The sequence below is a fragment of the Trichomycterus rosablanca genome, chromosome 25 (genome assembly GCF_030014385.1).
Source record: "Trichomycterus rosablanca isolate fTriRos1 chromosome 25, fTriRos1.hap1, whole genome shotgun sequence".
In the NCBI taxonomy this organism is placed as follows: domain Eukaryota; kingdom Metazoa; phylum Chordata; class Actinopteri; order Siluriformes; family Trichomycteridae; genus Trichomycterus; species Trichomycterus rosablanca.
This window is the reverse complement of record NC_086012.1, coordinates 16,918,935-17,063,113: the sequence shown is the minus strand read 5'-3', so window position 1 is coordinate 17,063,113 and position 144,179 is coordinate 16,918,935. Positions and strand designations below refer to the sequence as shown.

At 41.2% G+C, this 144,179-nt stretch overlaps 4 protein-coding genes across 14 annotated transcripts; 3 read left to right on the top strand and 1 right to left on the bottom strand.

The window, feature by feature from the left end:
* The first annotated feature begins 13,059 nt into the window (after positions 1-13,059).
* On the top strand, positions 13,060-16,922 carry ptmab (prothymosin alpha b). The gene is made up of 5 exons (XM_062988135.1): positions 13,060-13,193; positions 15,782-15,844; positions 15,946-16,030; positions 16,144-16,232; positions 16,316-16,922. Exons 1-5 carry the CDS (start codon positions 13,149-13,151, stop codon positions 16,358-16,360), a joined length of 327 nt encoding a protein of 108 aa, XP_062844205.1. The 5' UTR covers positions 13,060-13,148; the 3' UTR covers positions 16,361-16,922.
* A 15,349-nt stretch (positions 16,923-32,271) lies between these two features.
* Positions 32,272-107,720, top strand: dlg1b (discs large MAGUK scaffold protein 1b). Of its 11 annotated transcripts, XM_062988085.1 has the most exons (27): positions 32,272-32,794; positions 36,081-36,212; positions 39,781-39,944; positions 42,338-42,409; positions 59,299-59,463; positions 63,135-63,215; positions 73,483-73,581; positions 73,977-74,030; positions 78,463-78,513; positions 79,104-79,228; positions 80,881-81,050; positions 81,322-81,458; positions 82,020-82,164; positions 82,866-82,989; positions 84,429-84,585; positions 84,768-84,870; positions 86,876-86,990; positions 87,573-87,749; positions 88,457-88,523; positions 91,851-91,947; positions 95,661-95,702; positions 98,271-98,321; positions 99,445-99,546; positions 99,821-99,993; positions 100,143-100,252; positions 105,793-105,884; positions 106,333-107,720. In XM_062988085.1, the coding sequence occupies exons 1-27, from the start codon at positions 32,776-32,778 to the stop codon at positions 106,437-106,439; spliced, it is 2,931 nt and encodes a 976-aa protein (XP_062844155.1). In that variant the 5' UTR covers positions 32,272-32,775; the 3' UTR covers positions 106,440-107,720. The 11 variants fall into 11 exon arrangements, with proteins under 11 accessions (XP_062844155.1, XP_062844147.1, XP_062844146.1 ...); XM_062988077.1 differs by lacking the exons at positions 42,338-42,409; positions 91,851-91,947 and adding an exon at positions 92,522-92,555; XM_062988076.1 differs by lacking the exon at positions 42,338-42,409.
* Positions 107,721-108,923: 1,203 nt separating this feature from the next.
* Positions 108,924-111,235, bottom strand: ncbp2as2 (NCBP2 antisense 2 (head to head)). The gene is made up of 2 exons (XM_062988137.1): positions 111,158-111,235; positions 108,924-109,647 (listed from the first exon to the last, which is right to left on the bottom strand). The coding sequence occupies exon 2, from the start codon at positions 109,638-109,640 to the stop codon at positions 109,338-109,340; it is 303 nt and encodes a 100-aa protein (XP_062844207.1). The 5' UTR covers positions 109,641-109,647; positions 111,158-111,235; the 3' UTR covers positions 108,924-109,337.
* A 10,845-nt stretch (positions 111,236-122,080) lies between these two features.
* Positions 122,081-140,389, top strand: LOC134302888 (transferrin receptor protein 1-like). The gene is made up of 18 exons (XM_062988141.1): positions 122,081-122,161; positions 131,156-131,204; positions 132,471-132,708; positions 133,043-133,226; positions 133,939-134,161; positions 134,290-134,412; positions 134,591-134,686; positions 135,872-136,011; positions 136,116-136,285; positions 136,373-136,492; positions 136,577-136,662; positions 136,756-136,819; positions 137,764-137,828; positions 137,910-137,980; positions 138,128-138,212; positions 138,300-138,524; positions 139,491-139,643; positions 139,767-140,389. Exons 2-18 carry the CDS (start codon positions 131,172-131,174, stop codon positions 140,007-140,009), a joined length of 2,319 nt encoding a protein of 772 aa, XP_062844211.1. The 5' UTR covers positions 122,081-122,161; positions 131,156-131,171; the 3' UTR covers positions 140,010-140,389.
* Positions 140,390-144,179: the final 3,790 nt, after the last annotated feature.

Below are 144,179 nucleotides of genomic sequence, written 5' to 3'. Positions count from 1 at the left end.
ATGTAAAACAATAATTATAAGTTTTTATACATACAGGGATAAGACATGGCAATCCTGGTGACCAAAACATTAAAATACACTGTGTTGGTGGTATAGAAAGTTCTATAATTGACATGGTCTGATTCCTTTTTAGTGATTGTGATTAAATAAAATCACCCTTAGTCCTGATAAATAGGGCTAGTTTGGAACAAAGTTCCCTCGCCAAGCTCACAACTATACTATCATATGCTGAATGATTGTGATGAAGGTTTACAAAAAAAATAGAGCTTTTTAAACTATTAAAATATCACGGATTGCTTTTTTTCACCTGCCAGGGGTGGGGGATCGTGTGCAAAGACCCACACACTTCCATCCGTGATCAGCTGCTTCATTTACATGTCCCTCAAACAGCTAGCAAAGATCATAATTGCAGCCAATAGTGTGCCTGTATGGGCGCCAGGCTGATCGATAGCACAGCTGGGATTCGAACTTCAAGAGCTCGAGATCCCAGAAGTTGTGGGTTAGCACATTAGACCACTGCACCACCCAAGCGCCTTAAATTTAAATGTATATATTTGAAAATATTTATGTTGATTGTGTGGAAATGATGTGTTTACCGACCTACACGATCAAAAGATTGAATTTGACCACTGATTCCCAAACATTTACATAAAACCTTTCAAAATAGTGTCCATATATTTAAATACAGTACATCAATTTGTTGTTAACTTTATGCCCAAAAGACCATTATTTTGATTAAATGCACAATTTATATTTATTTTAATTATTAATTACCACTTTTGTCAACATCTTATTGTAAATAAAAACAGGGATACACTGATTTGAATTAAAACACAGTAATAAGTTCAGACATGCCTGTATTAGTTCTGTTGCTCTGTTAAGGCACTACATTGTTCTACATACAGTGTGGTATAAAATATAAATACACTGCATGATGTTCTGACCCTGTTTTTTATGTATTTCAGGTATACATTACCAAATATTTTTTAATATTTAATCGTAAATACAAATATATAGATTTGAAAACAGGACTGTTTTCTGACATCTGAAGTCTTTACATGGTTACATAACTTATATAATGCTCAATATGTTTAGCAGGACATCCTTTAGAGTCTAGACTTTAAGTAAGTGCCCTGTTCAGACGGGTAATAGTTATAATAGCAGTTTTTTGTCTTCATTGTGGCTTTGGATGTGACTTTGGCTGAACAACATACATCACAATAGCAACGAAAGGGTCTACCAGGCCAGCAGCTCTTTTCACCTCCTTTACTTTGCACATCAATGTATTTAAATAAAAATGCGACTCCCCAGACCACATGCTAGGATGATTACTTTAGTGATCTTAGCTTTGTTGGGGTGCATAGATTGAATATTCAAAAGAACACAAAGGATTAAGGTGTTGGGTGTATTCATATGTGAAAGATTCAGTGTAAAGCTTGGCATAAATTGAAAATAGATTCTGCTAATGATGTTGGAATTGTGTTGTGTTTTTACTGGAACTGTTGTTAAGCACAGTTCCTCTTGTGCTTGGTATTGCCCTACAATTGAAGCAAATTGTAACCCGTATTTCGAGGCCCTACATTTGTAAAGTTAACCAAGATTCTTCCTTTTAAAAATTGTTGAGGCCACTGTGATCCTGGAAACACTTAAAGCGTCAGATAGTATTTTATAACCTCGCATTGATCTCTACCTTACCACAATAAAACCATGGAGATCCACTGGCCTGGTTTTTGTCCTGACAATACAGTGTAAATGTTCTTGTGCCTTTCCAAACAATGCCCAATCAATTCGAGTTGCAACAGGTTGGCACCAACTGAGACACATCTCAAGGATAATAAAAAGCAAAACCAAATACCAACAAGTGTCACAGCAAAGGGTCTGAATACTTTTGTAATTAAGTAATATAAGATCTTGATTTTTACATTTTCAAAAACTCTTAAAACTATTTCACTTTTACAGCAGTCATTACATGTGGTGTCATATATAAATCACTAGATGGTAGTAAGGAGCTTTTAAAAATGTCTGCGTGCTCGAAAAGCTGCAGGTTGAAAGTAGATTTGCTGTCCTGTTATACGGAAAAGGGAACTAAAGTTACTACACGGTTAGAATTGAGACCTGTTTTTCTTGTGTATTAGGCATGACTACTCTACATTGCAGCTTCAAAATGACTCAAATGACAGAATTTGTATTCATGTCTCTCTCTTATTAATTCCCATGTTTTCTTTTTTCTTTTGAAAAGAGAACTCATCATCTACAGTGAACATCATCATTACTCAAAATTTACTTTTTATCATAGTGTAAAAAATGACCAACCCATGATACCCTATTTATTAATCAAAAGGGACCCCCATAGGACCCCCACTGAACTATTCTAAGCACTGCTATAATACAAATATGCTAATAACATAGTAGTAGTAGTGTCCTGGTATGAGTGTATCAGGTGAAGCAATGTTGTTGGGATTTTTAATACTGTTTAAACTCAATGGCATTATTATTAGGAACACATACCCTGTAAGCACTGGTACAGTTAGAGACTGAAACTTTTTTCATACACAATGTGTGATGATAATTATTAAAGATTATTTTATATATTTATTATTATCAGTAGTAGGGCAAGCCGTAGCCTAGTGGTTAAGGTACTGGACTAGTAATCAGAAGGTCGCTGGTTCAAGCCCCACCACTGCAAGATTGTTGCTGTTGGGCCCTTGAGCAAGGCCCTTAACCCTTAATTGCTCATACTGTATACTGTATTGTAAGTCGCTTTGGATAAAGGCGTCTGCTAAATGCCGAAAATGTACATGTAGCAGTAGTTTGTTAGTAGTTCGTAGTAGCAATAGTAGTAGTAGTAATATTTTGTGGCTATGTCCAGAATTAGCCACAAGATGGAGCTATTATACAGTGAATGACAACAACATTTGTGTTGTAAAACATCTATATTGTTTTGATGTGTGTATAATAAAGTTAGGCTTGTTTGCTGTGAAATTATATGTATATAAATAACAATGAAGATAAATAACAGTAACGTTGTTGCATCAAGAAATGCAAGCTGAAACTTTATTATGTGAAGAGAAAGCTGTACATTAATTTTTATGCAGAAATACAAAGATCATCTCAGATGGTCCAGAAGAGGCTGTGTCAGATTTATCGTTTTAGTTTGTTTAAGGGAAAAGTGACTGTTGAGTTTATGTTTTTTTATTAGATTTAATGCAGAACATAAAAGAAACCTAGAATACACATAATATCATGCCTAGTAAAAACCAAATTGCTTTATTTCGAACCTTAATGAAAGCTCGATTAATACCAGATTTCATTTGTGAAATCTGATTTCAAGATTACAGGATGTAGATTCTTAAATAAACTATAAATGAGTTGCATCTGTATTCACTCTATAAATGAACTACCAGGGTAAAAGTCCATCTGGCTTTTTGATTTCCTTCCAAAAAGGCTCTGATTGCCCGTGCTGACCTGGTGAATTCCACTAGAGCAAATAAACCAAAAAAGTAACATTTAAATTTTTTTTTACTCTGGTGCTGTGTGTTAACTCTAATAATTTATTTACTAAAACCTTTTACACATGTTACTAAATTATCCGGTGAGCTCATGTCTGTTTCTTCCACCTTTTGTGACTTTTAAATTGTAATTGTTCAAAAGAAAGACAGATTACAGCTGATTATTTAAATATTTAGGGCACATTTGTCCTAAAGAATGTGTGAAGTGCATTCAGGGAGACCTGAACTGTCCTTCTTACTAAGTAAAGACATAATTAATATTTAATCAGAGACTCGGTCATGTGGTCGATGAGAAAGCAACCCGGCCTTGTGTTGTGACCTGTCTGTCTGAGTGCATGTGTGAGCACATGGTTTTAGTTACAAGCACCTACAAACCATTCCATGACACTGGCATTGTGGATGGTGATCTTAGGCTTGTGTAAACAATGACATGGAACTCTGTTGCACCAAGGACAGACAGGACCTAAATTTAGCCTGGCAGAAATGTGATTAATTGTTTTGTAAGTTATTCAGCTGTTTGATCTGAATTTTTGTTTGCGTACCCTTAGTCGTGTAATGTACTTGTCTAAATGTTTCTTATATTAGTCTAAGGAGAACAGTGCACAGTGTTCTAACACAGAGGACAGTATGTCAGTGAGCCTTGGTTTGTTAATCAACTAGAAGCTACAAGTCCAGTCACAATGATGCATATAATCAGATGTTTATGGAATAAAGCCAGCGTTTGTCTCAGTGTGCGCTCTCTACTACTCTCTGACTGTTAATGCCCTATATTACTGTTAATGACTAAATATATGAAGAGTACAGCACTGTTACTCTTCCTAATAGCTTCATAATCAAATAATACACTGCAAGAAATTGATTAATGCAGTGGTTTTAAAAACGTTTGAAAAGCATCATCAATCAAACTGCAAATAACGGTAAACTTAAATTAAAGGAATGTACTGTATACATTTATTTCATTTTACTTCATATTCATATTTTACTATCATTTTATCCTGGTTATAGCCAGGCATGTCTGTATGTAGATGCCCAACCAGCCGATAGCACTGGAGATTCAAACCCTGGATCCCGGTGATAGAGGGCTAGCATAATTTCCCACTGCACCACCCGAATCCCTTGTATATGCTGTGAATGTAAATAGAAATGTTATATAATTGTTAGCAACTGCTAATTTAAAGGAAAAATGTCTTTTTCTCATACTGTACCTGAAAGCTCACACTTTCTTGGTTGAGCTTGGCTGAGCCATTAAAGTTGGATGGAAATGAGGAATGATTAGCACATTGCAGGTAGAATGGGGGCTGGGGGACAACTTTAGATCAAGTAAGTATCCGCCTGCGACAGTCTAAGAGACAGTGAACGATATATTAAAACACATACACAGCCTGGACCTTTACAGTGATAGTGTTTATTTGTTGTGCATGCCAGTTTTCATATTTGTCAATGCTTTGGCTATACTGTAACAACTGTAACGGTCATGCTAATAAAGCTCTTTAAATTGAATTGTAAGAAGGACAGGAAGTCTCTGCAGGGGTCTGCAGTCGGGGACATTTCACATTTAAAAGACAAGAGTTTAGCTTAAGTCAGTCACTTTTGTTGTGGAGTACAGAAATCATGACAACTTGAAGACTGGTGGTCGATAGATTACAATTGTTAGTGGGACTTCTTGTTTCGTGGATCGTTTTCATATCTTGTGGTTTTGTTTATGCTCTGTTAAGTGTTAAATCAGAATCAGCTTTATTCGCCAAGTATGTTTACACACACACAAGGAATTTGTTTCCGGCTGTTGTTAGCTCTTTACAATGAACAAACAATACAATATACAAAACTATATGTAGACAATGTACAAATTTACATGCTTTACATGCTTTATATGTACAGAAAATACAAAAATAGCATAAGATAAAGAGTAAAGTAAGGTAAGATGCAATTACAGTATTATACAGCATGTGTAAAGTGTATTAAATGCTGCAACATGGGCTCCAGTAGAACATCATCTTTTCCTGCTATTTGCATTTATACAGATGGGATGCCAGTTAAAAGCAGAATTACTTGATTTTTCTTGACCCAGTTTAAACGTTTGATGAAGGGTTTTATAATAGATTTTATAATCAAAATCCTCCAGAAGCTTTCTAGCCTGAGAGCCTGCACTGTCATTACTGTGTAATGTTTCCTTCAGGCATTTTCAGGCATTGTGCAAACCTATTAAATTGAGTTTCACAACTCCTTAGGACTCATAAGCGTTAAGTATTGTCATATTTATACTTGCGCTGTATGGCGAAGACTAATAGGTTTAGTTCATTGGAATGAGTCAATATCACAAATCACTGCTGCATTTTGCATCAGCGCACACAGATTATACAGTGTACGTTCTTATAGATTCTGCCTGATTATCATTATGGTAGACAGTGCTTAAGAATATGTCCAGAAATCATTATTGGCCCCGCTCTCTGGGTAGGACGACTTGCTCTCCTCCTTCCTCCAAGCAATTCTAATTGTGTTACACAGGCTGCAGTTTAAAAAGAGCTATGTGCTGGCTTTACATGTTACAGAGGAAGCATGTGCCAGCCCTTGGTGTGAGGGTTTTGCAAGGCCTAAACTGTGGGCAAATATGGAACAAAAATGTGTAATGCTGCTAGAACATGTGTGGCGCTACCCACAGTCAAGTGAGCTTTACATTGGCACAGGCTTTGTAGGTAGGATGCAGGTTGTTTTTATGCACAGCAGCCTTCAAGCTTACCTAAATATAAAGCTTGCTTGACTGTGATCAGTGTCATATTTTCCATTGTTGTAACTAAAGCGAAATCCTCCGACTCAACTGTACATGTGTTGGATCTGGCCTGATCTTTTCCTGTGATCTGTGTGTATTATGTTTTGTATATATAAAACACACACTGTAATGTTGAGGCTCTTGGCTGTTATTAAAAGTAGAAAAGGCTCTGTAAATATTTTATACAAAACTAGAAATGTTGTCAACATATCAAACAGCAGCCACTTACTGCAGAATGTCAATATTTCTCACTCTCTCTCTCTTTTTCTTTCTTACTTTCTCATTTCACCAAAAGCAGCATCATGCCTAATTTATGACTTCACACTCTCGGTGGGGGCGTCAGAAAGACTTGGATTTTCTTTGCACTGAACTAACAGAGCTAGATGTTCACATTAGTCTGTACTGTCATTCACATGAATTTATGTGAACCTGGAGGGTTTTTTTTTTTTTGTAAACACAAGCCACAAACAATTAAAGATCATAAAATCAGGGGTGACATCAGAATGACACAAATGGCCGAGTCAAGTAAAATTACAATTACTAAAACATTTACTCAAAAAAGTGAATTTTCATTTATAGTCAGTTTGTTCATTCATTGGGCTTTTTCAGAGCCAAGTGTGTATCTTTTCATGTCCAATAAAAAATAGCATTAGGTATTGAGTTGTAAGCACATCTTAACAAAACCATAACAAATAAATAAAAGGGGCAAAAAGTCAAGGGGTCTGTATATTTTCAAAACTCTATAAATTCTCTATAAACTCTGTAAATTATTTGTAATGCAGTTACACTAGTGGTCCCAGACCTATATTTATTTATGCCAGTAATTAAGGGCCAAATTAAAATGTTAGGTAAACTTATTACTTTATTGCTCTGTTTTACTGCAACCTACTAACAATGAGTGGAAATGTGCACGTGTGAGAGAAACAATAGGATCCTTAAAAACGTTTACAATATCGGTCATTTAGTAGATTTATTTGGTCAAGGTTTTTATGGGTCTGGTGCCACCTAAAAGCACCAGGCGCACAGCAGTAGTACACACTGTAAAGATTTACACACACATATATTTATTCACCTACTCACACCTGGAGTTAATCAGGAGTAACCAATCCACCTTTTCAAGTCAACTGGAAAATCTTGTATATAAAAAGCAGAACTCGTTGGTCTCTTTGTTTCACCGAATGTGGCAGGTCTTCACATGCACAAAGTGACTGCCTACTCATGAGGAAGTGTTTCTGTTTCTACCAGCTACAGAAACACATTATTCCATCCAGGGAGAAGAAACGTGCAGGCAACATGGCGAGCAGCAAACAGGCCTCGTCTCCACAAACATGGTTTGGTACAGAGGCGGCAAACTTCACCACATGGCACAATGCATGCAAACCATCTGTGCGTTTGTTCTATTTTTATACCAGTAATAGATGCGACAGGAAGAACCTGCTTTAGAAAAACAAAACTGCACTATAAATCATCACGATTTACATTCCTTTAATAATACTGGCCAACTGATCATTAGTTTTAAAGGTGCATGGGGTAGAAATGTGGCAGTCACTAATCTAGAAGTTACAAGGTTTTCATCCGTAATGAGAGTATTTAGCTAGGGAGTCCAGTATGTTTGCATTTGTGAGCCGTATTAAAAGATTCTACCCATTTAACAAAGAGGCCTGACGTTTTTATTTGTGAGCGGTAAATATTTTGGTGGTGTGGGGCACTTTTGGCATGTTTAAACCATGATTGGCATCAGGAATGTAAACAAGACCTGTTTTTCTGTGGTTATTTTCTCAGGATTATAATAAACTTGCCAAGGCTCAGCGATGGATTGTCGTCTTGCCCGGGGTATGTTAATGCATTGCACCCTGTAATTCCAGGGAAACCAGACCCATTGTAACTTTGACTAGGGTAAGGCGGTGTTAAAACATGAAAATGAAATGATAAACTTGCTTAGATCAAATACCAGATAGTATGTAAACACCTGATCATTAACTTGTATGACTTATAACAGTCTTTACTTGTTTTGAAAGCCTTTCCACAAGATTATGAAGTGTGTCTGTGGGAATTTGTGCATATGCTGTCAAAAGCCACAAAGCTGAAAGACTACAATATATATTTAATATTTTATGTTATACACCTGTTAGCAATGGATGTGACAGGAACCACTGAACTTAATCATTACTTTTGACCATATAGTGTATTTCTACCTTAGTAAGATACCTTAGTAAGTACTATTAAATATTGACCAGTGCACCATTAAACTCAATCAGACATTAAACTGGTGTTTGTTTTTAACTGGACAGTGGAGTTAATGGTTAGCACATCATTACTACACCACCTACACAAACATACCATTAAGCAGCCTATGTTGCCAGCAAAACTATAAATGTAACCCAACTATTAGATAGACAGACAGACAGACAGACAGACATATAGATATTTAAATATTAAATAGTAAAGTGATAGAGTGGTGCATATTGCACATTGAATTGGGCCATTATTGTCATATCGATATATAAATCAACATACATACCCATGTGTATAAATACACTTATACTTATACACTTATATACATATATACATATATATATACACATCAGAATCATCAGAATCAGATTTATTTGGCCAAGTATGTGGATGCACACAAGGAATTTGTTTCCGGCTGATGGTATCTCTCTAGTATTAATACAGTGTACAAGCAATGTATACATTAAACATTAAACACAAAAATATACAAACTATAAGACTATATACAGGCAATATACAGATATGTTATTTAGCAGCATGTGAAATATTACTACACATCCATGCACATACATGCCCTGTGGCCCTGGAACCACCATAACCTTAACCATTATAAAGCAGTTGTGTTTTAATGATTCAGCCACAAAACAGAACAGTTGCAGAAATAATTAACATTCAAATCCTGCCCTGACACAGACATGCATGCTCCTGCTAAGTGTATGTAAACGTTTGCAATCGTCCTTGAATCCTAAATCCGAGTTCAGATCTGTGCTGATCCACCTCCAGGATTTTCTACTCACTTTGAAGAGTGGGTTGACTGACACCCCTGGTGCCCAATGGTGTTAAAACACAGAGTGTCATGTTCCTTTTTTGGGTCACATTGGCCAATCAGAACGACTCGTGTGCAAACGGCGTCGTCGTCAAATGAGGAATTTGAATGTAGGTTATGATGAATTAGTGCCGAAATCCCCTTTCATCATCCTCGCCTGTATTATGAGACATCATGCTTGCTTTGATTACACTTTTATTCACATCTAACCAGGAAACTAGAATGAGAAATACGTGGTAGGTTTATGTTCAGGGTGATGCCCATTTTGTACCACTAACGTGACGTATTAAGCGTCCACACACACGACAGATGGCATGGTGGCATGGTGGCTTCAGTCCCATTTTGTCACTCTTGCTGTAGCGTGTTATAAATGCACAAGCATTAAACATTGGGTGATATTTTATTAACCACTGAATTAAGTGAATCATTGATAACATACGAAAAAGAAACTAAAATGAGGCAACCAGAGGAAACTTTTGTTCTTTGTCTAACGGACATTCTTTGTCATCACGGAAAATGGAGGTGAATTGGCAGCACCAACTACCAAAAAACATCCTGCCCCTACATTTACTTTACCCCTGCCATCCTAAATCAGTGTTTCCCAAACCAAGTCCTGCTGAACATCAGTAATGGACTATTGTTTTTATATAATGATTTATGGTTATTCAATTATAACTCATTTGCTGATGATTATTCCATGTGGTTGTCAATGTTAAGGGAGAATATTCACATTCGGCTAGGTTTTAATATCAGAAAAGGCTATGTAAGGTGAAAACTGTAACCCTTTCTTGGGAAACAAGCCAAATAGGACCAGAACATAATTGTGTCTATATAGTACTATACTAGAGAACTCTCAAGAATCAATGTAGTGGCCTAAACCAGAAGATCCATGATATACCAGTAACAGGATACCCTATTCAGTTATTCTGTTTGATACAAACACTATACTTCATTGATTTAATTGATTATTTCTGGTCAGAGAGAAACTAATAGAAGTTTGAAGCACTGGTATACTCGTTCTGATAGTCAAACCCTAGTCTAGGATTGGCTAGTAGTAAAACTAAATAATGACTGTTACTTTAGCATTTTATCTTTAAGGGGAATACTTTAAAAAAATAAAAATAAGTAAATGTTCATGTAACATGATGCCTGAGGACCTGGACTGGACCTGGGCATGGTGCCAATCCATCACAAAGCTGCTAATTCATATCAATGAAAGTACTTGGAGGGAAAACAATAGGTGGTAATACCTTAGCGGTTAAGGTACTGGACCAGTACTCTTAACCCCCAGTTGCTTAAACTAGATGTAGCAACTTCTCAACTACCTAAACAGCCTCTGTAAACCATAAAGATGACTGTCTGCAACAAATTGGCTTCCATCTTATAATGGCATTTACTAAAACTTTCAAATGCACTACAAAACTTGTACAGTGCACAGGGGTGAATAGTCTAGTAAATATAAGAAAGAAAGAAAAGAAAGAAAGATATCCTTTATTTGTCATATATACATATACAGATGTACAGTACAATGAAATTCTTTCTTCGCATATCCCAGCTGGTGTTGGAAGCTGGGGTCAGAGCGCAGGGTCAGCCAACTTACGGCGCCCCTGGAGCAGACAGGGTTAAGGGCCTTGCTCAAGGACCCAACAGTGGCTACATAGCAGAGCCTGGATTTGAACCGCCAATCTTCCGGTTGATAGCCCAAAGCTCTACCCACTATGCTACCACAGGCCCCAAGTTTACAGTAGTTTAAATTAACAGATTTCCTTATTCTCCAAACTGTTCCATGCAGCACAAACCACTTTTTTTAAGTGCAGTTTGCTGTTTGTAGAAAATATAAAGCCATTGAAGAGCAGGTGAGGTTTGGTGTACTAAAGTCTACCTGTTCTCAGCTACAGTATAGAATGAATTGCTGTAAAGTCAAAAGCTAAAGCTGGTGGGTCTGTTAAACCTGTTAAAAAAACGTCTGCAATAAAGTTCCAGCTTCTACTCCCTCAACAGTTGCCCAGTGACCAGAATAAATGTTAGGTTAAACCAAAGCTTTAGAAGAATATGGACTACATTCATAATGCTTCTCAAATGTTTTCTGAGGCTTAGCTGAAAGGATCCTCTTAAATATATTTCTGGCCCTGAAGAACAATTTAAGATATTTAATTTATGTGTTTATTTGGATTCATGTTGTAGTTGGATTACTCTACATTCCCCAGGGGTAAGGGGTTAAATGTGTAATACTCTGTGATGGATCAGTGCCACGTCCAGAGTGCAGGCTAATATCTATATTTCTACATTGTGTCAACAAGTTAAATATTGTTTAAATTAATGTTTTTAACCACTTGTGACATGTGTCATTGTCAGTTTGGGACAGAAATGATTTACACTCACCTTTTTCAAATTCTTTTATTTATTTATTTATTTATTTATTTATTTATTTATTTATTTATTCTTTTTCTTCATTACTCTCACCACTGTCTACAAACACGTTTCCACTGGAAGCAAAACAGCCCCAAAGCATAATACCATCCCTATAAAGTAAAGATTATGTTGTTGGGTCTGAATGACTGTAAATACAGTATTATGCAAAACATGGGAGACACTGTGACTGTGTACTGTGACAATAAGTAAACACACCCTAAAGGTAGAACAAACAATATGTTAGTTATTATGTGATGATTTATACCAATTAGAACTCATTTGCTAATGATGATTCCATTCCATATTCACATTTAGCTTGGTTTTAATATCAGAAAAGGCTATGTAAAGTAAAAACTTTTTGGGAAACAAGTCACATAGGTTCAATGACATAATTGTGTCTGTATGATACTATACTAAGTAAGAACTCTCAAGAATCAGTGTGGCCTAAACCAGGAGGTCCATGATTTATTAGTAACGGGATACCCTGTTCAGTTATTCTGTTTGATACAAACACATTCACATATATTTCGTTGATTTAATTGATTATTTTCATATCAATGGGTCAATGAGAAATTAATACTTAAGTCTGAAGCACTGGTATTTACTCTTTCTGAACTCAGGTGGCTAGTAGGCAGTAAGTAAGCACACACAATATGCAGAACAAACAATATTTCAGTAATATTTTTATTTTTTATTCTATAAATACAATAAAATGCTGAAGCTTTTGACTTGTACATGATGTGTTCATATAAACTTTATATGTAAGTGTCACTCGTAGGGTTCAACGTGCAAGCTGGACAAACTCAGGAACCTTGTGAGCACTACCAAGGTGTTATCTCAGCCTCAGGGCTGAAGAGGTATTACTTTTTTCCCGCCTAACACACCTGACTCAGTTTATCCGAGCATTAGCGGGTCCGGATTGATCCCAGATCAAGTTTTGGGCGTGATTATGTTTTACCTAGTGGTGCACACTGGCGCGCCTCCAAAAACGAAGGGCAAAGCAGTAAATCCGACATGTTTGTTATGGAAATCTACGTCGCGGATCGCGCTGAGCAGAAGCACTATGGAAGGTTTTGGAGGGTGGTGGGTGTGTCTTTCTTCTCCCTCTTGATCTTGTTGAATCGCAACGCCGGTTCGGAGGTGTTTTTCCGTTTAGAAACCCTATCCATTGTACCGCTGTGGGGACCGAACAAACACGCCTATCAAAAACAAACCCACCAATCGTGTCCATGTGCCCGCCTTTTGTAACCCCGCCTATTTATAACTTTATATTAAAGCTTGTTTGATCGCATGCCGACGGCATTAGTTTAGAAGAGCTACAGTGTCTCGGGATTGTAGCTGAAACTACCGGATTATATTCTTTTTTTCTACATTATTTATATTCTTAGTCGATATTACCATGGCAGACACAAAGGTCGATTCCGCGACGGAAATCTCCGCCAAGGTAAGAACCACAGAAAGCTTTAAATAAATTTAAAGAAGCCGCGTAATGAGTAGAATTGTTTTTTATTGGTTCGTGTTGAGATTTTAAAGGCTGATGTCCGTTTGCGCGCCGTCACGGAGAGAAATTCTCCATGCTCGATTATATCCGGACTGAAAGCTTATTACCGTATTTAAATTAGTTTATGAGTAATCAAAGATGACTAATTTGTAAGAACGTCGAGTAAATATAAGTGACTGGATTGTAACTACTTGTTCTCTCGCATTGTCCGGAATGCGCGCGGTTCCTTTGTTTATACAGGCGGCTCGGTTCCTCTTAAACTGTATTGCCCTGCTGCCCGGAGCCTGGAAATGAGACTGGGTTAGAAAAAAAGTGTTACCTGGTTAAACAGCAGCTTTATCTACGAATCACTTCGAATTAATGGAGTGTTGCTCATGCAGAAGTGTACTGTGTACTTCGTTCTTGTGGATTGCGTTCGCATAGAGTACATGCTGTGGAACACGGACGCGGTTCACATAACGCGCCGAAATATCTCCAGTTAGTTTAAAAACAAAAAGTCATGATCAGAATCAGAACACGGGTTCTTTCACTTACTTACTGACTTGTATTATTGCTATGCATGTAGTTTCTATTTTGATGAGCACATTTCAACTTAAATGAGCAGTTTTTGGATGTCCGTCACATTTGCGCCATAATTTTACGCACGGATCATGCATGGATATTTTAAGCATTAGTTCGATTCGTTATCAATAGTTCATCCATGATCAGTGTTCCAACATCCAGGTGAAGTTTACCGGTGTCGACGAGGCGTGAGTGAGTCTGTGTTGTCCATCCGTGAATGAATGGGTCGATATTATCCTGTCAACATTTCCACTCAGTTATTCGAATAGACTATCGAGTCGAATATCTTTTACGCGTCGATTTGTGAACATCAGTGAATAGATTACAGATGAATTAATATTATTATTTGTACCATCAGTCAAACGAAACATGGTAGTTTTCTGCTTTAACACCCACGTTTAAAACAAGCATATTCGAACATCTTCAGAAATCCACTTCTTTAATAGTTTAGTCTTAGTTTAATAAACGCTGTTTTTTAATGATTGCTTTTGTGGGAACATCCGTGCACTTGATCTGTTATGAAGGAAAGGAAAAGGCTGTAGCACTATCTGCAGATTTAATCTGTAATCCGTTTAAGATCCTACTTCAGTTCTTGTTTTTCTTTTTTATTACTTTCCAAGATAATTTATCACCCTTTTCTCAATATTAATTTCTATTTCGGTTAGTTTGGTTTGGCGGTGTGTTTTTGGGGCTGTTTGATCTGTAAGGCGTCGTTTGATGTGCGTTATTAATGGAGCCTGTTTGTCGGAGGCTGCTGCCTTTCCCTGAGCGGCTGTTGGTCTGCAGCGCGTCCGTGTAATCCGCATATCAGGTGCGCGCATCCAAACACTGTATTTAACCAGCTGGTCTGTGTAATTTGGGTAAAATCTGGGGTCAACACATTCTTATCATTTTGCTCATCATTCATCATGTGCTGCGGTTTAGGACGCAGTCTGTGCATGTAATGCGCCATAGACACATCTGAGGTCTCGCTCGCATGGCCACGTTTGAACATGAAGCCGGATAAAGTGACTGACCGCCTCCAGTTTGTTCCTCTCGACCTAAATCCGGTAGATGAGAGGAGGAGGGAGGGGGGTGGATTGAGCTCTTTTGGCTGCGCACCAGACCGCATACTACTGTACATCACAGTACGCCACCTCCTGCTGCACGTACTTACTTTGCCATCCTGCCCAGCACTAGTATGCGGTTCATATATGGCGTGTCCATGGCGACCGGTTCGGATGTTCGGTTTCCACCTGCTCTTTGATCTGGTTCTCTGTACTCGCTACAATGTATCCTTCCGTTCTGATCACTAGTGCGCTAGTATAGATCAAAGACCTCGTCTCTATAGGACAGATAGTTGATCTATACACCACTCGTTCATCTGTTAGGTCAAGCAGCAGCTATTTTTCATCTCCTGATCCTAATAAGCGTCCATCGGTTTTCCACGGGTGTGTCCTGAGCATATGGCGTTCACAATCGCAAACTACAATACCCACGATATCTCTAACACCGAGGTGTCTGGTTACCCGGGGTGGGAGGGACTTACCGACCTTGATAAGCAGCAGAATGCTTTCAAACAACCAATGGCGCGTTTCCATTGTGTGCACATTTTAAGGGCGCCTATGGAGGGCGCCAAAGTCACCTCAGCGGCTTGGCACAGGTCTTAGATCAGTATTTCATAAATAGAAGCACAACTGCCCCTTAGGGTTCTTAAAGGTACTGCAATGGGGGTGTTTCATTAAAAACAATAATGGGAGATAATTACGAGGGAAAATAATCTGAATTGGAACATAAGATAAGAACAACCAAGCACTATAACTGACACACAGTTGCTAATAGATCTGTTTTGTGCCCAGCAATACATGTTTTAACAATACACCTTTCTAATATAAACATACAGTTTAACTTGCCACACTTTCTATTAGCTTTGCTGTGTTTTAAGTGATGTACCCTGGCATGTTATAATAAATTTAGCATTTATTTTACAGGACCTGAAGGAGAAGAAGCTCCTTGAAGAGAAGGAAAACGGAAAGGAGGCCACTAATGGAAAGGTAACAAACCCGCCAATTAATTTATTAAATAGGTCAGACCCTGTTTCATTCCAGATCAGAAAAAGTTGTGGAAGATGTTTAACTGATGTTTTAACCAACAGGAAAATGAGGAGAATGGAGAGCCTGAGATTGATGAGGATGAGGAGGATGAAGTAGATGAAGAAGAGGAGGAGGAAGACGGAGAAGGTTAGTGCTTGTCTTAATCTAATCTGTGAAGAAACCGTGTCTCCTAAGGCTTGTGCATCTGGTATTCAAATGCTTGATATGAGTTGTTCTAAATATAAAAAAAAATTTCCCAGGAGATGAAGATGAGGAGGATGAAGATGATGATGATGATCTGGGCGGTGGAACGAAACGAGGGGCTGATGAGGATGATGAAGATGAAGAGGTAAGGACAAAGTCTAGTCTGTCCCAGAGTTGTTTTTATTTTAAGGGCTTCGTGTTTCTAATCCACTATTTTACACTTTACAGGATGAGATCGACCCCAAAAAACAGAAGACGGACGACGACGATTAAAGGATTGTTGGATGCTGCGGTTCCAGTGTAGAGCCAGTGTTTGTTGGAGCCAGTGGCATAAAGGACTGAAATACATCAAACATGGTCATTTCACTCGCCCACGTTCAACCCACTAATCCCAAGGCAAATTTTTTTAAAAGGGAAAAGTCCACCGCCCAAGACCCAAGCATCCTGGCGAAATACACAAGATGAAAATTTGTTTGTATTTTTATTTACATTTTATATTTTTGTACATATTGAGAGATCGCTCACTTGATCTCCTGTGACCAAAATGGTGCTTCTTTATGAAATTTTACTTGTTTGACCAAGTCTCCCAAACATCAGTAAAACAGAAGCATGTATAAAACCAACAGGCATTTAACTCCAAGCATTCCAGTCAGATTTTATGTATGAACTTTAGTTGTACCATATACTGTTTGTTTTTGTTTGTATGGGAGGGCTAGGCCAAAGAAATGGAGTTGCTTTTCTTTTTTTTTTGGTTCATTTTGTTTGCATATTCTGTTTTACCTTGGCCTGTCTGTGTGAAGTTTGTTCTACAATAAACCTGACTTTTATTTTGTGAGTTGTTCTTGATTATTCTAGTTTGTTCCTAATTGGTTCTGGCGAGGTGCGTTTGTCAGAATGTAAATAAAACTCTTGCATCAGTTCTTTTTCTGCATAAGGAATATTAATGATATTTGTTTAAAACTGCTTTCACGAATGTGTGGACATCTATATGGGAACCAATATGGAAAGAGTCCTTCAGCATGACACTGTGTCCCTATTCACAAAGCAATTTATATAAAGACAAAAGTGTAGTCATCTGTACAGGTCTCTACACATTTATCCCGAAGGTGCTCAGTGGGATATTTAGAAACTAAACTGCAAGCTCAGCCTCCTCCAACATTCCTGAACTCACTTTTTTGACTAAATGTTTACATAGTCTAACAGACACTACAAAGCATTTCTGGAAGTGTCAAAGGGGGGGGGGGGGGGGGGTGTAAGCTTTGAAGGGTCACAGCACTGCAGAGTTTAGTGCTCTGCCTCATTAAACACACCTTACTCAACTCTTTTGCTAATTAGCAAAAGCTCAATGTTTATTTTTGCCCAGTTAGAAGAGAGAAAACACAACTGTAGGGACTACCACGAACTGCAGACTGCCAGGACTGAGTTTGACCCCCTCATGATGCAGATTTTGTGCCAAACAAGACTCATTTTCACCTGATTCCATTTGTTTAATGCTTTGTTTAATACTTTGATGCTCAGTGCTATTAGTTGTAGCTCATAAACTTGTAGTTGTAGTTCTCAAAAAGGTACAACCTTTACATTTAGTGTAAATTAAAGGCATGTTGCATTGTTTTTTTTTAATATATAGTTTACATGTTTTGGTGTTGTACCATAACAAGACTTGGTTTTAAACCTAACCAAACTAAATAAATTGCTTATTAAAAGCGGTCAAATTCAGCACCTGTGAGCATACATGATCGGCATAAGACAAATTCGGCATGTTCTGCATTTCCTTCATCTCAAAAACATGACATGTTTCTTGGTGCGCAGCCGCAGTAGATGATTGAGCTGCGCCAGTGTGCATTAGTGTGCCATCTGGTGGTCATACTGTGCATTACAGCTTGTAATGGATTGGAACAATATTACAATTTTATTAAATTAGTATAATAAGTTTGCTTTATTGTAATGTTTCCTCTGTAGATAAAACTTAACAATACTAATGTAATCAAATAAAAATAACTATGTGTTACAAATGACATAAAATATAATCAAAGTGTCTCTTGTTTGCAGTAAAATTGCGACCTCTGCTGTCTGGTTGAACTGTCTGCACTAGCAGTGGATGATCTGAAGAGCTTAGCGTGTCTCTTCAACCTCTGCGGCTCTCTCTGAAACACCACTGCGGCCAGGGAACAGGAAAAGATGCGTCTGGTGAAGGGGGAGAATAATTGGGTCGGCCCTTCTCTGCCTGTCCGGGAAATAGTGCAGGTGACATGGTTTCAGCAGGATGAATTTGGAGATGACTAGATTGAAAGCAAACAAGGAAAAAAGCAAAGTTTAATCTTTAACCTTTTAAAAATCTACAAGTCAAGGGAAGAAAGAAGTAATAAATACAAGTAATAAATTCTTCAAAAATTAAAGAAATAATAAAGAAATTAGTAATGTGTATGAAACGTATAAAGTAGCCTAACCAATCAAAAATTGAAGCTCATCATTAATACAAAAAATAATTTATAAAGCAAATTAAGAAGTCAAAAGGAAACAAATGAAGTCATTAAAAACTACTACACATAAAATAGAAACAAGTAATAAATTCTATTAAAATCAATTGAGAAATCAATCAAAAATGTCAGTCATGAGTCTAAATAAAAATTAGTTTATAAAATAAAAGGTCATAAAAACAGTGGAGAAAAAACTAAATAATAAAGTAAAAGATTAAACATCAAATTTAAAAACTAATCAATGGTAATAAATATTGAAGTAATTTAACATAATTTTACTATTTTACTTTCAATTTATTACTGTGTATAAACTTTCATCTCTTAAATCATTATCTCTGTAGTTTTAAGTTTTTTTTCTCGCTCAAGAGCCACTTGTGTCTGTTTTTAAAACTTTACATTTACATCCCTCGACTTTCTTTGTTTTCATGCAGGTGGCCATTTTACCCTGTAAATACAAAGACCCAAGCAGATGTGACCAATAGAGCTGTGGCACTCTGGGAAAAGGAGCTCTGGGGAGGCACGAGGGGGTATGACCGAAGGGGGCAACGTTACAAAGCACCCCCCACGATTAGGCTCTTTCTTTAGGCTTTGTTTTACTCCAACACAGCACATACACCGACCCCCCTTTTGTTAGCACTCGACAGAATCGACCTCGCCTACCAACGCTGCTCCTTGAGGGCCGTCTTGTGTTGGATACGGGTGCATGGAGCGAGCGGCCGGGGAGCATGTTGATTACCCTTGAATGCATGAGATGCAGTCGCTTGCTCCATCAAATGAGATTTAATAGCTCTGGCTAACCTTGCCAGACCTTGAGGATCGAGTTACATGGTGTGGCTACAAAAACCCAGTATTAATAAATGTGAGCTTGTTGCTCGTATCTCTTCGCATGGTGTTCATCAGTCTTGGTTCATTTTATCATTTTCAGATATGGGAACGTTTTAGGACAGAGTGGTTACTGGAGGTGTAGGTCTACTTCTTAGTCTTTGCTTTATATCTTTAAAAAAGGTTTAATATTATCTGGTGATTGTTTTGGTTTTGGAAGAACCTTCATCTCATCCTGGTGTCCATCAAACTATTCTTGAACAACTTTCTCTATGTATGAAAAAACGTTTGCACCAAGATTATATGTGCGCCCGATACTAGACTGTTGATCAGAATGTCGATTGTTTAATCCCACCACCAAGCTTCCACCGTTGGACCCTTAAGCAAGGCTCCGAAACATCAGTAGCGTAGATTGTAGTTGCTCTGAATAAAAGCATCTGTCGAATGCTTAAATGTAAGCATAACGTTGCCTCACATTTATTGGCTGTTGCTCGACCATTCAAAATAGTTAACGGATCTGATGGTTTTTACCAGATGGCTGCCGGAACCATTATTTATCCCCCACTGTACCCAACATACTTTGTCTTTCTCCACTCACACACTATATGACCAAAAGTATGTGGACACCCCTCCTAATTTTTACATTTAGACTTTTAAGCCATGCATATTGCTAAGAGGAGTATAAAATCAACTTTTTGCCATACATTATAACCTGTTTGGGGAAGGCCCTTTGACAAGGTTTAACAACATTGCTCTAAAGACACTCTAGTGCACTGAGGCACTGCCTTAATTCACTGAACATATTTGGGATGAATTGGAATATTGATTGCGAGCCACCATCAGTACCAAGCGTCAAAAATGTAGTTTTAGCAACTTGTTAAAACCCACAGGAGCTCAAAACCTATGTTGCAGTGCAGGACCCAGTCTAACAGCCGTGTCAAGATCCCTTTTCCGTTATCTGCTGTTTTACCACCAGGTGGCGCAACTATACAGCTTTCTATTAATAATACCTCGCCCATGGATTAAAGTTGGCTTTTTATAGACGTTCCTTTATTAAGTGATTTGAATCCTTTGACTCTGTGAAATGAATCAAAGTGAGCAAATTCTGATTCATATGATTCACTCATTAGAAAAACAATGCATAGCCAAAAGTTATGGGACACCCCTCCTAATGATGGAGCTCAGGTGATTCAGCTATACAGATTACCAGGGTGTGTGTAATTAATAAAATAAAACTTAGAAAATTAGGCTCCAAATTTGTGGCAAGAGTTTTGGGAAGGCCATTTTTGTTCCAGAATGGTTTGACAAGTTTGATGGCCTGCACGGATCCCTAACCCCACTAATAATGAACTCCCATCATGAACTGGAACACTGATGGCTAGCCTGTACATAAAAATATTAATATAATATAATATCCAGAAGATAAAAGCCTTCAACAGCTGCAAAGAGGAGCCAGTTCCATATTAAAGCTCATGGTTTACAAAAAGATGTCCAACAAGCTGTGGTAGCAGCATTTCATGTTCAAGTTCCCACTGTTGTGCCTCACTTCACAAAACATGCCAATATGTGGTTTCAGCTCTTTTAAATTTCCAATCATGTGAGTGAGTAAATGGTTCGGTTAGTGTACAAGAGTGTATTTGAAAGTTGGCTGTGGAACCACCATGACCCTGATCAGACTGAATATGAATGAATTAACGAGACAGAATAGAACCCGAAGCATTTAATTTTTGTAATGATATTCTGTTGGCACAGGCTTAGACTTGTAACATTGTGCATGTGTAAACAAACACCTATATGCCACTGTGTGTGTGTGTGTGTGTGTGTGTGTGTGTGTGTGTGTGTGTGTGTGTGTGTGTGCGTGAGAGATTCTGGGCGTTCCCCGTAATCAGATTACTAAATTGCTCTGTTTGTTTGGCGTTTACTCCGAGCCGTGTTGTCATGCCCCGTTCTGACCTGCAAGCAGAAATGAAACCATGTCAGGTCACTTAACAGAAAAAGCAGCAGTTTAATTTAACTGAAACTGGCACCAGTTTTGTTTCAGACGTTTGCTTCCTGGGTGGTAGGTTGACAGCAGCTAGTGTTGGTGCAGCACCATCTTGGGGATCCGGGGTTTAAATCTCAACGCTGCTGTCGGCCTGTCTGGCTTCTGCATGAATATGATTGGCTAATGTCCTAGGATGGGATTGCCAAAACAGCCTAGCCATGGGATGTGCACTTGTCAGTACTGTGCCAAGCCCAGATAGAAATAGGAGGGTTGGGTCAGGAAGGCATTCGGCGTAAATACTGTGTCAAGTCTGGTATGCGGACCAGATCGGCCCTTAAATACGAGAGCAAAAGCAAAGCTTCAATAGACAGTGACTATAGATGAGGATCAAACCCAGGTCATTAGAACACTGGTGCTATGTGGTGCCCACTTTTCTTTCATTGCATATTTATATTTTGGTTTATTTTACAAGACTGGCGTATTTAAATGGCCATGTAATGTTTTGTATTGTTTATTTGGTTCTTTTTTCTATTTGAGTGGTTTTAGTCCATTTCCTTAAATAAAGTCACACTGTGAGGCGCTTATCCAGTGTGATCTAGTCAGCATGTGGCGGGCAGATGAGTGTTATCTGGTTCACCTCTATAAACATCCTGTGAGATGTAAAAGAATGCTTCGTTTAAAACCTGCCACCTCAGATAAGCAGCACAATGCAGATGCTTTACAGATTAACAGGACTCGTATTGATACATGGAGCCATGGGTTCGATGAAGTTTGCAGGCCGTTAAGTGGCGTTTGACTCTGATTAAGGTAGCACCAGGTTAAGTAAGATAATTTGGGGGTAAGCACAAGATTACTCACAGCGCAAGTGAGAGCAGCAACCATCATATTAATTGATTACATGGACAGATCACTTTATTTACAGTGTGTTCTCTAAAGTTGAAGCTGTCGTGGTTTATGCAATTTAAAACTAATCCTATCTATTTTATACATCATATGTACATTATTTGCTTTGTACTGGGCAGTTTTGTAATTAGAAATGAAGCTTTTGTTTTCTTCTGTGTGTGTGTGTGTGTGTGTGTGTGTGTGTGTGTGTGTGTGTGTGTGTGTGTGTGTATCTGTATGAAGTGTTTGTGTTTTTGATTCGGCCGTTTGGTCCCGTTACTTTTGTGAAGTGCTAACAGTGAATCTCTTCTCAGAACTCTGGTGGAAACTGTGAGTCAGCCTGCTGTAGGACGCGACAAGTTTTAATTAGCTTAGGGGTCGGCCGAGGTGATCTCTCCTGTACGAGCTGAATCAATTGCCCTGTGGAGAACCAGTCGAGTTGTTCTGCTGCATCACACGGCTTTCGGGGGCTTTGGGGGTTTTCTGCAAAGTAGGGACCTTCAAGTCATTGCTAATAAATAACTAAACCTTTTATTAATACTTATCATCTATAAAATAAACTCCAAATGTGAAACAGTTAAGATGATACAACTTTTTCAATTAATAAGGGCAGTGGTAGCTCATCGGTTAGGATACTGGGCTAGTAATCAGAAGGTTACCCTAAATTGCTTTAATTTTATTCAGTTATAATTACTTTATAAAGTTGCTTCAGATAAAAGCATCAGCTAAATACCTCATATGTAAATACGAGGGATCTTCAAAAAGTTTCTGCACTTTTATATTTTGGTTGGAAGCAGTGAGGGTGGGAGGAGTAGTGTCTGAGAGACTCTTACAGTCCTGATTTAGCTCCATCTCATTTTCACCTTTTTGGATGCTCAGAGAAGCTTTAAGGGAAAGAAGATTTTCATGTGATGATGATGTAAAAGCAGCGCTGCATCAGTGGCTATGAACATTTTTGCTGACAGCATTAAAAAGTTGGTACGATGCTGGGAAAATGCATCGGACGGTGACGATTTAAAAAAGAGATGGAGAGATAAAAAAGAGATTTTGAAATTCTTAATAAATAGAGTTTAAAAAGTGCAGAAACGTTTTGAAGTACCCTGGTATAAACACAGTTTACCTATCATTACATGTACTGAACTATGGTACAAATGCTTCCAGTAGAAATCCCCAGTTCTGCTTTGGTGTCCGGTAAACCCGTTGAACAGACAGTGCCGTTTGATGTGGCCCTTAGTCATGCAAATTGTAAATTGCTTCTGTCTCTTTTTAACTCTCACAATGGATGTGGTCTATTCGTCTATTCAGCAGGTACGTTCTCGCACCTCAGCCTCAGTGAAGAGCGGCTTTGATGTTTAACAATTGATAACAGCAGGTAAAAACATTGGATTTAAACGAGAGCTGTAAATCGCCCACTTTTGACCCACCAACGTAAGGCTTATCATGTTTTCTTGTGGGAAGAGTGTCATTGTAATAGAATGATGTATACATGCACTGAGTGTGCTTCCTTTGGCTATCTTATCAACAACGTTTTTCAACAGCTTAGGTAAACTTTAGCATCTGTTAGTCTTCTGTTTAATGTCCGAGCCCATCTTACAATCATTATGTGCTGTTAGGTACAAGATCTTATGTAAATATTTGATAGTGAAAGCATCATTGTTGCTTGGCTATAAAATTCAAGCAACATGGGGCCACAATAAGAGGGCAACAATACCACAGATTACAGATTACTTTGCAGTAATAATAGAGGTATTTTTACTACAAATACCACTTTTACTACTACTACTACTGATAATAATAATATAATGCATAACTTGTTGTGAGATGTACAAATCCTTGAACAATGGGAAAGGTAATATGGTTCTTACATTGGAGTGAATTACTCTCAGAAGAATGCCTTTAACGCACTGTTTGGCCATAACATTTGTTATTATTTAGTGATGCCAGGGAGTACCTTGTTCCGGCATTTCTGCACAGAATTGATGTTTGACTTTCTCTTTGCGTAATAAAGCTGCGAAATAAAGTTGATGCAGAGGCAGACTGTGTTAAGTGACAACAGTATTCCAAAATACATCAAATTGGTGAAATGTTGGATGTTAAGCTTGATATCAAGCACCTGGTTCAGCTTACCATTCATATCTTTTAGCATTTTTAATGGCAGCTGAGGTGTTTCTAGGACTGTTCCTTTATTATTTATTTGTTCAAAGACACTTTATCCATGTCCAAGTGCTTTTTAATCACATGTGCATCATTTCACTTTTGAACGTTACTTTGTGAGCAGTCATTTATCACAGTTTGTGATAGAGTCCCGTAAAGGGTGTGTATTTTGACTGGGGTGTGTATCTTTTGGCAGGGAGAGGGATCTGTGCCTGGTTTATCCTCTCCTATTGCTCTCTTTTTACACACACACACACACACACACACACACTCAATAGTGGGCTCCTTTGTGCTGCCTGGCAAACCGCCGCCTAGCCGGTTCTGCCAAGGAGGCTGTGTGGCGGCGCTGGACCTTTTTTTGTACTTCTTTCCTTTTTTTTCTCCATTCACTCGTTTTCTAGACGCAACCAGACACCAGCGTTCCACATGTGTGCCAGGAGAGGAGAAACCTTTAAACCAGAGTTAATTCTTTGGCTTTATTTTGCAGGACAAGCACTAGGACTATTTTTCACTAGTGGTATGTGGTCAGACCTGAGTATGCAGGCCTGGTCACGCCTAGAAATCAAACACATACATACAGTAGCAAGTCTAAACCAGGATATGCTCTGCTTCTCACGGTAGATTTCCTGAAAGCAAATATCAGAGCTCCTACAAAACACAAAGCTATGTATTCTCATAGGCGGCATGGTGGTGCAGTGGGTAGCAAACTTGGTTTGATTCCATGGCCAGGCAGCCAGGGTCCTTTATGTGTGGAGCAACGTGTTCATGGTGTTTCTTGCCTTTCGCCAAATAAATCATACCCACTGTGACCCTGACCAGGATAAAGCTATAGTTAAACAGAAAACAAATGAATGAATGTATTCTCATGAGACAGCATACGTCATTATATTAGTGCGACCTAATCTTAGGCTTATTTAACTTTTTTATATAGATAACAAGATCAATAACACATTTATTTATCATTTTTTACTAACTACTTCAACCTGGTCAGGGTCATAGTGGGTCTGCTTTAGAAAGTAAGAGGAAATTAAAGTACCCAGAGGGAAGGTCCTTACAGACAGTAACCAAAAGTAAGGATTACTACTGTGGTCACCTATAAATAATGTTGTGATTATGATTATTTGTGTTACATTACTGACATTTTCCTCAGTGGACCTGCTCTGACGTTTGCTCTTTAAGCAGATGCGTCTGTAAATCATGCCCACCGGAGCTTCAGAGAACTGCAGCGGCTGCCCGGGTCTGTGATTCATTCGTGTTGCCAAAGAATCCTGGGAATTTTATGCATGCTGTCTGCACAGACAGTGTGTAAAAACCAGGACAGGCTGGCAACACAAGTGCCCACCAGATCCAGAGAGATGCTCCAGATGCTCCGGGGTGGGGGCAGGCCTAAACATACCATCCACAGACGGCCATGACCGTGTGGAGAGCATTTAACAAATTACGAGGGTGAAGCTTGGACAGACTGACACAAATGTGCACATGTTGTTGACAGACTTGCTGTTAGATTAGAACGATGTGTTGAATCATTACATACGTATTTGGACTGAGATGGTTTAGTTGGCGATTATAAATGATTTTTTTACAGTCCACTTGACTGATCACTGCTCATCAACATAGCATATATGTTAATCTTACACGCCACGGAATGCAAAACATAGAATCGTCGAGCTAGGCTTTGTCTCTAATGTCTGGAGGGATTTTGGCTTAAAGGTGGGTAAAAATAAAGTCTGTCCAGGGTATTTCTGTCTCGCACCAAATGCTACGTGGTACATTTACATTTTCAGCATTTAGAAGACGCTTTTATCCAAAGCGACTTACATTACTATGACAGTACACAGTCTGAGCATTTAAAGGTTAAGGGCCTTGCTCAGGGGCCCAACAGCAGTAACCTGGCAGTGGTGGGGCTTGAACCAGCAACCTTCTGATTACTAGTTCAGTCCCTTAACCCTTAGGCTACAACTGCCTACGTGGTAGAACTGGACCCACCACTAACCTGACCTGGATAAAGCTTTTTTTAAATAAAATGCCAAACTAATTTGAGTAGTTTGCATTATCCTAACTGGAGGCTGTAATATTTGTTATAGCATTATTAGTCTAAAAGCTTAAGTGTAAAACTAAAAAGTCAATTTCAGATGCCAAAAATGCCTTGGCTGATTACATTTGTTGTTTTGCATAAAAGTGTAGACAAGCTGGTAATGATAAATAAGAATTAAATAAACAAGTGCTTCTGTTTTGTCTAGATTTGCGACCAGTCATGACCTTAAACACCAATAATGAATTTTCTTAGCACTAATAAAATGGACCGTAGCACGACTCAGGAAGCCCTCTGACAGCAGCGTCTCATAAACATGATGGAAAGTGTGGGTGGCGGTGGCGGAGTCTGTGTGAACGTAAAACCACGGGAATTAATTGAATCACATACAAACGTATTTTAATGGAGTGAAGAGTGTCAGTTAATGGGGGAATTTTCATTTGCAGTCGAATGTAATTAGTGTATTTACAGTGGGTGAAGAAAATAAATAAAACCTGTAACGAACGCTTCATAAAAAGGAGAAGATTCAGAGTACGGCCAAAATTTCCCACTAGTGCCGCTTTAGTAGTTCTTGTAATGCTTTCATACAAAACCTGGGTGGTGAACAATGAGACCTGAGCTGTAGAAAAGAATTGTACCTTGGGTAGATACCAAATTAATTATCCCACATTTGAAAGAGAAATGCTTCCTTCGATAGTAACCAAAATCTAAATTCCAGTTTCAGCATAGACATAAAAAATATAACACCTGCACATTCAGTCTTCAGTTCCATAACATTCCAGAGCTGCCTTATTGGGTTCAGATTTGGTTACTGGGAAGGCAATTCAAGTACACTGAACCTGTTGTCATGATCGTGGAGCCAGTTTAGGATGACTTGTGCTTTGTGACATTGTGCATTATGCCAGTAGTAGCCACTTTAGTTAATAGAGTAAGATAATTGGCTGTGGGGCGGCACGGTAGTGCAGCAGGTAGTGGGGGCTCTGGTTTTCTATCACAAGTCCAAAGACATGCAGTCAGGCTAGTTGGAGCTACTACGAATTGCACCAAGTGTGTGTGTGTGTGTGTGTGTGTTTGCCCTCGGATGGACTGGTGACCCGTCCAGGGTGTTTGCTTTAGCTTTGTGATATTGTGCATTATGCCAGTAGTAGCCACTTTAGATTATAGAGTAAGGTGATTGGCTGTGGGGCGGCACATTAATACAGCAGGTAGCAAAAGCTCTGGTTTCCTACCACAAGTCCAAAGACATGCAGTCAAGCTAATTGGAGCTACTAGGAATTGCGCTTAGTGTGTGTGTGTCTGCCCTCGGATGGACTGGTGATCTGTCCGGGGTGTTTCCTGCATTTCGTACAATGAATTAGACCGACTGCAACCCGATCAAAGGTAAAACAGACAATGAATTAATGAATGAATGGGCTGTTTATGGTGTATTCCTGCCCTGGGCACAGTGTTTTTAAAAAACCCATTGTGACACTGTCCAGAATAAAATGGTTGGCAAAAATGAATAAATGAGCTCCATTCATCCTGTGGTTTCTGACTCACAGTAGCACAGCAACAATTTATTTTATAAAATAACAGTTTCATTCTCTTTCCTCATGTTTCACACATTCAGATGTTTAAATCATCTAGGATTATTACATACACAGCAGCTTATTTACTGCTTTGTTTAAGATTAGATAATCTGGGATTAGTTCAGATTGCAGGACTGATTTGTGTGACTATTCTAGAAATTCGGTTTCTTACATCCCACAGTGAATCATATCCCAAAGGAACCAGTGTGAGGCACAGTGATACCATCCAGTCCCGAAACAAACCGGCTATTCATGGTTGATCTGAATGAGACTTTGCAGAATTCTGTTCTGTGTTGTTCTTTTGAATCAGAGTATTTACGTAAAGGCTCCATAGTCGAGTGAAAGACAATCAGTGGCAGTGTGTCCTTAGAGCCACCTCATACTGGCTGCCACGATCAGGGCATTAGTGCAGAAACAATGATGAAAACTGTACCTGTGCCAACAACCCTGAAAAAGCTCTGATAGTAAGACGCTAGAGTCATAAATGATGGCGGTGGTTTTTTTGGCATCCTGTGAAAGGTGTAGTGTGACCTTGCAGCCAGGTTTTTGGGATGGGCTCCAGACCTATCATGTTTCCCAGAATAAAGTTAATTACTTATGATGAATGAATGAAAGTAATTTATTTATATGAACAGAATGTGAAATATACTTTAATTTCACTCAATTTTCATTGTATACTTGTGGCATGAAGTGTTGTACTGTATATACTTTGGTAATGTACTCGGCATGATGCTCAGTACCATCCAATCCATGCGCTTTGTTTCAGCTCTCAATGACATGCATTGTGTGATGCATTTTTCTTTCTGTAATGCCTATACAAGCCCTCTGGGAGATCATAATAAGACTCTTTGTCTCATGTATTAGCACTGCTGTGCAGAATTACAAGAACAAACTTATTCTCTGATGCAACGGTGCCATCTGCCCACACACAAACCCTCTAAACTCCAACTATCATCTAATCAGTAGCCTTGGCCCTCAGTAGATTAAGAGGAAATCATGCCCTGCAGCACTGCATGGTGTTTGGCTTCTAGTGTCATGCCAGCCGCCAGCTTAAAATAGCATCTTTCATCACAGGGTCCATTCAGGGTACAAGACATGATATTAAAGGGGTTGGGTAAGGGGTGGCAAAGCTTCTGTATTTGATATAAAAACGTTTGAAACATTAGAAAGACACATAAAACTGTATTAATCACTAAAGACTTGTACATACAGAGGAATTTATCCCAACGCACGTCCACAATTTGATCCATTATTAATCCGTTCATCTTTTGAATCATGTAAACAGCAGGAGTGAAAGATTGTGGAGGCAGCAGTGGAGGATTTCTGCAGCGTTTCCTGCGTTGCCAGCATTTCCGCTATTGATGAGAGGCCGGTTCTGATGCATTAACTGCCTCAGACATGCATGATCTGCTTTTTCTCAAAATTGATCCCAATGTTCTAAAAATACTGCTAATATTCAGACAGCAGATTGTCTTGTTTACCAGCTGGTTTGTTAAATATACAGTCACTGAATTAACCAAATTAATAATTTATAAAGCATTTTAAAGCACCTGTCAATAACACACACACCATTATCATTAGTTACTTCAACAAGCAAGGCTGGGCCATAACAGAATACAGTAAAGGTATTCAGAATACAGAAAGTAGTATTGGCAGCACTGTGGTAAAGCTGCTGGAGTGGCTACTGTTCACAACCTACTGTACTTAAAGTATTTCTTTTCTGTGGTAGTGCATCCAAATACCAAATAAACTGCCACTGTGAGCCCAAGGTTTTTAATACAGAATTTATGCAAGGTACTTTATTCTTTCTTAAGTAAAACTGTAGATATGAAAAGCTCTATCTAATTTATTTAACCTTTGTCTAAATATGTCAGACTAATACAGTACAAAGCTCTTTGCATTTTCACAGATGAAAGAAGAGTAGTAGCTGCTTTGAGATCAAAGAGGGTAATTCATAAAACATCACCGTCTAAAAATAAAAAGCTCTTTTAGCGCCGCTTCTTTTTTTAATATGGGACAGAGCTTCAGTTGTTTGCGTCAACAGATACAAGCTTTGAGAGACATGAGAGTGTTTGAGAGTGTTCCTCTCTTTGGTGTGACCATCTGTACAGGCTCTTGATGCTAATATTGCAGAATGAAAGGTGTTAACACAGAAAATAAATTGTGTGTCGGTCATATTTGGATTTAATCAGACACTACTTTTTAAAACAGAATATGTAGATAAAGTAGTAGTAAGAAATGTCTGTGTTTACATAATTAAACATGCCTCATTTTGTATTGCTTTAAAATCACATCAGAGGCAGAGATTATAATGATTCATCCTTGTGTTTATTAAATACACCACCTACCACACACACACACACACACACACAAACACATGGAACCACTGCTGATCAAATTAAAACCTTGTATGTTAAGTTATGATCCATGATCTCACATCTAGTGGTGATTTCCATTGCAAAGTAACCTGTCTTACACAATTCGATTACCTCGACCAGGGACCAGGCATACTGAAGCAGGCTGTTTAAGTGGGATGAGATTCCTTGTCATTTTGGGGAAACCAGATCCAATGTAACGCTGACCAGGATAAAGTTGAGGTAAAAAGAAAATGAAATGCAGTTTCCAGCTCTTTTTAGTACAGCTGTGGTGGATGGATAGATGGATAGGCAAGCAGTTGTAGCCTAACGGTTAATTGCTGTCACTGCTGGGCCCTTAAGCAAGGCCCTTAACCCTCAATTACGGGGGTGGCACCGTGGCTAAGTGGGTAGCACTGTCACCTCACAGCAAGAAGGTCCTGGGTACGATCCACAGGTTGGGCGGTCCAGGTCCTTTCTGTGTGGAGTTTGTATGTTCTCTCCGTGTCTGCGTGGGTTTCCTCTTATAGTCCAAAGACATGCAAGTGAGGTGAATTGGAGATACAAAATTGTCCATGACTGTGTTCGATATAACCTTGTGAACTTTGTAACCAAGGAGTGTACAACATGACGTTAAAATCCTAATAAACAAACAAATAAACTGTGAGTTGCTTTGGATAACAGCGTTTGTTAAGTGCCGAAAATGTAAATCAGTCAGGAATTAGTACAAGCTTATTATAAATGCTTGTTTATTAGGATTTTAACGTCATGTTTTACATTTTGGTACGGTAGTTATTCATTACACAAGATTCATCAGTTCACAAGGTTATATCGAACACAGTCATGGACAATTTAGTATTTCCAATTTACCTCACTTGCACGTCTTTGGACCGTGTGAGGAAACCGGAGCACCCGGAGTACACCCATGCACGCAGACACGGGGAGAACATGCAAACTCCACACAGAAAGGGATCGAATCCAGGACCTTCCTGCTGTGAGGTGACAGTGCTACCCACTATTATGAATGGTGGAGCACTTAGTGTGTGTGCTGGACAACTTTTAGGTCCTGGGACGACGAGGAGATGCTGCTCCTGCCGGACGTGACGAGGATGGAGTATTTGCATCCTTTCCAAGAATGACAAGAACTCACTGCAGACTTCATTACATTCTGAACTGAATAATAACTCTATTATTATTAATAATTTATTTACTTATGGCCAGTTATAACTTTTAGTTCATTTAATTCTGTGTTTGTATGATTTGTGTAAATACTATTTATTTAAAGTATCCTCCAGGCCACCCAAGAAGGACGGGGGTCCCTGCTGAGTCTGGTTCCTCTCAAGGTTTCTTCCTGTAATTTTCAGGGAGTTTTTCCTTGCCACAGCCAGTCGCCCTCAGCTTGCTCAACAGGGTTTTTTTGTATCTGTTGGTCCTGGATTTTGTAAAGTTGCTTTGAGACCATGTCTATTGTAAAAAGCGCTATATAAATAAAGTTGACTTGACTTGACTAGGTATCTAGGGTTATTCAGTACAAGGTTTAAACATTGTCATGGGTTGATGTTAGTGAGTTTTGTCGTGTCCATGTGCCCCTAGGTGCGATTGCGAATATTAGCAGCCATGACCAGGATGCATTGCAGGGTTTGTTTTGACCCACGGCAAACCAGACCAGGATGCAGTTTGGACCATGGTTATTAAAAAGAACTAACAAACTGAATGAATGAACGAATGTTTTGAGTGGTGAGGTGTGCTCTGGACTCGTCTGTTCTCCTTTAAGACAGTCCAGCTCTCACCTTCACCAGGCTGAGCTGTAGGTAGCTTCACTGCCATGATTGGGCGGCCAAGGCGAAGGTTCTGCGGTCACGTGACCGTCTCCCAGCCCCGGGACGCCATCTTGGTGGAAAGTTTGGAATTTCTGACACATAAGAAGAAAAGAGGAGGCGGCGGCGGAATAAGTTTGAGTCTCGGCGGAAAACAAGGTTTAATCGCTCGAATTGTGAGAACTGACGCGGTAACACGGTGTTAAAGTGTGGATACAACCCGGCGGTGTGTGTGTGTGACCGGACTGTTTACGGTGTTAAGCAGAATTTGGAGTTTTGTTGTTGAGGGAAGCGAACCCGAGTGGACCCGACAGACGTTACTCTGACTGCTCGTGATTAAGTTTGTACTGTTGACCGGGATTAAGCTCTTTGCGATCATGCCTGCGCGTTTGGATGGAAGTAAGAGGCAACCCGAGCTCGTATTTGGGCAGAGCTGAACATTTATACCGTCCCGCTTTGCTCTTTAATAGCCCGAATCCGGGTTCGCTGTTGACACCGGGAGTTTTATGTGGACCGTTACTAACCGACCCGCCTGACACCTTGGAAACGGGCGCGTGCACCTATCCTGCCTGCGTGTAGGGCGCGAGCCGAGCGAGCCATGCCGGTGAGGAAGAAAGGTGAGCGTGCACACCTGAGTGCAACCTGAACACTGGAGCAGGTTTATTCACCCTACACACCCGTGTTTAATCATAACATGCTTATAACGCAGCCCCGGTAGCATAATACAACAAATAATTAACAGTACAAAACAAAAACAAAAGCAAACCGAAAAACTAGAACTGAGTATTTCTTGTAATTTACAGAAAATGAATAACTGGTGACTGTAATGACTGTGCATGAGGTTTAGTTTCAGTGTAAAGATTGAATAGTAAGTAAATGATTAAATGAGGCCAATATAGCCATATATATACATGTACATATACATATACACCCATATACATTCATATACACACATGCAAATACATACACATACAGTATATAGTCATGTACACATATACAAATACACACACACACACACACACACACACACACACATATACACATATATATATATACACACATATATACATGTGCATACACTTACATACACACTGATAGATACTTTATCGATCCCGAAGGAAATTAAAGCCCCAGTAGCATAATACACCAAATAATTAACAGTACAAAACAAAAACAAAAGCAAACAGGAAAACTAGAACTGAGTATTTCTTGTAATTTACAGAAAATAAATAACTGGTGACTGTAATGACTATATAATATAATTATTATAATAATATACTATATAATTATTAAATAGTAAAGTCACATGGCTACATTAGGACCCTCAGTCTTTAGCTACAGCCGGCCGTCCCTGCCTGGTGGAGTTGTAGAGCCTGATGGCTCTGGGTACGAATGACTTTCGAAGCCTGTCCGTGGAGCAGCTCTGAGACAGCAGCCTGTCACCAAACATAAAGCAGCTCTGTCCCATCAAGCCATGGGCTCCACCAGATCTCTGAAGGTGCCCTGTGTTATTTAGCACCAAGACGTTAGCAGTAGATCTTTTAAGTCGTTGTGTGGCGGGCCTTCCATCACTTCACCTGTCTGTGGTTTTGATAAACATACTCCTGCGTTTAATCATCACTGTATGCAGCGGGTGACTGACATTGTCCATGATAGAATAGAGTTTACACAGTGTCCTCCTTTCTGCCACTGTTACCAGTGGTTCCAGTTCAATACCAACCACTCTTATAATTTAGTGCTCTAAAACAGAACCAACACCCAAATACAGTACAGCACGATCAAAATCCGCCTGGAATATACCTGGAAATCCTAATCCACACTTGCAGTACTTAAATACAATAAATCTGTAGAATATATACACAGAGCCAAAAGTCTGAGGACACTAGTTAATTGCTTCTGTTTTGCATTTCTCCTAAAATGTACAGTATTACGAATCATATCAAGACCAGAATAATTTGCCTGACAAGTTTAATCTTAAATATTGCACAGTGTCTTAGTGTTTGCCACTACTGAAAAGCAGTTAGGCACATTTGTGCAAGGCTCTTTTGTCTCCTTGATCATTTCCACCAACACACAAGTTCAGATAAAACTAAATACTACCAAACTCATGCTGATTCTGCAATTAAAACATATGAACAAAGGCCAAAAAGTGGTTTCATACTTTTGTCTCCTTTTTATACACATATATTAGTTGTAATGTATGTGTGTAGTTTCTAAAATGTTGCATATAGTCAAAAACAACTAAAGTATTGTAGAATTGTAGAAGTATATACACAGCTAAAACGTAACTTACATTGCCACGGGTCATCTGCAGATTTTGTGATGAAATAAAACAATTAAGTATAAAAAAAAAAAGAGTTATTTGTCCATAATGCTGAAATGTTTGGAGGTAAAGAAACAGAACATTTAGACCCCAAGAACTGAACCTGTGAAATAAATGTAAAAAAATAATAAAGAAGAAAGATTACATCAAAATGCTTAAATCATGAGTGACCCAACACACAACACACAAAATTGTGCCAAAGCGGGTATATAGACCAGAATGATCTGCATGGAATAGAATATAAATGAACCAGATAACCAAATACAATTTTATGTAAGAGATAAGAGTGTGAAGGGGTAGAAGACAGCACTTTTGCGTATGCAGTTCAGTTTTTATACTATAAATAGTGCGCTCCTGTGTTTGGGATTTGTCACCAGGGTTGTCCATATAGGGTCCTTCTTTCCACTTTCCCTCTTTCCCATTTCCTCACTCGGAGAGTCTGGCCAGCTTCATCACCCCCATGTTAGGTGTATGATGTCACATTATCGTGGTGCTTACACAGTCAACATTAATCAAGTCATTTAAAAATATATCTAGGTCCCTTATGTCAAACACTGCAATATTTTATACCCTTAACAGTGTCGACAGGGTGTAGGAAGAGATTTTGGGTTCTGTATGGTAATACAGAATGTATATGTTGTCATTTAATGCACTAATTATAAAATCCTATAAATGAATTTTTACCTGAAACGGACTCATAATTTAGAATTCTAAAACAGGAGTCCTCTTGTCCATACCGTGCACTTTCATTATTCCATGTCCTGTTCCTTGACCTAAGTGCCTAAATATACTGATCAGCAATAACAGTAAAACCACCTGCCTAATATTATTAGTCTCGTTTGTGCTGCCAAAGCAGCTCTGTCCCATCAAGCCATGGGCTCCACCAGATCTCTGAAGGTGCCCTGTGTTATTTAGCACCAAGACGTTAGCAGTAGATCTTTTAAGTCGTTGTGTGGCGGGCCTTCCATCACTTCACCTGTCTGTGGTTTTGATGCTGTGGCTGGTGGGTGTACACGGCTATTATGGCTCGAGTTTGGAAGTCGATTGTGGAGGTAAACAACAAAATAAAGCTTTTTATTCCCAGGGAAAATGACACATGTACTAGAAGTGCATGCAAAATGTTGCTTAATGATCATGGTGTCCGTGGGTGGGTACATGCTGCTGTTTGTATATGGTGGTCAGCACAGACCCTCGTCATGTTTACTCACCCATTTTAAAAGCAGAACATAATGTTCCATGCTTTATCTGTTTAGCCCACGTTTCTAAACTCTGCACCCTATGTGGTGCACCAGTGTGCGTCTTCCTGCCATATTCAAAATATCGGACCAACTTGCACGCGGCACGATTTTACACGCTGCTTCATCATCACGGCACAGTGATCTGACCATTCATTCTACGTTGTGTCTTAAAGTTTAAAAGTTTTTCTTTATTATTATGATCCTGGACGTGTTTTGCACAGTTTGCTGGTAATTTTAGGATTTTATAGACAAGTTTGATTTGGATTGCTCGTATGGAAATGTTCCGTCATCTGCCTGCTTCAACGCTGAAACTGGAGCTCTAATGACATGCTTGTTCTTTAGATGCGCAGCGGGCTCTGTTGCTCTTGGAGGAATACCGAACGAAACTCAACAACACAGAGGACCGACAGCTGAGGGGCTCCATCCAGAGAGTCATCGACATCTTCCAGAGTAACCTCTTTCAGGCACTCATAGGTACCTTTCACTTCTAACACTCGCTTTACTTTTCACCCAGTATGTTCCTGCGAGTAGAGACCCGTCGTGTATGACTGAAACAGGTTTATTTTAACCAACCTGCCATAGAGGGAAAGCAGCAGGAATGTGGAACAGCCTGTTTAAGAAGCCAGTAATCTAGTTTCCTGTCCGAGACACAACCTCGGATTTTGTTCTTTTTAAAAATATAAATCTTTTGCTCAGATTTTCCAGACCGCTAAGTGATCTTTGAGCCATGTTTTTTACGAATTTAGAGTAGCACTCCAGATTAATAGGATATTGCACCAGGTTCTTATTGTTTCTATGTGTCTCAACATGTATGCACACATAAAGCATAATGCTATTAGAAAAATTGATGTACAGTTAAATAATAGTTTATTTCTAAGGCTTTCTGTCTAAGCAACATCATGTGTTATAATATTTTTAGGTCAGAGTTTTGGGTTGCATGTGAAGCACAAACAGCTTTTATAGGGTTATAGGGTGTCACATGACTTGAGTAATGGGTTTAAATCATAGAATTAAAGTTTTTAAACAAAATATTGTGATAAATAGACCTGCTGTTGACTTGCCAGATCTTTAAATACTGGACAGAACAAGGGCTGAAGTCCAGCACACATCTAGTATTTATTCGCAAGTGAAATCAGGTGTGTTTAGGAAGGTTAGTCAGGAAACTGTGCTGCACAGTGTGTGTGTGTGTGTGTGTGCACTCCTGTCATAACGCACCACCAAAACGTGCTACACGGCAGGTAGTGTGGGAGCTCTAGGTTCCTGAAATCCCGAGTTCAAGTTCCACTGTAGTTAAAGGTGTTGTGACTGGTGTCAGGGCAGACGAGAGCCGTGAAATCCTCGTCCTGCGGCTTACAGGCCAATTTAATCAGACATCAGTCAGGCAGTGTTTTAAGCCCGGTTTTACCACAGAGGCCTCTCCAGAGGGACACCAGGAAACCCGAGTCACTGGTAAAGCTGGGAATCAGCCCAGACTGATAGCTAAGTGCTTGTTTTGACTGGGAGGCTCATAGTTGGGAAAACCTCGGCAGCGTTTCGTCGGAACTGATCAAATTCAGCCACGGAACACCGTGTCGGATGTGTCGAGAGTTTGTGTTGTATTGGCACACACGGTACTTTTCCATTAAAGCGGTGCCAGAACCTGACCTCGAGACCCTTTGTGCTTTTCTATTGCGAAGGTCTGTGCATTTGGCTGGTAATTTCGATTTCAAGTCGGCACAGGAAATCTGCTAACCTGTTACCAAATAACCAGTAATATATGGAACAAGGTGCCAAGGACATCTTGTCTCACAACATCAGTTTGCTTCTGTAATATAAGAAAGATGAACAATGAGGAAAGTGTGTGTTAAAGGTGATGTGAGAAAATGTGCAAAATCAGTATCACAGCTCTGACAGCGCAGGGGTATTTTGACTGCACCTGGCAAAAAGTACATGGAACAGCGGTCTGTAGGCGTCCATGGGAGTGCGTTAGGCCGTGTAGCAGATGTTTGTGCTGCTCATTTGGCTTGTAAGCATTTGTTAAAGTATCTTGTGCTTGTCGCGAGCATCTGACTGAGCTTTCGCTGTGTAATCTAGATCAGCTGGAAGCGACGTCCCTCATCACGCCGGCTCTCTGAGCCACATCATGTTACACAGTCTGTCTAATTTAATCACTTGCTCTGGTTTACTGGCGCAGGCCACAAGCCTCGCTTGCCTTGATACGGACCTCGTTTTTCAAAAATCACAGATTTCATGGTTTTTTTTAAAGAAGAGACACACTTTTCATTCCTAAAATAACATTCGTAAATGAAATGATGTCTGTGTTATGACACGCGTTCACAGAATTGGTTGGGAGTTTTTCAAACTCAGTTACCTGATTCGTGTTTTTAGCTGCTTTAGACTTCGACGTCTTGGACGTTTTGTCTAACCGATTGCTAGTGTTACCGAGCGTCTTTAGAGTTTGCTGAGTTTATAAAGAAAGAAATAGACAAACTATCGGGAGCAAAATAGTTTAATGGCTTGTTCTTTTGAGGCGCAGCACAGACTACACAGAGATGATCACGTGTGTAGAGAAACACACTTTTTCCATTAACTATGGATCCACAAAAGGACAAAATGCACAATAAACACCTACATCAAACACTTTCAGCACACTACAGCACAGAAAAGTGTCTTACGATAACTCAATTGCCGTATGATTGCTAGGACCGCTTTATATTGCATACTGCGCCACATATTTCATGTGTGATGGTACTTTAGGAGGACCCCACTAGAGCTTCCACCTCCTGTACAAGAACTCACAGGTGATCAGAATTGCCTCGTGTTGCTTTAATAAGTGAAACAGAAACACCGTTTTGGACTTCCAGCCTGTGCCCGTGTCGGAGCTCCAGCTCGCGTTCCTCTGACGATTCGGCTAATGCTTTCCTGTCGCCCCACTTATAAATCTGTCATGAAGGAGCTGATCATAAAGGCTTGCACTTTATTTCAAGTGAGCAGTGAAACGTCACCACGGCGTGACCCTGCTTCTTTTCCTGCGCTGCTCTCACGCTGGTCCAGTGTTTAAATGTGAGCTGAAGACTGGGATTTTTACTGGAAATCAGTTTATGGTCGACAAGTGTTGCAAAAACAGTACATGAACGGTCATGTGCACAAACATATCGAATTGTTTTTTGCTGGGAGTTAAATCTGGCTTTTTTTCTATGTAAGCTGTAGAATCTCTGCCATGTGTATTTCTAAGAAACCCGAGCGCTGGGAATCACCTCCACCATGCACGAAATATTTACTCTCATCCTCCTGCGCCTTCATGTGATCCAGTGTGTATTTTTAACCGTTACCCTATCTCTGGAAGAACCTTGTGCCATTGCTATTTTCTCTGTGCTGTATCTGACAGCTGTTTCGTAAACTATTGACATGTGAAGTCACTTCCCTCTTAATCACGGAAGTAGCCGCTTCCCTAAATGATTGAAACTCCACACTTAGAAACCTAAATGCTGATTTCTGTATAGGCGCAGGACTCGACAGAGCGCACAGTTATTAATAATTAATCCTTAAATTATTAAGTCTTATTTAGAATTAATTATATAAAGGATATTATATTCTTCTAACTTTGCTTCAACAGTTTAGGGAAGGTACCTTCCTGTTCCAGCTTGACTGTACCCCGGTGCACAAAGCAAGCTCTAAAAAGACATGAAGAAAAGCTCGGTTTAAAGAAGGCTTACTTGACCTTGACCATCATCAGTGATCAGTGATCAGCCGTACGAGTTCGATTCCCACGTGGGATGGTCCGGGTCCCTTCTGTGTGGAGTTTGCATGTTCTCCCCGTGTCTGCGTGGGTTTCCTCCGGGAGCTCCGGTTTCCTCCCACGGTACAGAGATGTGCAAGTAAGGTGAACTGGAGATACAAAACTGTCCATGACTTTGTTTGACATTAAAAACTTGAACTGATGAACCTTGTGTCACCAGTAACTACCTGTCCTGTCATGAATGTAAGCAAAGTGTGTAAAACATGACGTTTAAGTTCTAATGAATAAATAATAAGAATCTTACCGACTTCTTTGCCTCCGCAGATATCCAGGAATTTTACGAAGTGACCTTATCGGACAATCAGATATGCAACGACCCTGTGAAAGCGTCCCCCGGCGTAGATGCAGTGCACCTCTGGGATTTCCCCAGCCCCCAAAGCACAACGGTCACCTCAGACACACTGCCCAGCATTAGCACCAGCATAGAGGTAAGAGGGTCCTGGTCTGTCCCAGTTGATGTTTGTCTCTTGTTGCTGTGGGGTGAGATGATGTTGATGGAAAGTGTTTTTACACACAGCTTGTTTTTACAGTTCAGCCTCTGCATCGATCTTTATTGTGCATGGGTCGTGTAAATAAAAGCTGATACTTTTTTAGGAAAGAGGATGTGAGATCTTTCGAGACCAGCAGATTATTAGACTAATTTAGAGCTGAGTTTAGGCAGTCAAGTTTTAATGTTGTCATTAATAAAAGAATCACTGAAGCTGGATGAGTTTATAGGCTGAGTTTCTTTGTTTTTTGACCTACAAACCTCATTTCTGGACATTGGGACATTTTGTAATATTATATATTTTACCATATAAACAAAAATCTGTAGTTTGTTTACTTTCTTGAGCCTTTAGTTTACAACTTCATCGTAGCACTCTTAAATGTTAGGACAATAGCAAAATAAGAGTGAAAAGTTCCCTGTTTTGGAATATTCCACAATAAGCCAGTTCCTCTTGCAAACCTGCAACAATTAGTGACCATATCACCTCATACTTAATGGACATAAACATCTGATCAGTGATGTGCTCCCAGAAAACCCACCCCCCACACTCATTACTCGTGTCTATTCTTTTCTGCTATTTCTGTTTTCTCTTTACTTCACATTTATTTATTTATTTTTTAACTCTGTATTATGGAAGGGGTCAGCGCAGACTAAGACTGTACAGTGTGACCGCTTGTTTCTCTGTGCACGTGACGATAAACTTTTGAATCTGTTAGTTAGACTTGATCATTGGTGACACATTTGACCACACCACAGTTTTTGGGACCTGAGTGCAGGCCTTGTCTTCGGTTGGTCTTGTTTGGCTCTGGTCACTTTGAGAAGTTCAGTCTGATTTTGTCACGTCCCTGCGGTTACTTTTTTTGGTACTCTAGTTTCCTCCCTCCTCCGAGAATGATTTATCTGGTCGGCTCTGAACTGTCCGTAGCCGTGAGTAAATGAGTGAACGGCGCGCTGGTGCCTCGTCCAAGGTGTGTTAGTACTCACCACGACCCTGATCTGAATGAACTGCTTACTGCAGATGAATGAAGATGAAATTCAGTAAAACAATGTTTACTTCCATTTCTTCCTGGCTTACATACAATAAGCTGCTGGCACTGCAGAGAGAGCAGATCAGGATCAAATAATGAACATTTTAAATCAGACACAATGATGACGACAAGCCCATGCATGCGTCCAAGCGTTCGTTTCGTTTTAGAACATGCGGGTCTCACTGCAGGCTGATGCACGTCTGGAGCGGTCCTGTGTGATCTGGAACGGATGTAATGAACTCGGTCCAGTACCGAAGGCCAGCGGTGACTCTGCAGCAGTGCTGTAATGAAGCCTTTACTCGGGGGGGAGTGGTTGTATGGCAGCTCCAACTAATTGTGGAGCAGATCTGTGCCACTGGGTGTTGGGAACACAGCTGGTTCTTATTCAGGGAACCATGTGGTTACTGTGGCTGTTCTTTATTCTACGTGGGTTCACATATAACACTGTGGAACCCATTTGTATTGTGCTGAGGTAGCTTGTCATCTAGACTGTGTAGGTAACTGTAGCTTCTTTGTGTAATGCTTGATGTATAGCTTAATTTTTAGGTTTTAACATGGGTTAATTCAATGATTTACCTCAGTGGAAGTTTATACAGCATGGCTGGCTATTGCAATACTAAACTGTAACCACATACATTATTAATAATTGTGGAATATCAGGGAATAAAAAAGATGACCAGTTGGCGAGAGGAAGAACATCAAACTTCCACCAATGGACATCAAACACCTAATAAACAACTACATTAAAAATAAATTGCAACTTGAATGGACTGCACAAACAACCAGTAAACAACTCGAGATCCATCCCGATGTCGGGAACAAACCAGAAATACATTATGGAAAACGTACAGACCAAGTTTTCCACACTAGATGTAGAATAGGCCGTTCCAGATTGACACACAAACAATACTAAGGGGACGCCACACTTTGCGAAGAATGTGAGACACAAATCACCATAAAACTACAGAAATAATCCTTAAATTCCTCAATAATATGAGACTGAACGCAGATATATAACACGGGACCATTAAAACTAACATAAAGCACCGGTTCCTGCTAGGAATATCATAATTGTGATAACATGGCATTATAAAAACAAACAAACAAACAAACGATTTCCTTCACATTATCACAGTGTCGTTGTTCTTTAGCCCAGAGAAGCTTCTGATGAAACACGTCTTTTGCTTTCCTGAGCATTTCCGCGACCATCTGGTGAAATGCTGCTCGTGTCAGTTTCACTCTGTTTATTCTCATCTTTCTTCTCCCTTTTCTTGTTCCCTCCGGGATTAAAACCGGCTGATCTCAGGATTCTCCTCTGCTATTCGAAATCCTCCGTGCGCTCGCTAAGGCCAAAGCGTCCACCGGCGAGCCGGACCGAGTAAGTATGACTCCGACGTGACGTCTCACGTGGCCACGCTGTCGGGCCCAGTCGTCTTCCATCCATCCCGTTCAGTCCCGTGGCATCGTGCTCCATTCACCTGGGCTGGGCTCGGCTCGAGGGTCAGCGCTGTGTCCGGTTTCTCGGGTGGGGAAGCTTCTATCGTCGGGGCTTTTTTTACTGACATTAACAGGTTGGGGTATTTATCCACATGTTTGTGTATTGCCGTCAAAAGACGGGGTGAAGTTCATTTTCCACTTTCATTTCATGGTCTGGTTGTCTGATCTCATTAAATGCTTCAGTGGTGGTTCTGATATGCATGCGTTTTGTTTTTATAAATGGTTACAGTCTGTATTCTATCATTTCTACAGTAATACGGATAAACTGATCAATGAGTTTAAAAGGGGCTTTAATTAGAGCATCAGAAATGCAGCGGAAATGGAATGAACTGTTGTTTTGCTTGTTTTGTTTCTTTGATTTGCTGTTTCTTTTGCTTTGACCGCGTCTCTCTTAGCATTCTGGAACATGCACTAAAGCTGAGTCGGCTTCTAAAGTGGGTGGACTAATTTATACACATCAAATATTTATTCTTGAGCTGCACTCTCCTGCGATAGGGACATGTTTGATTTGGGCTGTTTTTATGGGCTGCTCGGTTACTACGTGGTGGTAGCACAGATTTACCTCATCAGATGTATCTGTGGCCTAAAGAATAGTTCTGCGCAAATCAGATGTTTTCACCTCCTTAAAGTCGACCATCAGTGAGCCACAGCATACTGGAATTTTTAAGTTAGGCTATTTAAGAAGAAGAAGATATACTTTATTTTAGTCATGTATACATATACACATGTACAGTACAGTAAAATTCTTTCTTCGCATGTCCCAGCTTGTTTGGAAGCTGGGGTCAGAGCGCAGGATCATCCGTTGTACGGCGCCCCTGGAACAGACAGGGTTAAGGGCCTTGCTCAAGGACCCAACAGTGGCTGCATAGCAGAGCCTGGATTTGAACCGCCAATCTTCCGGTTCACAGCTAATAAAACCCCCACTAGGCTACCACTGTCCCATTTAATGTTAGGTTTGACCTAAACCATACATACAGCCAAACGTGGACAGTTTGAGAAGTAAAGTAAAGTAATATAATCCAAACATGCCCAAAATATCCACCCACTTCTGCAGTGATTAGTTAGTTATGGTACTTTGTGAATGAATGTGAGTGGAGCTGCTTGGCAAACAAGATTAGTTTGCATATTAAATAGTGTTCACAGTTAGTTCAGTTTTACTGTTTACTACTGCAGCTGTACTACTCGCTGGTAATGCCTGGTTCACACTACACGATCTTCGCCCTGATTTTCGCTCGGCGACCGGTCGGCAGCGTTCGCTCGGCGATCGAATCTCGGCTCTGTTGCTATGTGCGAACTATCCAACAACTGGATTTGAGCGGCTCACTGAGCACTCGGCGATCGAAGAGAGATTTCCAGCTTGTCAAATATCTGGATCCGAGTTGCCCGACTGGCAATGAGCGCGGTGTCGAACAGCCAATTAAACGCAAGATACGGGGAGAGGTGAAACACAGGGGCGTGATATAGTTTATATCAGAATACATCAGCGCACACACAAGTTTTACAGTATTTCTGACCTTATTGTTCTCTACAAAACGTAACACCGACGTTGCATTGCAAATAATATTCATTTATTTTTCCTCGTTGCTTTTAAGCTGCACGTCGGCGCACAAACTTTGATCGCTCGCTACTTGTTGACGTGCATTTTTGGACGTGGTATCATTAAACCCCTCGTCACTCGTCCACGCGTTTGTTTTCATGACAAAATGTAGTTTGGGAGACCAGAGAGGCTCGCCAGCGATTCCAGTCGGTGATAGATGGTGCAAAGATGGTGTGAAAGCCACATCGACTTGAAAGACTCCCGATTACAAGAGATCCAGTCGTGTAGTGTGAACTGTACAGCGACCCGACCACTTGGAGGAAAGTCGTGTAGTGTGAACTTGGCATAAAGCTCATTGATGTGAAGAGACAAGAGTTGGTTAACTGATTATTTTTCATTTTAATCAAGATTCCTTTTACACTGAAGTGAAGTTAGACACTTTCTGTGAACAGTTGTGAACAGTTTTGCGGACGTGTCATCATTGTGCAGGTCTAGCAGTCCAGATGAAAGTGCACGCAGACTTAAACATAAGTTCTGAGCATCAACAGAACGCAGATGAAATCTAATTACAGTTTTGCTATATCTGTGTTTGTGTTTCTAACGTTCAGTTGTCATGAAAACCAGAATGTTGGTGCTCTGTGTTTATACCAGTACAGTCATGTTGAGAGCAGAAATGGAATATGGCTCAGTACTGGCACGATATAAAAATATAGTCTGTGTATTATTAAATAAAACAAAGACCACTGTGTAGATTGTACGTGTCTAGGTAAACAGTCATTTAAATACTAGAGAACTGAGTTATTTTAAATAGTTATTAAAGAGTTGAGTTTAAAGGAGACAGGAGACAAAATTAAAACTTCACTGCACGTCTCTGAATGTCCTTAAGTGGCTCAGACAAAAACCCAGAATAAAGACGTTATTAGGGCTTATTGTAATTGTTTTGATCAGGTGCATTTAATGTAAATTATTCAAGAGCTTTTTCATTAATAAATCTGCCAGCCAATCAGAAACAAGTGTATTTTGTGTCTATAATTGAGTATCATTTCATAATAATAAGAATTAACAGCAATTTGAGGCATATTTGCTTTGCATTTAGAGCACTTAGTCCAAAATGAGGACTGGGACATGGTCCAACACACCAGTGCAGTTTAGATTTATTATTCAGAAAACATTAGGAAGCCAATCTGGCAACCCTACACTCGCATGCACTATTGAGTTCATTAGAAACTGAGAGTCCCTGCACCCCTCCAGTCTATAAAGTTTTTATGGGCTGCCTCAGCACAGACACACAAACGCTCGCATGCTGACTGTTTTCCGCCGCTCACGTCGGACTGCTGCTGCTGATTTTTGCGTTTGCGGTGCAGTTTGCTCACACACACTCACACACACACACACACGGTCTGAGGCTATTTGGGGTAACGGAGGCGCGAAATGAGATGCTGAGCCCGCGTGCTGCTGCGCTGCCTCTCGTCAGGTGATGCGAGAGCATGGACTGCATCTGTATAGTTACTACTAAGGTAAGGAGTGGGGCACGCGCGTCCCAGATCAAGTACGGAATAGCGTGGCTCGTAAAACTGGACATTTCTGTGGGTCATTAAATGTTTTTTCATGCCCATATTTATGTAATAGTAGCATGTCAAATGATTGCACTCTGTACTGTCATGCTATGTAGTTCACTACACTACACCACACTGTAATATTGTGTGATTTGAGACAAGGCCTCACATGGTTCACACAGCATCGTCACTAATTCATTTTAACATTTACATACTGATACTGCTGCTTATTCTATTGCAAATTCTGCACATTATTTCATTCATGCTTATACGTTAGATAAATATTTGCTAATTTTGCTTGGGATTAATTTATATGGTGAATATTTTTGAACACTTGACATTTTAAATGCTTTTTGTTACCTTGAATGATTGGTAAGTGCATTCCATTAGGCCTCAAGATTTGTTAAACCAGCGCATTCTGACTGGGTTTGTAATAAAGTGTGTATACGAAGTTTAAAGACACGGATCTGTTAGTGTTCATTTACAGTATTTTATGTCTCTCTGAACAATCAACAGAGCAGTTACGGTGGATATGCGATGCTTTAATTTGATGTACATTGTGATGTACGCTGACGTACTGACATGTCGACAGCCAGTATAACAATTAGTCTCTTCTGTGTGCTTTCACTTTCCGAGTACTAAATATACTAAATATAATATAACAGCATTATAATATCGCAGATGTGAAACTCTTTTCTGTATTTGTGGGAGAAAGTTCTATCAAGCCTAGACGTTTTTCTTGGATGGGTTGTTGGTCTCTGTATTTTTTTTTTCCGCCTCTTCTGTCCCCCCGATTTTTATCCCCCAGTCTAGTCGTGTCCAATTACCCTGATTACGTCCTCTATACTGATTCGACCCTTCACCGCTGACTGAGGACGCCTCTCAACTGACACGCGCCTCCTCCGGCACAGTCAGTACAGACTGCATTTTTCACCTGCACGAGTCGACTTCATATACTTGACAGGCACTGTGTACGGAGGGCCACACCCCATCAGACTTGTGCAGGCACCATCAGTCAGCCAGCGGGGGCCGCAGCAGCACCAGTTACGAGGACCTATGATCCGACTTTTTACCCCCTGACCCTGAACTACAGCCGGTCGTTGTTCATGCTGCCGCCCAGCCCAGTCGGAGAGGCAGAGCTGATGTTCGATACGATGTATTCGAAACCCCAACTCTGGTGAGCTAGCGTACTTTACCGCTGCGCCACCTGAGCGGTTGGTCTCTGTATTAAAACCAACTACTTATTATAATTGTTGTTTTGTTGAAGTTGTTCATCTGTGGCTTCATCCACTCTACGTCTGGACGTCGTCCGGGCACATAAGCGTCCTTAACGTGCCCAGTCATGCTGTTATGTTGTGTACCCCAAGGTCCCAAGTGTTTGGTTCTTGACCTTCACCTTCCTGCCGTCTGGCTCTTGATCCTGAGTAATGCAGCATTCTGAGGTCGAGCGCAGAGGAATCTCTTTTTCTCCCAGCACCTTGGTTCACATTTAAATTGACTCAACAGTTCAAGGTTTTGTAAACGGAGAGAAACAGTTTCTCTCTGCCGTGTCTGTGCTTCACTTCTGTCTACATCATTTAAACCAAGTTCGTCTCATTGGAGGCTCTCCGAAAAGTTCAGCGGCAGATTGGGTTAAACTGCAATCAGATCGAACTTTAAGCACAGTGGCGAGCAGTAAAAACCGCGCACTGAAACACTAAATGTGCGTTGTGTGTTGAGCGATGCTCAGGGTAGCGCAGCGGCAAGAAAAGCAGCCCCTCATCATTTCATAGGAAATAATGGCACAGCAGGGAAATATGTGTGTTATGTCAACGCAGCAGAACGGTGAGTTCTTGACGTTGACAAATCTGCTGGCTTTTGCGTCGGGTTCTTTAAACAAACACACACTTCTTTCTCCTCTGACGTTCCTTCAGTGATTTTTCCCTCGATCGTCTGCTGGTTCATCAGAGCTCGTTGTGCCCAGTGATCAAATAAAACGACCCTCAGTCCACAGGAATGTATCATCCTCTTATCAGTGTCCATTACACCAAATCCAATATGAAGTGCTTACACTAAAACCACAGTAATGTCTCTACATTAAGCCCACACGTCCATTAGCTCCGGCTCCGCTCGAGAGTGCGCCGGCGTGGAGTTGGCCCGGCCGCCGACACCGAACCGACGCGAGTAATCCAGCTCGTTCGCGACAGCGCTCTTTAAATAGGCTTCGGCACAGCTGTGTGTGAGACGCCACCGTGTCAAATGTCACGCCTCACATCATCCCCCCTTCACCCAAATAAGTGACTCGGTGCGTCCGATCTGAGCTAGGTTCCTTTACCAAGCTTAATAGCTAGCAATCTCAGTGTATTAACATTGTGCACCACCGGAGCACCTGTGTACATTACACTTTCTTTAAACGAATCGTCTGTGGCGCCCAGGTGGCGCAGCGGGATTATACGCTACCACACCAGCGCTGGGATTCTGAGCTCCCGGGTTGGAATCTCTGCTCTAGCAGGCACAATTGGCTAGTAGACCACATTGGCCTCCAGTCTGCTGGGTGGGGTTATCAACGCTGTGCAAGGACCTTGGTCGCCCGGGACGCCTTTACAAAAGTGGAGGAGCGCAGAGATTGGGCCGTGGCTTGCCATACACGCGAATCTACCGAGGTATGTGTGAATAAGAAGGAATTGGTGGACTGCGCACATGTCGGAGGGAGTGTCAGGCGAGTATACACCCTCCTTGGATGCCATCGGGGTCCCCAGCAGCGTATTGGCTACGCTAAATTGGGACAAAAAAGGGGAAAATGCATTAAAAAATAGTTATGTTACCATAGATATGTACCATAAATATGGCTCTGGGGGTGTTGGACTAGTAATCGAAAGGTTACTGGTTTAAGCCCGACCACTGCCAGATTTGCCACTGTTGGGCCCTTGAGCAAGGCCCTTAACCCTCAATTGCTCAGACAATATACTGTCACAGTACTGTAAGTCGCTTTGGATAAAAACGTCTGCTAAATGCCAAAAATGTAAATGAGAATGTTACTGACCCTACAAGGATTCAAAACAGCTGATAGAGCTGTATCTTGTTGGTTTACATTGGTGACAATGTCTAATGTCAAGTGAGCTCCATATTAACCTTATTAATCCTACAGCCATCCCTTCTGGTCCAGACTCCCTACATAATTCTCCATAGGCCATTGCTGTTGGCCCATACTGATGACGTCTACGGAGATGTCTCCTCACTGTTGCTGTTTATACACTGCCATTTGGTAATATATTGGCATTTATGTGGACGGGCGGATTTTTAAAAATTGGATGGATGAAGACGTCCAACGAGCTCATGGACCGGTGTCTACATACTCTGGCCGTATAGTGTCTGTACATCACTCATCTGCATCTGGTTCTCTGAGCTCGGTGCCTGCTCTGCAGATCGTGAAGGGTGTGTCTGAGGTTTGGAGAGCCCTCATGTGGTTCACATGTACCACACACAGCTGACGTTTATAATCCCAGTCACTCTATTTCGGCCCATAGCGCTGAACATAAACACTTTTTACTAGGTTTTATTCCTTCTTGTTTAAAGAAGCTTGTGACGGTTTCTGTGCTCATTTGTACTCACTCAGTAAAACTCTCATGGAACCGGTTTTAATACAGTACTGGATCCATATGTTTTGGCAGACTGAGGGTGGGATTTTATGTAAACGTTTGCTGGTGGGACTGCACAGAGAGAAGCTAATGTTTTGTTTATGATGTTGTTAAACTGTACAGAGGATTGGTGGAGGATTGAGGGTTTCTCTCATCACCAGAGAAGCTTCTTCTCTCTGATGATGCTCACACAGACACAGACATGCCTGAAGACCCCAGATTCAGATATTACATTCATGCACAGCAAGTGTTTTCTGGTCTAAAATAGCTGACTGAATGATAATAGAAGAAACTCTGATCATCCATCAGCAGCTGAGACGTTTCTGCACATTTTGCCGATTACTTTTAACTGAGAAGTCCCATAAAAATATCAAACATGTCACAGTGTTTCATTTGAACAAGTCACACACGCTTTATTGATTTAAAAACAGTGTAACATAGTGAACGTGGCAGGAATATAGAACGCTAAGATGAACGTGAACAGTAAACAAAACCAGATCAGCATCAGAAAGCGTTTACTAAACATGCTGATCATAATGAACAGAGACGGTCGCAGTAACAAAACATAAATGTGCTAGGCAGGTATGAAGGATTTATTTGCTTAGATTTGTATGTGTTTAAATGTTGATTATCCAGTTACGAGTAGATAAAATTAGAACTGATGATTTGTTGTATATTTTATGTTATTTTTGGAATATCTAAGGCTCTCATTGAGGACCTAGAGAGCCCTGACGGATCCCCTCTGCACAGTCGGTATGTTAAAGCTCTTCCTAAACAACATAGTGTCATTATAAGATAATCAGAATATTATCTTTACACTTGAGTATGATGCAAAAGATTAAACATGCAGCCAGACTCCATACCGACGCAGATTTGTTTCTCTGTGATTTAAACATTTTAACGTTTTTTACACTGATTATCCTGTTACTGACTGCAGCGTGCATAAATAAGCGTGTTTGCTTGAACCTGTGCAGCCGTTTCAGGACTCCCTAAAGATACACTTTCATTCATTTATGACTAATCGGTGGATTTGATTTTTAATCCCTGCTTGTACAGGAAGTAACTCCTGGGTTTAAGTTGCCGTCTGTGGCCTGGTCTGGGATTGTAATAAAGACTTATTTAGTCTAGGGCTGGCGCGATCGGTCGACCTAGTCGATGATATTTTAAGTCAATGCATCGTTTTTAAAAACTATGTTTATAAATGATCCTTTTTAATAGCTTTCGAAGAAAAGCTGAAAGTTTTACAAGACCCAAATCATCAAAAAAAGTTTGGGAATACTTAAAACTGGCACAAAACAAAAAGGTAGTTTGTACACGGCGCAGAGCTTTGATGGTACCACAGAAGCACTAGCGCCATGTTGCACGTCTATATTGTTTTAACTTAATCGCAGAGATCCTAGAATACCGTATTCCGTAGCGAGTTCAGTTAGGGCGCATTGTTACTTCTACGGTATATTGTTTCATTTAGCTTCTTAATCACGGAGATCTTGTAACACCGTATTTCTTAAAACACAAAAATCTTCTCATGTGCAACACTTACCACGTTGTTTACATCACTTAGAATGTGAAGTAAGTTTTGAGTAAATATGGAGGTTAGAATCTGGGCTCATTCTGTCGTTACTGTATGCTGGACTTAATGAGACGTGGCTACATCTAACTATTTTATTTCTGCTGTAAGTTGAAGCACTTTGCTTTGTGTACGGACGCCATAAACACGTGCTGCACTCTGTTTAATATGGAGCACTTGAGAATTTGATAATATGGACATAAACCCTGTTTACATTTAGTTTTGTGCCGTATTATTTTGCCGAACAGTTTGTTGTTAAAATAGAAGAAGCGTAAATGAGATTCTAAAGTTTATTTTTTGAAGAAAAAGTAATCGTTAGATTAATCGATTAATCAAGGAAATAGTCTATAGATTAATCGATAGAAAAATCGTTAATGGCAGCCCTAATTTAGTAATCTACAGTCCTATTAAAATATATCATAGTCCAATGTGATAGCCAGACTGTAAATGACTCGCTATTACTTCATTCTGAAATGATCCACGTTGTTACAGACCTGCTGGTGGTTTTACATTCAGCTGCTTCCCTCTGGTGGTTTTAAAAAGTACTACATGTTCAAATTCTCACTAATTTAATGCACTCATTATGAGATGATTATTGCACAGACATTTGCAGACATCACAGCATCTGTGTGGCATTCAGATTTTGGCTGCCTGAGCTGGCATCATTTTAGTGTGTTTGTGCTTGCTGACAGTGATTCCCTAATCTGATACTGAGTGTCTTTATTAGAACTGAGGTTTGTTTAAACTTCAGTCCTTGACCAGAGATATTTGGACGCCTGACCATGAGCTTGAAACGTCCTATTTCATAAACGTTTAGTATTAGAGTAGAGCGACCTCTGTGTGATCTTTCCAGCTATATTAACAGCCGCTCTACTGAGGAGGCTTCTCACAAAAAAAAAAAAAAAAGTATGTCTGTGTGTGGGAATTTGTAGCTCTGCTTTCAATCCAAATGGATCGACATGTTAAAAAAATTTAAAAATGACATTCGGCTGCCTTAATCAAACCGCAAGTTCCTTGTAGATCAGTAGTGCAGAGCATTTCAGTCTTTTACTTTACGAATCAGAGCAGCATGGGGGTTAATGTTATGTATGTGAACGTCAGTACAGATGTTAAGTTCACGCACGGATAGTTAAACAAAAGAAAAATTGGTATTTTGGCACATGTCTCTGTAGTGTGTATAAGATGCTCTCTTCCACTTCCACTGTCGTTAAAACTGCTGCATATTACTTGTTTGTAGTTACATTATCAGTTCATGCTTTGCGTTTTATTGTTTAATAAATTTAATGTCATAATTTAAGAAACAATCATGTAATCAAAATATAATAACTAAAAACTTAATCACAGTATCACGTTATGCAATGATCAGGATCTACATTTCTTATCGACTAGGCAGTTGTGCTATGCTTGTTCAACCTACTGGGTGGCGCTATTGACACTGATATTTCCACTGTACTGTACAGTGTGGTGTAATGAATGTAAAGATTCACGCACTACCTTAGTTCTGGTGGTTTGAATCCTGGGCTGGGCACACCAGTACAGAAGGTGCATGACATTATGTGAACCTAGTCATTAGGGGAGGAAAGTTGGACACACATTAGTGCACCTCTAGTAGTGAATGATTTATGGTAATTAACTGAGATTAAATAGGATCAGCAGGGCAGGTTTGACACTCTTAACTAAACACTCATCAAAACTCAAATAGAAACCATTGTGTTTCTCTACCTAAAGCTCTATAAGAGTCGTTATGACTGCGCTCTTCCACCGAACACCCTGTTCCTCCTTCTGCTGCCCACTTCCCCTCGTCAGCCACACGGAACCGAACCTTCTGAAGCAAGAGAGGCGTCCTGTAGCAGTCTGCATTAACGCCGACTGTCAGTCAAAAAGTCAAATAAAAAGTCAGTCACTGTATTGTCAGTACTGCAATATGTTCAGGACATACAGACGACTGAAACTGCGTTACTCTCTGACCCGTGGTGCAACATTAAACATTAATTAAACAATCAACCTGGAATATATGAAGAATATAAAAATAGAATAAACACACTAAAGCGCAAATATATTTATCTAAAATATGAAAAATCCCAAAGTTAACAACCTAGACAGTAAAGTGACATAATGCAGATTAAAAGTCTTTGTGTAAAACCAGTGCAGTTATAACGGCAGTGCAAATTGGATGATCTATAGACAGTTTAAAGTGATGAGTGCACATTAAATAGATCCGGTGGATGTAAGGTTCGGTATTGAATGGGGGTGGTCAGGTTCCTGAGATGTGTGTGCAGGATCCAAAGTTAGTGAATACAGGGGGCAGGTTCCTTATAGACCAGTATGGGGGTTAATTTTGTGTACGTGAACGTCAGTACAGATGTTAAATTCGCGCACGAACGGTGAAACATAACAAAAATTGGTATTTTGGTAAATGTCTCTGTGAGTAGTGTATAAGATGCTCTTGTCCACTCCATCTCCCATAAAAACTGCAGCATGTTACTTGTTTGTAGTTATTTATTTTTTTCAGGAGAGTTGAGCATCCTGACAGCCCGGTGGACGGTGCTGTCCCTCAGTCGGCAGGATAAAATAATCTCAGCCACAGTTTCTAAAGTGCTGTTTATAAATCTACAGAAAGGGTTTTTCACATCAGTACATGAACGGATTAGTCCCACTCGGCTTAGTGAGTGGATTTCGAGTAGAACTTTGGCCGTGCCAGCGTGGGACGCATCTCGTCTGTCGGATCTGACTCACATTTATTATGAAGCAGCACCAAACATGGTCATTTGTACAGAAAGTACGACTGGCACAGAGTACTGTAATCATCTCACTTCATGTTTTCCAATTATTCGTTTATTCACGTCCCCTCAATATCAGCCGCCCCCAGTCTAGGAGGGCCGGAGCTGCTTCTTTTCCCACACAGCACAGTATCACATATTTCACCTGATCGTCCGTGATCAACTGCTCCGTGATCAGGTGCAGCCAGCAGAGGTCATGAGTGCAGCAGCTATGAGGTGTCCGGTATTGTCAAAGGGTGAAAACTGTGTATAATAAAATGTGTATAATAAAATGTGTATAATAAAATGTGTAATGATGTTAACAGCAGACCTAAGATACCCATGGCTTCTTATGGCATATTTAGCTGTAATGACCTGCGGGCCACTGACAAACTCCTGATGTGTTTCTCAAGTGTCGCTGGTTTGCACTTGCTGTGTATTACACAGACACGTACGTGATGTGGTTGCCATTTGTTTGTTTATTAGGATTTTAACGTCATGTTTTACACTTCGTTTACATTCATGACAGGAACGGTAGTTACTCATTACACAAGATTCATCAGTTCACAAAGTTATATAGAACACAGTCATGGACAATTTAGTGTCTCAAATTCACCTCACTTGCACGTCTTTGGACTGTGGGAGGAAACCGGAGCACCCGGAGTAAACCCACGTAGACACGGGGAGAACATGCAAACTCCACACAGAAAGGACCCGGACCGCCCCGCCTGGGGATCGAACCCAGGACCTTCTTGCTGCGAGGCGACAGCCTCTACCTGATCAGCTGCCTCAGTAGTGAGGATTCTAATAAGACATGGAAATCATTAGGCAGATTATTTAGACGCTCTACTTATGCAGAGATTACATCGATTAAATCACCACAGTTTTGGCTTACTAGCTAGCACGCCGGCTAACGCCTCCCTCAGTGAACCGAAAACGGTTAAACCGTCCCTGACGAGCCCCAATTTACAAATAACCGACACTCGTATAATTACACCTGTATACCGATTAAACATCAGCGAGGATCTATTTACATTTGAAAAGAACTCCGTTGGTTGCTCCGCATTCGTCCGGCATGTTTGTAGCTTTTGGTGAGAGAAGTCGTGCCGCACTGAATGCTGGGATTGCCCTCGGCGCTGAGGAAACGTCGGACGCTCCCTCGTCATTCAGTCAGATCATCACTCGGTGTTAAGGCGCCTCAGTAGGAGCGTTTTAAGGGAGCTAAGAGTTTAGACTCGCCCTCTTCTCGGGAGTGTAGGATGATGTTAAATACATCTGTGTAGAGAGAGCACCAGGTTTTTGGACAGACCAAACGTCTTCACTCCACAGCTCCGGCACGCCAACTTGTTAAATGATCGTTTGTCAAAATCGAGGACTTTTGTTCCTCAAATCTTACATAATTTGGTAAGAGGATTCCGGTAGGTTCCGTTTGTCCGTATGACTCTCCTCTGGTCTTAGTGGCTTCACTACAGTATAACAGAACAGCAGTTACATCAAAAGGTCAGCACGAAACTGACCAATCAGCTTCCAAAGCGCTTCCTGTCTCCTTATTGGCTGTTTTGGGCTTACACGTCCTCCTCTGTCTTCCTCCAGTTTATGTAAACATGCTAGAAGTCAATCCATTTTTTCAATTCCCGCTCCGAAAGCTTCCTCCCACCCTGGGATATTCTGTCTTTCATTTCCCTTTTCACTCCATTCCACTACACACACACACACACACACACACACACACACACACACACACACACACCCTCTCTCTCGCTCTCTGAATGCCGGGGAAATAGAGAGAGTTGATTCCCTATCGTGATTGTCTCTGACAGCATCCATGTGATGCTAAACCGTACGCGCTGGCCTCGCTTCACGCTCCTCCCCCAGCCGCCTTCTCCGTTTCCTCCATCGTTCTTCTCTGTACTGGGCTCTCGGCACCTACCGCCGCGACGGCGCTCTGAGATTCTTTCGTGGAAACGGAACCAGCCGCGGCCTCACCTCGACGAAGCCGGACTTTCAGCAGAGACTCGTGCGGCTGTGCGCACACGGCATGGCTTCCACAGGACCTTAGTGTAAACATCTGTACTGTAAAAGAGACTTGAGAGGGAGAGGCAGAGGCGGGTCGGCAGGAATCATCAGAACCGTAAACCCGAGAGTAAACCGCAGGACGGAGAAGAATCGGCATCAGGGGGAGAGAATTAGGAGGGAGGGGGGCGTGGAGGGCTCGCTTGCTGGATGAAGGAAGCAGTCTGGCTGTCCCTTCCTTGGCGTGATGGAGTGAGACGAGGAATGAGGGTGGATGGTGAGAGCGGGGAGCACCAGCAGCAGCGCAGGTGGAGGAAGAGGAGGTGCAGGGGGTGCCGGTGGGGAAGGAGAAGGCCGGAGGGGCAGGAGCAGGCAGCGCTCGCGGCTCAGGCGCGTCTCCGGCTCCTCGCTCGGCGAAAATGTCAGCGAGAAGATGTCTCCCAGCATTAAGAAGCTGCACTGCTTCTCGCCCATGCTGTGCCACTGTAAACTGGCCTGCACCAACAGCACCATCTCCCTCATGTTCGGCTGTAAGGTGGGTGCACAGAGAACCCACACGCTTCACGCTAACACGCTTCTGGCTCGGCTTATTGTTGCCCACTTGTACTGCATTTCGGTTACCATTTTTTATGTTGTTATAATTATTAGTAACATTTAATGAATGAATATGTTTTTATGTTACCCAGCTAATGTTACCCAAACTAACAGGACGTGTTGGCAGTGCAGGTTGCATTCTGGGTTTCCTTTTTCTGCATATCCCAGAGTGCAGGATCAACTGTTGTACTTCGCCTCTGGAGCAGGCAGGTTTTAGGGCCATGCTCAAGGGCCCAACAGTGGCTGCATAGCATAACCTGGATTTGAACCAGCAATCTCCTGATTGATAGCCCAAAGCTCTACTCACTGAAGATCCAGCCTGGGATTCCAACCCCCAGATCTGTTACCAGCAGCGTGGCTCTTACCATCACACTATACCAGCTCAATACTGTGTTTACAGTGTTTGTAATATCAGCTGTAGGAACGACTAAATGATTGAAACCATTACGACCCAGCCTAGGAGGGCAGATTATCATGTTGTTGTCTTCATTTCTGGTGAAATGAAGAGTTTTATCCTTTTATATAACCGGCTTTGTGGGTTTAATCCAGCGGTTGGTGGTCACACACTCGGTCACTGTTCTATTAATGCTGTCCTTATATTTTTTAAATCAGAATACAACAGAAGCTTTAAACTCCAGTATAGAATCAAATCAGGGCAAATCTGATTAAGTTTATAATCCTGCTGAATGTCTTTATACGTTCATATTCGTAAGGACCGGTCCATGTGACGACCGTTCCAAATACGCGTGGGATTATTTGTACTTGCAAATTACAAGGCAGTGGTTTAGATTCTAATAATAAATAGTGAAATAGTGAATAGTGCCTTAATTAGTCTTGTTTAGACACAAGCTGAAAACAATCATTGATAAAACATCAACTGTGTTTTATCAGTTACAACGTTCTTCAACCTTCCAAATAATAATAACATAATGGTTTTTTTTAGCTGTTCCCATATTTTTGGGGGTCTCACAAGCAGATCATTTTGGTCCGCTTACCTGATTTGGAACAGTTTTTATGCTGAATGCCTTTCTGATGCAACTCTCCTGATCCGGGATTGGGACCAGCACTGAGAGCTTGCTGACAAGTGCACCTCCCAATAGCTGGGGAAACCTGATATATCTTGTATGATAAAGATTAGTAAAACTCAACCGTTATAAAAACACTAAGTGCTAAAAACACTCTAAGTGCTAAAATCTGGCAACCCTGGTTAATGCGGCATGCACAGGCTTTGAAGACATGAAGAGAAAGTACTTCCATTTTATCATGGAAATGACTATAGAATACATATATTTTATTTGATTATGGTTGTAGAGACGCAGTTCATAACGTATTATAAAGATTAGTCAGTGCGGAAAACATTTAGAGTATTTAATTCCAGTAAATAAGCAGTTTAGTAAAAATTATATCCAGATTCTCATCATATTGGTGTTCTTATAGGAGAGCTTAATGTTTAAATCTCTCTCTATCAGAAATAGAACCTCGTGGTTATTTACCAGCGACAGGAACCTGAAATAGACCCGAATGATCAAAATGACTGAATTGCGTGTGGTTTTTCAGATTGAACAGATCCGCTGGGTGTAACGTGTCCAGATGACGGTGATGAATGAGGCATTTCGAGCGGTGCATCAGCTCACTAATACTAATTTCTCCGTCAGTTGTCTTGCCTCTGAGGAAACTCTAGCTGCATGCATACGTGTACTTTATTTTTGGCTGTGTCGGAAAGCATACAGATGAATACTGTCTTTTGGCACGGTGTTGCATTACTTTAACAATGCTAAGCCAGAGTTGCGTACGCCTCTGTACAGGCGCGATGTCTCGGCGGATGCGCCGAATTTACACGGTCGTGCTAGCCGCAGAGCTGTTGCTCTCTGTCCGACACCATCGTTCTTTATTCCTCCGCTGCCTTAAATCTGGTGAGAATGATGCCAATGTGTTCACCTTTCAAACTACTTAACAGACATCTTTCTGTCCGGCTGTTCTGGAGGTGGAAACATCTGGAAGCAACAGCAGCTCAGCCCGTAAAGCAAGTTCCGTTGTGCCAGGTTGTGCCAGGAAGGGCATCCGGTGTACAAACTGTGCCAAATAAGATGTTGGCTGGCCGGGCGTCTGCACAGACAGAATTAGCAATATCCAGTGTGTGAGACCAGTGTTTCCTGGTGGAGCCTGACCCCCGTGACCCTGACCAGGATAAAGTGATAAAGGCAGAGCTGAGATTTGAACTCTCAACCTTTCGATTAACAGCCCAAAGCTCTACCCACTTGGCTACCACTGTCCCACTTGATCAAGTATCACTTTAAAAGTCCTACTTGATGCTCAGGGTCTCTGTTACTGATTTCATGCATTAATGCTGTGTGCTGCATTACAGTATGAGTGGATTTATGACCAGTGGATGTGGGAACCGTGTCATTTTAAGCGCTGGTCGATTCTAGCATGACCACAAGCCGCTGTCTGTAATCCACTGGAGGCCGTGAGTCAACGCTGAGTGGTCACGGTTGCTTGGGAATCCTCCTCCTCATGAGCTCACCGGGGGAGGAACCGAGCATCCCTGCACCGTGATCTGCTTCCACCCACCAGCATAACAAACGTCACACTTACACCCATCGAAAACCGGCAAGATGTGCCCGGCAGGACTGGTTCATATGACCGCCTGGATCACTCCCAGTGCTCACTGGCTCATAATAGTGGTCGGTGTGGAAAAGTGCTATATTCGTGCATATGTACAGTATATATAACAGATAAAGGCTTTCATCATTCTTCTTTACTTGCTTGTTGATTATTTATATTTAGCTCTTATGGACTGGTCAGCATTTTAAATGATTCTATACAGATTTTAAACAGTATCCAGGAGCAAACCCAGATCCTGGCGGTGGTGGGCTACCATAATGTTTATTGTAGGAAGGAGTTCATTAGAGGGATAGATGAAGTTCAGGAGGACAGATTGAGACGGTTTGAGCATGTGCAGAGGTAGGATGAGAGTTTAATGAGGAGAAGGATGCTGAGGATAGAGTTGCCAGGCCAGTAAGTAGGTTTATAGATGTGACGAGGGAGGACATGCATGTGGAACTCAGATGAGGGAGAAGGTGAAGATTTGACCATGTTTAAACCTTCTTCTTTGTGTCCTCTGCAGAAGTACAGACACAATGACGAGGACACGTCTCCTCCGGATCAGAGCTCGCCCCAGCTCACGGACGAAGCTCCGGGACCCGAGCTCGTCCAGGTGGCCGAGAAGAACATCTCGCAGATCGAAAACGTCCACGGCTTCGTGGCTCACGCGCACATTTCCCCAATGAAGGTAAGATCAGGCCAGGCTTTACATGCTTTGCCAGACAACACAAACAATCTGGTCCTACTGTGGTTTACAAGATGTAGCATAAAGCCTCCACAAGGGGGCGTTTGAGTACAAGTTTATTTAATTCTTATTATTTTCCTCTTTTGATCCAGGGTTCGAAATGTTACCAGGTCATCAAGTTTTGTTCAGCCCGCACACACACACACACACACACACACACGCTGCCAGCTCGGTATCGTCAGTCCTTTCTTTTGTCCTCACTGTAGTGAAAAGCGCTGAAGATAAAAATATGCCGCGTCGTCAGAGCGGAGAGTAATTCAGCGGGATGACACTTTCGCTGCGGGGGTTCTCACTCTCCAGCACGGCTGAAAATATAGGCCATGTTTTCCCCCAGCACGGGTCCCGTTATTAGTGTGGCACAGCTAATAGCGCAGAACAAGCGGAGCGCGCAGGATGACTTATCATTTACCGCATCTACTGTACGAACGAAGCGCTTTCTAACGCCGCTGTATTCATTTCCTGCACATGCAGTCCTATTTTCACTGTCTTCAGAAAGCTTTTTTCTATTAACGTCTTCTGCTCGAGTCTTTCTGTCTGTCATGCACATCTGAGCCAAATCGTAACGTATTTTACTTAGAACGGAAGTTTTTTTCATTAGAAAACGTCTCTCTCTGAGCACCTAAAAAATATTCCGATTTGTAGATGCAGCGACGCCTAGGTGGCACAGCGGGATATTCTGCTAGCACACCAGCGCTGGGATTCTGAACTTCCCGAGTTTGAATCTAGGTGGCTGGGTGCCCTCTAGTGGCCCTGCTGAGTCTGGTTCCTCTCAAGGTTTCGTCCTGTAATTTTCAGGGAGTTTTTCCTTGCCACAGTCAGTCGCCCTCGGCTTTCTCAACAGGAGGTTTTGTATCTGTTGGTCCATTATTTTGTAAAGTTGCTTTGAGACAATGTCTATTGTAAAAAGCGCTATATAAATAAAGTTGACTTGACTTGACGATTTTAGGTGCCTGCAGGAGATAAAATTGGCCACCAGTCTGCTGGGAGGGAAAAGACCAGACTAATAAGAGAGCGTGGTCTTCGACGCTGTGCAAGGACTCTGATTAGTAGTCCGAGGTGCCTGTACAGAGGTGGAGGAGCATGGAGTACATGCGAATAAGAAGGGGTTCTAGGGACTGCGCATGCATCGTAGGGGTCGAGGGGCAGGCGAATATATACCCTCCTCGAACACGATCGGGATCCACAGCAGCGGAAGACTGAATCGGAAGAAAAAGGGACAAAATGCATAAATAAAAACGATTTCTAGATGCAGCAGGCGTCAAGCCGAACACTGCGCTCGCACTTCAGAACAGAATTATACAAAACCAAATACTGAGATCCAGATCCAAAACCCCTAATGAGCAGCCTATGACGGCAAAATCAAACACTCTCCTTGATGATACTGAGTAATGATGAGCGAATTAATTTGCAGTTGTTATTTTTCATCCTGTGGACTCGATACAACATCAGCTGTGAATTAAATCCATGTAATACAACCCTAGGATTTAAAACGGACCATGTTCCGCCCCTCGATGAGCTTTGCAGGAGAGTTTCGGTGCATTTTTATGCCTCCCTGTTACATCGGTCCTCTCTCACGAAGCAAAACCTTCACTACGTTACCAGTGTGTGTGTGTGTGTGTGTGTTCATAGTGCTCATGGGTCTTGTTTGTGACATCCATGCACATGCATGGTGCTCGACGTGTGGCTCCCTGCAGGGCTTGGACAGCTAGCTGTATGAAACTACTGGAAATAATGTCATCTCTCGCACACACACACACACTCACACACACACACAGGATTAAAAAGCTCCAGTGTTTAATTGCAATGTTTATTTTTAAATGGTCTGTTTACTGTGCATTTTCTAGGACACAAAACCACAATATGTAAACATCTAAACAAACGATCTGATGCGTTCCTGATCCTGGTACAATCACTGACTGATTACAAGCGGCTGAGCTGCTTATGAAGTTTTAACACCTGCTTCATGTAGTAGAATGTTATTTTTATAAAAACAAGACCAGTTTTTTGGTGTAAATGTTGCACCTTTATTAATACAATCGATTAATCTTTTTCATACTTCCCTGGACCAGCAGGTTACACATGGCCCTTGAGTTCGTCTCTACTTTTGTAAAACAGAAGTAGTCAATAAAAAGCCAATTTTACATATTTAATTTAATAGCTTCTCTGCTGCTGTATGTTGTGAGACTGACCTGGAATCAGAACCGTGAACCACACTCACGCTTCAGTACGTGGGAGGAAGGAGAATGTGCGGGGTGGTCTGGGTGGCATGGACATTTGAGTGTCCCTCCCGTAGCTGCCATGCTCCAGTGCACCCCTCTGCCCTCCGATTTATGACTTCTCCGCACTGCTAACAGCACCCACATGATACCCAACACCCATAACCCTCAGCTGCCTGCTTTAAACTCACTGCACTCTCACCCCTGCTTCATCTCTCCATCACTACAGACCTTCTGCTTTACACTCATCTCTCCCGAGCGTCCTGAATAAAAGTAAAAAAGAAACAATAAGTGTGAGAACCCCTGGACACTTTTTCTGCTTTAGCAAAGTGGAAGTGTTAGTTCGATGAGCAGAGCTGTTCGACATGTTCAGCACCATCAGATCGTCCCATCGCTCAGTCTGATGAAACAAGCCGTTATCACATGCTCTGATTAATCACCTGCCATCACTGTTTGTAGCAAGATGAATACTGTGGGTGGGAAGAGAGGACTGGAGGAAAGTGCTGGTGGTGTCGATCCTGAACACGGCTCATCTCACTAGCAGCAGAGCTTTAGCTCCACCTGTTGGATTGTTCATCACGCTGCTGCACGGCCAGTGCTTTGTGTTACAGGCTTCGGCTGCTTGATGCTCACAGAGCAAAACATTCAAATTATTAGATTAGATTTGCATAGATTATGAGCAATGTGGCTAAAGATAAAGTGGATCACTAGTTCTATTAATGTCCTATTCAGGGTACTAATTTCTTGCTTGTATGTAATAAAGGGCCGAATACATAAAAAAACAATCCTCACTTTAGATAATACAGAAATAATCCATAAGTTCCCTAATAATAAAAGACTGAAAACATACACACATATATAAAACTAGCATTAAACTCGGTGAATATCACAAATTTGTTCATAACATGGCGTTATAAAAACAAACAAACAAACAATTATGTAATAAAGGGGGTCAGACGTTCTTTTAAAGTAAACTTGTTGGGGCTGCACTTCAGGACTTAGGAAGAAATAACTATGCAGTACAGACTTAAACAGCTGTCCCCAATTTATTATTTTTGGCACCACAGACCGTGGCAAACTTGTGTCTTGGTATTTAAGGGATAAAAATCATGTGTTGTGTTTTTTTTTATTTAATTTAAATTCAAGCTGATGTGATAAATTCCAGTGATGCTAAATACTTGCTGTGGCTCTTGACGTGACGCTGAGTTAAGCTCACACGCCCATTTTCACAACACTCGTACCCTGAGCATCCTTCATCAGGTCTGCTGGACGTCGTCCCTCGCCGATGACCTCCGTCTCTTCACACTAAACACTTCTAAACACCCGTCAGTACAGTGCGAGCTGTAATAAGCTGAGTTGAGTATCACCCACACACCCCAATCTCCCCTCCCTCTATAGGTTGAGTCTCTGGAGTGCATCTTCGATGGGCCGGCCACACCCGCCGAGAGTCCTCTCCTCAGCCCGTCCACCTCTCACCAGGTAATGGTGGCGAGTAGATGTTCGGTAGTCCGGCCCGGTTCTGTTTTGTCATGTGGCTGTCCGTCGTGTCGCAGGCTTCACGGTCTCTGATGTGCATGACTTCAAACACTGTGAGCTTCTCTGTGTGGTCGTGTTCGGTCTTGGCCGGCTGAGTGTAAAATTGGTTTGGTCAGCAGGTGTGTTCGTGTTAGATTTGAGCCTCTGGCCACCGATTGTTGCTTTTTTGCTGAATCTAGAGTGTGTCAGCGCTCATGTAACGCATGATGACCTGCACAGAAGCACCTTCGCTTCTATAATGCACGGCTAAACGTCTGTTTTAGGGCTTTTCGTAGGACTGCTCTGAATTAACTACATGGCTGTGATGTTCTTTGGCTGTTTAGATAAAATGTGCTCAGTTTTGGTTCACTGATAGATAAGTAACTGTTATCACTTATACCATACTTTAAATTCTCTGTATTTCTTTATGCTGTGTAAGATAAAGACACTTGGAATATTGTGGTCTGTGGCGCTGGACTTTAACCTTTGTGTTTTATGGGCACATTATACGTATATTAATATACATACAGGGGCAGCAGGGCGGCACGGTGGGTAGCACTGTCGCCTCACAGCAAGAAGGTCCCGGGTTTGATCCCCAGTTTGCATGTTCTCCCTGTGTCTGCGTGGGTTTACTCTGGGTGCTCCGGTTTCCTCCCACATTGAGGTGAACTGGAGATACTAAATTGTCCATGACTGTGTTCGATATAACCTTGTGTGAACTGATGAATCTTGTGTAATGAGTTACTACCGTTCCTGTCATGAATGTAACCAAACATGGCGTTAAAATCCTAATAAATAAACAAACAAACGAACGAGGGCAGCATGGTGGCGCGGTGGGTATCGCCGTCACGTCACAGCAAGAAGGATCTGGTTCTAATTCTCAGCCTGGGCAGCCAGGGTTCTTTCTTTGGAGTTCGCATGTTCTCCTTCTAGTAGGCCAGTGTTCTATGAGTGTAAGTGTGTGTGTGGGTGCCTTGTGATGGACTGGCGACCTGTCCGGGGTGTTTCCCGGCCTTCGTCCAATTAATCGGACCCACCGCAACCCTGACTAAGTATAAAGCTGTCGTAAACAGACAATGAATGAATGAGTTAACACAGTTTATTCAGTATTTTATTTTGGTTTAAGCACATAAATGGGACAGTGGTAGTCTAGTGGGTAGAGCTTTGGGCTATCAACTGAAAGGTTGAGAGTCTGAATCCCGGTTCTGCCATGCAGCCACTGTTGGGTCCTTGAGCAAGGCCCTTAACCCTCTTCGCTCCAGGGGGTGCCGTACAATAGCTGACCTTGTGTTTTGTACACATGTATATGTATATACGACAAATAACGTCCTTCTATAAATGTATACGTATAGTTCTAAATACCAAGGTTAGAGACGTTATGTGTCATTTAAAATAAACGTATGCAGTCTGGTTGAATACTTGTGTGTTGATATAAATGCCAGGAAGTCTTCGGGTCACTTTCCTGTATGAATAAACACTCATCACAGTTTGTCTCACATTTCCTGTAAGTGATGCACGGTCCTTCGTAGCTGCTAAGTAGTACGTTTAATCCGTGCGTGTTACGAGGATGACGCATCGAATGCAAAGACAATAAAACTGAGAGGATGTAGGTGAGGTCAGGCTGTGAAGATGCTCTGAACAGTCGGCACACACACACTACCTGAGCACTGAAGTCTCAGTCTGGACACAGAACCAGTGTGGAAGCGAGGCAGATGCCTGTTCTGGGTCTGGATGTTTCCTGCTGACTCATTTGGAGGTTTTTGGAGGAGGCAGACGAGGCACTTCTGCTCACAAGACTGACTGGACCTGCACGCCAGAAGCCTCGTCTGTATCTGGAAACGATATAAACAGATCCGGACGGAGAGAGTGAGGGCAGGGAGGAGGTAAATAAATCAGTATTTCGGGCAGACGGGGATCGTGAGAGTCTCTCCTGCGCCGTGTCGTTTATCTCTCTCGGTTTCTCGCTCTCTCACGATCTCACCCTCCGCTGCAGCAGTGTGCGTCAAACAGCCACTGCCTCTCGTCACAAGTCCACGCCACCTGAGAGAGATGTTTTTGTTTCCGGCGCTCACGCCAAGCGTCTCGGAGACGCCCGCGTAGGAAGACCTGCCGAGCCGGAGCGTGAAGCCTGCGTCCGCGTCTGACCCCGCCAGCCCACGATGCTCAATTCGGTGTGGTACGCCAAAAAGATGGGTCGGCGCATCATGGGCACCCTGAGGAGAACCAAGAGGCTGCATTTGCACTTGTTGGTGAGTCTTGATTGTTATGACTGATGAACGAGCGCAGTGGAATCAGTTCCATGCTGATCTGTCAGGGTTATCTCTATTGCGATTTATCGATATGAGCGCTGGTTTTATTTACGATGGCTTGGAGAAAGATGAAAATGTGGTTGTCAGTCTGATTGGCATCTGGTTCTGCATTGATAGTCGATGGTGCGTCATTTCAAGCTGGTACGTCATTGTGTGTGAAAGCTTCCTTCAGTTTTGGGATAATGCTCACATTCACCAGGTTTATTGCAGAAGCAGCAGACTGGGGTGTCCAGTAATGGGAAAACGTGGATGCACATACCTCTTCATCCTGCTGCCTGGCAACCTGCATGCTCATGTCATGCAGCAGTGCTCAGGATCTCTAACACTCACACTAACACACATCACTCGCTACAGGAGTCGTGTTAGTGCTGTGAAATGCCCTCGTATTCTTCAGCATGTGGATTTTTCTTTTACTTAAATAAGCACCATAACATAACCTGCAGTGTTTATTGTTAAATCATCTGTTTACAGAATATATGATAATGGAATTCGTTGTGCGTTATAAGCGTGTGTTGCTTAATTCATGGGCGCCACCTACCAAGGCTCTTGATTTGAAGCTTATTAATCAACGAATATCATCAGCTGGTGGCTACAATAGACAACAATAAATAATAATAAAGAAAAATAACATTAGTAAAGCTGAATGTTTGGGAAGCTTTGCCCAATTCTAGCCCTGATGAAGGCGGAGGACGTTGTTTTGTGCGTGTAATATGCTGATTGGTTTACCTACAGACTTTTTTCGGCCTGTTGGTGTACCTGTTTGGTTTAGGTCTTTGCTGATGGTTTTGGATATGGAACTAAGTCGGTGCTGTAACTCACATGGTGGCCTTCGCTTTTTCATTTTACATTTACATTTTCGAGTTTGCATGTTCTCCCCGTGTCTGCATGGGTTTCCTCCGGGTGCTCCGGTTTCCTCCCACAGTCCAAAGACGTGCAAGTGAGGTGAATTGGAGATGCTAAATTGTCCATGACTGTTTGATATAACCTTGCGTGAAGATAAACTACCGTTTCCTGTCATGAATGTAACCAAAAGTGTAAAACATGACGTTAAAATCCAGGTTATTCCAACCTTGCATTCAGTGTTTCTAGTGTTTCTCTGGTGGACCAGACATACCCGCACCCCATAAAAATAAAAACTGTATGTGTTGTCATGTTGTTTACCCCCAATATTTATGAATATTCATCTCGCCCAGCTAGGAAGGGAAAAGCCAGCCTACAGAATGTCCTAGCCAGCCTGATGCAAGGCGTTTTAACTAGCCCCAACAGGCTACTGATCTTATTTCTGTCATGGTTAGTCTGTTGTTCCAATCTGTTGCTACCTGTATCTGTTGGCATCGACGCCGCCGTGTCACTACAGCCTGCAGTACGATGCTCTAATTGTCAGTTAGCAAGATGACAGCTAGGACGTCTCAGCCCCGAGAAAAGGCTCCGAACGGCGTTTGCTGGGATCTCATTAGACATGCACACTGTGTGTTATGGGGTAATTGGGAACATCTTATTGATGGCCTGCCATGTCTGTTGACAGGTTTTTATTTGTATAGCAGAGAAGTACTGTAGATGCTTGGCACTTGTTTCCATCGCCATCTCCGAATTGATTGTCGAGGCAAAAAGACAAAAGCGCCGCGTGTGCCGAGGGATTTTTCACCGCAGTCGTGGGAGATGATTTTAAAACGGCGTGGCATGAATCACGACCTGAGATACGAGGAACCATTTGATTATTCCTGATCACCTGGACCGACTCTCCTCCCCGTGTTCATGCATCTGGACGCCGATGTTTTTCTACCGTACCCGTGAAAATGTCAGCGGATGAATCTGAGGGGCGTGGCGTAGGGCCGGGAGACCGGAGCCTGAGTGGGGAAATCCTGCTGGCTCTGTCAGATGTCTGAGCCGTTGCCATGGATTTGACTCCCTCAGGAGTGGAAGCTGAGCCTGGCGACGGAATTATCCGACACCTGTGGCACATCTTCGGAAGCCTCAGGCCTTCCCTCGGAGCTCCAGCGGAGGACGTTATTTCGTGCCTGTATGCCGTTAGGCGTATCAGCTTGTTGGTGTGCTTGCTGTGGTTTTGTTTATTAGTTGATGGTTTTATTCCTCTGTGCCTGTTTGGTTTAGATTTCTGCTCATGGTTTTGGAAATGGAACTAAGTCGGTGCTGTAACTCACATGGTGGCCTTCGTGTTTCCAGTTTGATGGATGATCTTGGTGGGACACAAGGGTATTACTATAGCAACCGTGTTAAGATTGAGTGCCCGGTCCTCATTTGCTCGGCGTTTGAGTTCTTCCTCTAACCTCCCCGTTGCCGATTCATGGAACGCTGCTGCTCGAGAGCTTTGCTCACATCTTTCCTTGCACTCTTTTTCGTGGAATCAACTGCTCCCGCTGTACCTCATCCTCTGGGTGTGGCTTGCTCTCCTCCCGGGCGCGAGGGTGCATCCGAAGTGTCCCGGAGTCATCAGGGCGCTGCACAGATGAGACCACCAGATACCGCCCAACGCAGGAAGTCGCTCTCTTAATCAAGGCAGCTGTTCGGAAGACGCGCCCTCCCCCCTCGGCTCGGGGCTAGATTTCCCTCTCGAGCCGAGCCCGTCCGCCGGTGATGAACTACATATTTGGCGGGAACACCTTGTACTCCAGGGGGAGTCGGGGTGGCAGCACCAGCTCGACCCACGGCGGCTCGGTGGGACCCAGGCTCCGGCAGTGGTCCATGCGCAGCTCCTGCGAGGAGCCTCCCGAGCCCAATCCTTCACGCTGGCGCCGCATTTTGAACGTCCTGACTCGCCTTCATGCGTTTACTGACTGTGTCATAGCCAGACCCAACCAGGTAAGATCAGCTGGAAGGTAGAGCAAAACCGTGTGGACCAAGGGGTGGAAGTTTTGCTCAGATGATACGGCTGTTTTGTAAACATGTTATTGATGAGTGTGAAAGATTTCTAACTTTGATATTGGTGGGTAGTTTTGGTGCTTTAGCATTTTACTACTTATTTGACGATAGTATTAATATCTATATCTATTGCTCAGTTTTTAATTCTAAATACACTCGGGCTAGTTTCTATGGTGTTGAAATTGCACTCTGTGAGGTTACTTCAGGTAACTGTAGGTCAGTTCAAGGTCAAATGAAGTCTATTAATTTTAGTATCTAAAAAGTTTGCATTTAAAACAATTGTATATCAAAGTTTTTATTCTGTGTGTGTTTGTGTGTGTGCTGTAAAAACTATAGAATCTGCTACACAGAAAAAATACATAGGAAACTCATACACACACACACACGCAGCATACTGTACACAGTAGAACTGGAGGGAACACCATGCGAGACAGGAACATTCATACAGATTCATACTTATGATTTATTAACCTACAGTATTGTAAAATACGAGAGTTGAAATTTAGTGGGAAGTGTAACAGTGGTGGGAAAAACAGCCTAACCACTGGGAGGTGCACTTATCAGTGCACTCTCAGTGCTGGTCCCATGTCCATACCTGTCAGGAAAGTGCTAAGCAGGTACGCAGACCTGAATGATTCTCTGTAGTGGCACCTAAATATGGAAGCAGTCGAAAGAAGGGCTTGTTTTTAGACCTGTGCACTTATCAATCACTTAATAACTGTCCTGCTATAGTGTATTTAGATTTATTGAGTGTATCTTATGTAACTCATGACAGTCTTGTAATGTGATCTGACTCTAAAGTAATGTTTACAATCCTAACATACAGTTTAAAATGCAGTGTCAGTCTTCTAGTGAAGTATTTGTACTGTTTGTTTGCTCAGCCACTAGATGGCACTCTGATGGTTTTATTTAAGAAGGTCTAACTGGTCTGTTCATGGCATCTAGTGTTTATCATTCTCACCGAATACAAATCAGTATTTACATCCTCCATAAATCAGCAAAATTACTTTTTCTCTTTGTGTACTTTGGATTGTAAAATGGCATCATTAGAGTCTAGTCGAACCCTGGCTAGACAGAATCGATTGTCAGTCATTTTTTCCTAATTATATCTGCTTGTGGGTTTTGCTTCGCTGCATCAAAATCAGACTCAAATGTTTTGTTTTAATTCAAGATCTGTAATGATTTAAAACTTAATCTCCAGTACAGTTACTATCACTGTTCTCTGAACAATGCTCTTATATGCTATTTACCCTTCTCTTTATTATTTAACCAATATAAACAGCTTTTGGATTCATAGAGTGACGAGTGAGCCACCTGTCACGATAAACACACCAACACAAACCCAAATCTCCAAACTTCCACACTGTTGCTTGCCTTTATAAGTAAAACAAACAAGACAGAAGTTGATTTGGCAGCTTTAAAAATCATCCTAGCCGTAACTGAGCCCGACTCTGTCAATCCAGACGTTTGCATTTATACTTCAGTAGAGCGTCCAGACCCTCAGAGCTTTAAAACTGATTCAGCTCAGGTTTCTCACCTATTACTTTAGATGTGAAAACACCTTCGGAAGATCGTCATCACATCTAGGAGCAATTTGGAGCAGATAGTCCACATTCTGCCTGTCAGGGGGGATGTGAGGAAACCACAGTTCCTGAATAAAGCCCTGCGATGGATTGGTGCTTGTCCAGGGTATTCGTGGACCCTGTAAATCATATCATTCTTTAAGATGCCACCATTGCCAATTGGTTCACCCCAGGCATTACAGGTACATTAGTTTGGGAAACAGAGGCCTATACTATACACCAGTGTTTACCAAAAGTCTGCCACTCAAGGCAGTCTGGGTGTGGCTGTAGAATCCGGTTTAAAGTGTATAATTATTATTAATATTAAAGGTAGTAATATGAATAATGATATGAAGATTATTACTCGAGTTTGGGAATCATGAGTGTGATTTAGATGTGGTTTAAACAAGGGATTATTTATAGGGCTGCCCTAAAGGACAAGATAAAATAAGCAGACAGAAACATAATACCTATCTTGCCATAAAATATGACATACGAGGTAAACATGGCATTAAAATCCAAATAAATAAATAAAATAGGGCTGCCCTGACTCAGAAAGGTTAGGGAACCACTGATAAACACACATTTTTACTATCTCTTGTGATCCCATAAGAATGTGCACTCAGGGCTGTTTGCCAATCAGACGTCTGTTGGCGCAGTTGGCTTGTGTGTTGAACTCGAGCTCACCATCGATTATTCATGCCAGGAAAAAGCCCCACAGCTCCTGCTGGCCGTGCCCATTGGAACTCGCTAATTTGTGCACGGAGACGAGAGCGAGAGTAAACGAATGCGTGTGAGCCACTCGCAGCCCACGCGTCTCACATTTACACAGTCGCGCGAGCCGCCACGGAAGCCTGGATTAAACTTCCTTCTGCTCGGTGGTGGTTCCTCAGAATCCCTCCATATCTGTGCAGCAGCGATCGTCCACCATGACCACCCATTACCCCAGTCGTGGCACAAACGGAAGGATTCCCAACATGAAGAATACTCCTGATTCAAAATCAAACCTCGGGCAGAACATCTCTCAGCCTCAGACTCACCCACAGACGCAACCGCCGTCCATTCTCCGCTGGAACCCTGCCCACGATGTCTGCTGCACTTCCTCCACGCCGCCCACCAGCGCTGGCAAGAGCCGGATTAAGTTTGTGAACCTGCGAGACAGCGTGAAGGGAAGTCCCACCAAGAGTACGGCTAAAGTCAGCAGCCCGGTTCAAAGCTTTCCCATCAGGGAGCACAGACTCTGGGCCCCCATGGCCTTCGACAGGGTACGTAAGTCACACTGGAGATGGGTCGAGCTCTGGAATTACTTTGAGCGCACTTGTTGGGTCAGTGGGTGTTCCTGTCTGATTGAGGTGTTGTGGTTTGGATGTAAATATGGAATTTTTCTTTCTACTTTATTACTGGTCCAGGGCAAACTTGCATTTCTTCAAAATGTGGCTAGTTAGTGGCTTGTTTGATTGGCTGGATACCCCTGGTCCAGTTCATTAACTGGATGTAATCCGAGACAGCCTTTGAGATGCCTGAAAATCCCTTTAATAACTCGAGCTGCATAACATGTATTTGTCAAGTAATCACAATTGAAGATTAATGATTTTATAAATAACCTTGCTGGTAGATGGTGTCTGTTGTTAGCTGTTGTTTTCTATTTTTTCCAGCTTTGTTTTATGGGAAAGTGGTAGCCTAGATTGTAGGTTTAAACTTTGGCTCCATGCAGCCACTGTTGGACTCTTGAGCAAGGCCCTTAACACTCGAGACAAGCCGGGATACGCAGAAACAGAATTTCATCGTACTCTTCACATGTACAGGAATATATGACGAAATAAAGCCATTCTGTTCTATATTATTTTATTTTCCATATCTCAGGTGTGCACAGCTAGCACCCTCTGCTTCCTTCCTCAGCCAGATCCTTGACTTTGATTGATGTTTGAGACACCATACTAACTATGGTTGAGAGATAATATGCTATTGTAGGCGTATTGCATCATATTGCAATATTATTTGCTGCTATTGCGGTTGCAGTCGTTCTATCATACTGAGCATCGCTGTATGATAGAATGACTGATCAGCTCGCTCACTCGTTCTGAATTTTACCTAATTGTTTACGGCTTCTCCTCCGGCGTATTAAGCAGCGTCGTGGTTTTATAGCTCGGCGCCCACAGTTTAGCTTCTGTGTTTTATTTAAGAGATGAATAAACAGGAACCAGTCAGTGGAGTTTTGATGTTGTATCATTAAGAGAACTGAGATAATGCACTCCTCTGTTTGACTCTCGGCTCTGTTACCGGTCGGCTGGGCATCCTCTAGTCGGCACAATTGGCCTCCAGTCTGTCGGGTGGGAAAGACCTGACTAAGGGGTGGGGTTATCAACACTGTCTAAGGACCTTGGTTGCCTAGGGCATCTGTACAAAAATTGGAGGAGCGTAAAGCTCTAGGACGTGCGAAGCTACCAAAGTATGGGCAGATAAGAAGGGATTGGTGGACTGTGCGCACGTCAGAGGGAGTGTGCACCAGGCCTGGCCGTTGGGGTCCCCAGCAGTGGATTGGCTATGCTAAATTGGGAGAAAAAGGAGGTAAATACATAAAAAAGTAGCCTTTATGTTTGCTTTTGGGTTAAATCTGGTTTAAAGCAGTTGTGTTTAACTCCTGGGTCACAAGCTGGCACAATTTGGTGATTTTATTCTCCTCGAACAATCTGTGTGTGTGTTAGATGAAGAAAATAGCACCACTTCAGTGAACTTTGTCTCTAAATGAGCATTTGAACGTAGCATGCAGAAATCTGGGTCTTCTCGATGTCTGTTAAGCGTCTCTCGCATCCTCAGCTCTCAGATCTGTATTAATAATAATACAATGTTTCCTGTTACTTAGAACGACTGTGTGCTTGTACGTGTTTATAAGCTGTTAGCACGATGGCCTACATTTGCTCATATATAGGTTGCATGGTTTGATGAGCAGGGTTGCCAGATTACAGCTATGGAAAGCAGACTTGATATGGCATCCTTTGCTGATGTACTTACCACATCGCACTTGCATAATGGTCAAACGTCCCAACATACTTTGTTGTTGGAACTAACTAGCATCACTTTTGCCTGTGAACGTTTCTTCTGTGTGTGTGTGTGTGTGTGTGTGTGTGGATACACGTGTGATTATTTATTAACATTAAATAAACCAGATAAACTATGTTTTAAACAAGCTGCGTCTCAAATAGTGACGCCATCGTTGCTGTACTAATTAGAATAATTATGGATGTAGGTGGTTTGAGACACAGCATGGTGGTTTAAGAGAACTACTGTCCATTACTGGCTTTTCATGTGCATCGTGACACCCCAGTATATACAGAAATGGTATTACAGCTACACACACACACACACACACACACACCATTTCACCCCCATTACCCTTCTGTTTTATTTTATAGTTATATATGTGTACATATGTGTGTGTATGTGTGTGTGACCTGACCTCTTCCCCATACTATTGTTTAGCAGACAGATGCTGCCCCTCCCTCCTCTTCCATAATCCCTGTGATCCCAATCTCGCCTGTCCCATCGGAGGCCGCCGTCATCCCTTCACCGACGTCACAGGTCTTTTATTTTTTTCATCCATTTCTCCTTCCCCCCCCCCCCCCCCCCTGTTCTGTCTCCCCCACTCTTTCTCTTTTCCCCTTTCTGTTGGTCATTTGCTCTGTTAATGGGGCTGGAGAGATTACCGGCCCCACACAAAATCAGTCCCACACAGCTAAAACGAAGTGTACGGATCTGCTCTGGCATTATTATTCACCCTGCATTATAGAACTCATGTACGTTTATACTCCGGCCTCGGTCTGGTGCGGGCGCCAATGCTGCTGTGTGTAGCACCATGAGGAGAGTAAGTCACCCTTTTTACCGCATGGCACAGTGAAAGCGGTTTGATTGACCACTCCACTATAGACGTGACCGATGCGTGTCGTTTCTGTTTAACCCTGTTTTATTTCTTGCAGGCAAATCCTCCTCCTGTCGTGGTAAATACAGAGAGTCTGGATTCAGCTCCGTATGTAAGTCTTTCTACGTTCTGTTCATATTCAGTTTTATATAGCAGTTATGATCAAATCTGATCTGTTTTTAAGGGTAATAATCGCTCTCCAGTTTCAAACAATCAGCTTTTTAGTGAAGTCATGTCTTTTCCGCCGGTCTTTTAAAAAAAATCACGTTTTTATTGATGAAATGCCTGGAAAGTATTCTGTAACTTCAACTATAATCCCAAACCAAAGCCCACCAATCACAGACAGTGATGCACCAGACGTTTAGTCATAGAATTCATTTAACTGAGCTGAAAATCGGGAAACACTCTGAACAGGGCGCCAGTCCATGATGGGCCAGACACACACACACTTATGCTTATGACAGTTTTTAGTAGCTCTAATTGACCTGACTGCACGTCTTTGGACTTGTGGGAGGAAACCGGAGCACCCGGAGGAAACCCACACGGACACAGGGAAAACATGCAAACTCTACACAGAAAAGACCCTGGCCATCCAGCCAAGAAATCGAACCCAGGCTCTTCTTACTGTAAGGCAGTATTATTCAAATGAGTAAATAACTAACCATCTAGCAAACAAGCCAGCTAAATAATGGCCAAAACAATGATATTTAAAGATAGAGAACTATATTCGTTTTATACATTTTGTACAGTAGATGTATTATTGTAAAAGTAGTTTTCTTATAAATAGGGATGTAACGATACTCTACCCACGATGCGATGCTCAATGCACTATATGTTTTTTTCCCGATTTTTTAAAACTGAAATTGAAGACAAATTATAACAGTTTCCTTTTATTGTTTCTTTAAAAAAATAAATAAATAAAATACTGTATTTGTGATTCTTTTATTTATCTAAATAATGAATGTCCTTTTATTTCTGAGGTGGGTACAAACTATGCAAAACATTTTTGAATTAAGCCCAATTTGGCTGAAAAACCCAGAATTTGGCAACCAGGCATATAGCCCCAGTGACGTCAACCAGGCGAGGTGAATAGCGCCAGTGCCTTCTGCTGTTTAAAGTGAATATCGATTCTTTTTACATGTCAAATTGATTTGAATCGTGGAATTTTTGAATCGGTTATTAACTGTATTGTGGTGCATCATTACATCCTTACTTATAAAGGCCCTGTTCTTATTTTTTACCTTACATCAAGCCTCACAGTCCTCCTAGCTGAAAAGTGAGAACATACCTCTGGCCATGTGGTATAAATCATCCATGTTGCTATAATTCTATTTATAAAATGTAGTCGGACTGGGAATTATTGTATTAAATCTTAGCAAGTACCCCGCTGTGTGGTCAGCACTTTTAATATCTTGGATCAACACTGTAAATATATGAGACATCAGCTGTTCAGAGCAGTCGGGTCAGAAATTTATGGGTCAAATAAAATTCCCAAAAGTGAGGTTGGACTGCTGATAAAAAAAAGCTTCTGCTATACATGTTTAAGTGCGCCTGGGTACAGCATTAGTAACGCAGCGTCCCCCGAGGCCTCCTGCGGTGAAGGAGGGTAAGTACAATATTAATCTCCTCCTTTGGGGAATGTGTGAGCTTTTCCTGCGTACACACACTGTTGTCAGGTTCTGCTGTAAAAGCACCACGCTGAGCCCCGAGGTACTTGTTACCTCTCTGTCTCTTATAATTAAGGCCCCTGTAATTGGTGTCCGTGTGGTCATTGCTGGGTTATTAATGCACCAGCCTCAGTGTTTATGCTACAGTAAGATTGGCATCTGCGTGGATCCAGGCGTTACTGCATCAGTGACCTCGATCACCAAAACACCGGAGTACTACTGTTACCAAAATCTTGCGCTACCCCACAACCGCTGAGATCGTGAGCTCTACAGATCAAATCTCAGCTGTGCTATTGACCAGCCAGGCACAACTGGCTGTGCCTAAGGGCCTCTGCTGCTCTCTGTAAGACTCCGTCTCTTGGTGAAGGCCCGGAGTTTTTAGCATCGGAGTAAGTTGCAGTTGGGGATTCGGAAACCTCTGGAATAGTTGTTCAAAGCTGCAGCACATAATGATGCACTATTTTGCTTCATAAATCTGTTCTTTTATAATTTGTCATGTAAGGTTTGAAGTCAAATGTTGTACCTTATTATGGATTGAGCCCTAAACTTCAAGCTAAGGCACACTGTATGACCTTTATATAAATGTGTATTGACTTGCTCAGACACTGGATTATTTTGCACAATACAGACCATATTTCTACCAGGAGGATTTCCAAATCCCTTAACGCCCTAATTTACCCAGCCCAGCTTTAAATCGGTTGATTATTGTATAGCATGTATAGCGATTTTTCTGAATGAAACACTAGTAAATAATACTCGAATCAAATCAGGCTTTCCAGAGACATTTCCATCCACACGTTACATAATCAATCAGACCGAGGGTCAGGCGTCTGTCGCTTCCTTCTCTGACGTCTCTGACTTCTCCGTCTCGGCCCCTTTGATTGATGCTCGTCAACCTCCAAGCAGGGAAGCAGCTGGTGTTCTTCAGATTGTCAAATAGAGAACAAAAGATCCTGATGAGCAGAGATTACACGTCTGATTCTGAGAGTCCCGTATAAGCGCTGAATCAGCTGCACGGATGTACGGAGAGCTCGAGGAGTCGGGGAGTTGGAATCCAAATAAGAACCGCTGCAGATGAATGATTATCGTGGAAAATTCAGAGAACGTTAGAGAATTTGATTGTACTGTACATGTGTATACACCGACGAGGCATAACATTATGACCATTGACAGGTGAAGTGAACAGCACTGATTATCTCATCATCACGGCACCTGTTAGTGGGGGGGATGTATTACACAGCAAGTGAACATTTTATCCTCAAAGTTGATGTTAGAAGCAGGAAAAATGGACGAGCGTGAGGATTCGAGCGAGTTTTGAGACAAGGGCCAAATTGTGATGGCTAGACGACTGGGTCAGAGCATCTCCAAAACTGCAGCTCTTGTGGGGTGTTCCCGGTCTGCAGTGGTCAGTATGTATCAAAAGTGGTCCAAGGAAGAACAGTGGTAAACCGGCGACAGGGTCATTGATGCACGTGTGGTCCTATCCAACAGACGAGCTACTGTAGTTCAAACTGCTGAAGAAGTTCATGCTGGTTCTGATAGAAAGGAGTCAGAATGCACAGAGCATCAAAGCAGCAAAAGGGTCACCAACACAATATTAGGAAGGTGGTTTTAATGTAATGCCAGTTTGGTGTATACATGTAAGACAAATAAAGGTGTCCCATCTGCTCTAGATCATCCTTAAACACATATCTGAGTATCATAACAGATCAAATATCATTAAACAAAAGCACCAGCATCAGTACTGAAGTCCCGATCAACATCTGGAAGTGGGTTCAGGATTGTGTGTGTGTGTGGTGATGAGCTCAGCTGCTCTGCTATCATTACCGTTATTAATTCCTGCCTTGCGGTGCTTCAATAATGAGTTTATTTTCCTGCATTCGTGGAGTAAACCCGCTGTCACACAGTGTGTCAGCCATAATGAACGCGGAGGCACTGTGTAGCTAACACACTAAACTAGCTACTTACCGTAGACCCCGCTGTCCAGATGATGTTTGGGTGGTGGACCGTTCTCAGCACTGCAGTCGCACTGACATGGGTTACATGGGCGTTTAATATAAAAAAAACATAATAGTGATGATGGGCACTTAAATGGCACAGCAGTCTGTTAAGGTCTGAGATCCGGGTTCGAATCTCAGAGGATCTGTTGGTCAGCCGGACATCTACACAGACATGATTGGCTGTGTCTGGGCGGCATCAGAATGGATGGATGAGCTGGCATGGTACCCTGTCCAGTGTTCCTGCCTTGTGATTAGTGGTTCCCATTAAAACTTGACCCACCACAACAACTTTCTATGATCTTTCAGCATATATGTGGGTTTCCTCTGGGTACTCTGTACCAAAGCATGCCAGTAGGTTGATTAGCACAGCTAAATTGAGTAAATTAGAGAGTTTATAGTGATCTGAAATTGATTGGTACCTGTGTATCTATGGTGTATTCATGTGCAACCCTGGACAGAAACTGGTACTGAAGATGATTAAACAAATCTCTCTCTCTCACACACACACACACACACACACACACACACACACACACACACACACATATATACATATAAATGACTATTCTTATCCATATACTGTATTGGTTTCTCACTCTGTAGCCAACTCACTTCAGCCTGTGTTAGACGGAGCAGTAACGACTTGGTTGATGACTGTGACTCCCAGTAAAAATAAGTCTTAGCTGCAATACAGTCAAACACTGTTATTACGGACAATTCAACGATTTGTTTATAACTCTTCAAAAGACTTCTTAATGCTCCATTAGTTTCTCGGTTCGCTTTCTGGTGGTCAGATCTTTCATAAATGTTCAAGCTGGGCCTGCTTCAGCCATTACTGACACTCATTCGGTGTATTACGTTGGTATTTTTTCTCTAGGTAAATGGCACGGAGGCGGACTACGAGTACGAGGAGATTACGCTGGAGCGGGTGAGTGGAGCCATCGCATTACTGCCCCGATTTAGCTGGAAGTGCTTTGACTGGAAGTGGAAATCTGTAAATGACATGTCCGTGATATTCTGGGCCGGCACGGCCTGCGGCTGGATTTAGCCTGTTGATGGAAAAGTGTGAGGCTGTTATAAACAAAAAAAAAGTCCTGTTATTTAAAAAATATGGATAAAATCACATCAGTGGTTGATCTGGATATTATGTTGGGTTTAATGTCTCCAGGCTGCATGTGTTTGCGGTGCAGTGTTAAATTAACACTAATTGGTTGAGTCAGCAAGTGTACACAGTCCCAAAAACAAAACAAAAGCAGCCGTTTGAGATCCTCAACTGTTAAATCATATATATTATAGTGATCAGTACAGGCCAGGCGAAGCAAGGTGGTCCAGTCACTGTACCACTCAAAATATTTATAGGATGTGCATGTTCCTATGCATAATTTGTCACCAAGCCAGTAGGAACACTGCTACACAAGCTATAGTCAGTGATTGTATACCTACAAAGTGTTCCTGATTAACACTGGTGAGTGTTTTCCTGATGATCCTGATGAGGCTACATCTTTGTTATGTGTTCAGGCAAATTCTGGACTGGGCTTCAGCATCGCGGGTGGCACTGATAACCCTCACATCGGAGAAGATCCCAGCATCTTTATCACCAAGGTCATCCCAGGAGGCGCCGCCGCTCAGGACGGGAGACTTCGGTAAGTTCAAAGTGTCAAAGTTTTATAGAAATGCGGCTATACAGCAACGGAGTACTGATATTAAACCTGAAGTAGTAAACCAGGACAGGACTGGAATTAATCTGAGATTACATTTCCTACAGGTATATAAAATATGGTAAATATGTGATACGCTTCCAACATTGTGGCAGCAGTTTGGGGAAGGCCCTTTTTTCCAGCATGCCTGAGCCCTTGAGTACAAAGCTGGCTCTTTAAAGACTTGGTTTGATAGTTTGGTGTGAAGGAACTCCAGTGACCTGCACAGAGCACGGATCGTTAACCTAATAAATAACCCTGTTCTTGTTGAAATGGACCATTGCTTGAACACTCTTTTGACCTAATGTGCACAAATTCCCATACACTTACTCCGAAGTCTTGTAGTACAGCTTCCCAGACGACTGGAGGATATTGCCCCAGAGGATGTTGGCTTCATTTTAACACCCTTGGTTTCATGTTCATGTCAGTTGTCTATAAACATTTGGATATATAGCGTAAAACAGGGCAGATGTAGCCTAGCGGTTAAGGTACTGGACTAGTAATCCAAAGGTCGCTGGTTCAAGCCCCACCACTGCCAGGTTGCTACTGTTGAGCCCTTGAGCAAGGCCCTTAACCCTCAATTGCTTAGATAATATACTGTCACATTACTGTAAGTCGCTTTGGATAAAAGCGTCCGCTAAATGCTGTAAATCTAAATGTAAAATTACAATTAATAGGCAAATATTTGCACATGGCTGGTGTAGCTTATAAAATAAAGAATAAATAGATGTAACAGAGAGGTGTACCTAATAAAGTGCTCGTTGAGTGTACGTGATCTATGCTTGTTTAGATGCAGTTGTTACAGAATTTGTGAGGTTATAAGTCGGCCCTGTTTAGCACATTTGGAGCCTGTAGGGAGAGTTTTTTTTTTTTTTTGTGGATCTGTGAGCTGTCAGAGCCTCATTAAAGCTGCAGGAGTGTGAAGCGAGTGTTGAGCTCCGTACTGACACTGATGAGAGTCTGATGTGCTGATGAGGGCTGCACATTGACATTTAGCCTGGCAGTGGGGGGACTTTTTTTTATAAAGCACTCTGACCTCATGTAGCCGGCGTGTCCGTGTGGGTATAAAAAAAAATCCTTTACGTATTTTTTTATTATGAATATGTTTTTGAGTACTGTAATGTAAAGACACTGGAATTAACTAAGATAAGAGAAGATAATCTTTTATTAGTCCCACAGTGGGGAAATTCACAGTGTTACAGCAGCGAAGGGATAGCAAGACACTCGGTACAAAAAATAGACAAATAAACAGTACAGTGTAAACTAGTGGGTTTTTGCATATTCCCATGTGAACTCTGGCATCTTTGATGATTAAATGACCCCATCAGTGTCCGTCAGTCTCTCTGGCTTCTTTACACTGGACAGCAGTTGGTTTCCTAAAGAGCTTTAACATGTATTGAGGATCATGCTATCCTCTCTGTATTTATAGTCTTAATCAAATGCATATAAAGAAAGAAAAAAGCTTATATTCATCTCATGTGGACAGTTCCGTCCAGCCCAGGATCTGAAATAATTAGTATGTAATTTTGCCTAAAAACAAAAGAAATGAGATGTAATATGAAAATGTAAAAAGAAAAGTCACTGTGTTTTTTTTACAGGGTAAATGATGTTATCCTGCGTGTGAACGAGGTGGACGTCCGGGACGTGACCCACAGTAAAGCCGTGGAGGCGCTGAAGGAGGCCGGATCGTTGGTCAGACTCTACATCAGGAGAAGAAAATCCAACTCTGAGAAAATCATGGAGATCAAACTGGTTAAAGGACCTAAAGGTACAGGAGTGTGTGCACACAGTTCATCTCAGTCAATAAACCATTAGGTACCAGATCAGTTCTGGAAAACGTAATAGAATAAAGCAGATCATCTATGCAGGAGAACAACAAAGTAAAGTCAAAGACAATAATTTGATTACATTATTTCCAATTATCATTTAAGTTATTACCAATTCATCAGAAAGTCGCCGTGTAGGTTGTACCGCGATCCTGTCAGCTACAGAAAGACTTTTAACTAATCCATGCCTTCCTCTGTGTTCATGTTCTCCAGGCCTTGGTTTCAGTATAGCTGGGGGTGTAGGGAACCAGCACATCCCAGGAGACAACAGTATCTACGTCACCAAGATCATCGAAGGAGGAGCTGCACACAAAGACGGCAGGCTGCAAATCGGAGACAAACTTCTGGCTGTAAGGAAACACCGGTCCTCGTCCGAATCACACTGAGGAAGCTGGTTACTTGTTTCTGATCATCGACGCTAAAACAAAATCTGACAAACTCCTATCAGCAAGTCTTTATTAAATAAATGGGAATGTGACAGTAATGTAATTACAAATAAATAATAAATACTAATCAAATACAGATGCAGCCAGAATCTTGCTGCTCTTTCAAGAAAATCCACCCATGCCAAATTTTATATAGTTGCTAGTTGCATAATAGATTCCCTGTTGATTATTTAAATGTGCAGTTTTGTCATTTATAATTAACACAGACTCACCTGAAGTTCGACAGCCTGGCTCTGCACGTGCTAAACAAATCTAGTTCGATTTTAGCACTGCAGTAACACTGCTAGAGTGTCTTCACTATTTGCATCTTTACAAGTGAATAAAATCAACTGTTGGGCGTTGGAGATGAAATGAAACGATCTTTTTAGCTTACAGCATTAACTGAGCAATGTTTGACCCTACATGTAAAACACTGTCAACGTTCCTAGTCTCAGCTCTGTGTGTATGTGTGTGGGTGTGTTTTAGGTGAACAGCACATGTCTGGAGGACGTGACCCACGAGAACGCCGTGACTGCCTTGAAAAACACCACGGACGTGGTGTATCTGAAAGTGGCAAAACCCAACAGTGTCTTCATGAACGACAGTTTTGCCCCTCCGGATGTCACCAACTGTAAGTGCTACGTAACATCAGCACTGATCCCGAAAAAGCTAAAAATAATTACTAAACAGGACTTACAGCACTTTTGGCATAACAATACACACTAATCTGTTATTTATATCAAATTATTAATGCTTTATTAGTGTAGATTTAGCGGACGCTTTTATCCAGTGTGATGAATACAGTCTAAGAAATACAGTCAAGGGCCCAACAATGGCAGCTTGGCAAAAAGTGGGCTTAAACCAGCAACCTTCTGATTACCAATCCAGTACTTCTACCGCTAAACTACCAGTACCCTTGAAATAAGTTTTGGGGCAAATGAAGAGACCAAGAGAAGCACCGACAGAACAATGCACACTAGTTTCGGCTCTGGCGATCCGAACCCTCTCATTTGGGTCTCTGTGAAAGCATAGCACGGTGGCTCGGTGGGTAGCACTGTCGCCTCGCAGCATGAAGGTCCTGGGTTTGATTCCCAGGTGGAGCGGTTTGAGTCCTTTCTGTCTGGAGTTTGCATGTTCTCCGCGTGTGTGGGTTTTCTTCGAACTAATAATAGTTTTGAAACACCTGAACTAGTAGGGGTGTCCAGATACTTATTTGCCATATAGTGTAGTTGGTTTGCAACATTGGCAATTAGTCTGCAGTCAGTTCAGTCACTAATTAGCATGTAATTTATGTATTGAGTATGTCATCTTGTTTTGGCTTCTTTTCTTCAGCTTATTCCCAACATATGGAGAATCATATCAGCCCTCCAAACTACCTGAATCAGCCTCTGTCACAGTCGTCATCGGGACACTTCTCCCCCACGCCGAAGACTCTCGGGGACGACGAACTGACACGGTAACGATAATCTTTCTGTCCCTGTACATCATGGTATAATACTTTACTTGTCCTGAATTGCTTGTTTGAGATGTTTCAAATTCTAATTTTCTTCATTTTTTCATCGACCTGGTCAGGGTCGTGGTGGGTACGGTTTCCCTGGGAAACGATGAGCACACAGAATGAATACCCTAAACAGTGTGCCATTGTAAAAACTTGTCATTTTGCAGCAGCGATACTTTCCAGCCCGCTTGTTACCCCGCTTACAGGTCTGCTCAGTAGTCCTCTCGTATTTCTCCCCCCTGCTTTGCGTTTGTCATGTGTTCTCCCGCTGCGGAAAGGGATGAGATGAGGCTATTAAAGATTTATAGACGCTCTCATGAAGAGAGGCAGTACCAGCGAAGAGCTAGTGAAGCAGAGATGTTTCTCTCTAGTGCTAAAAATTCCTACAGTGTAGCAGTGAGTGACTCCGGTCGCCGTCTGATAATAGAATCGACTGATTGTTAGTCATGAAATGACACTCGCTCCTGTCATCACGCAGGAATCCTCGGGAGTAACAAATGTAAGGATGGATGGTCACTGCTGCGCTAACTGGGCTTCATTAATCATTAACCCTTAGATAGACGAGCACAATTCACACGCTTGATATTTTCAGTTTCATAACTCACAGATGGACGGAGAGAATCCACGTATCAGCAACGGGAGACCAGTGCACCGTCATCCCTGTGCAATTGGTTTGGAATGATTTATATTGTCCTTTTGGACGACACTTTGAAGCCAGGTAGTGTGGCTGCTGCATAGGAACAGGATCCTGAGGACCTGGACCATTACTCAGATTATAGTGAAGTGTTGCGATCAATAATTAAGAACATGGATAATTATGAAGGATTCCTCACGGCTGCTCCTGCAGTGGATCATCTGTCCGCTTGTTTGATTTGGCACCGCATTTATGCTCACTTCCTGACATAACCCACATTTATCCAGGCTTGGGACCGGCACTAAGGGTGCACTGATGTGTCCTCCCAATGTCTAGGTTCACATACATTCGCCACACACCTTATGTATTTGTGAGCCCAGTCTTCTACCATCACTTTACAAGAGCTCACTAAATAAATGAAGGGTGGCGTGGTGGCTCGGTGCGTCGCACTGTCGCTGGGTTCAATTCCCAGCGCAGAAGGTCCTGGGTTCAATTCCCAGGTGGAGCGGTCTGTTTTCACTGTGTCTGCGTGGGTTTCATCCAGGAGCTCCGGTTTCCTCCCAGAATCCGAAGAAGTGCAAGCGAGGTGAATTGGAGATACAAAATTGTTCATGACTCTGCACATGTGGATCTTAAAATGTATCTTAATGATACTGCTTTACACTTAAGCACCAATATAAATGGTTTTAATTTCCAGACCCACGTCCCACTATGAACCTACAGCACCGTGTGAATGTTTTCTGTTTGTGTGTGTTTATGGCAGAGAGCCCAGGAAGGTGGTGCTACACCGAGGAGCCACAGGGCTGGGCTTTAACATCGTGGGTGGAGAAGACGGAGAGGGCATCTTCATCTCCTTCATCCTGGCTGGAGGTCCCGCTGACCTGAGCGGAGAGCTGAGGAAAGGAGATCGTCTCATCTCGGTAAGCCGTTCTTGTCGTCTTTCCGTATCCAGGATTGATTTTGCGGCTCAGAACATCGGCTTGATTGTGCAGCTTTTGGATTTAATGCACGAGATAATCTGTACGAAATGGAAGAGAAAAGCGGTAAAGCTTTTTATTACTATAAAAATCCCAAACGTAATCCTGCGTTTTCTCTCCCACAGGTGAATGGAGTAGATCTGCGCAGTGCCACTCATGAGCAGGCAGCCGCTGCTCTGAAGAATGCAGGCCAGACCGTCACCATCATCGCCCACTACAAACCAGAGGGTGAGGATCTGCCCGGTACCCCGACTGCACAAGCTTATTTAGCAGAGCGACACCCAGTTAGCAGTGTGAAGGAAGGTCCGATAATGCAGTGGTCCCCAACCACCGGGCCGCTGACCAGTACCGGTCCGTGGGTCATTTATTGTTTGTGAGCAATATTAATAAAAGCAGCAGTCTGTTTATACCTGCTCTAGATAAGTTGTAGTTTACCGATATGTGACTGATAAGGAAGCATATTCTGCTAATACAGGCACATAATGTCAATTCTCCAAGTTCTTCAACACTAAAACCAACAGAAAACAGCCAAACGTTACTTATTTGGTTTCATTTCCATGTTTTACTGCTGCATTAGCCTGGCCAGGGTCGTGTTGGGTCTTATTTCCATGGAGTCAGTAGGTGAAATGTCGTAACAGATCCAGATAGAACACCAATCTATCGTGGAGCTTTGGCCAAACACCCTCCCCTACACCTCCCTCCCTTAAAAACCTGATTGTTAGCTCTGCTGGGGATTCGAACCCTGGATCTTAGGCCAACCTAAGCCTCTAGAAGTAATAATAAGCAGTCGGATATTGATAATAGTGAAAATTGAAACTAATTTAATAAAAAAAGAAGTGGTAGTATGGTAGTCTGATTATAGGAGGGTTATTGGGTGGTTTTCCCCAGCTGTTCTGACCTTTTTGTGCAAGTGGACGACCAAGGCTGTCATTTGATTTATACTCAAACCTTGGAAAAGCCTCGGAAATGACCAGCAGATTTTAATGGATTTTACCGAGTAAAGCCTTCATTTTATGATGATTGCAGGCTAAAGGTCAAACAGAGAGGTACAGGGTGCACATTTGGATCGCTAGCAGACCCTGTGTGCCTATTCTAATGTAGGAAAAAAAGGAAAACGAAGTGCCCGGTGAATTACATGATTCGGTTTTGACATGCGTAAATGCAATAAATGCACGTTATGTGTACGGTTCAGCGCATGCATATATTAATAGCACCGTCTCCAGCGGCTTTGCGCGTGGGGATCAGTTGGCACATCATTTTTTCATGCTGACATTTATCTAAGGACAATGTGGCTGCACTGAAGTGCGTGTGGCCTTGAACAGGGAGGGGGAGCGCGAGCTGGGAGGGGTCGAGCGCAGAGCGGCAGGACGGGGGAGCCTGCCAGGAGCATAAGAGATAGCCGTAATAGAACCACGGTGGACGGGAGCACACTATTAAGAGTGAAGGATAGCGTACAGTACAGTAAAGTGTGTGCTTCTTCAGAAAGTGTGTGAAGAGACAGCGGGATCAAACTATAAGTCAATACTGTAAGTACTGCGCTTAGTTCAATCCTGGGAGGTGAACATGGGGAAATTTTAAAGCTTTTGGTTAATTGTAATGTCTAATGTTGCAGAAATACCTTATTATTACCTCATCTAGTTTGTGTTACCTCGTTTTGAGCATTTTCCCATGTTAACTAGTTTTATTTCACTTGAGTAAACATACTTTGCTTTTTACGTTTGTCTTTATTTGCGTGTAGCTGGATATATTATGCTGTCTGTGTTTAGTCTTTCCAGTTTTCCACTCACTAAAATATTTAGATGCCGAACAATGATGATGATGGGTCAAGTGGTCAGGTTGCACCTCATTTGCTAATTAAGAAAAAAATGCATTGCAATTGTTTTGGCCACTTTTTTAGTTCCATAGACAAATCAGAATATTTATTGACTTGTGTACTGTAGCTAAATGTCTGTTAGTGTATTGTTTTGAGGTGGCATTAATCAATATTAAGGCTGTTAATGCTTGTTTTATTGCTTATTTGGAAAATATATACTTTTAGTAGTGCACCATAAATAAAAGCAAAAACTAATTATTTGGCTTACCAACATTTCACTAATTTGGAGAAAAGGAAGAGGGAAATCTGTCACCTCTGTCACTTCATCTGTATCTTGCTGCAGATTAACACACATATTAAAGGAAAAGATTATAATACAGGTGTATTATGTTTGTGTGTGTGCGTGTGTGTGTGTTACAGACTACAGCCGTTTCGAAGCTAAGATCCACGACCTGCGGGAGCAGATGATGAACAGCAGTATCAGCTCGGGTTCAGGATCTTTACGGACCAGTCAGAAAAGATCGTTATACGTCAGGTACAAACACCTGCACTGAGACGAATGTTACCTTCACTACGTTACAGTTATACTAGATTCGCTCGGTGGTTCGGTGGGTAGCACTGTTGCCTCACAGCAAGAAGGTCCTGGATTCGATTCCCAGGTGAAGCGGTCCGGGTCATTTCTGTGTGTAGTTTGCATGTTCTCCCCGCGTCTGTGTGGGTTTCCTCCAGTAGTCCAAAGACGTGCTAGTGAGGTGAACTGGAGGTACAAAATTGTCCAAGACTGTTTGATATTAAAACTTGAACTGATAAATCAATGTGTGTAAAACATGCTGTTAAAATCCTAATAAATAAATACTAGATTTACTAACGGGTCAGAAGACAAGAACATTTTGCACATACAGTTCTGAGAAAACTGAATTGCCCCTTTTTTAAATGGGAGAAACCATTCAGCCTACCCTTCTTTGGTTTTCCCAAAACCCCAAAGTGACAGCCTGTGCAATCTGTGTAAGCTGATGTGTGACCTCAGTCAGATCAGCTTTCTTGGATTCTATGTGTGCTAGTTTGGCTAATGTAGTAGCTAACAATTCCATTGTGTCTATGGCGCTCTTTTCCGCAGGGCGCTGTTCGACTATGATAAAACCAAGGACTCGGGTCTGCCCAGCCAGGGCTTGAATTTCAAGTTCGGAGACATCCTGCACGTGGTGAACGCCTCCGACGATGAGTGGTGGCAGGCTCGGCAGGTCACCGCTGAGGGCGAGGTGGAGGAGATGGGAGTCATCCCCAGCAAAAGGAGGTCAGAGCCTGCAGGGACGGGCTAAACACTAATCAGTTAATCATAGGAACATATTAATACCTAGTTACTAGTATATACACAATATATACAATTATAATTAATGGTGATGTATGCCAAGTCCCATGTACAAAAATAGCTTGATTGGGCGGGGAATTGAAAATAGGGGGATGTAATTCAGCCACAATTCTTGCTAATTGGTATAGAAAAATGACAGAAAATGCATTTATGCTTTCAGCCTTGTGGCATCAGTTTAAGGAAGGCCCATTCCTGGTCTGATTTGACCGTGCCCCTACCCTGTGCACAAATTAAGGTTAATAAAGGCATGGTTTAAGAAGTTTGGTGTGAAGGAACCAGTAGGAACTTGGCTGGTTTGCATAGAGCCCAGACCTCAACACTACTGAACACCTTTCTGTCCTCACAGATGTTCTTAGCTCATTAACACAAATACCTACAGATACACTTTAAAATGCTGTGGAAGTCTTTCTCATCTAGATCACGGTTATGTGTCCACATACTTTTAGCCATAAAACACACACTGGCATGCAATTTTCACCTGTTTTCTCTTCCTAAATCTGGTAGCTAATGGCAAGATTTGCTATAAGTCTCAAGTCTAAAGTTCCCCTTTGGATTTATAGGATTATAAGATATAATGATGCTTACCTTTTAACTGACCTGTGGAACCTTTTGTGTTTTATTGGCCCACACAGAGTGGAGAAAAAAGAGAGAGCCAGGTTAAAGACTGTCAAGTTTAACGCGAAGTCTCGAGACAAAGGGGTGAGTGCACTGCTTTATACACATATTTCTATAGAAATGACTTAGCAACCACGAAAAAGGGGTTTGTTATTTAAGCAGCACACTGTCACTCATTCTAGCTGCTCATACTTCAGTTGCTCATTTCTGTATAGTTTTAAATTAAAAGCGTGAGGTGTTAGGCTTCGAACTCGCGAGCCCTGATAGCAGCAGGTTGGGTGCCTATACGGACGATGATTGGCTCGTCCGGGGATTCCTCATGACTGCTGCAGTTACGATCTTAGCTGGCTGGTCGATGACACGTGCACAGAGACGGGGGATAACGGAGATCAGTGCATGACTCTCCATGCGCAGTACGGATCCCTATATTTCACCTGGTTACCGTCACGCACTTCAATGCACCTTGTGGTTGAAGGTTTATTCGCTACTGCTCAGTTTACTCTCCAGTCACTTTACTTTTGGAATAGAATCCCCTAATTTGGCCCAGAAAATAATCTCTAGACTTTAAATTGTGTTAAAGAAGGTTTTCAAAGCAGGATATTTCAGTGTAAAATAACGGCTGAATTGCTGTTTTCCCGGCTTAAATCTCTGCTTTACTCTTTAAGGTCTAACGTGTGGAACTGTACGAGTCTATGATGAGTGACATTGTGGTCTGACTCGGATATCCTACGTGTTCTTAAATTTCACGTCTAGTCTGAAAAGGGAAACGGGGTCTGTCCGAAAACCTAGTGATGTCTCTAAATAGACAGCATTTATGTCATCCTACACCCCCGGGAAGAAGGCTGTACGAATTCTTAGATACTTTAAAATGCTCCTACTGAGGTGCCTTAATTTAAAGCTATATGAATGTGAAGCAACAAACTAAGTTGGTTTAAATGGCCTGAGGCTAATTGTGTCGGCTTAGTAAACTGAGGTGACGTAATCACCATAATCGCCGTTTAAGTAGTGCGTCTAAATAATCAACCTTATAAGTTTGATGTCTTATTAGAATCCTCTCTACTGAGGCAGCTGCCCAGGTAGGCAGCAAGGCAGCTCACTAGGTTTTCGAACAGACCCACAGATTCTGTTTTCCATTACGTTTGACAGGTTTCATTTACTAATCATGCTAGCGTATGAAGAGTGTGTCGTGAGTTAACAGCATGTTTTAACAGTGCCTGCTGCTGGCCCACTAGATCTCAGCTGTTCTTCTACTGTAGAACACGTAACAGTTAAGTGAATGCAGCTGAACTGTGAACTCATACCAAGCAAACACAACACGACGCTCACAATGTTGGTATTCATGTTGCAATGCCGTGTACATGTAGAATGTGGGCAACTAACATATTAACAGCTTAAGTTTGTGTTGTGCAGAGGTTGTGTTTGCTGGGTAGCGACCATAAAGCTAACTCTCCCACCAGAGCCAGTCATGCATGAGTAAAACAGTACAGATACGCTTGCCATTGATGATGGACTGATGAACCCACTGTGTTCCACTTATTTTTCTCATTCTTCACTCACCTCTGCTTTAATCATGCACCCTAAACACCCCCCCCCCCCCCCTCTGTGCTAATGCTCTATGCAAAACCCTCCGTTCTGATCAGTTGCTCTGGTTGTTACTGACTGCTGGACTCTATACCTTCTAGCTTGACTGTAATTAAATAGTATCGTCAGCATGGTGGATGATTTTCTATTCTAAATTAATCGTTTTTATATCTGTTGTAATGTTAGCCTGGCAAATCTTGTTCATCTTTCTCTCTGAAAGAGAATTTTACCCAGTTTGCATTTTGTTAAATCGCCATGTCCTCTCTCTGCACCTCTTTTGACTCCTTATCTTTACCATATTTATATCCTTTCTTTCATACGGAGCCAGTCGCTAGTTCGGCCACACAAAACCAAGCCTGGACATTTGTGTTTCGAGCCAAAGAACGAGCCAAACCAGTGCAGCCCACACACACACACACACACACACACACACTTCTAACACAGCTACGAAGCCTCTGAGCTATTGTTCTGTTTGGCAGATACACAAGTGTGTGAGCAGTGTGTACTGGTACTGCTTAGCAGTGCTCACGACCCAGTCTCTATACTGTTAGGGTGTTAATAAGTAACGGCACCCTTCCTGATTGGCACTATTATTGCGTATATGTCCCACTGACTCATTCAAAATCAATAAACAAGACACTACCTAGGGTATCTTACTAATGGTGCTGAATCAGCTGATAGTTCCGAGTTAAGCCTGGCTTATAACATCACGCCTCACAAAATCTAAGGCAGAACAGGCTTTAAATGAGTACTTCTGTAACATAATGTGACAGTAAAATTAGGTCCTTGAATGTACATTAGCAGTAGAAACGCTGATTTATAATGACAGGCCAAATTCATCCAGTCTGGATCCCCCGTGGATTCTCTTTTAAACACTTGGTGTCATTACCTCATGCTGCCCTTCCTGCTTTACTCTGTTTACCCTTCTTTACATTTGATCATTTGTGTTTACTGTCCATGCTTTGTGGTTCTGTGGTTTATGGTGATTTTGTTTTATTTTGAGTCTTTATTGGTTTCATTTAGTGTCGACTTTGTGCAAACTTCTTTTATTTAGGACATTTTTTTAAATATATCTGCATACTTTAAACTACTAGTTATTAATAAGATCCCGTTTGTATGTTGTACTTATTTAATTGTAATTCTTATTGATCTCTGCCGTAATTTTCCAACCTATACTCGATTTAGGAAGTGTTCAGACCCCCTGGGTCAATTTTACCCATTTGTGCACTTAATCACCCATAATGACTAAGATATGAAAAGATATACCTAGGAGTATCTTCAACTTTAACTTCAGTTGGATTGGACACGGTTTACACAGTTTACACTGCTTTGTTAGAATAAAAACCAAGTCATGAAGTCCAATGAACTGTCTGGATCTCTACAAATTAAATTGTGGCTAGGCAGAGTTCAAGGCAAGAATCCCAAACAATATCTACAGCTTTAAGTGTCCACAAAACCATACTGGCCTCGACCGCGTTAAAACTGAAGAAGCGTGGCACTAGTTTAAACGTTTCTAAAGTAAAGAATGATCATGGTCAGGCATAGTCTAGGTCAGCTCCTCTTTGGAGAAACTGTTGGATGGACAACCACCTCTCCAGCACTCTATAAATCAGGCATTATGGCGAAGTGGGAAGGTTTTGTGATCGTTTTTTTTTTGGCTGTACTGTGGAGTGTTTGAGATGAAGGAGATGCACAAAGTCCACACTGAAGCACCTTTTTTTATTTTTATTTACGTATTTATTTTTACCCCACACAAACATCAGACACCATTCTTTCCCCTGTCCCTTTTGTCTCTGTCCTCCCTCCTGCCCTCCCTGTTATCCTCAGCAGTCCCTCAATGACAAGCGTAGAAAGAACCTCTTTGCCCGCAAGTTCTCTTTCTACAAGAACAAGGATGCGAGCGAGCAGGAAACGAGCGATGTGGACCGTAAGTACGATAGCGCCGTGTGTTTAGCTACGGCTAGGGCGACAAAGGGCCAGCAGGGGGCACCACCTCACCAGCTGTCGCATCCGTCGACTGAACACGGCAAGCTCGAAGTCACTTAGAACCAAATTGTGGGAAAATACATTCATTACAGGTTAGAGCGGTTGGTAAAAAAATACCCAGTGCATAAGATTTCTTTTAACCAGGATTTATTTGTCGAACATTTGCTTCTATAGTTTTGCACTGGGGCTACGACGCTCCAAATATTTGGGTCCGTTTTTTTTTTTAATCTGATCCTTATGGCTAAACAGACTGCAAAATATAATCAATCATAAAGCAACTAAGCATGGTTGCTGTCAGACAGGATGAATACTGCAAATATTTTACCAAACTGCTTCTTTAATTGAAAACAAATTCTAAAGAATTGAATCGGACTGATTTCGGAATCTGATTTGGCCCGTGCTGCTGTGTGAAGTCGACGGTTGCCGTCGATGGTGCTAGAAGCTTTTTCCAGAGCTTGTGAGTAACCAGTTGTGCTCTTGTGGTTGTTTTGCTCTCTCTTGCTGACGCTCCACAGGAAAATCCAGACGACACACTGTCTAGAAGCCAGAGTAAGTTCCACCCTCCATCTCTCCCACAGATGTCGATGTTCCTCCACCTCCACTATTAATGTCTGTCACATCCAGCACTTTTCATCACTTCTGTAGATCATTAACACAGTCTGATGTACAGTGTATCACAAAAGTGAGTACACCCCTCACATTTCTGCAGATATTTAAGTATATCTTTTCATGGGACAACACTGACAAAATGACACTTTGACACAATGAAAAGTAGTCTGTGTGCAGCTTATATAACAGTGTAAATTTATTCTTCCCTCAAAATAACTCAATATACAGCCATTAATGTCGAAACCACCGGCAACAAAAGTGAGTACACCCCTTAGTGAAAGTTCCTGAAGTGTCAATATTTTGTGTGGCCACCATTATTTCCCAGAACTGCCTTAACTCTCCTGGGCATGGAGTTTACCAGAGCTTCACAGGTTGCCACTGGAATGCTTTTCCACTCCTCCATGACGACATCACGGAGCTGGCGGATATTCGAGACTTTGCGCTCCTCCACCTTCCGCTTGAGGATGCCCCAAAGATGTTCTATTGGGTTTAGGTCTGGAGACATGCTTGGCCAGTCCATCACCTTTACCCTCAGCCTCTTCAATAAAGCAGTGGTCGTCTTAGAGGTGTGTTTGGGGTCATTATCATGCTGGAACACTGCCCTGCGACCCAGTTTCCGGAGGGAGGGGATCATGCTCTGCTTCAGTATTTCACAGTACATATTGGAGTTTATGTGTCCCTCAATGAAATGTAACTCCCCAACACCTGCTGCACTCATGCAGCCCCAGACCATGGCATTCCCACCACCATGCTTGACTGTAGGCATGACACACTTATCTTTGTACTCCTCACCTGATTGCCGCCACACATGCTTGAGACCATCTGAACCAAACAAATTAATCTTGGTCTCATCAGACCATAGGACATGGTTCCAGTAATCCATGTCCTTTGTTGACATGTCTTCAGCAAACTGTTTGTGGGCTTTCTTGTGTAGAGACTTCAGAAGAGGCTTCCTTCTGGGGTGACAGCCATGCAGACCAATTTGATGTAGTGTGCGGCGTATGGTCTGAGCACTGACAGGCTGACCCCCCACCTTTTCAATCTCTGCAGCAATGCTGACAGCACTCCTGCGCCTATCTTTCAAAGACAGCAGTTGGATGTGACGCTGAGCACGTGCACTCAGCTTCTTTGGACGACCAACGCGAGGTCTGTTCTGAGTGGACCCTGCTCTTTTAAAACGCTGGATGATCTTGGCCACTGTGCTGCAGCTCAGTTTCAGGGTGTTGGCAATCTTCTTGTAGCCTTGGCCATTTTCATGTAGCACAACAATTCGTCTTTTAAGATCCTCAGAGAGTTCTTTGCCATGAGGTGCCATGTTGGAACTTTCAGTGACCAGTATGAGAGAGTGTGAGAGCTGTACTACTAAATTGAACACACCTGCTCCCTATGCACACCTGAGACCTAGTAACACTAACAAATCACATGACATTTTGGAGGGAAAATGACAAGCAGTGCTCAATTTGGACATTTAGGGGTGTAGTCTCTTAGGGGTGTACTCACTTTTGTTGCCGGTGGTTTAGACATTAATGGCTGTATTTTGAGTTATTTTGAGGAAAGAATAAATGTACACTGTTATATAAGCTGCACACAGACTACTTTTCATTGTGTCAAAGTGTCATTTTGTCAGTGTTGTCCCATGAAAAGATATACTTAAATATCTGCAGAAATGTGAGGGGTGTACTCACTTTTGTGATACACTGTATATGCTCATTTTACCGTTAGTTCGTTATTTATCGGTGTGATATTGTGGACCATCTACTCATCACACACTCGCACAATTGCACATCAAGGGATACAAGCAGGTCTGTCGGTGGAGGGATTTTCTTCTGGTATTGATGTGATGGTTTGTGGATTCTGGGATGTCTGAATGCAAATGTGATTCTGATCTTTGTTTAAAACATTTAAAATACTATTCCTCTTCTAAAAAAAAAAAGCTTTATTATTTAAATATTTAATGCTTTTGGTAAAATAATATTAGTGAGTTGGCCAAGTCTTAGAGCATTAATAGGAAAGTCTTGGAGCATTTTTCACCCAGCCAGCAGTTATTAGGATCTATCTAACTTACACCTTATATTTCCCCCATCCCACATGCCACATTTTGTTAGCCCAAGCCCCAAATTCTGTAATTATGGTTTCAATTGATACTCTTACCGGACTGCGAGGGACTGCAAGTGTGGCTTGGTGGGTAGCACTGTTGCCTCACAGCAAGAAGGTCCTTGGTTCGATTTTCAGGTGGAGCGGTCCGGGTCCTTTCTGTGTGGAGTTTGCATGTTCTCCCAGTGTCTGTGTGGGTTTCCTCTGGGAGCTCCGGTTTCCTCCCACAGTCCAAAAATATGCAGTCAGTTTAACTGGAGATACAAAATTGTCCATGACTGTGTTTAACAATAAAAACATGAACTGATGAATCTTGGGTAACCAGTAACTATCGTTTCTGTCATGAATGTAACCAAAGTGTGTTAAGCATGACGTTAAAATCATAATAAACAAAATAAGTACTGGAATATCTTGGAATAAGCACATTTCTAGTTTTCTGGTCCCTAAAGATCCTGCACTGTGGCAGTAAAGAGTAAAGCAAAGCAAAGTTCTGTTTATTAGCATGTGAGCATCCAAAAATCTTTTAAATAACTGCTTAAGAAACCTTGATAGTTTTCATATAAATATTTTGACTTTAGAGACCTAGAAAGGTAACAGAGTGCACGATTGACACCAACCTTATATGGTGCATTAAATAATTTAAAATAGGGAAATTGTCCATAGGGCAGCCTAAATCACTTTGCTGTCATGATCTATCTAGGTCTCTATTATAAACCTCTCTGCTGACTGGGGAACTTGCAGGTTTACAGGACTGTTGTTTATTTACCGGCTTTATATTTGGGTTCTCATGTTGTTGCTCTACCTTTCAGTGGCCGAGCATTACTGTGGTGTTTAAGCTATATTACTTTCCTCTTCTACTTGGTTTCTCCATCTGATTCAGTGTGTTTGTCTTTGTGTTCCTGGGTTTTTTACCATCTCCTCCCCGCCCCTTCCTCGTGTCTGTGATTCCAGAGCATGTCACCTCTAATGCCAGTGATAGTGAAAGTAGTTACCGTAAGTTCTCCTTGTATTTTCCCTTCATATCATCCGTCGTTTCCGTCTGCCTTCAACATGCAATATTGCTTACTCTCTCTCTCTCTCACACACACACACACACACACACACACACACACACACTATAAGTACACTGAATGCTCAAGCATTTAGGTGTGATATTTCATTAATATTAAAAAATTATTTATATTTCAACAGCCAACATTGGTGTAATAGAAAAATGTAAAGAAGAAAAACAACAGACAATAGAATGAATACAATCAAATAAATCACATTTCAGTTATAACTATAGTAACACAACACAGTAAATCAAAGAGCAAAGTCAGGGTCATGCATGAAACAGGGGTTACTGTCATGTGATGAAGCAGACTTAGCTAGTGGGTTGTTAACTAAATTGAGTGAGAACATACAAGGCAGCTTTCCACTATATAAAACAAATGCCACCATAGTCAGATCTCCACACTCCTCCTCTGTCCAATCTGTGACTGCTTCTTATCACCTGCCAGTGTTGGGTTCTCGCACAGAGCCTTATCGCCTACAGAAAGTCACGCTAAGCTCCATGTGACACCACTCTCCATCCCCTCACTTGTGCAGACGCCCAGTCGTGTTTGTGTGAACGCCCAGCCAGGTCGGTTCAACAATTTCGAACGCTCCACAGTGATGTGATAGCACATTAGACCTTTGAAAAAACACAGTGCAAAATACATAATATTAAATCAAAAACAAGATCAGAGGAACAAATAATTCACAATGATTTAAAAAAAATCATACAGATATTTGAATACACTTTAATATTCCTTTATCTTATACTGTGCAGATTTATTTAAAGTTCGTGAGCGGCAATTTATCGTACATTTAAGTCCCCACGACTGATTTTAACTTGTCTAGCGAATGAATGTGAATTTAATCTCGGAGGCTTTCCAGAAGATTAGCAGAGGCTTAGCATTGCATTAGCGGCGGTTTAGGAACGTCATGTTCGCTGTATTTTATTCAGTAACGCGCCGCACGATTGCTACGTTACTGTCTTCATAACGCAAAGTTACCTAATGCAGTTTTAACTAAAGGCAAAATAAAGAACTGATGATTCTATTGGTGCTTTAAAGCTTTCCTTTTCACTCAGAATATAAATCCCAATCGACTTTAAGAGTCGAACTGCGCCAGAGCAGCTCCAATAATGGGAGTAAGTAAGGCAGCTAGTCAGGAATCTGGCTCTGATTAGCCCGCTGTAGCGAGGGCACTGCAGTGAGAGAACGTTCCAGAAGCATCAGAGATACAAAACAAAAATCAATCAGAGGGGGTAAAGCCAACCTCGGGCCTGTCGCCATGGCAACAGAGCATCCCTCACCCCCTCGCTTTCACCCTAATTCTCATCTCTCTCTCTCGGTCATTAATAAAGCTGTGTTAAGCCTGAAACAAATCCTGCACAAATACGCAACACAGAGGAGAGCAGGAACCATTCAGCTGGACCTGCTCAACAGGGTGAACGTCCATATACTTATGAAACTTATGGAACGGCATGTTGTGCCTGAATGATTGGAACCCACTTACTATTTAAAAAACATACATTTATTGTGGTTTGTTGAAATATAATGGGACAAAAATGTACATAGTGCAACTTTTGGACATCTGGATTTCATCTGACCATCCAGACAAACTTCCTCTCAACATTAGGTGATAGTTTGGGTTTTATTCCTAACCTTGGCATAAGACCACTGTTTAATATACAGTTTAATGAGTGCAGCCAAGCCAGCACTGTTTTTATGGGCACAGAGACGTCACCATCTAGTCAATCGAAATCACTAATGAGGAATTACAACGTTAATTAAATCTCTTCACGACCAAATTTGTTGTATGTATATTTTTTGACCCGTTCATTTCATTTTCCTTAATCGCTTGATACTGGTCAGGGTTGCGATGTGTCCGGTGCAACCAGATTCACTAAGAGCAAGGCAGGAATACCCTGGACAGGGTGCAAATCCGTAGCAGGGCTTCAGCCACCCCCAATTTGTTGGCAAATTCAAGAAATAGGGCAGTTTAAAAAGTCTTAAGGAAGACTAAATCTTGGCAACCCCCGTATTTTATCTGTATTATTTTCTTACTGGGATGCTTAGTTGGGTGTCATCACTTACCAGTACCATCCAAAGCCTGTAATCCTACAATGCACTTATACTAGAGGAACTGTTTTATTTTGCATGTTCCGGATGCTAAAACCACTAGACCCGGATCTCTGTGTGATCTGTTTGTTCATGATGATGGTGCATCTGTTACTGTGCATCAATCACAACCCACATGCTCATTTAGCCTGAAGCACACAGACATGATGAGATCTGCACGAAGCTGTCCTAAAAGCAATGGAATTAAAGCTTCAATCCTGCAATTCTGGAGTTAGAGGGACATCTGGTGGTCACAGATACCTACAAAATTTAAGAATTTGCTTGTCTACTTAACATATCAGCTGCTTTCACAACGTCACACTTCACCAAATGCTGAAGCACGATACAAGCAGCCAAACTTAAATAAAACCACCCCAGTTCTTCCTAATTATCATCTGTGTATCATCTCTCTCAGGTGGCCAGGAGGAGTACGTCCTATCATACGAGCCAGTGTGTCAGCAGGAAGGTAAGTGCGATGAATCAGCTCAGGTTTCTGATAACAAGCAGCTCAAATCTCATTTCCTGCCATATAATGTTTATTTGCAGTCTGAACAGCTTTAAATCACATTAAGTCTTTTGCATATCAGATGCAGGCCACACGTGTGGGATTTTACTTCCAATTAGGGTTGGATATTAGGGTGTGACTCAATCTGACCACTTTAATCAGATTTCATGTGGTTTCTGCACACAAAGCCTCACATTGTTTAGTGCGATGCAAACCTAAAATGTACTCATGAAGTCCTTATAATGTTCCACTGTGATGTTTTACATTTTAGTGTCGGTCGAGGCTTCTTAGTGCAAACCAGTGGTAAAACAGCATGGTAATACAGAGGTGTGGGGAAAAATTCACCTTAAAAGGGGTGTGTTTGTCTGGGATTTAACTGGATAAACAAATTCAGGATGCGCTTATAGAAATGAATCCTCACACTTTACTCACAAGGAAGTCTCATGTGTTCTGTACAAATGATGGTTTGAAAGATTCTGGCAGTTTAAAAAACACTATACAGTGGAACCTCGATTTAATGGACTAAAAAGGGGGAGCGATTGTCCGAAACAGCGAGGGTTTTTTTCCCAGGGAGTGCGAGAATATACGAAAACACAGCACTAAGGTCCACAAAAAGAGTTAAATGAACAACGTAAAGAGATATTTAAATATGTAACGTAAAATTGGTGTACTGTACTACTGGGGAGAAATTTTATTTACCTTCGCTTTTCCAGATTTTGTCCATTAAATGAAGGTCCGTTAAATGGAGGTTCCACTGTAAATATATATTTTATTTTAAGAAACAGCTGTTTTTAATTGTAATTTATCATAAGTTGATAAGTATTAACGATACGTTGGAAATTCATTATTTCTTACATTAACATGTATTGTGTATGTTTACTGATTATTACTTATAAGTTTAAAAGATTTAATATGTTAGATTAGCAGTTTAGTCTGGTGCTGTTACCCAATCCACATCCACAGGTTTTAGGTAAAACAGTGAAATCCATAAGCCCGCCTGTTAATGCAGCTTTATCTGATTGATCTTTGTGATCAGAATAAATGTAATTCTGCCTTTGTATTAATTCTAATTCTCCTTTGACAGTGAACTACTCTCGGCCGGTCATCATTCTGGGTCCAATGAAGGACAGAGTAAATGACGATCTGATATCAGAGTTCCCGGACAAATTCGGCTCCTGTGTTCCCCGTGAGTATCTCCAATATTTGTGCGTACAACAGTAGTGAATAATTTTGATATATTTAATAGAACAGCACGGTTCCCAACTGTGCAAATAAAACATGCACAGATAACTGGGTACAAGATCTCTGTATGATCTGTCCTGTATATCAACATGATCGTTTATTTATCTGAGAGCTTTAATGATGTCCTGAACTGCTGGACCTGCGATTATTTTGTTTTCTTTATAAAATAAGTTTGTGTGTGTGTGTTTAAAATGTGTCTGCTTCTTACCTGATCTCAGACACGACTCGGCCGAAGAGAGACTACGAGGTGGACGGGCGTGATTACCACTTCATGGTGTCTCGAGAGCAGATGGAGAGAGACATCCAGGAGCACAAGTTTATCGAGGCGGGCCAGTATAACAACCACCTGTACGGCACCAGCGTGCAGTCAGTACGAGAAGTGGCTGAAAAAGTAAGTAACATAATGACTGGGTAGAATTACTTCCTCTACCACGAGACCCTGCGGTATTTTTCTAATCCTGTAGACTGGAGAAACTGCAAATTACATTCAAGATGTACTGCTGTACTTCTTATTCTTTATTTGTTTGTTTTTGTCCGTAGGGTAAACACTGTATCCTGGATGTATCAGGTAATGCCATCAAAAGACTACAGGTTGCTCAGCTCTATCCCATCGCCATCTTCATCAAACCAAAATCAGTGGAGAACATCATGTGAGTGGTGAAACGAACACAAAGACTCTATCTGTCTGTCTGTCTGTCTGTCTGTCTGTCTGTCTGTCTCTATCTATCTACCTATCTATCTATCTCTATCTATCTATCTTATCTATCTATCTATCTATCTATCTATCTATCTATCTATCTATCTATCTACCTATCTGTCTATCTACCTATCTGTCTGTCTATCTGTCTATCTATCTATCTGTCTGTCTCTCTATCTATCTACCTATCTGTCTGTCTATCTATCTATCTATCTATCTATCTATCTATCTATCTATCTATCTATCTATCTACCTATCTGTCTATCTACCTATCTGTCTGTCTATCTGTCTATCTACAGTGTATCACAAAAGTGAGTACACCCCTCACATTTCTGCAAATATTTTGTTATATCTTTTCATGGGACAACACTATAGAAATAAAACTTGGATATAACTTAGAGTAGTCAGTGTACAACTTGTATAGCAGTGTAGATTTACTGTCTTCTGAAAATAACTCAACACACAGCCATTAATGTCTAAATAGCTGGCAACATAAGTGAGTACACCCCACAGTGAACATGTCCAAATTGTGCCCAAAGTGTCAATATTTGGTGTGACCACCATTATTATCCAGCACTGCCTTAACCCTCCTGGGCATGGAATTCACCAGAGCTGCACAGGTTGCTACTGGAATCCTCTTCCACTCCTCCATGATGACATCACAGAGCTGGTGGATGTTAGACACCTTGAACTCCTCCACCTTCCACTTGAGGATGCGCCACAGGTGCTCAATTGGGTTTAGTCCATCACCTTTACCTTCAGCTTCCTCAGCAAGGCAGTTGTCATCTTGGAGGTTGTGTTTGGGGTCGTTATCCTGTTGGAAAACTGCCATGAGGCCCAGTTTTCGAAGGGAGGGGATCATGCTCTGTTTCAGAATGTCACAGTACATGTTGGAATTCATGTTTCCCTCAATGAACTGCAGCTCCCCAGTGCCAGCAACACTCATGCAGCCCAAGACCATGATGCTACCACCACCATGCTTGACTGTAGGCAAGATACAGTTGTCTTGGTACTTCTCACCAGGGCGCCGCCACACATGCTGGACACCATCTGAGCCAAACAAGTTTATCTTGGTCTCGTCAGACCACAGGGCATTCCAGTAATCCATGTTCTTGGACTGCTTGTCTTCAGCAAACTGTTTGCGGGCTTTCTTGTGCGTCAGCTTCCTTCTGGGATGACGACCATGCAGACCGAGTTGATGCAGTGTGCGGCGTATGGTCTGAGCACTGACAGGCTGACCTCCCACGTCTTCAACCTCTGCAGCAATGCTGGAAGCACTCATGTGTCTATTTTTTAAAGCCAACCTCTGGATATGACGCCGAACACGTGGACTCAACTTCTTTGGTCGACCCTGGCGAAGCCTGTTCCGAGTGGAACCTGTCCTGGAAAACCGCTGTATGACCTTGGCCACCATGCTGTAGCTCAGTTTCAGGGTGTTAGCAATCTTCTTATAGCCCAGGCCATCTTTGCGGAGAGCAACAATTCTATTTCTCACATCCTCAGAGAGTTCTTTGCCATGAGGTGCCATGTTGAATATCCAGTGGCCAGTATGAGAGAATTGTACCCAAAACACCAAATTTAACAGCCCTGCTCCCCATTTACACCTGGGACCTTGACACATGACACCAGGGAGGGACAACGACACATTTGGGCACAATTTGGACATGTTCACTGTGGGGTGTACTCACTTATGTTGCCAGCTATTTAGACATTAATGGCTGTGTGTTGAGTTATTTTCAGAAGACAGTAAATCTACACTGCTATACAAGCTGTACACTGACTACTCTAAGTTATATCCAAGTTTCATGTCTATAGTGTTGTCCCATGAAAAGATATAATGAAATATTTGCAGAAATGTGAGGGGTGTACTCACTTTTGTGATACACTGTATCTGTCTGTCTCTATCTATCTATCTACCTATCTGTCTGTCTATCTGTCTATCTATCTGTCTGTCTCTATCTATCTATCTACCTATCTGTCTGTCTATCTATCTATCTGTCTCTATCTATCTATCTGTCTCTCTCTCTCTCTGTCTGTCTGTCTATCTATCTCTGTCTGTCTGTCTGTCTATCTATCTATCTATCTATCTATCTATCTATCTATCTATCTATCTGTCTCTATCTGTCTGTCTGTCTATCTATCTGTCTGTCTCTATCTACCTATCTACCTATCTGTCTGTCTATCTATCTGTCTGTCTGTCTCTATCTATCTACCTATCTGTCTATCTGTCTGTCTATCTGTCTATCTATCTGTCTCTATCTATCTATCTATCTATCTATCTATCTATCTATCTCTATCTATCTATCTGTCTGTCTATCTGTCTATCTACCTATCTGTCTCTATCTATCTATCTATCTATCTATCTATCTATCTATCTATCTATCTATCTACCTATCTGTCTATCTACCTATCTGTCTGTCTATCTGTCTATCTATCTGTCTGTCTGTCTCTATCTATCTACCTATCTGTCTGTCTATCTATCTGTCTCTATCTATCTATCTATCTACCTATCTGTCTATCTACCTATCTGTCTGTCTATCTGTCTGTCTCTATCTATCTATCTATCTATCTATCTATCTATCTATCTACCTATCTGTCTGTCTATCTGTCTATCTGTCTATCTATCTATCTATCTATCTATCTATCTATCTATCTATCTATCTATCTACCTATCTGTCTGTCTATCTGTCTATCTACCTATCTGTCTCTATCTATCTATCTATCTATCTATCTATCTATCTATCTATCTATCTATCTATCTATCTATCTACCTATCTGTCTATCTACCTATCTGTCTGTCTATCTGTCTATCTATCTGTCTGTCTGTCTCTATCTATCTATCTACCTACAGTGTATCACAAAAGTGAGTACACCCCTCACATTTCTGCAGATATTTAAGTATATCTTTTCATGGGACAACACTGACAAAATGACACTTTGACACAATGAAAAGTAGTCTGTGTGCAGCTTATATAACAGTGTAAATTTATTCTTCCCTCAAAATAACTCAATATACAGCCATTAATGTCTAAACCACCGACAACAAAAGTGAGTACACCCCTAAGAGACTACACCCCTAAATGTCCAAATTGAGCACTGCTTGTCATTTTCCCTCCAAAATGTCATGTGACTCGTTAGTGTTACTAGGTCTCAGGTGTGCATAGGGAGCAGGTGTGTTCAATTTAGTAGTACAGCTCTCACACTCTCTCATACTGGTCACTGAAAGTTCCAACATGGCACCTCATGGCAAAGAACTCTCTGAGGATCTTAAAAGACGAATTGTTGCGCTACGTGAAGATGGCCAAGGCTACAAGAAGATTGCCAACACCCTGAAACTGAGCTGCAGCACAGTGGCCAAGATCATCCAGCGTTTTAAAAGAGCAGGGTCCACTCAGAACAGACCTCGCATTGGTCGTCCAAAGAAGCTGAGTGCACGTGCTCAGCGTCACATCCAACTGCTGTCTTTGAAAGATAGGCGCAGGAGTGCTGTCAGCATTGCTGCAGAGATTGAAAAGGTGGGGGGTCAGCCTGTCAGTGCTCAGACCATACGCCGCACACTACATCAAATTGGTCTGCATGGCTGTCACCCCAGAAGGAAGCCTCTTCTGAAGTCTCTACACAAGAAAGCCCGCAAACAGTTTGCTGAAGACATGTCAACAAAGGACATGGATTACTGGAACCATGTCCTATGGTCTGATGAGACCAAGATTAATTTGTTTGGTTCAGATGGTCTCAAGCATGTTTGTCGGCAATCAGGTGAGGAGTACAAAGATAAGTGTGTCATGCCTACAGTCAAGCATGGTGGTGGGAATGCCATGGTCTGGGGCTGCATGAGTGCAGCAGGTGTTGGGGAGTTACATTTCATTGAGGGACACATGAACTCCAATATGTACTGTGAAATACTGAAGCAGAGCATGATCCCCTCCCTCCGGAAACTGGGTCGCAGGGCAGTGTTCCAGCATGATAATGACCCCAAACACACCTCTAAGACGACCACTGCTTTATTGAAGAGGCTGAGGGTAAAGGTGATGGACTGGCCAAGCATGTCTCCAGACCTAAACCCAATAGAACATCTTTGGGGCATCCTCAAGAGGAAGGTGGAGGAGCGCAAAGTCTCGAATATCCGCCAGCTCCGTGATGTCGTCATGGAGGAGTGGAAAAGCATTCCAGTGGCAACCTGTGAAGCTCTGGTAAACTCCATGCCCAGGAGAGTTAAGGCAGTTCTGGGAAATAATGGTGGCCACACAAAATATTGACACTTCAGGAACTTTCACTTAGGGGTGTACTCACTTTTGTTGCCGGTGGTTTAGACATTAATGGCTGTATATTGAGTTATTTTGAGGGAAGAATAAATTTACACTATTATATAAGCTGCACACAGACTACTTTTCATTGTGTCAAAGTGTCATTTTGTCAGTGTTGTCCCATGAAAAGATATACTTAAATATCTGCAGAAATGTAAGGGGTGTACTCACTTTTGTGATACACTGTACCTATCTGTCTGTCTATCTATCTATCTATCTATCTATCTATCTATCTATCTATCTATCTATCTATCTATCTATCTATCTATCTACCTATCTGTCTATCTACCTATCGGTCTGTCTATCTGTCTATCTATCTGTCTGTCTCTATCTATCTATCTATCTGTCTGTCTATCTATCTATCTATCTGTCTGTCTCTATCTATCTATCTATCTATCTACCTATCTGTCTGTCTATCTATCTACCTATCTGTCTGTCTCTATCTATCTATCTATCTGTCTATCTATCTGTCTGTCTCTATCTATCTATCTACCTATCTGTCTGTCTATCTACCTATCTGTCTGTCTCTATCTATCTATCTACCTATCTATCTACCTATCTGTCTGTCTTTCTGTCTATCTATCTGTCTCTATCTATCTATCTATCTATCTATCTATCTATCTATCTATCTATCTATCTATCTATCTACCTATCTGTCTATCTACCTATCTGTCTGTCTATCTGTCTATCTATCTGTCTGTCTGTCTCTATCTATCTACCTATCTGTCTGTCTATCTGTCTATCTATCTGTCTGTCTCTATCTATCTATCTACCTATCTGTCTGTCTATCTATCTGTCTCTATCTATCTACCTATCTGTCTGTCTATCTGTCTATCTATCTGTCTGTCTGTCTCTACCTATCTGTCTGTCTATCTATCTGTATATCTGTTTATCTATCTGTCTTGTTTATCTATCTATCTGTCTGTCTATCTGTCTATCTATCTGTCTGTCTGTCTCTCTATCTATCTACCTATCTGTCTATATGTCTGTCTGTCGTCTGTCAGTCTATCTATAGCCATATATCTGTCTGTCTGTCTGTCTGTCTGTCTATATGGCTGTCATCTATCTGTCTATCTCTCTATCTGTATGTCTGTCTATGTATCTATCTATCTGTTCAGACTTTGTTTTTTGTAGGTTGTAACAGGTGTGTGTGTGTGTGTGTGTGTGTGCGTGTGTGTGCATGAGACAGGGAGATGAACAGGAGGCTAACAGAGGAGCAGGGCAGAAAAACGTACGACAGAGCCATGAAGCTGGAGCAAGAGTTCACCGAGCACTTCACAGGTTAGTCCCTCAATAATGCTACTAACTAACAGCTTAGTTCTGAACATGCATACAGACGAACATGTGCTGCCTTTAAATCAGCACGCGTGTGGTAAGGTGCCTGACAGTATTAAAGCTCCTTTAATACAACCACAGATTTCCATAGACACACTATAATCTTGTGGAAAGCCTTCACAAACATTGAAGTTATACAAGCTCAGGGTCAAGTGTCCACATACTTCTGGTCCTCACTGTACATAAAGCCACCTTAATGAATTTTCACCCACTAATTGAGTAATAGGACCTCAGATTTCTACGTGTGCCTGTGAAAGAAAATCTGTTCATATGATTTGTGTGTGTGTGTGTGTGTGTGTGTGTGTGTGTGTGTGTGTGTGTGTGTGTGTGTGTGTGTGTGTGTGTGGCTCCTTTTCATGGACTCACATGTAAATACACTGTGTGTGTGTTTCAGCCATCGTCCAGGGCGACACGCTGGAGGAAATCTACGATCAAGTCAAACAGATCATCGAGGAGCAGTCTGGACCATACATATGGGTACTATCCAAGGAGAAGCTATGAAGAGGTCCACCCCCCCCCCTGTTGTCTTTTATTTATTTTATTTCCTATTTTATTTTTTTTGTTAACAATTTAATCCCCGACGCTTCACTGTCGCCCCCCAAATTCAGCTCACAGTCTCATCACCTCTCCGAGATCTTCGACAGGTGTCCCACAAGGCTGGGTATGACGTCCCCCTTTGAGATCTCCTGCTTCCAGTTCTTAGAGATCAGGGGGGTTTTTGTTCCAGCCCAGATGCATTAGCAGATGTGTAGAAGCGGTACAGTTCCTTAATGTTTAAGGGAGGTTTTTTTTTTTTTTACAGAAGAAGAGACAAACGGACTGAGCTGAACCATTTTTTTTTCATTGTGTAAGTTTATACCAGGGTGCGAGTCTCAGGCATTAGAGTCGTAAAATCGCCGGGGTAAAAAATGACACGAAGCAAACCTTTGCACGTAATAGCTTTAAGAGCATGTCGTCTTTATCTTCTTTTTACCATAGTACGACATTTTCATACATGATTCTTCCTCCAAGCATCCAAGCTTTGTTTTTAACACGTCACATTCATCAGCGTGAAACTGTTACCTTTATGTTTTTTAATTTCCTCATTTTTAATGACGTCTTACATCCAGTTTATCATTTTTAACGTAGGAAAGTCTGCCATTTGTAAGGAACTGCCATGTTGTGTACATTTGTGGCCTAAATTGCCATCGTGTACCCGAGAGAATTTATTGTACAATGAAATTAACAGATATTTAACCCTCCATGAACTGCCTATTTTGTTATAATAAAGTCTCTAGTGAATTTTACTTACGCACTAGTACTATGGGAGTTATTTTCTTTACATTAAGACGTATATAAAGAGAGGAATTTTACAGACTTATATAATATGGATATATATCTATTTTTCCCTTCTTTCCTTTGGCCTTCTTTATTTTCCTATACTGAATGATTCTCACATCAACATAAAGCATGGAGTCGAGTGTGCCAGCTTGAGCGAGACCGATGCCGGCCGTCTGTGCCGGGGTGTTTACGCTCGCAGACCCCTAGAAACAAACCCGGCTCTGTTGGTCAAGCGTCGATTCAGGTCCTCTGCTTTCCCAAGAGAGGGCACGCCGTTCTCTCCACTGGACTGTTTTCTATCGAGACCGATGGCTCTACCGCCTCAGCTCTGCTTTTCAGGAACACTTTGGGACTGTAAAACAATAAATCCATGTAAATAACCTACTGATCTGATTCATTCCATCGATCCGAACGAACCAGAGCGGCTAATTCAACAAATAAAACGGTTTCTCACACAGACAAGCGTGGTGTGGATTTCTTTTCATTTATTTAGGAAGACATTGAAGTCTGAACCCTGATGCATTTGTACATGGTTAGAAACAGACATTCTGCTTAACCAGACTGGCAAACACAAGGCAAGAGATCCGAGACCATTCGGACTCCTCCACATCAGTCTGATTCCTCCACAGGTTTTCTGTGGGGTTGACCGTTAAGAGAACTGGAATGGTCTTGTTTTTGTGTAAATTCTGAGGTGTTCTTGGGCTCGGTGTTCTGCTAGAAGATCCAACCTGGTTTGTATTTTATAATACGTGATGCCTTGTATCTAAACCAGCTGTCCAGGGTCTTTGGAAGAAAAAAACAGCCCTATGACACAACATATCCACCACCATGCTTCACAGTGAGGTCCTTCTCTACATGGCTATCTTTGTGTCTGCTGTTCATTGCCAGATATTTCTGTTTTGATCCATGGTTCCACTAAAAGCTCCTGTGTGTCTCTTTATATTTATATATATATAAACTCCAGTGAAACATGAATCCCTGGCTGACCATTTGTAGTCAGTTACTAATGGGATTATACTTGTTAGATTTTATTGTAAGAGACCAGGATAAAGTGAAACAAAGGGAAAAAAGTGGAAGTGTTAAAGTAGCATGAGATTTATGGCAGATTTATTATTACCAGCATGTTAATCATTGTACTGGTGCGGCTTGAAGGCTCACTGGGTAGCGCTGTCGCCTCCCAGCAAGAAGCTCCTGTGTTCGATTCCCAGGTGGAGCAGTCTGGGTCCTTTCTGTGTGGAGTTTGCATGTTCTCCCCTTGTCTCCAGGAGCTCCGGTTTCCTCCCACAGTCCAAAGATGTGTACGTGAGGTAAATTGGAGATACAAAACTGGCCGTGATGGTTTTTAGTATTGATCTCGAACTGATAAAGTGTAAAACATCACCTTAAAATCTACACTGAACTGGATCATTTCTCATATAATAAACAGAAGTACAACACACCGAGAACACATCTGTTTTTTAGACAAACTGGGTTGTCTTGGGTTTTTGGCCTGCATTACTGTACTTGTACTTTCTGCTTCATACTGTAATCACATGACTTTACTGGCTCAAATTATTATTTTTTTTACCTAAAGTTGAAGTTAAAGTGAATTCACATAAGATTAACCGAGGTCCATCTGAAGTGATCGTGACTCAGTAACTTAAGGAAACTGAAAAACAGCCAATATTTCATTATATCGATTTATTTATTTACATTATAGATCCATTGTTTACTTGAACTGTATTTAGAAGTAACTCCTTTGGTTGCCACTTCCATTTTCATTAAAAACATAGACGCTCAAGCATATGATAAGCATACTCTTTCAAAGACCCTAGTGTCCAGGACTAATGCCCTATACTTTCTGGTGAACAATACACCGGGAGCAAACCTCACTACAATACACTGAACCTGCCAATTATTTTTATTTGATTTGATGGGTATTAAACTGTACTGGGGAAAAGTGGAATCATCCAGGCACAAACTTTCACATCTAATTATTAATTCTAAGCCATTCAGATTCATTTCTCAGTGATCAGAACAGATCCATGAACTGGAGGTAACTGTGTAGATTAAACGTCTCTTATTTGATCTGCGTGTGTATCACTTTTTGTCTTTGATGTGTCGGGAATGCTCTTTGATCTCCCTGATGAAAGTGTCCCGGACCCGTGCAGCTCTCTGACCCGCGTCTCTGGCGCTGCCCGGTACCTTTGCCGTTTCCTCACGGATCTGTCGTACCGTGTCTGATTTTAGGAGTTTGGTGGATGCGTCCTGTCCGGCGATCTGCGCCCGGGTGATGACGGAGGCGGTGATTTGAGCGGCACGTCTGATGGGCCTGGACTCGGCCAGTTTCTCCACCAGCTGAGCATTGTTTATCAGAGTGTATAAAAGCTTCTGAAGCACCATCGTTCACCTGGACAACAATCACACAACCAGACAATATTCATACAATCATCTAGGGGTCTGCAGCTCAGTAAATAATAATACTTAACACGTGGAAATATAAAGAAACTTGTATTCATGACTAAACTCCAAAAAATATAAAACATAATTAAACATTTATGGTTTCCACCTCTATTTGTGGGTATAGCAGGCTCCACTCCAGGCTCTGGGAGGGTGGGAAAGAATTTGGGAGGGTGGGAAAGAATCAAGAGTAGCCAAAGGAAACCCACACAGACACAAAAAGAACATGTCAAACTCCTCACAGGCAGTAACCAGGGGACCAAACCTAACATGAGAAGGAGCAATAGGCAGCTCAATGTCTCATTGGGTAGCGCCCAGGATTTGATTCCCAGGTGAAGCGGCCTGGGTCCTTTCTGTGTGGAATTTGCATGTTCTCCATATGTCTACGTGGGTTTCCTCCAACAGTACAAAGACATGTAAGTTAAATGGACTGAAGATTTGATAGTGAACTTGAAATGATAGATCACGGGTGAAAAACATCTTCAACTCCCGATAAACCAAGAGTCACATTTTATTATCCCAATCGCCAAGAAATATGGGGGTTAGGCTGGTTGTTAATGGTTTAGTGAGGTTGTGGATGCTGGTCAGGCTGGTCTGTAATGGTTGTTAATGGTTTAGTGAGGTTGTGGATGCTGGTCAGGCTGGTCATTAATGGTTTAGTGAGGTTGTGGATGCTGGTCAGGCTGGTCTGTAATGGTTGTTAATGGTTTAGTGAGGTTGTGGATGCTGGTCAGGCTGGTCATTAATGGTTTAGTGAGGTTGTGGATGCTGGTCAGGCTGGTCTGTAATGGTTGTTAATGGTTTAGTGAGGTTGTGGATGCTGGTCAGGCTGGTCTGTAATGGTTGTTAATGGTTTAGTGAGGTTGTGGATGCTGGTCAGGCTGGTCTGTAATGGTTTAGTGAGGTTGTGGATGCTGGTCAGGCTGGTCTGTAATGGTTGTTAATGGTTTAGTGAGGTTGTGGATGCTGGTCAGGCTGGTCTGTAATGGTTGTTAATGGTTTAGTGAGGTTGTGGATGCTGGTCAGGCTGGTCTGTAATGGTTGTTAATGGTTTAGTGAGATTGTTCATGCTGGTTAGGCTGGTCCTTGGTCTTTTTAGAAGGGTTGGGATGCTGGTCAAGCATGCGGTTCTCTAACTGGGGTCCGGTGTGATATTTCTCCTAACTGTGAACTGAATGACAGACTCGTTTGATGAATACAGGTGAAGTATTTTGATATAAACAACCTTCTGTTTTTTGTTATAGTATTATAATAACAACAATATTAAATATTAAAACTGTGTTCACATCGCTGATGGGCTTTACGGTATAAAAATGTCCAACACCAGGAACTAAAGGAACCAAACCAGCTTAATGTGATATTAGGTACAATCACTCACACACACACTAACACTGTTATCCACCAAACCCTCGTGTTTACCGCCTGTATTTAATAACAATCAGAAATAAAAACAATCTGACCTGTTCTGTGTTCAAGGTCCTGATCGAATATTCTGAGCTCGATTAGCCGGTGTGGTATCATATACCGAGTCCGTTGAATTCGCGCACCTCTTTGCTTCGTGTTGCGATATGTTGAATAATCTGGATAGTTAATCTAGATAGAACAACCACTTATGTTAACACATACAGAGTTAAAACAGTAAACTACAACCGGCTTCTAAATTCTTAGAAAAGTGTAAGTGTTTTTTTTAAATCAGGCGAATAATAAGGCTACCACAGGGGTCTTCGATGGGCAAGATTTGCAGCGGTGCATTATCTGATGCAACACTGAAAGCGTGCTACCGGTTCAGTCAGGTTTGATGAAAACAGCGCCTCCTGTCGGTAAAGTGTAATAACAATAATCAACTAATAATCTAAAGATTATAGTCATTATAATTATTAATCTGTTTTTTTGTATATATATTTGTTTATTGATTCCTTTATGACCAGGGAAGCGGTTGGTCCGGTGCCTCTCGAAAGTACTTACACAATTAACTGACACTGACACTCATTTATTCTCACAGAGTCTCACGTTTAGTCTAATTTACTTTTACACTTGCACTGTCACTCATTCACTCTTACACACTCACACTCTCATTCACAAACTCTCTCTCGCTCGCTCTTTATATATATATATATATATATATATATAGAGAGAGAGAGAGAGAGAGAGAGAGAGAGAGATAGAGAGAGAGAGATTGGTTTTTCCTGCTTTCTCAAAGTAAAGTGCTTTTATAAGCTGAAATTGCATAAATTGAACCCCCAGTGAAAGAAATTAAGACTAACACAATAAAAGCAATAATAATATGATAAATACACAACCTACAGAGAGTGGAAACCCTAGCTAACAATGCTGGAGTTTTAAAAACATTTACAGTCAGCAGAAAACCAGACCAACAACATCAACTGTGTCCTCATTAAATAACCATTTTTTAAATTTCTCTTCTTCATTAATATAGTTTTATATGTTTCTTACTAGCAGTTATTTTATACAACTGAATTTGCATGTAACCTTGGACTGAGTCCTGCTGTAGTCTTGTGTAGATTTAATTTCTATAAACCTAATTACAGAGCAGCTGCAGGTTCTGTGTGACAGACTGACCGACTCTGTACTACGTGTACTTTTAATTTATACACAGATGCAGATAAGCCATGTTTTACTAACAGCTTCTTCATCTGCCCTGGTGCTGCACAGATACTCTATCTGCTCAACACACAGTCTGACATTTTGTGACCCTTCAGGGGTGAATTGGGTCCCTCCCTATAGATCTGGCGGAGGATTTATGTGCTGTAGTGGTGTGGTAGGTGGAAAGGGACCGGCTATATGTAAAAAACGTTTTAAGGCCAGGGTGGGGCGAATGTTTATCTCAACCTTGTTTAATTTGAGTGGCCTCCTACTTTCCTTTTTTTTTCTTTTTTTTTTTTACAAATGTGTCGCTTCTTTTCCTACCGTCCTTTCTTCCTTTAGACAGTGAAAATAAAAGATTGTTGCAACTCCGCTTCCTTTAGAGGATTGAAACAGAATCCAACAAAAGTTTGTAGATGACCGCCTGATAGTTCAGCCGAGAATTACAACTACTTAATTATCTTTTCACCTCCACATGTAGCAGATCTGTAAAGCCATGCTTTGTTCTTTATGGAAATACATCCTCTAACCCGAGATCTGACATCAATTTTACAAAACAAAAAACACTCTTATAAACCCCTGTAACACCTAAAACCTAAAACATAAGTTCAACAATGTACACTTTTAAACCTTTAAAGAAAACAGCAACTTGGGCCTGATCTTGATTTCTGGTTCTGTATGTATGTAAAGTTTTAGCATACGTGGGTTTCCTTTGGGTGCTCTGGTTTCCTACAACCTCTAAAAACATGACAGTAGGTGGAATGGCTGCTCTGCTCTGTCAAAGTATTTATTGTGCCACATGTTTCTGGGTAGCACTGGACCCACTGCCTCCCTGATCAGCATGAATCAGTTATTAAAGATCAGTGGATAAATGAAAGTCTCATGAAAGTTTCATGTAAATGTTTTGTGTTAATGCCAAACAGTAATTTTTACAGAACGAGGGATTAATTGTTTGTTTACTAAGATTTACTCACACGAATACAAGCAACATTACAAATCCCTCCATAATTTACCTCTCAAACACTCTGTGACATCAAGAGTCAAGTGGATAAATCCACAGCAGGGTGTAATTAGAGGGTAGATTGAGGCAAGTGAGGGAATAATAACACAGCTGTATTCCCATCATGCATGTTTGTTTATCAGAATCAGAATCAGCTTTATTTGCCAAGTATGTTTACACACACAAGGAATTTGTTTCCGGCTGTTGTTAGTTCTTCAATTTACAAACAATACAATATACAGACAAGACTATATGTAGACAATGTACACATTTACATTTTCAGCAGAATTTGCAATTGAATCCTGTTTCATACCGTCCAGCTTTATACTAACTATAGTTCTGTATTTTTATTTGCCGCTGCTAATTCACTCTGAAGTGTTCAAACCGGCAGGTGTAAATCTCAGCAGAGCCACTGACCTGTCCGGTCGTCAACACAATAAACACGATTCGCCGTGTTTGAGGGAGGGAGGGTCGTATGGGGTCTCTTAATGCTGCCGCTTCGATATGTGATCTCCAGAATTCCCATATTTGTGCATTACAAATTTGGAGCCATATAAAAATGAAATCCTATCCTTCCCAGCTCATTGGTTAAAGGACTGGACTAGTAATCAGAAGGTTGCTGGTTTAAGTCTCATATCTGTGTGGTTGCAACTGTTTGTTCAGCTTTAAGAGAAAAGTGACCAAGTGTCCACTACTGGCCCAAAATGATATTGATACTGTACATAACCATCAGGTTGATGAACGTTCCATTCTAACAGACTGGCTGCTCCAGGTTGCCCTCAGGTGTGAGTGAATGACTGAGTGAATGACTGAGTGAATGTGTGAATGAATGAGTCTGTGATGTTCTGGCATCCTTTGCTGGGTGTATTCCTGCCTTGCAACTAGTATTTTCAGATGGTGCTGGACTCACCGCGACCTGACCAGAACAAAGAGATCAATGTAAAAATGAAAATATGAGTGAATGCATTATATAATATATAACATTACATTATTACATCAGGTGCTTAGGTGGCACAGAGGTCAAAGTACACTAGCCCACTACTCTTGAGATCTGGAGATCCAGGATTTTAATCTTAGCAGTGCTATCGGCCAGTCAGGCATCTTCATAGACATAGTTGGGTAAGGTTTAAGGTTTTTAAAGAGTCATTGGGAGGCACACTTAGCAGTGCGCTCTCAGTGCCGGTCCAAAGCATCCGGAGAAAAAGCATCCGGAGTAAAAACTGTGCCAAGTCTGTTACAGGAAAAACCTAAAGTACAAGAAATAAAACTTTATTATTATTATTATTTTAACATCAACGTGAGAAGAATTTCCCCAGGTGGAAAACCCCAAACCTGCTGTATTTAAGCTCAGAAGCACTGAGATGGAAACGGAAGTGTGGAAACGTGATGGATTAAATGTTTTATATTTTTAAACATAAAAAAGGTTTAAGGTTTTTAAAGAGAAAAAGCTTCCCGTTAAATATGAGCCTAAAATGATTGTTGGCAGAAGATGTGCAACATGATCTTTACCACCTGCTGACGTTTCTCATTACACACCCTCTTTGGGTTTATTTTCATATTAAACCAGGATTAAAATAATAGCAGGTATAAAGTGCAGCTGTGTTTCCCGCTCTGGACTTGAAGTTCAGGGTATTTAAGCATTTCAGAACATCTCACTAAAGGTCCTGCATGTTTACCAACCATCATCTAGTTTGATGAAAGCACTGTACTGTTCTTTTATTTCATTTTTATCAACCGCTTTATACTGGTCAGGGTCACAGCAGGTCTGGTTTCACCAGGAAACTGTGGAGGATTTCGTCCAATCATGTCTGTGTTTGTTTGTTTGTTTGTTTTGTTTATTAGGATTTTAACGTCATGTTTTACACTTTGGTTGCATTCATGACAGGAACGGTAGTTACTCATTACACAAGATTCATCAGTTCACAAGGTTATATCAAACACAGTCATGGACAATTTAGTATCTCCAGTTCACCTCACTTGCACGTCTTTGGCCTGTGGGAGGAAACCGGAGCACTGGGAGGAAATCCACACAGACACGGGGAGAACGTGCAAACTCCACCCAGAAAGGACCCGGACCGCCCCACCTGGGATCATGTCTGTGTGGATGCCTGGTCAGCAGATATAGCTGTGGTGGGCTTGCGTAATGGACCACAGCTGCATCCGAGTGCCGCCTACTGTTCTGTTAACCATAAGATCTACAGACTGGTCATGAACTCACTCCTGTAGAAGCATATTGCTGTTTTTATTATTATTAGGTACAGTTGACATCCTGTCATCTGTTTGGGTCTTCAGGCTTCTTAATGGCTCTTAATGGTTAAAATTAGAGCTTTAGTTTATTTATCTAGACTTTGAGTGAGTGTCTGGGTTTGATTTGGTCGAGGATCCATTTGGTCATCTTTCTTGAAGTACAAGAAGGTCTCAAAAGTCTTTGATTGCTGGGTTTACATAAGAATAAATCACTAAAAGCCAAACGGGTGTTTTGTACAGTGTTGTCAAGGACAGGATTTAGTCAGAAAGATAAATCTGGATCTGGTTTTGTCCCTGTAGTCACTCATATAATTTCCTCAGTAGGTTTGCTTGAGTAAGCAGAAAACCACTTATCAGGAAGGTTTTGAGATAAAGCTTTTCTCTGCAGTGTCCCTCACCGGATCCTCAAACCTCTGGTTTCAACAACATCCACTGTCTTATATTTCAGGACACCTGCTGTTTTGTGAGCGCTGACAATAGAGCAGCTAAAGAATATCACTTTCTGAACCGTAACCTATCACCTGGTTCACACAGACATGCTGCTGCTGCAGGAAAATGTTTGTGAAGTGATTAGAATTACGTGGATTTCTTCACTGAAATGTCGTCCATGCTTTTGTTCTCGGCATTTATAGGAGGCTTATATCCAAAGCAGCTTACAATTGGGATCGAACACAATGCAACCTGGTGGTGGTGGGGCTTGAACCATGAACCAGAATCTTCTGATAGGTAGACCAGTACCTCATTTACTCAGGTACCACTGCTTTACGTGTTAGCTCATCCAGTAGTTCAGCAGTGAGCCACATTAAGAGTTGTGTCCTGTGTTGCCATTTTGGCCATCAGAGGGGGCGCAGAGGCACAGATGACTGATGTTTTTTCCTAATTGACAATTACCTGAGCCTCATGATGGTTAATTCGCTTCAAGTGGAAGTTTTTCTATATATCATGGTCTCCTCCTCTTCCTCTTTTTCTCTCTGTTTACAAACCTGCTGATTTTCTGAAACCGTGATATCAGGCTGCTCAGTCCCATCCAGTGTGTCGCAACAAACACACTGACAACAAAACCTAATACCAGCTGTGAAGCATGGTGGAGGAAGGATCATGAATTAGTGCTTAAACATCTTGCACTCATTAAAGGAAAACAAAATTCTAAGTTTGCAGTTGTAGTTTAGTGGTTAAGGTACTGGACTAGTAATCGAAAGGTCGCTGGTTCAAACCCAACCACTGACAAGTTGCCACTGTTGGGCCCTGAGCAAGTCTCTTAACCCTCAATTGCTTAGACAATATACTGTCACAGTACAGCACTGTATTTTGCAATAAAGACATTCGTTATTCTGCTAAATTTGACTTATGTGCACATTTAATTTTCTAATGTTCAAACTAATTTTATATCAAAACTACAGTAAGAAATATTTAAAGTTGCCCACTGTGGATGGCATAAAGCATCTGAGGGGTGAAAGAAGCATTTTCATAGCCCGTTCCATCTCATTCTCAGCTGCGTGGTCTACATGTGAGACCCAGATAAGAGGCCGTTCCCAGAAAGTACGTGCGCACAGTTGGGCTGGGGAGGGATGAACCTCACTGATAATGTTCAGAGGAAAAGGTGGGATAGTAGCCGTAAACGTGTGTGTGTGTGTGTGTGTAGAAACGTTGTGAATGGGTAGTGTGATGCCCGTTGCTGTGAGGCTGTCACCTTGAACAGCAGCAGATCCTCTTCGGTGAAGGTTGTGATGTTTTTTAAACTGGTTGTGGTGTCTGTGGCTGAAATTCCTGAACTCTACCGAACCCCACCTACACAAACACAGACGTCTGACCCACTGCACACACATGGCTACTGGAAATTAATAGTCAGTAATTTATTAATAAATTCATTTTTTTAAACTGGGTTGCTTTGTGTCCAGCACCAACCACTGCATTGCCGGGCAAGACACACCCACACACATTTATTTATTTATTAGTTAATCAGACCCAAAGGTAATTAACAGAAGTCTGTCTTGCAGACTGGACTGAAGGCAGAGCATTTGGAACCAGGTCCTTAGGTTCCACGTTACTGAATTCTATTATCACTGAATTTTAGCGCTGTTTGTTGGCCATGAAATAAGAAACCAGCGATGAGTCGAATCATGTAGATGAACTATAGAAAAGAAGAGAATGCCTTTATTGTCATATATACATGTACATTTGTACAGTAGAATGAATTCCTTTTTTTTTTGCATATCCCAGCTTGTTTGGAAGTTGGGGTCAGAGCACAGGGTCAGTCACTGTGCAAAGTCCTTGAAGCTGAAAGGGTTAAGGGCCTTGCTCGAGGGCCCAACAGTGGCTGCATGGCTCTACTCACTAGGCTACCACTGTCACTAACTATTTAACTATTTAGACTCTTTACGCTCGGAGAATGTAGTGGAAGCAGAAACGCTTCTTTCTTGCTTTACAGCCTCCAAGTCCATAGTGATACAAAGCTTGCTTGACTGTGAACAGTGTCTCCTAAGCTCCAGCAGCTTCAAATTCATTATAGACATGTTTTTTAACCCCAGAAGAAATTTTCTGTCAGTAGAACTTGACAAAAGATGCAATGCTTGAATGAGAATTGGCAAGAATAAAGATGAAACAGATGACTAGTAAATATTTAACTGATAACACATTAAGGCTGTATGATATGATTTTTACCTCCTCTTACCTTCAACAAAATTGCTGTAAAGTCATTTGCAGGTCTTGATAAGATTTGCCAGCTTTGGAGTGTATGCAAAGTTCGTTATCGCAATAATATCATAAAAAACAGCTTTATTCCTGCCAATTCTAGTTTGAATGTTGCAATAAAAAAACAACAATAGCTACATTCAAACTAATCTTGTTAATATGAGCACAGAGAAGTTACCAGCTATAGTTAATCATAATTACTGATGAGGAATTAGAAGCTAAGAGCACAAATCTAAATTAGATTATAGAACATCACCAAATAAATATTGTAAGATACTGTTTGAGTGAATACCCAGTATAATCCTAAACAATACATTACAAATCCTGAATCTCTTTCACCTTCAACTCTTCTTTTTTTCAGTGAGTTGGTTTTTCTTATAATTTGTTCAGACAGAAAAACAGAGCTTCAGTTTGGTTATCTGGGCTTTGAGTAAGTGGTTGGGTTTGGTTTGTTAGGGGAGCTTTTTGATTGTCTTTCTTGACGTTTAAGGTGGTCTCAAAAGTCTTCGATTGCTGGGTGTACATAAGAATAAATACATAAATATGTCATATCTACATTACATACATGTCACTTACCTTTGACTTGAGAAATGAACATGAGAATTTCCAGTCTTGTCTCATGTGAAAAACAATTAACAGAAGAACCTTGTAATTACAGGAGCAGGTTTCAGGCTCTTAAACCCATGTGAACGGATGGATGTGTATAAACAGAGCAGGATAAACAGAGCAGAAACGCTCCCTCAGGTGCACGCTTTACCTGGATGATCTGAAAATAACTGTTTACATGTTCAGGGTGAAAATACAACGTTTGGTTGCAGCGCGGTGTGTGGGTTTGTTTTGTGAAATCAGACGGTGAGAAGAAACACTGGTAATTATTAGTGCTGAGGTGAGGATTAGGACTAAGATTGGTGCACATGTGAATAGTGTGTGGCCCCTAAAAGCTGCAGTAGCTCATTCACTACCATATATACACTGAGTCCAAATATGGGACCTCTGTACCTGTGCCCAGAACAAATGTTGATCAATTTTCAAAATTATTTTACTGTTGCAGCGCCAGATTATGACAACTGATTCCCTAGGATTTACCTAGAAACTTTATGTGTTAACCGATGGGTCTAGAGTTTAGGTATTAGTGCCAGTGGCATGGGTAACTGGCACCAACAATGAGTGGTGCATGTGAATTTTGAAGCAACATATGCTGCCATCTACGTTCTTGCGTATTTTAGCATGACAATCCCAAGCCAGCATGTGTTACATAATAAAGAGTGTAGGTGCTAGACTGACCTGCCTGCAAATATTTGCTTTAACAGCCTCCACTCTTTTGGAAAGGCTTGACACTAGACTTGGAAACAGATTTGGTTCTAATTCATCCCAAAGGTGTTTAGTGGGGTTGCGGTTGAGCTGAATGGTCCACCTGGACCATTTATGGATCTTGATGGGAACGAGGCATGTATTTCATTGCATTTTATTTCATAAAATTGATTTTATACAGCTGTTAGTGATTTTGTACAGCTGTTAGTGATTTTATACAGCTGTTTTATAACTCTTTAACTGGGTGGGGGGGCACATGATTGGTAATATAGTGGATCATTAATATCAGGTAAGAGTTATATCTAAATACACATGTTCAAAGTATTAAATATACATTTTTATGTATTAAACAGCTTCTCCAATCTTAACTACACTAGAGCTCTTTGTAGACTCTCTTGAACAAGCCTTAGAAGCATGTGATAAAAAAATACATTCTTTGTCCTGAAATGCCAGCTGCCAGGGGATAGAAGCTATTTAGTGAGACTAATGCAGTCTCATGGACAGGGCAGAGGAAAATGCTAACACTGTGTGTGTGTGTGTGTGTGTGTGTGTGTGTGTGTGTGTGGGTGGTGAAGAATCACTTTTACCACCCAGCAACATGCAGGAGATAGATTGGCTGCTCTAAATAACTCCTATGTGAGAAAGTGTCAGTGAATAAATGTCCCACAATGTTTTGTCTGAGCTGAATTCCTGTACTGTAGCTGAATTATTGTACGTACATTAGTAAAGATTTAATGTTATTAAAGCTGCTTGTACTACTAATGTGAAACCTGAAATCCTGGGTATTTTCACAGGTGTAGAGAAATGATTTGAAATAAACCCTCAGTAGTTGTCTGCGCTCTATTTTCCAGGTTCCTCCCTGTAATGTTTTGGTTTGATGGTTTGGCATCGGTAAGTCGCTGCTCTGTTTTCAGGTGGTATAAAGTCTACAGAGCAGACGCTCCGAATAAAGACGTCCATTCATTCCTAAATATTCACCATGTGAGTTACAACTTCAGAATCTGACCCAGATTCGGCGATTGGTTCTGCTACACAGCATTCTGTCTACAACCAAAATTAAGAAACATTTCTACACAATCAGCAGCTCTTTCCTTTGTGGAATTGAGATGCCATTACATCTGGGTACACAGTAAACTTGTGTAGTAACACTACATGGTCAAAAGTATGCAGACACACCTTCTAACAGGGGAATATAACCATTTCTGTATCACCAATTGCTGACTGGTGCATAAACATTAAGCATACAGCTATATGATTTTATATAATGGGGCATCCATCTACACTATATGTCCAAAAGTATTCGGACATCTGACCATAAGCTTGTTGGACATCAAATTTCCAAAACAATTATTATTAACACAGAGGGGTACATACACATTTTGAAGCAACATATGCTCCAATCTAGACGAGATCTCTTACAGTGATGTTCTTGCTTATTTTACCATGATAAGTTACAACAGCACAATAAAGAGTGTGGGTGCTAGACTGACCTGCTTGCAAATATTTGCTTCAATGTGTGTCTATGCTTAACAAACCATATTAAAATGGAGTTGCTTTTGCTTTGCTGCTTTAACAGCAAATAGTATTAAAACAGAAAGACCTCTATGTGATCGTTTCAGCTATAACAAGAGCCACTTTTCTCAGAAGGCTTCTTGCGAGACTGTGGGAATTTGTGAGCATTCAGTTAAAAGAGCATTTGTATGGCTGGGCTCTGATGAAGCCTCAGCTGATGTTTCGGTTCATTCCAAAGCTGTTGAGTTGAGCTGAGCTGAGGACAGGGCTCTTCATAGAGCTGGCTTTGTGCAACAGAAAGGTGCATTTCTTAAGCTTTGTATTAAGCAATTAATTATTAAAGTAATAATAATAATGAATCCATCTGTCCATGCTCGGTTTGTCCACCAGTCTATCCATCCATCTATGCGTGCATCTATTCATCTGTTCATCCCTGCTGTCCAGGTGTCTGTGTGGGTTTTCTCAAGGTCGCAAACACATGCTAACAGGTGGATTAGTTGCTCTAAATTGCTCCTAGGTGTAACTGACAGAGAGCATATTGCATGAATGATTAAGTGATGCCCAACAGTGGATTGGCAAACTGTCCAACTGTTTAAGAGTAGAATTTTGTTCCAGGTTGATCCTGATCGGAATGAAGTGTTTGCAAAATGAAAAATATAAATTAATTATGTTTAATTAAGACAATTATTTATTAATTCACTGTTTGCTTTGGTCCTTACATCTATCCAGCCATATATGGTGATATACGAATATCAATATATGAATTTCATTGTACAAGTACAACGAGATTCAGTGTGCTTCTACTTAGGGAATAGAATATATATAATATATACATACATACATTAATATGCTATACTATTAAATATTTAGGGAGGGTATATGGAGGGTTTGTGATCATTAGCACGTGTGCGGGCGCTGACGCAGTCGGAAGTGACGCGCTCGGTGGTCGGTACTATTTTCGGGCTTCATGCTGAAGGTTGTGTGTTCTAACACACACACACACACACACACACACACACACACACACACACACACACACACACACACACACGCACACACGCACACACGCACCGGTGGAGAGAGAGAGACCAGCTACACGGTACGTCTCATCAGCCTTCACTTTCACATGTGCCTTCTTATGTTTGCTCTGTTTTTCTTGTTTCTTCCTTAAAATGTCTGGATGAACCTGTTTTTACGCACTTGCACTTGATGTCTTTGATCTTTGCGCATTTGACACATTACGCATGTTCTGTTGCATAACATCTGTAATAGTTTGGATGAATTGGTGTGATTAGAAGTTTGATGTGTGGTTTGTAAATATTTCAGCGCAGAATAAAATGAAATAAATAAATAAAATGCACCTTAATGATTGGGATTGTGTGGAGCAGAATAATAGAATAATGCAGCAGGTTCAGTATCATACAGCTCAGTCCTGCACCTGACCTTGACTTCACACCATTTGCAGCCCAGGACTTAATTTCAATCAATGCATTTAGGTAATAATATTAAAATAGGATTCATTTAACCTCCCCTCTTCATGAAAATCAGGTTTTGTAGAAGAGAAGTTGGATTGAGTTTGATTCTGTTATCTGATATCTTTGTGTGTATATCAAAGTTCTGATAGTGTCCTGACATTATGTGTCTCATTCATAAGGATTAAATTATAAGAGTTTGTTTTACCAATAATACTGATAACGTCCTTAAATATTGTTAACTGTTGCATAAGAAACATTAAAGTGCATGTTTTACCCCATTTTAACTTTTAAATACTTGACAACCTGCCTGGATCCCCTAAAATTGACCTGCATTTGTGAAATGTATTTCATGGATGTTTTGGGATTTGATTGAAGTAATGAAATATACTTTTCATACATTTAAATTTCATACGTTTATTGTGGTTTTCTGAAATTATGCATGTATATTATGTTAGAAATATACTAATGAAGCTAATAACATGTTAAAATATTGTTAAAGCTGTATAATAAACACTAAAGTGCATGTTTTACCGCATTTTATCTTTTTATTACTTAACAAACTGCCTGGATCCCCAAAATTTGACCTGTGATTTTGTTTTCTAATAATTTGTATTCATGAAATCCATCCAAAGAAGAAGCACCCCAATATTTAAATTCTATACATTTATTGTGGTTTTCTGAACTCAATCAGGGTTTAAAATATACTTCGCATGAGCAGCTACTTGGATTATTCATGTGGTGAAGTAGAAATTTCTGTAATGTCATTTACTTGAACTTGAACTTGAAAGCTTTGTTGTCCCACCAGGGGATTTTTTTGGGCTGCACACGACTGTTCAACATGTCAAAAACAATCATAAAACACAGATGAATGACACACATTCACAAAATACTATTAAAACCGATTTAATCAGATGAAATGTATTTATATTATTAACTTTCAGCATGAAAGGACAATTTGGATTTTGTTCTTGACCTTGATAAGAGGCCACTGATTAGTTATGTGTTGTGTAGAACCAATATGTGCTGTTAAACCAGCCCTATATCTATAGTCACAGAGAAGTTATTGAGAAATTAGGAGGTCATGACACAAAAGTAATAATCTAACCCCAATCTAAAGCCAAGATTCTGGTATAAACAAAGATCTATGCAGGGTAAAAAGATATGGCCATTCAAGTCTCTATATTTTTAAAGCTCTAATGTGTCTGTAATTAATTAAATTTAATAAAACTATTCATTGTTGGCTAATTTTGGGCAGATGGAACGTCTGTCATATTAATATACAGTACAATACAATTCTTGGGGAAGTTGAGGTCAGAGCTTAGGGTCGGATAATGTATGGCACCCCTGGAGCCAAGAGGCTTATGGGCATTGCTCAAGAGCTCAACATTGGCTGTACATACTTCCGATTGGTGGCTCTACCCACTAGGCTATGACTGTCCATAAATAACTATATTTCAGATATTATTACCTACCAAAATTACTTCTGGCTGTAATGACTTGTGCTCATAAGTGTGTACACTGCAGAAGGACAGGGGCTGAATTTAACTTTGTAAGCGCTCTTTATAATGACTTGTTTTTACTGAGTAAAGTCTATTAACTCCTTCTGAAACCCTGCGTCTAAATCCTGTGTGGTATATTTTGGTACTCGGTGCCCAACGTGAGTCAGATCCTTCAACCTTGACTAAGAAAGTTGAGGTTTTCTGGAAGGGCTTGCTACTTCTCCATGTGACTGTCGTCTGACTGGAACAGATTAACTTTATTCCTCCTGTACAAATAAGAAAAGTTTAATGAATAACAAAATCTTTTCAGAGCATGACACAAAGTTTAAGAAAGTATGTTCAAAAGTGACATTTTTGCTAATTAGTGTAATGACAGAAAATGAACTGAATTGGGTGTTAAAATCTAAATATCTTTAAGATTATTAATACCAGTCACATGTTGTGGGGGATTTGGGATTAAGTGCTTGAACATGGGTTGTGAAATGGACTAAGCTTTGTTAGAAAAGCCACTCAGAAAGCCTTTTGCCCTGAGAACAAGGAGTTCTCACAGAAAGCAGACAGGAATTCTGTTAGTGTTTAAAAATCATGAATAATTATACAAACAGTTTCTTTTTATTTCCATGCGGCTTCATTGCTAAAATATCAGTGAACAGAAGCTCTCAAACGTGAAAACCTGGTTGTGTTGCCTGCACTTCCAGACCTAAAGTTAGGGTTGAAAATGTAATGATATTTACTATTAAACGACTGGTGTATTTAACCATTGAAATTCTATAAATATTACTGTTTACTTAGGACCTCAACTGATCGGTCGTGTGAATGTGGTTTGGATTTTAAATACTAATGCTAAGCAGGAAAATATAACACAAGCATTTATAATCATTCCTCGGCCTGCAAAACTGGCTTTTAAGCACAATGTTTAGCACATGTTTCATTGTTGCCCAGCTCACAAAGCTTACGTAGAATTATGAAAAATGAGCAGAAAGAATGTCATTTTTCATTGTTATGATAAGGTTTATATAAATGTAGGTGCTCAGGTGGTGCAGCAGTGTAATAAGGTAGCCTACCACCCTAGGAGCTCAAGCTGTTAAATCTCGATGGTGCTATCAGCCTGGCTGGGTGTCTAACATCCACCAATGGCTGTGTATTGGGGTGGAAAGGCTGAGTGGGGTTTCGGATAAAAACTAGGGCTAGTATCGGTCTCTTCTCGGCCAGCAGGAGGTGGACCAAGCAGACATTGTAAGAAAAAGTTAAAAAATGAAGAGACATCAAAATGTATAAACATAATTTAAATTAACACTGATTAAAGCAAACTTCAGTGTTTGTAAAAGTTTGCAATGGTGTTTGTTCAAAATGTATAGCCACAAAATGATTTATTTAAGCTATATGCACATTCTGCTCGAGGGATTCTGTTAACAAGTGATACATCTGACAAAAAAAACACTTAAATGTTTAGTGGTGAAATTCATAAAACTAATGATTAGCATTTTGTTCAGTATTGTGGTCTAATTCTGGCGAGTACACACTACATTGCCATGTGGGTCATGTGCACATTTTAAGGCCCTGGATTTTATTCCCAGGTAAAGCAGTCTGTGTCCTTTCTTGCTGAAGTTTGCATGTTCTCTGTGTCTGTGTGGGTTTCCTCCGGGCGCTCCAATTTCCTCCCACAGTATAAAGACATGCAAGTGAGGAGAATTGGAGATTGAACGGATGAATCATGGGTTAAAATCCTAATAATAATAATAATAATCATGATGATGATGCTAATAATATTAATAGTAATGATAATATGCACATTTAAGTTGCACAACTTTGAGTTGGTGCATCAGTATGACGATGAGCAATCGGAACAACGTCTGAAATGACTAATAGATCTTAAGTGATGCTGTGGGCTTTTAAATTGAGTCACAGACAAACACACTGAATAAATCTGTGTGTGTGCGTGTGTGTGTGGCTCAAAAATCCACAAAGTGGAAACAAACGGCAATCGAGTGTGTGAACCTGTAGGCTTTTGTGTTTGCCTTATTAAAAATAGGTGATTGTTGACTCTTTTGTCAGTCAGTGTACTCATTCATGCATTAAATATATGGGATATGCCACTATTAAAAACCTCAGTGTTAAAGGAGATCCGATGAGCCATTTAAAAAAATATTTATATATTTTTTTACCCTAATTTTTTAGTTTACCCACTCTTGATCTTATGAGAGTCACAACCATTGTCGAACATGTGTACACACCTGCACAGTGCGGGTTCATATGGGGATCCGTATTGCTCAGGTGCTCTTGATCAACCAGCAGAGGTCATAATTGCATCTGTTATGAGGAATCCAACCCATAAATGAGCCAATCGGTGTTCGTATAGGTGCACCAGAGGTTAGCAATCAAAACTTCTTCCACGAGCGGGAGCTCAAGGCACTCTGATGTTCTGCATCAGTAATTCTATTTGCCCTTGTTACCTAAGTGACTTACGAACCTACAGTATTTGAGGTGTTAGACAGTTTTGTAAGATCTCTTATGCAGCGCAGATTAAGCTGTTGATTGCACATAGCAAGTCAATACACATCAATGGAATAATCAAGTGAAGCCTGAGGTTGTCATGTCAAACCTTGATGGCCTGTGATTAAGTCCAAATAATAATGCCAAATCCAACCTGACAGATCTTGACTATAATTTAATCTAGAAATAATTAATATTGCACTGTGATGGACTGGCAACCTGTCCGGGGTGTTTCCTTGCTTTTGCTTAATTAATTAAATTCACTGTGACCCTGACCAGGATAAAGCAGAGGTAAAACAGACAATGAATGAATGTTTCATTAATAAACATCTGAATTAAGTCAAAATTTGCCTCAGGATGGGAGTAAATCGCTGAATTAATATGGATTTCACACCCTGTAAGGATTAGTAGTACATTTTTTAATGTGGAATGAAGTGTCAGACCTATGGGGCGAGAGACCCGATTTGATCTGTTTGCCTTGAACCTTCCTGGTAGGGTGTAACCCAAAATGTATTTCCTATCTTGAACATGCACATGTCTCTGAAAACTAGTACTTTTTTCAGACACCTTCTGGTCTGGGGTTAAATGTCTTCCCAAAACGGTGGTGGTACAAGAATTTCTGAATTTCCTTGTTACTTCATTGGGGTGTAGAACTCTGATGCATGGGATGGGTACCAGACCAAAGTGTAAAAATCCTAATTAATCCTTAAAATCCTAATTAATAATAATAATAATCATGAGGATGATGATAATATTAATAGTAGTAGTAATAATAATATGCATTTTTGAGTTGCACAACTTTGAGTAGGTGCCTCAGTATGACGATGAGCAATCAGAACAACGTCTGAAGTGACTAATAGATCTTAAGTGATGCTGTGGGCTTTTAAATTGAGACACAGACGAACTCGCTGGAAAAATCTGTGTGTGTGAGGTGTAGCGATATCAGTCTTGTGAAAAATAGTATATGGAATGGAGTTTAAGGAAAGTGGGCCTATATCTTTGTGCCTATTCAACTTATATATGACTTATAATGTGAAACAGATCAATCACAAAGCTGTAATACACAATATTTTGGACTATTATGGATTTGGAGACCTACCTGGCAGAAATATGTTCCTGCAAGCAACCCGTAAATGAAAAGATGATGTTTGCAGAATAATCAGTTTCTGGTAGCAAGACATACAGCAAATATACGGTGGCTTTATAGTGAATTTAAGTAGTGTAAAGGTTGGGATGTCAATCTGTAAGGACCAGTGATGTTTGACTCAGAGTTTTAACAGAAAAGTGTCTCCTTAATTATTGGCTAAAGCAGTTACAATGGCATCCAAATGGCACAGCTGTAAATTATGGTATTCCAAATCCACTAGGATTCAGGCTTTTAAACTCAAAGCTGTGTTATCAACCAGTCAAGCATCTACATACAGACATAATTGGCTATGCAGCTATGGAGCTGACCTACTATCCAGCCCTCAGTTAGTGCGTGGCATCTGGCAACGTCTGGCAAATCGTGTATTTTATTAATCCTCCACTTCATGGAATGATGGATAAATTTGTACTGCATGCTATAACCGGTTCCCTGTCAGATGTGGTTGATTATGCAAGTGTGTTTAATGACTCTTATTCAAGCTTTACCCAACACATGCCTATCTACAGTAAAACATGATAGAATACCAGAATTATCACCACAATAGATACACATACCCATGTTTGGATTGTAAGCGAACGAAGCTGGTACTTTGTTGTGGGTTAGATACAGTATTTCACTGAGGTAAATAATCTTCAGTGTACTAAAAATGTAAGCTTTGCATGTGAGGGGGTAAAACTAGCATAGTATTGAGGAACACAAGAACACAGGCCAGTGCCCATCATTGTGGGAATGTTTATTGGGGAAATATAAAGAAAAAATGCTGTTAGTGAACCAGACTGCTGCAATTACAACCTCTGCTGGCTGATTAGTGCCTGCACATAGACGGGGGATAATGGAGATCGATGCGTGACTCTTTGTGTCTTGAGAAGGTGTGTGTTAGTTTAGGAGTGGAGGTCTGCAGCAGTAGATGAAGCTAAATGAGATCAGGTAACTAGCTATGACTAAATTGAGAGGAAAATTTGGGGGGAGGGGGGTGGATTCAAAATATATTTTTAAGCTGATGACATTTTGCATAACCTTGGGTCACAGTTACTGTGGTAAACAAAGCCACAAAGCTTTGTAAAGTGGTGTAACCTAAACCACGAAGGTTAAAATCCGACAGGAGAGACGTGTTTTTACATTAATGATGTTTTAGTGCCAAAACCCCGAGAGAAAATTCACAGCTCACAACACAAGTATCTGGCAACCGCTCAGTTAAAGTGTTAGGATTGGAAGAGTAGCCAGCTTTCCTACAGATCCAACAATCTGATTGATGTATTTACAGTAATATTCTGAGGTTTAAAGCTAGATCAGACATGTACGTGTAGGTGTGATGAGACGCCATGGGTTCTGGATTTGCTCTAAATTTAATAAAGTGTTTGCAGACAAGTTCCATCATTTATTAGCTCCAAAGCAGTCAAAAACGTTCAACTTGGTGTTAAACCACATTTAATGCTTTTAAATCTTAAACATTAAAGGTTTAAGTAGAATTTGTATTGTAATGATGCATGAAAAGTGGCTTAATTTTATCTATTGTTCTAAGTTCTAACATCTAAGTTCTGATACTGCAGGAATTAAGGCGGTATTTTTGGCATTATAGTTTTAATATTGTAAGAATAAAGTAATTTATAACAAAATGTATTTGTAAAACTTTAATTAAACCATTTAGTTATGAAAATACATAAATGAATTTTTTTTTACGAATAAAAATGTCTTAGCTGTGTGTATGTATGTCTGCCCTGCGATGGACTGGTGTCCCGTCCAGGGTGTTACTGTGTGCCTTGCGCATATTGAAAAGCTGGGATAGGCTTTAATACATTTAAATTAGGCCGATTAGGATCAGTGTTACTGTAGGTTCTTTATTAGATTTTGTGTCCTTTAGGTCACTGGTATATCAAAAGACAAACAAAAAAACTGCTCCATTTAGCCAGAAAGCTGAGAAGCAGGTTCAGGTGTCTGTACAGTGTTCCATTTATTTTCCAATAAATCCTGTCCAGACTGCCAGTCCCTGCACTTTAACAGTAGCTCTGTAACATAAAGCTCGCCCCACAGTATGATAAAGCGTGGACGGTGTTACTCGGCTGATTTACACCTCACGCATCACTTAAAATTCAGATTAAAAGATGCAGCACATCAGGTGGCGCAGCAGTAAAAACACACACTGGAACACCAGAGCTGGGATCTCGAATACATCGTACCGAGTCTCAGCTCTGCCTTCCGGCTAAGGCTGATTGGCCACATGAACAACGATTGGCCTGTTGTTCATATAGTGGTGGGATATTAAAGCCAGATAGGAACTCTCTCATAACTAGTGCAATTACGACCTCTGCTGGCTAATTGATGGCACCTGCACAGAGATGAGGAAAGAGTGCTCTTAGGGTGTGTCTCTCCGTACACGGTGCTGATCTGCATTGCACTCGTCAAAGTGTAGGTGACAAAATGCATACGGCTGCTGCCCGCATGTCAGAGGGGGCGTGGGTTAGCTTCGTTCTCCTTAATCAGAGCAGGGATCGGCATTGGTCGAGAGGAAGCGTGACGCAATCTGGCAATTGGACGCGTTAAAAGGTAGAAAATGCATAAATGAAATTTAAAAAAAGGTGCAGCCCAGTGCGGTTTTACCAGGCAATTAAACTTACCACAGCTTCTATCAATAACGCTCGTTCCTTGTGATGTCTGCAGGATGCATCCGTTTTGGGGGGTAACTTGACTAGGCAGCATGACTGTAGTTTTATTTTGTAATGTTTTTGATGAACGTAACTGATCTCCAAGGTGCAGCTCGTGCCTTTGAGATATTCTGGTGTCCTTTAGTTCTAGTTCTGTGCTTCTCTATGATTAGATCCTTGATTACTTTAGATTTTAGTCAGTCTTTTTACCATACTTATCGACTCCACAAAGTGATGACTTATTCGTCCTTGTGAATGAAATGAAAACAGCTAATACACTACTGTTTTTAGTAGCAAACTAATGTGTTGTGTTTGGAACAATGAATCAGATATATCAACACTTTGCTCTTATTTTTATAGTTTCATTTGCCCTTAAATTCCTTTGCAGATTATAGGGGTTGGTTTGATTTTGTACTTTTCCCGGGGTGTTTAGTTTTTAACCTCACCTTAAGAAACAGAAGAGTGAAGTGGTTCTGCAGGCTTTAACTCGTCTTTTGGCAGATGTGATGAATTATACAAGTGATTTTATAATGGCTCTTACTCAAGCTATTTAACGTTAAATAACCTGACGGATAAAATAAACGGCTGATTAAATAACCTGATATCGAACCTGATATAAAAGCGCCCTGAACACACAATTTTATTTAGTTCAGAAAGTCAGAACTTCCTGTGAGAGTAACTCGTACCCTCAGGTTCAGCTTTACCAGGGTCGTAAGGTTGGTGCTTCATTGCTGGATATGAAATGAAAGGTGTTTAGAATGTTATGAATTGCAGTTTAAGGCTGCAGGTTTAATTTTATTAGTTTTTTTTAACAAATACACACTTTCTGTCTTTCAGCTGTTCACAGGCAGCAATGGATCAAGCCAGGACAACAATAACAAAAATAGTAAGTCCTGTTTGTTCTGTTTTTATTAAGTTTTTTTTTTTAAGTGTTTTTTTTTTGTGTGTGTACATTTCTCAGTAATATACGACTGAAAGCACAAATGTATCATGAGATCATAACAAACCAGCACAAAACACCAGTCCTGATGTGAATATCACAAATGTGTCAACATGCTGTTATAAAAAAAAAAAAAAACACACACAAACAATCATAACTACAATTTTAACTGGTTTTAGCTTTTAAGTGAACCTGGTGCTCAAACTGATGAACCCAAAGACTAAATTAGATTATATTGACAGTTCAGGAGCCAGTGGTCTCTGTGCTGTTTTCTCCCTGTTTTAGTAGATCATTATCAAGATGTGTGTCTGTGTGTGTGTCTGTGTGTGTGTCTGTGTGTGTGTGTCTGTGTGTGTGTCTGTGTGTGTGTCTGTGTGTGTGTGTGTCTGTGTGTGTGTCTGTCTGTCTCGGAGTCTTTCTGTGTGTGTCTGTGTATCTGTCTTTGTGTTGTTCTGTGTCTGTCTCTGTGTGTGTCTGTCTCTGTGTGTGTCTGTCTGTGTCTGTCGCGGTCTGTCTGTCTGTCTTTCTCTGTGTTTCTGTCTCTGTCCATGTGTCTCTGTGTGTGTGTGTGTGTGTGTGCGTATGTCTCTTATGTGTGTGTTTGTGTTGTTCTGTGTGTGTCTGTGTATGTGTGTCTCTGTGTGTGTCTGTCTGTGTTTATGTCTCTGTGTTTGTGTGTGTGTGTGTCTGTCTCTGTATGTTTGTCTCTGTGTGTGTTTGTGTCGTTCTGTCTGTGTGTATGTCTGTCTGGGACTGTCTGTCCGTCTGTCTGTGTGTCTGTGTGTGTGTGTCTCTGTCTTTGTGTGAGTATGTCTTTGTGTGTGTTTGTGTTCTATGTGTGTCTGTCTGTGCGTCTGTCTCTGTGTGTGTGTGTGTGTCTCTCCGTGTGTGTGTGTGTGCGTGTGGGTGCATGCGTGCATGTGTTGACAGACCTTATTATTCTACACATTTAAATTCTAACTAGAGGACAAGCATAAATGTTCAGCTGGCCTGTAATGACCCCAGTGTATTTAGCAAAAAACACCATCATACCAAACAGAGGCTGATATTTTCTATAAACAGGGTTTATTTTACTTATCACATGAGCAGTTTCACTTCCTTAAAAAATGAACCAAATTACAACATCAAAACTCCCCGTTATCTGTTATTATACAGGACGTTTACTGAAGAGTATATGAATGATTTTCTTGCTTTTTGTTCCTCCTTTTGCAGTTTAATGGGGAGCCGCGCTCCTACACCCGCTTCAATCTGACCCAGAACATGGAGGAGGACACCAGCCATGTGGAGATGAAGCTGTCCACCGACGTAGATGAGGAGGCTGGAGAGAACGGAGGCCTGGATAACGGAAAGCGGCCACATACCAGCCCGTCCTACGTCAGCAGACCCAGCCAGACCAAACCCAGAACCGTCTGTTTTATGATTATAGCCACTCTGGCCATTTTCATCATTGGTAAGGAGGAGTTTCACAGTCTTGCACTGTTTTCATTCTTTATATGCCCATATGTACCATAGAGCATATGTTTCTTTACCAGGAGGGTCTGGTGCCACCCAGAAACACTAGACACAGGGTGGCACACACTCGCCTATTCACTTACTTATACCTTGGTGGAGTTTAGTGGGATAGTTAGCAAAGAAAACACATGGCCAAAAGGAGAACATCCCAAACTCATACACTCACAGACAGTGATTAGATGCTATACTTTATGAGTTTATAAAATAAATATAATATAGAAACAGATCACCATCCACAACAGGGGCTGATCAGGATTGTTTTTTTTTTCCAGGATACTTGATCGGCTTCGCGTCTCATCGAAGGCCCGCCGCTGCAGCACCGAGCTGCGAAGCATCCGCTCTCTCCACCGACGAGTCTGCGCCTCCGGTAGTAACGGTTCCTGTTCTTGACTGGAGTGAGATCTCGTCCCTGCTTAGTCGCAAACTGACCACGAGTGCCATTGACAAGAGCCTCAGGTGTTTCTGCAGACACAACCACTTAAATCACTTATATCACAGTATTAAAAAGTAACAACATTTATGCTGCTGAACTGATTTGTTGTGTTTATGGTGGAGAAGATAGCCGGAAATGCTTGGAAACTACTGGCTTTCATGTATAGGTCTTAAAAAATCGACATGCTGGTAAAATGTGAATTAATTACTCCAAAAAATGTATTTATTTAGTTTCACAGACAAAAGAGATGTTTAGCAACACAACAGGCAGTTGCGATTACAAGTGTTTTTAGTGCATTTTCCTCCAAATTTAGTCATATCCAATTACCCAGTCTCATTTCCCATCCTCTACTGCTGCAGACCTCCACTTCTGACCAAGGAGAGCCGTGCCTAATGCACGTTCCCTCCAATACGTGTGCAGAAGCCGACCGCTTCTTTTTGCCTGCACAGGGCAGGTTCATATGGAGAGTCACGCACTGATCTCCATTATCCCCCGTCTCTGTGCGAGTACCATCAATCAGCCAGCAGAGGTCGTAATTGCAGCAGTTATGATGAATCCCCTCCGGCATTCCATTCGAGATGTCAGTGCTAGCGTGTGTTTCCAGTAGACTGAGCGTCCGTTTTACAGAAGACCGTCTATTAGTGTTTACATTCCAACAATGTCCTCATATATGGGAGTGTTAAGAGGAGGTTTGTGCTGTTTAATAACTTGTATTTCTCTTTGGTTCTTTCATAGCGAATTTGCCATGGACAGTCATAGAGCAGGATCCGCCGGGGACCAGGCGCTCGCTAATATGGTGCTGAAAAAGTTCCAGAATTATAACATGAACCCCTGGGCTGACGCACACTACATTAAAGTCCAGGATCGGCCCAGGAGTGGCAGCAACAGGGTGACGTTCAAGGATAAGACATTTTCTGAACCTGGTTATTTATCCTACAGCGCAAACAAATCAGCGCAGGTTTGTACTGACGGCCATGTATTTAATATTTATTTAATAATGTAAACCATACTGACCGTGCTGACTGTGCTCCAGCCTCTGTATCTGATATTAATGAGTAATATTGGTTTTATTGATTGGTTTTACAGGGTGCCGTTCTGTATGCGTATTACGGACAAGAGGATGATCTGCGTCGTCTGCAGGATCTTAACATCGACATAAACGAAAGAGTTCTCCTGGTCAGGGCTGGAAAAATCAGCTTTGCTGAAAAGGTTTGTATTTATTTACAGGTATTTAGAAGAGATCTTGAATGTTTTACTCTCTAAATATATGCATGTATTTAATTTGACGTTGACAGTCAGGATTGTGTTTAAGAATAAAAAGGAGTTCCTAATGCTGCCATCTAATTTAATGATTTTTAAGGACTTATTTTGTCTTTATTGACTATAGGTTGCCAACGCTGCCAGCCTGAATGCCAGTGCAGTGCTGATCTACCCAGATCCCGCTGACTACTCCTTCAACACAGACACTGACTTGTTTGGCCATGTAAGTACCTTCAAACATGCTTATGCTTATAAGCTTACTTATAACTTAAATTTACTCAGGTTGAAAAACTATGATGCCTGTGCCAATATTTGTACCAATTGGGACGTTTCCCAATTTTCGTCCCAATCTAGTCACATTTTGCTACCTCTACTGCTGCTGACAATCCACGAGCCAGGTTTATATGGGGATGCGTATTGTGCACAGAGAGTCTTACCCCAATCTTACCCCATTCTCCATCTTGCCGTCGATCCGCCAGCAGAGGTCGTGATTGCAGCGGTTATTCTCCTGTATTCCCAATTTTTGAACAAGCCAGTCATTGTCCATACAGGCGCCCAGCCTGCCGGTAGCAGAGCTGAGATATGAACTAATGAGTGTGAGGTGTCAGCTCTGGTGTGTTAGTGTGTTTTAATGCTGTGCCAACCGAGTTCCTGATTCATTCTAGTAATCAGCAGGTTGCTGGTTCAAACCTCACTACTGACAAACTGCCACTGTTGTGTCCTTGAGCAAGGCCCTTAACCCCTTAAACGTTTAGATTGTGTTCAGTAACAGTTGTGAGTCCCTTATGATAAAAAGCGTCCGCTAAATGCCATACATGTAAACGTTTAACTACTTTACTTAAAAGAACCGCACGAACCTTCACTTGAAAGCAGAACTGAATCTCACAGGTGATCTGGAGTTGCTTATTTTAGACCGCAGCTGAGTGTAATCGCACCAAGGGAGCGAACAAACCAGCGTTTAATCGAACGGTGCATAAAGATAAGCTTCTTTTAAGCACATTGATAAAAGGATTCTCTACCTGGAAACATTTTATACCAGAAGACTGTAAGATTAGGAGTTAAAAGACTGGGGCGGCACGGTGGTTCGGTGGGTCGCACGGTTGCCTCACAGCAAGAAGATCCTGGGTTTGATTCCCAGGTTAAGCGGTCCAGGTCCTTTCTGTGTGCGGTTTGCATGTTCTCCTTGTACCTGTGTGGGTTTCCTCCGGGAGCTCCAGTTTCCTCCAACAGTCCAAAGATGTGCAAGTGAGGTGAATTGGAGATACAAAATTGTCCATGACTGTGTTTGACTGTGTTTAAAAACTTAAATTGATGAATCTTGTGTTAAACAAGTGTGTAAAACATGATGTTAAAATCCTAATAAATAAATAAAATAAAAGACTAGCTGTAATCGATCCGTCTTTCGCAGGTTCATCTGGGCTCCGGTGATCCGTACACTCCAGGCTTTCCATCTTTCAACCACACCCAGTTTCCTCCAGCTCAGTCCTCAGGCCTGCCCAGCATCCCAGCACAGACCATCAAAGCCTCGACCGCCGCCGCCATCATGAGGTGCAACACGCACAGTCATAATAAACAAAAAAGAAGCAAGAAATGAGGAACTTTACGTGACCAAGACTTCAGGCGTTAACCGTACCGATCACTTCTCTGTTTAGGGAAATGGGCGGTCGTGATGCTCCTCGTGGATGGGGTGATGGAGGTCTCCAGAATGTTATGTACAAGCTGGGAGCTGCTGAAGACGTCATTTCCGTCGAGGTGAACAACGTTCTCACTGAGATAATAATCCATAATGTGTTTGGAGTCATCAAAGGATTTATAGATCCAGGTAAATCGATGCTTAATGCTTTATCTTTACATCTGTGTATGTTTAGTCAGGCTTAGAGTTTTAATCCTGGTTTAATCTCTGGTTTAGATCGTTATGTGGTGATCGGAGCTCAGAGAGACGCCTGGGGGCCCGGATACGCTCAGTCCACCGTTGGTACCAGTCTGCTGGTTGAGTTAGCCAGAGTTATTAGTGAAATGACAAGCAAAGGTGAGTTAAACTCATCACACAGATATCTGTTAATGATTCTTTTTGGTATATTTAACATTTTTTTTAATTATTATTTAAATTTAGATGGATTCAGACCCAGAAGGAGCATCGTTTTTGCAAGCTGGAGTGCTGGAGAATACGGTGCTGTCGGTGCCACCGAGTGGCTGGAGGTCAGAAAAGCATCAAGTTATTATTTCATATTTTTATATATAGAAATTTTTTTGAATGTCAATTAATCTTATTTGTTGTTTTTGCTATTACAGGGTTATTTGGCTTCACTTAATATGAAAGCGTTTTCTTATATCAGCCTGGATAGAGTCGTTACAGGTGAGTAAGCAATGAAACCTGCTCACACACAATGTTTGTTATTAATTATTTATTCAGTTTGGTCAGCTATAATAAATAATGATTGTGTAATTATTAAAAAAATAATTAAAACTTAAACATTTATAAAATAATTAATATTTGATTTGGAATATAACTTTTTTTTATTTAGATTTTTAAATAAAATGTATACACTAGTCAGTTATAATAAATAATGATTAATTATTTAATGAACATATTTTATTTATTAATACTACTAACAAAATATGTTCATTAAATAATTGCAAATATTAATTAATATTAATATTTTATTAATGAAATTAAACATTTATACAATCTCTTTAAATTGTTTGTCTTTATTAAAACTTTTGATATTAAATTACAACTCCTTGGTTTGAAACTCGGTCTTCTGGGCGCCATCTAGCGGGCATAGTTGGCAGTGCCTGCAGCAGACACGTTTCTGCTATGGCGGGATGACTGGACTATGTGGGTGGGGTCTTCAAACGCTGTGTAAGGACCCTGATTGGCAGATAGAGAGGCGCCTGTGCAGAATGCATGGGGGGAAAAGGGTTCCGCTAAGGGCTTCACGTGGGTCAAAGCAGGCGTGAGCATCAATATACCCACCTCGAACTGCAATCAGGGATCCCCCAGCAGCGGAAGACAAATTGATTACATTAAATTGGGAGAAAGGTGATTACCTAATAAAATGCTCAATTTGCTTTACTTTTATTGAAATATATTTAATATTAATTCATTGAAGTTATTAAAAATGTGCTCATCATTCAAATCCTTAAATAAAAGTAGTCCATCATTATGGTCTGTTAATTCATTTTTAATTACAGTTTATTAATCAGTGCTGTTATTTTGTGTTTGTTTATTTTGTCTATGTTTATAATTAATGTATACATTTTTAATATAAATACATAATTTAATATGATTTGGTACAGGTTCCTCTTTTAAAGCCAGTGCAAGCCCACTGATGTATGATCTGATACAGAGCACTATGAAGGAGGTGAGCAAGTGCAGAGATTTATGTTTCTATTTACTTTTAAATGTAAAAATGTACATAATTAATGTAGTTTTTCTGCTGCAGGTTTTCGTATCCGGTGACTCCAGCAGGAGTTTATATTCACAAGTGACTGGAAGCAACTGGGACAGCGCTGTGTATGTCTCTATAAAACTATCATTATTTATTTCTTTATATTTACCATTAGTGTCAGTATTTGTAGAGGCTACTGCAGCTTATTTTACACTATTATATATAATATATCAGCCTTTCATTACTGTATTATATGACATTTTCTTTCACAGGATGGAGCAGATGACCCTGAGTGACTCTGCGTATCCGTTTCAGACTTTCTCCGGCATCCCTTCCATCTCATTCCGCTTCACCTCAGTGAGTGTTAGTTATTATTGATTCCTCTCTCTCTGTCGGTTTAACTGTAATGACTTTATTAAGACAGTGATGTATTTTTTCCCTCAGGGTAAACCGTACCCATTTTTCGGCACCATGTCTGACACCAGAAGGAATCTGGATAATTCGGCTCCGAACCTGCTGGGGTTGGTGAAGGCGGCGGGCGAGTTCGCAGGCCAGATAGCTCTTCGTCTGGTGCACGACCACATACTCAGACTGAACACGCAGAAATACCTCAACGTCATACGTGCTAATATAGTGCAAATTAGTAGAGAAGTGACCAGTCTGCAGAGGGTGAGGATACCTAATGTGTAGTGCAAATAAACATATTCATTAAACTTATCCTGAATGAATGCCCAATGTACAACAGAGAAAGACAAGGACTACATGTGCCCAATACATTAAAATAAATCATCATCCAAGATAATACAGACACGTCCTTAATAATATAAGACCGAAAACATATATACACTGATCAGTCATAACATTAAAACCACCTCCCTGTTTCTACACTCACTGTCCATTTTATCAGCTCCACTTACCATATAGAAGCACTTTGTAGTTCTACAATTACTGACTGTAGTCCATCTGTTTCTCTACATACTTTTTTACCTGCTTTCACCCTGTTCTTCAATGGTCAGGACCACCACAGAGCAGGTATTATTTAGGTGGTGGATCATTCTCAGCACTGCAGTGACACTGACATGGTGGTGGTGTGTTAGTGTGTGTTGTGCTGGTATGAGTGGATCAGACAGCAGCGCTGCTGGAGTTTTTAAATACCGTGTCCACTCACTGTCCACTCTATTAGACACTCCTACCTAGTCGGTCCACCTTGTAGATGTAAAGTCAGAGACGATCGCTCATCTGTTGCTGCTGTTTGAGTCGGTCATCTTCTAGACCTTCATCGGTGGTCACAGGACGCTGCCCATGGGGCGCTGTTGGCTGGATATTTTTGGTTGGTGGACTATTCTCAGTCCAGCTGTGACAGAGAGGTGTTTAAAAACTCCAGCAGCGCTGCTGTGTCTGATCCACTCATACCAGCACAACACACACTAACACACCACCACCATGTCAGTGTCACTGCAGTGCTGAGAATGATCTACCACCTAAAAAATACCTGCTCTGTGGTGGTCCTGTGGGGGTCCTGACCATTGAAGAACAGCATGAAAGGGGGTAACAAAGCATGCAGAGGAACAGGTGGACTACAGTCAGTAATTGTAGAACTATGAATTATGTATTTGTGTTTCTTTTCCTCTTTAGTCTGGCCGTATCCCTCAGAGTTTACAGATGCAGTGGTTTTCATCAGCTCTGGGTTCATACAGTCGTGCTTCGAGGAGCATCATCAACACCATCCAGAACAGTGACCTCGAAGACATGGAGCAATGTCGTATCATCAATGACCGGCTCATGGGGGTAAATGAAGTGTTACATTAATGCCGTTTTATGGCCAGGCTCATGGCCAGGTGTCCACATACTTTTGGCTATAATTCTATTACTAAATCATATCATATTTACTTTAATTCTTTGTCTGTACAGGTTGAGAGGAATCTTCTCTCTCCGTACATTTCTCCTCGAGAGTCTCCGTTCAGACACATAGTCCTCGGCTCAGGTTCACACACCCTGAAGGCCCTGATCACGCACCTCTCTGCGATAAAGGAGGGCTCGGCCAGCGCCGACGTCGACCTGCTGAGGAATCAGTTCGCTCTGGCAACCTGGACCATCCAGAGCTGTGCCAACGCGCTCGCCGGCAACGTGTGGGAGCTGGATAATGAAATTTAGCCCAATTGGTTCGAATGTTTAAAGAGAAAAAGTTTCTGATTTAAGCTCCAGCCCCTCAGCCTATCAGATATCAGCACTTGACCAGATTATCAGAATGTCTGAAAGTGACTCTGTACTGCATTTTAACCACGAGTACCAGGTTTGCCTTTCCTCATTCCGATGCTTGATGGCAGCTGATCTATTTAAAACTCCTAACACACGATGACTGATAACATCCTGAACTAAACCAGTAAATAGTTCAGTAAAGTTTATTAAAGTCCATGGCAGCTTTTAACAGAGTTACTGTAAATTTACTTGATGTGTCTGGTACAAAATCAGCTGTTCCTTAAGAATCAAATAGTATTAAGATTTTGACAGTATTGGGCTTCGGGTTAAAATACAGTACAGTTTAATATGTTGATTCTGTCTGAAAATAAAACCGACCGGATTGAATCCCACATTATATATGATTTTAAAATTAGATTATATTAAATAACAACAAAAATAGGAGGATCATCTATAACCCTGCATTCACACCAGCGAGCAGCAAACCAGGTTATACACAGCACAGTACTCTACATTACATTACTCTGCAGTACTCTACATTACTCTATGGTACTATACATTACTCTACATCACATTACTCTGCAGTACTCTACATTACTCTGTGGTGCTGTACATTACATCACATTACTCTGCAGTACTCTACAGTTGTCTACAGTACTTCACAGTATTCTACATTACTCTGCAGTACTCTACAGTTCTCTACATTACATTACTCTACAGTACTCTGTAATACTCTATATAACTTTACATCACTCCACAGTACTCAACAGTTCTCTATAGTACTCTACAGTCCTCCACAGTAATTTACAGTACTCTACAGTTCTCTACATTACTCTTCAGTACTCTGCATTACTTTACAGTACTCTACATTTTATTACTCTCCAGTTCTCCACAGTACTTTACAGTACTCTACATTACTTTACAGTACTCTTCATTACTCAGGTATGAACCAGTCCTCTCTTGTAGCCTTGGACTTTTATGATGCCTTTTTCTAATGTCTCGGCATCCAATTAGTTACACTGCTTATTAAAATGGGTAAATACCATAACTAAAATACACATGTAGAGAAATCTTACATACATGTAGATAATCAACTGTGCTCGTGTGCATGAAAACTTGAGACCAACCAGTGTGACCTCACCAGTCCATGAACCACTCACATATGATCGTCAACCAAATGCCTCATATAGCAGCAGTATTGATGAGAAAGCGGTCATTTCCATCTCATACTTTTAGTTAATTAAATGTACACTTGGAGCAATTGGGTAGAAGTTCTACACATGAACAAAGTTGGTGATCCAGACTTCATAGTGGGCAACGTGCACTGCAGAAGCAGGTTTTGGTTGATGTTGAAGCTGATGTATTAAGTTTTGAGGGTTAATAATATGCCAACACATGCAAATAAGTCATTTGCATTCACAAACTGCTTCATTCAGGGGATGGTCCATAAAGATGCACCACTCGCCAGACTAAAAATGCCTAAAAATGCATACAGATACCAAAGTGAAAACACCAAGTACTGACTATTAATCTAACTACATTTTTTAGACAGGATTGTTAATGTAAAGCAGCTTTCAATTTCAAATCTGGTCCAGGATGTACTGAAATGTAAAACATTGCCACACAGTATTTTTCCAAACACATACAGTCAAGATGCCAGCAAGAAATATTTAGTTTAAATTAAAAATAAAAGGTCAAGCAGAAAGTCAGGTTTAAACTATTAGCCTAGACAATTCAGCACGTATTTTGTTACTTGTTTTGAGCTGATTTTTATAGGATTTCATTATGCTTAAGTATTGCTTGAATTTAAAAGCCACTGATTAGTTGACAAAAGCATATTTTGATATAAAGGACAGTCAATGCATTGATAAATTTGTCTTAATGACCCTGACTGTAAAGATTAGCTCTCTTTAAACATTTCAATGCACGTATCCTCGTCAATAAAGGTCATTCTGGCAGCTCCGTAAGCTGAACTGCTACTTCACGATGTTGGCCCTGAGATCTATTTATTAGTATTTATTTATCAGTGACAGGGTTCACTATAAATAGTATTTTGTATCACTTTTTTATATAATATCTGATTATCGGAAGCAGTGCCTTTCATAATTATGACAGTTATACTGTCGATTTGACAAAGCAGCATCTGCTCTGGAGGTAATTCTGTTTTAACGTGTCACGCCAGGGACTTGGATTGCATTTTGGATGGTTTAGCACGGGGGGTGCACAGTGTTAATCCTGGGGGGCTAAAATCCAGTACAGTTAGCAAATAACCAGGGTTAGTTTATGGAACTGAGCAGGAAAATCGACAGGTTGTGCTGGATTCTGGCCCTCCTGGAACCAGCACCAAAGCAATGACGTGTGTCATGATGTCGTTACGACTGGATGACATGACTTAACAGTGTGACATGTCTCTGGCGTCTTTGTACTTTTATTACTGACCTTAACCATTATCGGGTGCAGCGTCTCCCATAATGTCCAGTTGATGGTAGTTTTTGCCTACCAGTGTGTTGATATCGAGGGCAGTGCCTCTCATATTTCACTGTATGGTGGATCTAATTATCGAGAACAGTGTTTCTCATAATGTTGTACATATTATCTGCATGCGGGATGAAAGTCCCAGTCGTGCCGGCTTTACCAGTTTAATCTTCGTGTGTATATAGGTAACAGAAGTACATGAATCAGAGATGTAAAATCTGCATCTACTAAACAAAATTTATCTCGCAATGGGCATTTGTATTTGATTCTAGAGTATGTTTATGTATTTTTGGCTTTTGTCTTGTTTTTTTCTTGTTTCCTGTGTGAATTTTGCTTGTTTGTGCTTCATATCTAATGAACTTTAGCTTACACTAGTGCTTCAGTGAAAAATAAAGTAAATATTTGTTCTATCCCAAATGTAGTAAATCTGGCAAGACATGTTTGGTGCCTGAATGATTTGTGTAATGTAGCTACGATTCTAATTCTCATGTCTGTTCTGCTCAGACTAGGAGCCCTTTATATAAAAAAAAAAGTTTTGTTTTGTCTTTGGGGAAAAGATGATCTCTTGGGTTTTGTAACCACTGTGCTGGGCTTGAATTTCTGTAATTGGCTGCATTCTAACTGCTGTGCACCCACTTATTATATGCAGTTTTCTCCTATCACCCGATAGTATCCCAAATTAATTTCTCAACCACAGGCAGTTACCAGTCTGTTGTTACTTTACTGCTCCCACGTTACCACATGCCTCCTCAGAGACAAGTGTAGTCCATCACCTCTTGTCAATCTTGAGGGCACCAATTACCCCTTCCTACATAAAGAAGTTAATCAGTGCCATAGATTGCCATGTATGGCTTTGATTACAAGGATCAATAAAGATGCCAGTCATGCAGTAGTTGATTCCTGGTTACAGGTACATGTGGCATCATTGGGGCTTAAACTCTCAACCTCCAGATAGTAAGAGTGATTGCTTTACTATGGTGCCACACTTACCTCACATTTATAAGGGGCAGTGGTAGCTCAGCGGATAAGGTACTGGACTAGCAACCAGGAGGTTGCCGGTTTAAGCCCCACCACCGCCAAATTGCCACTGTTGGGCCCCTGAGCAAGGCCCTTAACCCTCAATTGCTCAAAAATTGTGTTCAGCCATAATTGTAAGTCGCTTTGGATAAAAGCGTCTGCTAAATGTCGAAAATGTAAATGTAGTATAATCATTATCTAAAGTCTAGTGGGGGGCAATGAAACCAAATTGTGTTTAAATTGAGTCTTGCTGCATCCCAAACTACTTTAATTCAGTGTAACTTATAAATATTAATAAAGACATTGAGGGTGAGAGGCTTCCTTTGCTTGTTGGCTTTGTTAGCTTTAAAATTAACACCAAGCATGTTTTGCTCAAACACCTACATTTAGGGTAATAGGGATATGTGTTTTTCTTTCCTTCTCTCCCTTTTCTTTACATTATTGTTTGTAGATCTTTTTGACGTTTAAATTTTGTTCTCGCAATTTCTGTAGCATCTCCTGAGATAATAATTAACACAAACTGTCATTCGAACACTTTACTAGTTTGTTTCAGCTAAATAAAAAAAAAATGTAGTCCATATATTTTCAATAATATAGAATTGTTACACTCCAGCTGTACCAAGTTGCAAACCT

Excerpts from the sequence above, each read along its gene's own strand:
- ptmab (XM_062988135.1), top strand. The coding sequence starts at position 13,149 with ATGGCAGACACAAAGGTCGATTCCGCGACGGAAATCTCCGCCAAG. Across the intron at positions 13,194-15,781 it reads CGACGGAAATCTCCGCCAAG|GACCTGAAGGAGAAGAAGCT; the intron begins GTAAGAACCACA and ends TTTATTTTACAG. Across the intron at positions 16,233-16,315 it reads AGGATGATGAAGATGAAGAG|GATGAGATCGACCCCAAAAA; the intron begins GTAAGGACAAAG and ends TACACTTTACAG.
- dlg1b (XM_062988085.1), top strand. Across the intron at positions 42,410-59,298 it reads CCACCGGCGAGCCGGACCGA|AAGTACAGACACAATGACGA; the intron begins GTAAGTATGACT and ends TGTCCTCTGCAG. Across the intron at positions 84,871-86,875 it reads CGCCCACTACAAACCAGAGG|ACTACAGCCGTTTCGAAGCT; the intron begins GTGAGGATCTGC and ends TGTGTGTTACAG.
- ncbp2as2 (XM_062988137.1), bottom strand. The coding sequence starts at position 109,640 with ATGGTGCTTCAGAAGCTTTTATACACTCTGATAAACAATGCTCAGCTG.
- LOC134302888 (XM_062988141.1), top strand. The coding sequence starts at position 131,172 with ATGGATCAAGCCAGGACAACAATAACAAAAATA. Across the intron at positions 134,162-134,289 it reads GCGCAAACAAATCAGCGCAG|GGTGCCGTTCTGTATGCGTA; the intron begins GTTTGTACTGAC and ends TTGGTTTTACAG. Across the intron at positions 137,829-137,909 it reads TACAGAGCACTATGAAGGAG|GTTTTCGTATCCGGTGACTC; the intron begins GTGAGCAAGTGC and ends TTTCTGCTGCAG.